Genomic DNA, 121,680 nt, shown 5'->3' with positions numbered 1-121,680 from the left:
AGGACAACCTGGACTGAGGTCTTGCTCATTGCTCCACCTATTTTGCCCTTCCATAATATTAAAATATTTAAGGACTAGCATATACATATAAATAAATAATATATATAATATAAAATATAAATAATATAAAAATGTAATATAGATAGGTAAGATAAAACATGTTTGCCTATTTCTCTTAGACAACTTCAGTATTTCTGAATCCATTAAGTGCACGTATGACCATGTATTAGAATTGACCACATGAGAATACCTCTGTGCCTCCCACAGTTTAAGCCTACTAGAAAATAGCTTTTTGAACATCATCTTAACTCAGGTTAAGCAGCAACAGCTTTTGTATTTGAATAGGAAACACATTAAGTGTCCATGGTCATTCAAAGCAAAGAAATCCTACTGAATGAATGTACAAAATCAGTTACCGAATTTGTTCAGTCAATGTAGAGCTGAACTAGAGCAATCCAACTTTTGGATGAAATTAAACAAGATGTTTTGCTGCCCCCGTGAGCATTTGTTGCACAGAACCAAAGTAGAAGTAGTTTTGATAAGGTATAATGTGAACATCCCATTTGTATCACCGACTGTTTTACTTTGGAAATCCTCTCCTGCTCCACCACCATACCAGCACCACTGATGTAGTCTCAGATGCTCACATAATTGCACTACAGTAATGTAACTTACATGAAGCTACAGTGGATGAGAGAGAAAGTTTCCCAACTCTAACCATCTTTGGTTATACTTTCTACAAGGGTGAAGTCAACAATTCATCATATCTTCTTTTTTCTTCTAGATCTAAACAGGGACATTAACATGGAAGCATTTTGCGCCCTCTGTAATTGTGTTTGTACTTTCGACATTTGTCCACTGACAACTGTATGGTTATAAACCACAAACACGGTGCACACAGTGTATAAAGCCTCAGTTCACTTTTCTTCAGTGCACTCAAAAATACAGAGAAAATGAATGTTACCAACTCCTAAAATCCATTACTCAGAAGAAGTTATAGGGGATGAGGAGGGAATCAGGAAAGCATGCCTGCTTCTTATGTCTGCTAGTTTTTGATTTGCTGTAAAAAGATAGTTTTGAATACAAATGAAGTCAAATGACAAAAATACACAATAAAGCATTTCAGAAAGTGGAGTAGTTATTGGGGGCGGGGGTTGTGCTTTTTTGTTTACCTTCACTGAGTAATCTAGCTGTGTCTTTATCCTGAAGTGAGACATCTTCATTTATTCGAAGAGGGCATCTAAAGCTAAGCATCTTCATCAAGTAACGAACTCCATCATTAAGACACTGAACGCAGTTACAAAATGAGGAAAAAAAACATTTAGGTAAATTCTAATTAACTTAATGATAGCCAGAAATATTTCCAGACATGAATTCCCCCAAACCTTATTTAAAATTAAAAAAATGTATTTTAAAAGAAAAAAAGAGTCACACTTTAAAACTGTATTTATGGACATTCACATACTTGTAGCACTTTATAAACTCTCCTTTACCTTTTTAAATATGGCAACGTTTTCTTGTAGCCATTCACTCCTTTCTTTTACTGTATGACAATACATGTAAAGCAGGGCTCCTCTTCTCCAGTAAAGACATTCTACCAGCTCTGTACCAAGGATGTTAATAGGCTGGAATAAAATCCAACAAACTGTGCTAAGCAAAAAGTAAACCATCTACACTACTCATACGCACACACACACAGTGCCATATTAAGCCTCCAGCCTTAGAGACTGTACTTAACAGCAGAGGTCACAAACACAGACCTCATACTTCAGATTTGTATTGCTAAAAAGCTTCTGTAATCATGAAATATTAGAAAAAATGAGTGTACAACATGTTCTTTGAAAAGTTATTTTGAGTTGTATTTAAATAGTAATCCCTAAGACATTATTTGTTTTCCAAATATCTTAAACTTTGTCCATTAAAAATGCAAATACTACTATCCTATCCTATTTTAGATTTTTGATTTTTAAATAATATTTAATTCTCTCACTGAGTAACACTAGTACTCACATCTTCATTTATGCTGCATTCTGTCACTAGATCTTCTGGTTCTGACAGAACACTGGTAAGTTCTTTAACTTTTTCCAAAGAAGTTTGCTCTGGAAAATCTTCATCCACAAGCTGGCTTTCCTCAAAATATGTAATGTCTAAAACAGCCTACGGAAACAAAAAGATATAAAATGCAATACTACTACCCGCAGACTAATCAGATGGTAGCGTGCAGTAACATATACGTTTGAGTTTATGAAGTATTACAATTCTATAGTAATTTCAGCACTTAATTTACAAAAGTAACAACCTCAAGGTATTGTAAGGGTGTTGATGGTGAACATAAACTCATAACCCTTTCTGTCTTCACAGTATCAGTACAATTACTATCAACTTTAACTTCTCTTCTACTCCAGACAAAAGCAGCCCTGTACTTGATAGATGTTCTGTAATTACCACAGGAGTAACAGAAATCCCTCTCTGTTACACCCTCTCTCATACACCAAACCTTCTCCTATACACAGCGGATGTATTTAAACGGAGCTCTGAATGCTTTGAAGGCGCTACCTGTGTATAAAGCTGCAAAAGCTTGGAAGGGTGTGTGTTCTCGCTCCCTTCACCACAGAGTGCCTCCAGTTTCTCCAGAGCAGCAGAGCCCTTTGCGAGGAAGGTACCTGAGGGAAGAACACAACGCCCCCTTAGCGCTGACAGCCACCCACCGACAGCCCTGCTTCCTCCTCTTTTCCATTATGTTTCACCCCCTTGGTAACAGCAGCAGAACAAAGCACCAAAACCGCCCCGCTGCCACAAGCCCCGACCGGACCGGACACCCTTGGTGCCCGTCTCCTCCTCAGGCACACCCCGGGGGCGAGCCCCCCTCACGGGGGACCACCAGGACGACCATCGCCACCATCCCGCCACCGCCTCGCTCCCTACCGCCGCCCCTCACCGTCGCCTCCCACTCCCCTCGGCGCCTCCAGACGCCGGCCCAGCGCCGCCAGGCGCCGCCGCAGCCCTGGCACCGGCCCCGTGCCCCCCACCCCCTCGGCCGCCATCATCCCCGCCGCCGCCATGCCCCCGGCCGTGCCCGCGCCCGGCACCACGTGACGCGCGGCGGCCATGTCGGGGCGGGGCGGCCCCGCTGCCGGCTCCGCAGGGGCGCGCGGCTTCTGCGCGTGCGCGCTAGCGGCGGGGCCGCTGCTTCCCGTCAGGGGACGGGAGCCGTTAGTGGCGGTTGTTGACGTTACGGTTGAGCATTTTTTTTTTTTTTTTTTTTTTTTTAAGGTTTCAGTTTGTCGTCCAACTTAACAGCAGCTCTCCTCCTGACCTCCGGAGATGGGCAGCTGTCGTGTTGTGAATCGCTGTCAACCGTCTGTTGCTTTTTATATTCAATAAACGCAGCAATGTTTGATCTCAGTACGTTGTTTCTCTAGCTCTTAACTGTTCCTCTTTCTGGAAAAACTAATGCATCAGCGCTCATGTGAGCACTGCGCTCATGCAGTGCTGGATTTTATTAGTTTAAACATTTTAAGAGTGACTGGAGACATTTTCCCCTTCTAGCTCGCAATCTCTTCCCAAGTTAGTTACTATGTTAGTGCTTATCTCCCACTGGGGTGCGCTAAAAAGCTGCCTGCAATTTACTGTGCTTGTGAACTCGTAGTGGAAACCTGCCTACATAGAGACACCAGTGGTTTTGCTGTTGCCTGTGCTATGTGCATTATGTAAGAGCTATCAAACAGATCAAATACAATGAAAAAGTAAAACCAAAAAGCCAAAAATACCTGCTTCCAGAAATGGTTTGATTTTTATTTATTTATTTATTTTATTTTTTAGGAGAAATCCTTTAATATTTTTTTGTGCATACTGTTATTTACTCCTGCATAGTCCACATCCAAGCACAATTTTTTCATCTAAAGAACCTTTTTAAAGAGCCTTAATAGTGAAAGTATTAAGGTAAATAATTGCATCATTCCTGAGAGTCAAGGAGATACTGCTTCATGTTTAAAATGAAATGCAATACTTGCCACGTTGACAGCTTGGGGACTGAAAAATAGCTGCATGTCATTAAGTTCCCTTCTGCTGCCCCAGATTCTCTGCTTCCGTGGTCCTGCCTTCAATTCTTTGTTTCAACATCCAGTTATGATTTATATTGCTTTCCTCGTGGCTTTCTTTACAACTTGGCAAGCGGGTGAGCTCTTAATAGTGGAGGAGATGTCAGGTAGTCTTTCAAGATGTGCGTCGTGGAGAAACAAACAAACAAACAAACCTGTAATGGTTGTGTGTTGACTCATTGGATGAAGGAAGTGGTATGGTTCTTCAGCCTGTGCTTGGGCACTGCTGCTTATTTTAACTGTATCTTGTTTTAGCTGTATCTGTTCTGAAAGAAAGCTAAATGTATATGCAGTGACTTCCGCCCAGAAACAGTTACACATTGTTTCTTTACTTTTGTGTCTGGTTTTGACCTTTCTCAGCAGTGGTTTAGCTGGAAGAGAGGTGTTTCTGTTAATACCAAGCTGGCAAAGTAGAAAGCTGCTAGAAATGAAGAGAAGAAAAAGAAGAAAAACAAACACTGGAGACACACACTTCTGAGGAAAAGAGTACCTCAAAGTTCTTTAGTGTTATCATCTATTTATTTTTCTCCCAACCTGGTTTTGCCATTGATGCAGTCTGTGAGTGGAAGCTATAATGTCTTTCAAGCATTTCGCTTGTTCTGTACCCTGTTGGGAAGAAGCTTATAAACACAGAGGGTGTCAAGAGTTCTGGGCAAACACCCGTGGAGCTGGGAAGAGAGGGCTGGGCTGAGCCTGGTTGGGATGTTGCTGCCGTGCTGCTATGGACAAGCTCAAACCTCTGCTTGGGCTCGGCCTTGCTCCTGGCCAGGGTGGCCTCTGAGCAGCTCCAGCATCCGTCTCTTCTCCAAGCTGCATTCCCTCTGGCACTAGACTCCTAAGATGTGTGTTGCAGCTTGTAGAGCTACTGTACTAATCTTCGCCACACACCCTGCAGAGCTCTTTGTTCATAAGACAGATAAAAGAATATGCCTGATTTTTTGAGAGAGCAATGATCTCAATATGCCTGATACTTTGTTTTTGCTTAGAACCTCCTGGGATAAAAGCCCTGACAAATGTTTGGAAGATAATGTCCTGGTTTTGGGTTTGCTACCTCTCCCTATTATTGTCAGGGCTGGGAAATCTTAAAATCTAATTTCTCCAAGCTTCCCACAAAGAAAGTTGCATCCTATATTTTTTGGAAAATTTTCCATGTTTAAGAAGAATGCTCTTCCAAGATGACTCTTAACATACTTTTTTTTTTGAAGCAAAAAACATTTTACTGTGTAGAGCTACTTTAAGGAATCGTTGCAGTATGGTAAAACAGTCTTAGTTAAAGATATTTATGTGGGGTTTGCAATAATTTGCTGCTTAGCATCTCCATTTTTAAAGCTGCTGTTACTACTAAGGGAGGACATGTGGTGTTGGCCATTTAAAAACAGTTTCTGCTCTTAAATTGATAGAAGCACAATAGGTAAATTGAGAAATATCACAGTGTGTGAACAGTTTAGGTTGACAGAAGCAGGAGACCTGTTACTATTTCATTCTTCAGAGCCAAGCAAATGGCATTGCCACAACTGTCCTGTCATTTGGGTTTTATATATAAATATGTGTGTGTGTGTGTGTGCAAGTACATATGCACAGTGTCAATGTACATGCATGAAACACATGTTTAAACATTGGTTTTGTGCAGTATCTGTAGAATTACGTAAGTAATAAATATAGCTATGATTTTTGTTTTGCAAATTTGTAGCTCCAAAATATACACTACCATCTGTTTAAATTCGGTATGTTGTATTATTATTATTATTAGCTACAGTAGAGTCTACAGCTGCTTTTCTTCCAAACCACATTCTTTTCAATCCTTCTGAGATTTGTGTGTAAATGTGCATGCTGTTAGAGAAACAGACTATCTGTAACCTAGTTACCAGTAAGGAATTATTTTTGTCCTGTAGTATTCCACCAGCACTCCTAACTATCATGATAAACATGGCTGGGAAACAGGGCTTGCCTGAAATCTCTGAATATGTGAAAATTTTGAACACATTAGAACAACTAATGTCTTGAATATACAAAATATACTTTGCTTTAGTGACCTTCTTATTTCTGGAGGTTAGGGAAACAATAGTTAGACACAAGTGCATTTTTCCTCTCTATGTTTAGTGTTACCCAAACTAGAATTTAAAGAGAGGAACTGGAATACCATAGAGGCAGGAAAATATTAGCTTTAATTAAAAATACAGACTTCTCTATGGAAAACAGCTTTGTGCAGCAATGAATGGTATATTTTTATCATTACCAGCAGTCTCAAGAACTTTGCAGTTTTGCAGACTGTGCAAATTTTCTCGAACTGTGGCACATAAGTGGGGTGATAAAGAAATCATGCTAATTCTTGGAGAAAATATCCTGAGAGGAACTTTTTGGATTAAGTGAACTGTATATTTTGATTATGTGGTGTTCTGATCTCTAGAAAGAACATTGGAAGAAAGAGGCTTTCCTTTCATTAAATTTGTTGCCTGACCTAAGGTTACTAAATCTGGTGATGAAGACAGCATTGGGTTACTTATGGTTTGCTTTGGTTATAAACTAACTCTTCATGTGAAGGAGAATAAAAATAAAAAATAATAAAAAATAATTTAAAAAAGTGTGAGGGAAAGAAAGCAATTTACAAAATTTAAAAATAATAATAATAAAAAAAAAGAAAAGATAAAGTTGCGCAGACTGGATTGAACCTGATCAAACAAGCTACCAGACACTACTCCTTATCCAGCAATTCCTAGCAGTTTTAAAGTCTGTGGTCAACATTTGTCTTTGAAATGAAGACTGAACACAACATGGATATTAATATAGATGTGCTTGGCTGATTTCAGTTTGCAGCAGCATGCTTCAAGTCCTGTAGAATCTGGAAAGGTTTATAATACAGTATTTGGTAAGTATCTTAGAATGACAGTAAATTACCATGACTTCAAGGATAAATCTATGCTTTTATTTTACCTGGTAAATTACTGAAGCTTGGTGTATATTTGTAAAATGTTAGGTAGGAATGGCAAATTTTCAAGAACAAGGAAATGAGAAGTGACTAACTTTTTTTTTTCTTTTTTCTTTTTTTTTTTTCCTTTTTTTTTTTTTTTTAAAGTATATATATATATATATATATTTAGGTTACAAACTTTACAACATACAAAAGCACAATAACCCAAATTAGGAACAAATACCATTTTACTTGTTGTCAGTGTAAATTCAGGATTTATGTGTGTGGTGGATATTAGATTGATTTATCTGTCTTATAAAGGGTGCTCTTCTAGTAAGTTGTGCTTCCAGTAACTAAGAGGCATTCTATAAAAAATAATCCAATGTACTTGCTCTTTCTACTAATTTGTATCAATGATATTTACTCACACTTATCTGCTATGGGGCTGAATAATACAAGTTTTCTCAAAATGTATTACTTGAGGTCAGTCTTGGTTTATTTATATGAGCATATTTGTAGCACATGAGTTTCATGACTTTGTTTGTCTAAAAATATCTATAAGAAAGCTTCTCAATATTGTAGTACTGCTTTTCAAATATCTTTCTGATTCACAAAGGGTGGTGTGTGCTTTTGCTCTGTTTTATAGAGTGACATTAGAAGTACCAGGGAAGGTGAGCAAAACTGGAATTTAATCAGAACAGTGCTAAAAGAGTGGAAAGGAGTTACCAAAAATTTCCTCCATACTTCTGTGGAATTAAACTCTATGAAAATGATTTCCAGAGTTCAAAGTCATAATGGATAATGTCATGTAATCGATTTAGGAACTATCAAATTAAGTCAGCCCTCTTAAAATGAGGCTATATATTCAGTCTGAAATACATTCAAGATAGAGCATTTGATATTCATATTGATGATGCCAAATGTGAAACTGGGCATAAGGGTGATCTGTAATGGAGTTGTACTTTGTTCAATGGATGTGAAATAATTAATTCCGGAGAGGCACGTGACTGCCAACTATTCATAGCCTCCGTAGGTGTGTCATATTTTTCTTGTCTAACCTTGCATGACTGTTCTTTGTTCTACCTGCTTCCAGTCTGTTCATATTTTGGGTGGTGCACTGACAAAACAAAAAACACCTGCTTTCATATGATGTGGTCACCTGCGTGTGGGACAACATGGTACCTGACCTGCATTTAAGTTTCAGTAGGCTCAGAAAATATAAGATGATCTAGCAGTCTGATTATTGGTTGTTAGGAAGTGGCACGTGCTGAACTTTGAAGTTGGAACTGCTCTCTGGAATGATCTCCCTGGAAAAGGAGAACATTAGAGCCTGACAAATAGGGATGGTTTCTTGCAGCTGAAGACAGAATTTAAGTAGCTTTTTAAACAGCTTTTCCATTATATGGTTAATGATCAAAGAGCTGTGTGTACTGTGGACAGCTTCATCATTCTGCCTGGCATATCTAATTTATGGGTTCCTGTAGGTGCCAGGCTAGGAGAATTTGCTTACAGTAAACTTCACCCCAGCCTCCAACTGTTACAGATTACTACATTTGTAGTTCAGGGTATTATTTCACAGTTGACCTTTAGCTAACATAGAATAAGGATATTTGGTTAAAAAAAAAAACAAAAAAAACTGTCCAGACTCATGTCCCTACTTGCATGTTCCCACCACTTCATTGTATTAATCTAAGAGTCACATAATGGTCTGGTGTGTGAGGTTGGCTTGCTTATCTGACTAAATGTTGCCTTTATTTATTTTTCCTACAGACTGAGTATCAAGCTTATCTGTGTGGCTGTAAGATGCATAACTGGCAATTCTGATGACTGTCCCCCAGACAGAGACTAACTTCCTTTTGAGAGTGTTATGTGAAACTTACCCTTGGAGAACCTAAGTCAGTCGTGTAGTAAAGTTTTGTTCCACTGTAAGAGGCTTTATACCGTTAATTCCTTTGGATCATAGCAAAATTAAATCTACTAACTGGGATTTTATATTAATCATTGTAGTGTTTAGTAATAAAGCTTTCCTGGTTATTTTGGGGCTGCTGGAGGGGGGGGAATTCTGAAATGGGGTGGAGAAGAAGAAACATGCACTTGATAAACTTTTAAACAAGGCAGAGGTGTCATGCCTTATTTCGGCAAGCATTTCTTTTGGAAGAGTGCTAGTTTAAACAGCTGCTCTGCTTTCTTGCTCCTTCTGTCCACTCTTTTTAGGCTGCCTTGTAGGTTGTGCTCATGCAGTAGTGCATGATGGACATGGCTGGGAAGCTCGCCTGTGTTCAAAGCCTCCCCCCCCATTTTCTGGGCTACACTGAGTGTTCACACACGCATGTGCTTGCTTTACCTGGAAGAGTGACTGCTGGTACAACCTCTTGGACCTATGATTAACCAAATGCCAAATCTTTCAAACCCATAAGAAAATAAATGCAAGCATACTGATTTTGAAGACCAGTTCTTGTCATAGGTAGCTCTTTCGTTATGGCACACAACTGTTGGAGTGGCAAGCCATGATAACAGTGATCAAGGTTTTATTCTGTGTGGTATATAGGAAATATAAGATTACTATCCCATCATAGGTTTTCTGATTCCTGTTGTGGATAGTTTTCAAGTTGAATGAAACTCTGGAAGTGCTTGCTTAAAGATTTTAACACTTTAAATACACTACAAACAAGAAGCACAACATTATTTATTGGATGAACAATTGAGAGTCAAGTGAATTATATATCCTAAAGGCCTGTTAATGTCTTATGGGAATCTGAGGCTCTTCTTGCCATTCCCATAGCAATAACTTTCAGTTCAGTATGCCCAGTTACCGTGGTTACTTAAAGACCTCTGTGTCAAGCTTGGTACAGATGTAGCACCTAATTGAAGCCTTATAGTTTTACATGAGGACAGCTGTTGTTGCTGGAGGAAGATAAACGTCAAACTGCTCACTCTGCCTGTCTGAGAGTTCAGCGGGATGCCACAGGGCGTCTCCACTGTCCTCAATCCACTTCAGGCTTTAAATAGGGATGTTGCATAGCACTGATGTCAGTCTCGAATGAAAAACTGTACAAACCCCCTACAGCAGAGCAGTGAAGTCTCTGTGAACTATTGCAGTATGGCTTCAGGCTGGCATCTGGAGAGAGAAAAAAAAAAAAGTCCGGACCTTTGAAAAGCTGTTTGGAGCTGGTCAAATTAAGAGCAAGAGGCCTGAGAGCTTCTCAACAAATATCTGTGTGCTTGCAAATGCAGGAAACTTACCTGCTGTTTAGGTTTAACAGGCATCTAGCTCCCTTTTTGTGTCTATTTGTGGGACTGTATCTAAAAACAGACTGTTATATTTTGCCAAAACCAGGGGAGAGCTGAAGGAAATCCCCAAATTTTATGACTAAACAATTCTAAAAGGCCTTTTAAAAAGTTGGATGAGTGAATAGTAAGGCTTATTTTTAAATCACCTGATAAAGAACTTATAATAATATTTTCAGATATTGCCATCTATCCCATGTGTAAGATTAGTTGCCTTCCTAGTTCTTCTGTTCATTTGATTGAGACTAAGAAATGAAATCTAACAAGAAATGACTGTCACATTTTCCTTTTGCATGTTCAGATCATGCTTCCCATGGAGAATATTGACCAAGCTATTGATGGACTGCTCCACTGTACAGGGAAGGTCTGCGCTGCAGAGAGTTGTTCTTCCAGCAGCTGAATTAGGCAAAGTAATGCAGATGAAAATATATTGGCACCTGGTTTTGTCAGATCATGCAGGGAGCTGGCTCCCTAGAGAGTGGATGATAAAATCATTATGTGGGCTTGGACTGTGTGTGTGGATTTGCATGCCAGACTCCTGTAGCCAAGAACTGGTGCTTGACACTTAAGCACCACACCCACGAAATGGATGGCAAAGTCCAAGTTTCACCTGTAACTCTGGTTTCCTCTTTGAAATTTGCAGTCTAGGCTTGTTGCTTTTCTCCATTTCCAGCTCCACTGGCTGTCCTGTAGTCTCATGGTGCAGGACTAGATGCACTGAGTTTCAAGGTGTGTGATTTGTTTACTGCATACCATGTTTGCAAATGTGGTTCTGTGTTAGAATCACAGAATGGTTTGGGTTGGAAGGGACCTTAAAGGCCATTCAGTTCCACCCCCCCGATATAGGAAGGGACACCTCCCATCAGATCAGGTTGCTCAAAGCCCCATCCAGCCTGGCCTTGAACACCTCCAGGGATGGGGCACCCACAGCTTCTCTGGGCAGCCTGTGCCAGTGCCTCACCACCCACATAGGAAAGAATTTCTTCCTTGTATTTGATCTAAATCTACCCTTTTTCTATTTAAAAACGTTCCCCCTTGTCCTATCACTGTATCCCCTGAGAAAGAGTCCCTTCCCCAGCTTTCCTGTAGGCCCCCTTTAAGTACTGGAAGGCAGCTGTAAGGTCTCCCCGGAGCCTTCTCTTCTCCAGGTTGAACAACCCTAGATTCCTTATCATGTTAACGTTTTATACTTCTTTCTATCATTTACGTATCAAATACAAGGAAACTATTTCATCAATAGTAGTTCAATAAAGTCTTCCTGGGCTCTGAGTTTTAAATGCGTACTGTTTGCTTACAAGGTTTGCTTGAGCATACCCCATGCAGCTTATTAATGTAACGTTGAGTTGCAGAATCTGGAAAAGCCTGTTACAGTAGTGCTAACAACATGTGCTGACACGCAGAGTGTCAGCTGCTCAGGATTCCTGTTTCCAATTTGTTTCTGTAGCCCCTTATGCTGTGTTTACCTTTAACCCTCAACAACAATAGGATTGGAGTGTAAAATAACCCCATTCTTTCTGCTTGGCCAAAGGGGAAAAAAAGGACTTTATTGTTCTGTTACACTCTTGCAGCAAAAAGCTTCTTCTCAAAAATGAAGAGTGAGCAATTAAAAATAGCATTTACTGAATAAGGATTTAAACCATCCTCCTTAAATATTGATAAACAAACATATGCCACTTCTGCAGAGGATGTCTGCCAATATCTGCTGAATTAACCTTTTGTGTTTTTTTTTTTCTCTTTCCTTCTGTAAAGGAATGATAAATCACTTATCGCCTTTCCTGAACTAGGAGACATACTGTCAGTCACTGTTGAAGGTTAATATGCTTAACTAATTAAGACAGTGTTGATAACAATTACTAAATATGCATTACTAAAACATGAATAGAAGTGCCAAGGATCATGTTGAGTAATAGACTTTTGTTGTTGTTGCTGTTGTTTCTTTGTTTGTTTTTAATAAAAATGATCCCAGTTTTAACTACTTATATCTTGTAAGTACTCCAGTGTTGAATGGAGGAGTAGCATTTCCAGTGATCAGAAGGATTGAAGTTCTTTATTTTTAAGACTATCATATTGCATTTGAATTTCCTTTTTGGTCTTAAGCTTTGGCCCCTCAAGAGAAAATGTTGGCAGAGTTAGTTGACAAAAGGATTCCTCAGCAGCTCCACAGGTTTTCCATCCACAGTCTTGGCACTGTGATTCTCTCACTTCCTTTAATTTCCATAACTCTTTAGAAGGTGGCTTTTTGTTTTCCAGTTGATTTTTGCCTTTGGTTTAATTTTATGCATGAACTTTCATTTGCTAACTCCCTACTAATTTTTATCATGTATAGTTTTCACTAAACCCTCAAGTGCCCATTTTACTTTGTAAAGAGTGTTGTTTTTTTCTTTCTTTGTAATTATTTCTTTTCATTTGAACCTTATTAATAAGTTGAATATTTAAGTTCACATTGCTTACTAGTGTAATTATTGGTCAGGCAGGTGGCAGCCCTTTTGTCTTCCTCTAGGTAAATACACTTCCTGTAAATGCTATGAGTGTATCCTAAAGTTTTGAATGGTTTTGCACAGGAGCTTGCAGTTATTTTCATGTTCTTAGATGAAATTTATTTATAATTATCCAATGCTATTATGTAATTCTCAAAAGGTGTCTTCTTTTTATTCTTCCTCTAATTGCTTTTCCCTGTGATATTCCCCTCTTGTAGGAAGATGGTGATGTTATAAAATTATCTTGTTGAAATTTTCTTTGACTTTCCATACGAAGGGATTTAGATTAATTTCACTATATCCAAAGATAAGTTTCTTGTGCTCTTGAATGATTAATGTAAAAAATACCCCAGTATTTCAAGTAAAAGTATTTAAACTCCAAACTCTTGTTTCAGAATTGGGAACTATTAATGCATTGGAGGTAAGTTCAGGTGTTCTATGTGTATTCTAGATGCTGCATAATTTAAAGAACATTCCTTTCTGCATGGTGCAGTGTGTGATTTTTTATGCATCAATAACTGTGGGGTTTTGTGAAATTTTAATGGATCTGAAAGAAAGTAATTTGCTAATTTTTAATTAGCTAAAATCTAGGTCAAGTACAAACATTACAGAACTTGTATAGAAGTTGCTCATTTCAGAGCTCTGGTTCTCCACCCTGTATAGATGGATGAAATATATAAAAAAAGTCTGCCTATTTGCTAACTTTGATAGCTTTTGCTGGAGTTGGGGAAATAAGTATTTCACTGTATTGTAGTGCTGACTTCATCTTAATATACTTGATAGTAGTATTACTAAGCTGGCTGTATGACGTTATACATGATGATTAACCTCCAAAATACATACCTACTGGCTTGTTTTTGGCACCAGGTGCTCAACACTCTCCCTCTACCCATTCATAAATGTAAAAGTGACAATAGTTTGACTTGCATGCTACCACTGGTACTTGGTTTACTTCATTGAACAAAATAAGATCAAACAAACTACAGTTATCTTTGATTATTTTGGAGACTTTGGCTATCTGGTTATAGTCCCTTGTGTGAAGAGCTCGAAATCATCTAAGAAATTAATACAAAGTAGATTACCTAACATCTTTTATAAACTACTCCAGAATAAATTATCTGCTCATTCAGCTATGTCTGGAACTTGCCAAAATAATATGCTTATGCTCAAAAATGTGCAGACCTTGCACAGTCTTTTTTGAATAAATTGTTTTTATAAAATCTATAGCACCTCATAAGTAAAAGTTATATCCTCCTAAATTCCTAGTTCATTAACTACTTTATATAGACAGGATTATCAGCTTGGCATAATAGATGTTCCAAGGAGGTATTATTACTCATGCACTTGTACCTACTGCATGCAGTTAGCCCCCTTTCTCCAACCTATTGGTAATATCCCCTTGGAATCTCCAATAGTCCAAAACCCACGTGAAACTAGCTGAGTATCTAACACCTTCTCAGAAGTGAACAGTTTGGCATGTTTGTAACTGCACATTGCTGGTTTAAAGGAAGATACTTACTGAACTGAAGAGAACAAACATTTAGATGAATAAGTTTTGCAATACTTAAAGGAAAAAAAAATCATGGAAGGAAAAATGACATTAAGTATTTACATGTCTATATGAAATTTACGTAGAACTGAGGTTCAGAAAAACAGTTCTGTAGAACTTGCCTGCAGATGTTTAGCCCTGAGAAAATACAGACCCAACTGTTCCTGCAAGTTCATCAAGCCCCTGTAAATGGCAGCTTTTGCCACCTAGAAGTGCCCCAGACCTAGCTGTCTAGCTGGATCCAGTGGCCTGGGAAGGGGGGAGGATGCTAGTGCCCTGGAGCCCAGCAGGGACATGACCTCCACCACACACTTCGCTGGTGTCTGCAGGGTTTGTGTTATGGGACCTGTCCCTACGGGTGTCCTTGAAAGCGTGTAGGGGGCACTTACACATCAGGGTGACACGGCTGTGCTCTGCTCGTGGGCGCCAGAGGCCCGTGTGTGCGAGGCTGGACCAGCACTCTGAGCCAGAAGAAATGGATGTGCAGGGAACAGCCCTCTTTAAAAACTTGCCTCCTTTGTGTTAAATTGCCCTGCCGCGCGTTTGCACAGCCATAGCTGAGGAGGACAAGGCTGGCAGCTGCGCTGAAAAGGAGAACAACGGCGGGGAGCGTGACCTCCCGTCATGTGCCGGGGGCATTTCTCCTCTCCTGCATCCCAGCCACTGCTGGCATTCCTCTGCCAATCTTTGTTCCACCGGGCATCGCCGGCGCACGGGCTGATCCCCGGGGGTATTTTTAGGAAGCGTCAGGCACGGTGGAGGCGTGCTTTGAATTCTCCCCCTCGCAGCACGGCGAGGTGCCAGCGCTGAGAGGTGCACGCCATGTGACGGCCGCGGCCGGCGCGCGTCTATTCCAGTCACATTTTCCACACAAACAGCATCCGACGGGGGACCGCGGGGGGCCCGGCCAACCTTCAGGAGCCCCGTTGGCAGCCCACGCCCCGCTCACACCGCCTTATCGCCGCGGGGCCGGACCCTTCCTTCCCCCTTCCCTCCGCCGCCGGGCCCCGCCTCGGGCGCGGCCACGTCAGTGGGCGTCGGGGCCGAGCCCCTCGCCCTCCCCCGGCACGCCTGAGCCCACGGCAGCGCCTCTCCCGGCCGGGCCTCGCTCAGCCGGCGCCGGACAGCAGCAGCAGCCGCCCCCTCCTCCTCCTCCTCATCTTCCTCCTCCTCTTCTTCTTCTTCTTCTTCCTCCTCCTCCTCCTCCTCCAGAAGATGGCGGCGCACAGACTCCTCCTGCCGCCGCTCGCCCGCCGCATCCTCCTGCCCGCCGCGCGGACACGGGGCGCCGCCGAGGTGAGGGGCGGGACGGCCTCTGTCTGTCCGTCCGTCTGTCCGTCCGTCCGTGTCATCCATCCATCCATACATCCATCCATCCGTCCATCCGTCCGCGCTGACCTTGGCGGAGACGGGGAGAGGGGATGCGGGGCTCGGCCCCGCAGCGCGGCTCAGCCCCTGCCCGCTCCCCTCTCTTCCCCCTCCCGCCCCCCCCTGCCCCCGGTATCCCCTTCTGATCCCCTTCTGGGTGTATTTTTGGGGGACACAGCGCCTCACCTGCTGCCTCCTGCCGCACGTGTCGGCTGCCCCGCGTGTCTCCGCGGGCAGGGGGGCCCGGCTGCTCCTGCCTTTGTTTTGTCGGGTTGTGGCTTGCCCCTTCTGCGAGGCGTCCTTCCCCTTGGCTGGCCGCTCGGGTGTCCTGGTTTGGGCTGGGGTAGCTGATTTTCGTCATAGCAGCGAGAAAATGTTGCCATGCTTTGGCTCTAGGGTAGGAATAAAGCCATAAAGCCACCGATGTGTTGGCTGTTGTGCAGTGCTCACACACAGCCCAGGGCATTACAGCCCCTCCTGCTGCCCCACGGGCGATGAGGGGCTGGGGGTGCACCAGGAGCTGGAGGGGACAGGGCCAGGACGGCTGGCCCTAGGCTGCCCAAAGGGATGTCCCACACCATGCGGTGCTGTGCTGAACGATAAAATGGGGCAGAATTGGCAGGGGTCTGCCATTGCTCAAGGACGGGTCGGGCAATTGCGCTGTGCATCGCTTGCTTTGTGTATTCTTTTTTTCCCCCCACTTTTTCTTCCCTGTTAATCTCCCTTTATCTCGGCCCACCACTTGCTGCCCGCCTTCCTGGTTGTGTGTCCCCCTGCCTGTCGGCAGGGGACAGCGGGTGGCCACCCTGTATCACCAAGCTGCCAGATCCACGGCCACCACCTGGGGTTTCAGCTTCGTGCCCTGGTGTGCAGGGACACACTTTGCAGTTCTGAAAATGTGTTTCTGAAGGAAATAGCCATGGGGCTACTGAGCATGGGGAAAAGGGTCTTATTTTCAACCAGTACGGTTCCCACTTAATAATGTTTTTCTGAGCCCCTCAAAGCAGAGGAGCATCGATGGCAGAGGAGCATTGGGAAGGAAAGAAACCTCCATTTAAAAAGGTTTTCTTAATACTCCGTGCAAACCCTTCTAGCCTTAGTTTTATAAAGGAGGCGGTTTGTGTAGTTTTGAAACTGAGCCAAAATTACTGCACTGGTTGTAACTGGATCTTAAGACAACTCTGCAGGGAAGAATACTGCCATTCTCTTTACGTTGTGCATACATTAGCTCGATTATTATTCATTTACCCATTCTTCTCCTCCTTTCCCAGTCTACAATTTCTACTTCCACATCAAATTAGAAGTGGAAACAACATCAGCTAGTATTTTGACCTCCACATATGCTCAATTTTTCAAGGCTGTGTAAGTACAGTGTAGTGGTTTACATGTCAGTTGCTGCTGGAGCACTGACAGTACTTCATTAGTATTAATCCATGATAATATTACTGTGAAATGCTTCAAGGGAAAAAAAAAAAGTTTTAGGATAGCTGTGATCTAAGAATACAGCAGAGGATTCATGGTGGTTACTGTTTAATGGGTTTGCGCTATCAAGTCTTGATTTTGGGGTGGAAGTCCTATTAATTTCCCTTTTGTCCTCCTATTTCATATGTTTGTGGCAGTCTCCCTGACTGAGGGTGGTTCTCCAACAATGCATGTAGTGCTAAGAATGCAGGAGGAAGCTGGGCATCCCTGCTTACTACATGGCCAGCACAGTGCTGTACTTCACATTGTTTCTTGGCCTCCACTCAGAGTTTGTGGTGATGTTGGCCCTCTGCGTCCGCGCCTACTGATTATCCTTGGTATCCAGATACTTTGGAGCTACAAGCAGTAATGTTGGGTTGGAGCAATCTACATGTTGCTCAAACTCATGTTGAGGAATTGCATTTTTGAGTCTGTTTACAGTAAGTCACGACTTCTCAACAGTTTAAGATGGAATTCAGAAACTGTAAATCTGTTTGAATATAGTCTAATGGATGCAGTTTATATTAGTCCTAAAGCCTTTATAACACGCATGAATGTAGCAAAACATGGGTGATATGATTTGGGGGATAGAGAGACAGCAGAGTCCTTGTTCTAGACAGCCTAACCCATATATATGTCCCCCTACCCTTCTATCCCTCTTTCCACAAATATGGAAGCTTAGTCTTTGTCTTAGCAGTGTCTTTTTTGTACATCTTCCCCTTTAGTTAGCCAGAGGAATGGTCGTTATTACAGAACTACCATATAATACATCGTATTCACTCACTTAACCTCTTTTAATGTTGTTCTAGATTTCTGGATGCTATTTTTCTACCAGCTCTCAACGCAACACCAAATTTTATACTGATCCTGTTGAAGCTGTAAAAGACATACCCAATGGGGCAACTATACTCGTTGGTGGTAAATATTTAAATTCTTTATGGATGAAAACTTGTATTCTATTAATGAGATAATTGTGGTTCTTTTAACGTTATCTAATTTGAGAATCCATATCTTTTGTATAGGTATTTTAAACACGTAATTTCCTACCTTACTAATCATGGGACAGACCTTATCAGTAAGCAAATCTTGGTTTCTTAGTTGAAGGAAATATCCTCAGGAAAAAATCATTAGTTTTTTTCCCCATTAATAAAGCGTTAGACCTTAATTGCGTCAATTTGAATGCAGAAAGTTAATTTGGTCTTTTGGATCATTACTTCAGATGGTGAAGAAAGGCATTTTAGCTTGATTATTTTTATGCATTCTGTGCTCTGTATTTGCCTTTTCGCTGGCTCTCTGTGACCTTGAACAAATCACCTGAGCTGTTTGACTGTTGGAAGTCAAAATAACTTACCTATTATTCAGTTATACTGAATGGTTATGTGTAATATTTCCAGAAGAGTCAAGAAATTGTATCATACTGGCTTTCAACACGACTTGAGCTCTTAAATATTCTAGATGTTTTTCACAGTTTCATGCTGTTTAACCTCCTGAAAGAAAAGGCAGTCTCTATTTAACGTACCATATCTGATTTTTAGTACTGAAGAAGAGTAGTGAATGTAATGTTGTAAAACATGGGAAACATCACTAGAGATCTGTAGTAAGGCAAAGAAATGATAATTCTTCCTATTTATCATTTTGCCTTACTACTGTCTATTTTTTTGTTGTTGTTTAGTAGGAACAAAAGAAAAGATGCAATGGTTGCAAGTAAAATGCTAGTAGTCATAGTATTAAGAGTAAGACTGGTGCTTCAAATGTGCTATACTTCATTTTAGGAGTATGAGGTTCTTGCACAATAGGCAGGGGTGTGAGGTGCTTCAGCCTGGGTGGAGATCTGGGTTACTGTGCTTCCAGTTACTGGTCTTACCCAGAAGTTTAAGATTTCCAGATTCTTATCACTGACTGCTGTATGGGAGAACTCTTTGCTCCTCTTGTTTGACAATGTTAACCATTCATTGTTACTGATGATTAGTTGCCTGGAAAAAAAAAAAAAAAGAGGAGTAATGTGTATAAGGGCACAGGGCATGGATAGGACGCACACCAGGATAGCCAAGGTCTTGGAGACCTTATCCAAAGGCCGTTTGCATATGAGCAGGTATCTGATATCTTCATTGCTTTAATATTGCTATATTGCTTTAATCCAAACTGGGAAGCATCCAGTGACTGGGAGATTACAGTACTAGGGCACACCACGCTTTCCAGAAGTATTGGTTTCTTTAGTCATCTAAAGTGCTCATTCTATTCAGGAAAGACTTAACTAACCAGTGCTTCTGATTAAACTGTTTTTCAAACACTTGTGACATATTGTGACATATTTCATTGGAACAGGCTGCCCAGGGAAGTGGTGGAGTCACCATCCCTGGAAGTCTTCAAAAGACGTTTAGATGTAGAGCTTAGGGATATGGTTTAGTGGAGGGCTGTTAGCGTTAGGTTGGAGGTTGGACTCGATGACCTTGAGGTCTCTTCCAACCTAGAAATTCTGTGATTCTGTGATTCTGTGATATTCAATTTTATTTCATTATACACAGGTTTTGGATTGTGTGGGATTCCTGAAAACCTCATTGGGGGTTTGCTGAAGACTGGAGTAAAGGGAATTACAGCTGTCAGTAACAATGCAGGGTAGGTATACGTGTATTTGTGGCTTAATTCTGTTCATGTGAGAAGGCTGGTATGTTTAAAAAAATACTACTTTTCATCATAAGGTGTCTGAAAATTAACATGAAAAAATAATATAAAAAAAAATGAAAAATCAGTATGAAAAATAGCTGTGTCAGTTTTATTTTTGGACTGAGTCCAGAGAGTACAGTCCTGTGTGTATATATACCCCGATTTGTCTGGGAGCAATTGTTGCTGTAGAACATAGCAATTATGTATATTTACATATGTTTAACCGGTTGATTGTAACTGAAAATATCAGTCATTTGTGTGTCTGTAAATTTCGAGATGGGAATTTTTAATTACATTTTGAGGCTTTCTGACAAAATTTTATTATAGCTCCGTTACTTTAAAAAAAAAAAGGGGGGGAGGGGAGGAAAATAACCCCACAACAATAGAGAATATTTATGATAAATCAATGGAGAGACTTTTTTTGTGAGTCTTGAAATTATCATTTTGTTAAATATTTGCCCATTAAGAAATTCATGTGAGATTGACAAAATAATTTTTACATGCAATTTCCCAGCTTCTCATTATGGTTATTTCTTTTTTTACACAAGCTGCTCATCTAGTACACCTAACAGTCTTCATGTAGAGAAATACAGCCACAAGTGCATTGATGGAATAGAAACAAAATTAAATAAAAATTCTGACATGCAGAATGTAGTGACGTGTATTTGAAATTTGCCAGGTCAATAAGATGGATGTTCTGCTCCTTGCAGCATGTTGGATGAGTAGCATATGCAGGTAGCCCTAAATTTGGTGCAGTAACTTATCATATTAAATATCACCCACAGCAACAAAATAATCTCAGTATAATTTGGTTCACTGTGGATTTAAAGAATATTGAAAACCATAAAAAATCCTCATTTACTATTTCCTGTCAAATGCAGCGTACAAAATTAAGTAGTTCACAAAAAAATGCACTAACCTGGGATTTTCTAATTGCTGAAATTACACATCATTACAGAAAAGAAAAGAAAAAAAGGGTAAGAATGCTCATGCACCATGCTCACACACCAGCTTGCTTACCACCTGGGGTGTATAATCCTATAACCCCAGTAGATCTAGCTGTGAAAACACTCTAGTTTCACAAGGCAGGAGTTTAGGATAAGCCCTCTTAAAAAAAAAAAAAAAAAAAGTTTGCTAAAGGTACATCGAGATACTTGCACCAGAATAAGGGAGAGATGGGTTTATGTGAAACAGAAAGGTTGTTTGGGTATGAAGAGCTTGGTTCCTAGTGTGGAATGAACGTAGATGTCAAACACTGCTTCCTCAATTCCTCCAGCCTTGCCAAAGAAGTGAATTAAGTTTGATTTATCCAGTAATGCTTTGTGCTCTTGTCATCTGTGTCATTACATCTCTCCTATGGTCTCCTACGTCTATGGTTTTGTATCCCAGTCTGTTTTAACTAGACTGAAATTAACATGATTTAAAAACAGAATATAATTTAAAAATACAGATAAAGTAGCATTTATAACAATTAATAATTAATAAAAAAAAATATGTTTTGCAAATCATTGTCTCTTCTCGCTTAAAATATTTCAGACATGGTTTCTTGGTCATAGAACAAGGAAACACCTGAAATCTCCATGTGGTCTTTTTCACTACCTTTTCAAACTCAGATTTAAACATTAACAAGAGAAAGTTCTTTCTTCTGTTATCTACTGTTATCAGCTTTGTTTCCTGGTTAATAAGATAATACCAACCTGTAGATTGAAATTAGCAGTGGTAACAGGGAAAAGTGTTTCAGAAAATGTTTTTTCTTTAAAAGTTTGATATCGTAAGAGAAAAAATGTGTTGAGCAAAATCAGGCAGTATTTTTTTTCTCAGATATATAATCTTACGAATTTTGGAATATTCTGTTGAGCAATCATTATGGCAATAGTGAAGTTTAGTTGGAGTTTTCACTTCCAACTAAATTGACAAAGTATGTGGCCCTCCTGCTGCATCACAAAACTTCCGACGTTTGATAGAAGGTCACATAGGTACTGATTGAGTTCTGCTAGATATAGCAGAGATATTTAGTTCTGCTAAGGTTCTCACTTCTGTTTTCTCGTTTGAGTTCTTTGGACCCCATAGAAATAAGCCACCAGTTTTATTTTTATGTTTACTTTAATTAAATACAGTTGTGGTTCTCTTTTTATTTATTTTTTATTGCTTTTAGAAGAAAATTTGTTCCTATATATGTAATCCAGGCAGCTGAAGTTCACAATATGTTAATCTTATTTTTTTCCAGTTCCTCGTGCTTGCCATTGTGCATGCATAGTAATGGATATAATTTGCATTAGCACATAGGGAGTCACACTCAAACCCTTCACTATGCTGTTGAAAACAATTTCTGTTGGATGCTAAAAAGGAGACAAAGAGATAGAATTTATGAAAAATCAATCATGTAGAAGAGATCAATCACTTTCCTTATACCCTTATTTCTGAATGACATGCATATGTGTCAACAGAGTAAGTGCATAGATGCTTCTAGCAAGTCAAGGTTTAAATGTGAAAAGAGAAGCATTGTGGAATGGAACTCAGAAGCAGACACTTTATATTGTATTTTATAATATAGAGTATTGTTGTGGTTTAACCCAGCCAGCAGCTAAACACCATGCAGCCGTTTGCTCACCCTCCCCCCTCCCTCTCTGGGATGGGGGAGAGAAACAGGAAAGTGAAGCCTGTGAGTTGAGATAAAGACAGTTTATTAAGACAGGAAAATAATAACAATAATAATGATGATAACTGTACTACTACTACTAATGTGTATGAAACAAGTGATGCACAGTGCAGTTGCTCACCACCTGCTGACTGATGCCCAACCTAACCTTCACCTAGCAGGTGAAAAATCTTTCACCAAGATTTTTGATGGTATTGTAGGCCAGGCTGGATGGGGCTTTGGGCAACCTGCTCTAGTGGAAGGTGTCCTTACCTTGGGCAGGGTTGGAACTGGGTATTCCTTAAGGTCCCTTCCAACTCAAACTGTTCAGTTCGCTAATTCTGTGTTAGGTTGGAATTAATTTTGCTTGAAAGAGTTGCACTGAAAATTCTTTGATCTTTGAAGCTGGAGAGATTAGTGTCAAACATTTTGTTTTCCATGAATGTTCGTGGAAGTCTGATAAGCACCTCACAGAAAAGTATGATGATCTGTGCTTCCTTTTAGGCATACTCAAAGTGTTGGTATTTGAATTTGTCTCCAGTGCAGGCTTCCACCTCTACAGATTTTAAAGGCACTTCAGACCTGCATCCTCATTTCTTGTTGTATACCTGCTAATGGCTGTTACCTTTGAGGGGCTGTTGGAGCAGCAATTGTGCTAAGGCTTTCCTTGTAGGTGGTATCAGATGACTTGAAAATGCCCAAGAACATCTGGGTTTTTCATGAAAGCTAACTTGTAAAAAGCCTGGTTTTAATCTCATATTAAACAGTATTGTCTATTTTGAAATTAATTTAAGAATATGGCCTCATCTTTTGTTTTTATTTCTTAACTATTATATGGAATTTAGCCTGCTATAATTTGATAGGGTTTGACATCTGAATCAAATCACAGATGTTGTCAATAATAAAGTCAAAATCCTCATCACAGTGAGTGAAACCATTTAAACATCTTAGAATACCATAGCAAAAAGCATAATGATACTACCAAGTATCACAATACTAACAAATAGATTTGAAAACTGAAATAGCAGAGCATTCATATGCCCTGCAGCACTAGTATTCAAAGGGTGAGTTGTTTTTTTAATCTTGGGATGTCAAGTACTTTGTGAAATGACTAACTTGCCACTTTCCAAGATGCCTCAGGATTCAGTATTTTGCTCTGGTGCTGAGTGTTGTGCTGTAGCTAATACCCTGCTGTGTTTCATCTTCCTGACTGCAACTGCTTTCTATTCTCCAGCTCTTCCAGCACACAAGAGGTAATTGGCTGTGGTTAGTGTTTTTTGTTTTTTTTTTTTCATCCGTCAGTGGGGTTAGAAGGCAACTTGTAATTGGAGCAGAGAAGGAGCCAAGTATGCAGACAGGCAGCCTCTTCTAGAGAACAGTGCAGCAACATGGATTAAGTCACATGTCTTTCAATATGTGTGAACCACAAAACGTTCTTACAGAGTGATCTGTTTGTGACTTAAAGAGCAGCAAGGGAGACAACGTTTCACTTGCATTTAGGAGAGAGCAAGAGGAAGTCCTGTCGCACTCTTACCAACTCCTTTTTTTGAACTGGAGAGGAGGTTCAGCCAAGTTTAGAAATGCTTGGCACTCTGGGGAAACAACTTCAGAGGAGTATGTGATCACAAATTCACACCTTATTGTGCTGTGCTACAGTGCAACAGGGAGGAGATTCCTCCTGCACGTCCTTCCTCGGTTCATATGGCTGCTAGCAGGTCAAGTCCTTGCTTTGAGCTGTGAAAGCCTTGCCAGGGAGGGGATGTACAGTCCTGTATGAGGTGCTCTTGGGCACCTGAGTTAGAAATATGATCCTGCTCAACACACGGCCTGTTGCTGTGCGTTTCTGTAGTGCGTAAGCTATGCACTAGCCAGTGAAATGGCATATTTAAGAGTAGTTACTCTTTTGCCAAGCCAAACAAAGCAAAGTGTTTGAAAGGGAAGCAATACAAATATTCCGTATCTCTGCTATTTACACAACGTGCTGCAGGTGAAACTGGGGCTTGTGAACCATGGGAGATACTGAAAGGTACTATGGTGGGCAGGTGTGCTTTTAAAATGCATACTCTCACACCTTCCCTTATAACTTGTTTTGCCTGTGTTATTCATATTTTAAGTATTTCCTTTACAATGTATGATTACATGCCCGTTAAATTTAGAAGATTCTATTTCAGTAACCTTCTAGAATCCATTTTATTTTGTCTTTGCTGCATTGTTTAAATTTGGTTAGCTACATATACATCAGTGCACCCTTATTTTAAACCTTGACTCAGTGAATTCCCAACATAGCTGTGATTGACAAACAGTACCTTCTTGCATGTGGCTGTTGTTATCTGCACTATGACTTCATAGTACCTGTTGCATACTGACCAGGTTATAGTAGACTTGGACATTTCAGGTCATCTTACACCAGAGCTTCCATTTTGCAGGTTTACAGGCCTATTGTTTCAGGATCTGTGTTGCAACAAAACTAATCTTGTCATTAACAGTTAACAAAGCCAAATATTTAAAATGAAAGTTTAAAGAATTGGCTCCAAATTGTTATTTTTCATTAATTATGCTTCGTGAAATGGTTAACTAATTTTGGGTATAATCACATTCTGAGATGAACACCTTTATTCTGTCTGTACTACCTCAATAGACTGACTTTGTGCTAGGTAAAAATGAAGTCTGTTAGTTACTTGTACTAGCTGCACATGTGGTCTGACTGTTGTTACAAATGGTCTGCTTCTCTCTGAGTTTTGTCTGCTTGTGGGATTTAAATATGCATTCTTTTTGAATGCAATAGTATTGAACAGTAGGGTTTCACTTACAGTAAAAATAGAAAAGTCACAGCTAATATATCTTAACTACTAATCACCTGGGTGACCATTTTAAAGGAGATTGACCGCATGCTGTCAGATTATCAGAAGTTCAAGCTATCTGCTAAGAAGGCATTAGCAGCTTTTTAAACCTTTAGTTTCTGTGCTCATTTAGGAGAAGTTATTTTTATGTTATGATATTATGCATTTCTAAGGAGAAGATAGCCTTGTGATAAATATTTGGTCAATGTGCCTGTGTGCACTAAGTTACTTATTGTATGACTGTGCACCCCATATTAATTCAAAAGTATGAAAGGTACTTTTCTAGTTTTAGCAATTAAATATTTTGTTTTTAAGGCAGGTTTAATAAACCTTAACATAGATAAAATTTATCTTGTTTGTCTGTAATTACTTTGAGCTAAGTGTGCCATCTTTGACATAGACTTCCTATTTGTTCTTGTGTATGTAATTCCTATGCCCTAATTCCTTCCTTGTATATTAATGTATATGTTTCTTTCCTTTTATGTTTTTTTTTTTTTTTTTAAAGTTTCCTGGTAGAAGTCGCATCCCAAATTCACAGAAAGTTGAGAAATTTTTCCATGTAAAATATCAATAAGGTGTTGAGTACTTCTAACGATCATAAAAGTGACAATCACTTGATTCAGAGTGAAAAATGTGACTGAAGAAGTTTATGGAAGAGTGTGAAGAAAGCTTGTATGTCACAAAGATACAATCAAAATAATGCTCAGAAGATCTTACATTGTGATGTAATTTCTGCGTACATAAGAAATTCTTTGAATATCTCAAACATTCTTTCACAAGTGAAACACAAGGTCACCAATGACTCTTATCTTTCTTGCATATGGGAGGTTGCCACAGTAATGGGGGAAAGGTCTGTAATTTATTTTTAGTGTTAAGATGAATATTTGGGGCAGTTTACTTCTTTTTTCCTCTAATCTTTTTTTTTTTTTTTTTTTAAAGAATCTATTTGGATGCTTTATTACAACTGTTAGATTGTTGACCCTCTTTGAACTGCAAATCACTCAAGATCTGACCAGGTCATCTTGCTAATTTTAGTGCGGAGGTTATTTAGGATTTTGGCAGGGCGAGTTGTACTAAACTTTGCACTACATAGAACTATTGAGAAATCAGCTCAGAGGATGACTTGCAGATTGTGATTACAAATGAAGAGGACCAAGTAGGTAAAGAATTCAGTGTGCTTGAAGAATTGTGTCAACTTCATTTTAGAAAAAGTGTCAATAGAAGTTAAACTTAGCTTTCAGCCAGGAGATTGGAAGTATGATGCATACACGATGAAATTCAAATATTTAATGGATTAAGTGTATACTATTTAACTTCACTGCAAAGGAAAAATAGGGCAAATTTTAAAAGCTCTGAATGGAATTTGCTTTATTTGTTGTATTAGAAACATGATATGCTACTTCATAGCAAAAAGAAAGATGGAGAGAGGAGTCCCTGCTGCTGACCTAAGTTTCCAATGTGCAGTACCTGTCTTTCTCAAAAATTGTCTGCTTTCACAGCATTTTGATGGACCTGGCAGATATACATATATATATGCACTAGTCATTCGTACAAGCAGTGGTGCATCTTTTTTTTATGGAAGGGAAGGATGGCAGAGGAACAATACTGTTATTTTGCTGTGAGGTTGAAGCTGAAATGGAGTTACTGGAGCAGAGAGGATGGAGTTTCCCTAAGAAGGCTTTACTAGTGGAGGGAGAAGAGTGCAGTGCAAGCAGTGTGTAGAGTGAGTGGAGGGAATTTAAAGCTCAGTCATGCTGATAGCTTGCCAGCAGGGCTTCATGATTTCAGCAACCATGGGCTCCTTTTGCTTTCATCTTTTTCCCCTCAGAGTGAAAGGGGCAGTGTCAGTCTGCTGAGCTGAGAGAGGTTCAGTGCATCATTTTTTTTTGTCCTTTGCCATGGGCTAAAAAAGGTGGTGAGACAGATGCTATGGGTTCTGGACCCTGTGATCTGCCCTGCTTTCTGTCCTGCCTCTTCCTTCTGACTGGGAGTGCTTGAGCATACTGAAGCTCCAATACTTCTCTCTTCCTCCTCTCTTCTCAGTTATCTTGCCTAAGATAGATTCTGCCTCTCTTTTCTGCCTTCCATTAACCAGTTCTTAGATGGAAAAATGTCCTAGGAGAAGGGAAATAAAAAAAAAAAAATTACAGTTTCCCTGTCTCTGCTAGTTGATTCCCACCCCTCATCTTCCTCTCATTCTCCATGTACTTTCTTGGTAGTGCAGGACAGAAAAGAAGCAAAACCAGCATATTGGTTTATCTGGCTCCTCACTAATCTTTTAACCTAATGTGTAAGGGATTACTGTGGGACATGCTCTTACAGCTAGATGACTGGACAATGCAAGACATCAAGTGCTGCTAGATGAGTGCCCACATTTATTTTATCCTTGATTGCGTGCACTTAGGTGTCTTCTGGCAAAGGCCATTCACTCGTTTTCTGCACAAAGGGTCATGTTCTGATGCTGGCAGGATTGCACTTTGATGACTTTTGTGGGGCTGTGAATGTGCATCACTAAGAACTTGGACGGTTTCTTCAGCCTTTTTTCATGTTGGTCAAGTTTCATGCTGTAGTTAGGGCAGTCCCTGAGCATGCAACTTTAAGGCTGTATTACTGACAAACAGACAGTGGTCAGTCCATAGCTCTCAGCTTGGGAGCCTACCTGGGCTTCCCCTGGAAGTGTGGACCTAGTGGGAGACATGATCTGTGTAACTTGGAGCAGATCCTTTTGAGGACTGTAAAGTTAAAGTTACAAAGTAAAAAGAGACTAGATGAATCCTCTTTTAAGTGGACAGAGATGGAAGAAATTATTTCTCTCTCCCACTTCTAGCCTCTTGCCAGGAAAATTTCTAGCTCTGGAACGGATCTGTACATTATCAGGTTTCATGCGTAGCTGTGCAACGCTGTGACCTGCCGAATGCCTAGAGAGAGACTGCTCATGTATCTCCAGAAGCTGACTAGTGTTTTCATATAAAGCACTCCTTAGAAAAATATCTCTGTCAGAAACCTTGGGACTACAGAAGGAATAACCAAAATAACAGGACGAAGAGAAGTATGCTTTTTTGCAGCAACAGCAAGTTTCAAGAAACTCTAGTTTCTGCTTGAGGACGGTCCTTGCCTGAGTATTTTTATTACATGGTTTTCTTTCTCAGTCTGTGTTCTCCAGGGATGATGTAGTTGCCTTCCTGTCCTTCCAATCTCCAGACTGTAGGAGGAGGAAGGTCAGGTATGTCATTATGTTAGCTCCTCTTTGGCCAGCATATTTTTATACTACAAAACCCAAATATACACGTTAACCTTTCATATCCAGTGACTTCTGGTCTTGGTGAGATCTTCAAGGAATATCCACCTCAGGTCCCGGAGAATTCTTGTGCAGCAAGAACAGAGAAAAACTTCTCTTTAAGAGACATAGAACAAAGCCATGGAGTTAACTGATGATGCTCACTAGCAGTTTCCAGTGTTCACAGAAAGAGCAGCCAGTCCTTTATATATATACTTGTGCTTTTCTTTGGTACATGTAAATGTCTCTACAAAGGCAGAGAGGAGAGTGTAATTAACACTGTTTACTCTAAAGGAATGAAAAGCCATCTCATGGCTTGCCAGAGCAGTGTGACATCCCAACTCTGCCTTTTTGTCTGAATAATAATGCAAATTTCTGTTACCTGCTTCATTGGGCTGTGTAGGGCTTGTTGGTGTGTGAAGCTTGGAAACTTCATGAACTCATCTTCCTTGTGATGCTGTAGAATGTATTTTATTTGAGACTCCAAGGAAATAAAGGTAGTTTGCAGTTCTCAGACCTTTATCTGGAGTGCAACATAGGCATGTTGTCAAGACTATTTGAAGTGTATTTGAGATTTGCTAGATCTACCTGGGAGTCTTCTTTGGCTAGTTTTCTATTACAAAAGCCTGACACTGGTTTTTGACAGGAAGATTTTGTAAGTCTGAGAGGGACAAAACAATAGAAAGGAATTCATTACTGAACAACAAGACCTGCTGAATTGTGATTATGTTTTCCGGTCAGCATTGGCAAAACAGAGACCGTGAATTTGGGTCACCTGTATTCTTGATCAGTGTCATGTTAGATCTCCTTTGCTGTATTAGTTTCATGTATTCTATAGATTCAGATTTCATCCTAATATAGAACAGGAAACTTAAAAGAAATCTTGATGGCTATGTGGGTAAAAGAAAGCATTCTCTGTCTCTGTACTTTCCTTCTTCTGACAGTATACGTAAAAGCTGTAACAACTTCCACCACGCCTCTTTCCTTCCTGCTCAGAGCAACACATTTTTATTACACTCACCTTTGTTTAAATTGTTAAGGGACTGAACCCAGTTTCGGGATGCATTCTTTCCATTCCCTCAGTGAAAGATTTTTCTTCTTATGGCTATTATCTGATAGCAAGGGCACTGCCTGCAGGAAAGATATTTAGGGATAACATTCTCAGTATAAACAAAGCTTAAAAATTCAAAGCAACTTTTGTGCCCAAAACAAAAAGACCAAGAAAGCAGTAGAACATGGAAAGGAAGAACAAGCAATTAACAATCGCCCTAAAACAATCAAAAAAGTTACACTTAATGAAATTTCCCTAAATCAGAAATTATTTTTTACTTTAATTCCAGAATAGAGATATTAAGTAAAGGGCAAAGCATGGGGAAAAGGGGAATGATAACAGCTTTTTGACAATTGTGTGGAAATTTGTTTTCTTAGGATATTCTAGTATAAGGAAAAAAACAAACACAGAAAACAAATTAGGATGAAGTGTTCCAAGTGAGATTTTGGAGGGAAATGGAAAACAATGTGCACGAAAGGTTGCTGATGTGCTTGAAAGGTTATACAATGTCCATGAAAGAGGGTTTTTCAGCTGGAAACCTGAATGCATGTTGCATATAATTGACATATGATATAAACATATAGGACGAGTAACAGCAATTGGATTTTGCTTCTCTGAAGATGAAATCCCTGGGAATGGAAGTAATTCTGTGTGGCAGGCAGGCAGAGCATGACTGTCTGAAGGCAGAATGCCTCTTCTCATTATGCTAGGAAAAAAAAGGCTGCATGGCCTGTGCGCTCTGTGACTGATTCTCACTGCAATTTTATTTTTGAATAAATTGACCTCCTTTGAGATATGGAGAAAGAGTGACTTAGAAATACCTTGGTTTGAATGTGACAGAATAACTTTTTGTTTAATTCTCACAGGGAGTTTTGTAACCACAGAGTTTTATTTGAGAGGTGGTACTTTCCTGCAGTACATGAGAGAAGCAAACATATCTGTAGGGGATCTTGCATGAAGATATTCAGAGTCCTGCTAAGGACCGGAGCGTAAGGACTATATGCTCCAGTAGCTGCTGCTTAGCCTGTGGAAGCAGAGAGTAGATGTCTTGGTGAAATGAAGCAGAAATATCTTCATAACCGTTACAAATTAGCTTTTGGCCTTCTGCTGCAATTCCTTTCCTATGTGCATGTGCAAGTTTGCTTGCATGCAGAAATCTGATGTCTGCCTCTTTCTGTCGGATAGCTTGAAATTTCTGAAACATTAAGTGCTGTGTTACCCTTGTGGATGATACACAGGAGTAGCAAACTCCAGTTTGTAGACAGTTAAATACACTACCCCCAGTAAAGCTCTGCAGACTGTTACTTAATGTACCTTCTTTCACTATGCAGTACTCTAGTTCTACAACCCCTTTAAACTGCTGTCAGATATTATCTGGTCTGTTATATTTGCTCATTATTATCTTTTATAATAATAAATCGGGGTTTGATGGTTTTCTTTTGAGAGGGATTTTCCTGCTTTGACTGACACAACAAAGCAAATTGTGGTGCTTGTATTTTTATTTATTTTTAATCCCTTTCTTTGCCTGCAAGATTTCTTGTTTTACTCTGTTCTCAGCTTTTTTAGTTCCAAGCCTCTGGAATCTTTTCCTGTGGGGAGTTAGAAATATAGGTTGTTTCCATGTGGCACAGATTTTATTCTCAAGGCTTTGGCATGCTGGAACACTTTTGACATTGTATGGTATTACATCAGAGCTGGATTTCTTTTATAGGTCAGAGTTAGAGAGTGGAGAAAGCTTTTTTTTTTTTTTTTTTTTTTTTAAAAGTCAAATTCTTCACATCTACAGAGCAAAAAGTAAGCTTGAAGAATCATGCAAGAGAATTTTGTTTTACTTCCTCATGCATCGTTTCCAAATTGCTTGTGTATGCATAGAAGCAGGCTGCCAAATCTTAAAATAGTTCTCATTATACATGCAACTGGGAAGTCTTTCTGACTGCACATCTTGCTCTCTGCAGCTGTTGCGAGCACTGTGATAGGGGGGGAATAGCTGGTCCTGGTACTGCTCTGCTCAGCCCCTTCTCACTTTGCATGCAACACTGCAACAAATGCTGCAGTGCTGGCAAGCAAGAGGGTAGTTGTGCTGTTGTACGGAGGGCAAGCTGGGCCTGGTACAGCCTGGAGAAGAGACAGCTTGGACTCTTGTGAATTTGGGTTAATCACTTAGGAGAAGAATTCAAAAGCATCCCCTAAGCCACCTCATTCTGCTTGAAACTTAGACTTTCAACGCCTCAGTGTGTGGAAAAAACAGCCACTGTGAGATAAGCTTATGCTCTGCATTGATCTGTGGAGCTGTCTGAACAGTAAATGCTGGGAAATACTATATATTATGTACCACAACAGGAATACTGCATTGGTCTAAGTTAATTAATCAGAATTAAATTTAAGAATAAAAATGTATAAGCATGTGGATTATGTTCACCATTACTGCTTTTCTGTTAGAAAATAAAGACTGATGTGCTAACTTTTTGAATCTGGCCTTTTGAAAGGATGCCAGGAGGTCACAACTGAGGTGTGTAAAATGGAATGTTAAGGGGTGGAGTATTAATATGAATTGAATGAGGTCCAGTGGGTTATTTCATTTGAACTATACTATTCATTGTGCAAAACAAATAACACTAGGCACACTCAGCATCAGTACTCTTTTTTTTTTTTTTTCCCTTTTTTTTTCCCCATTGCCATACCAGGGCTAGGGGATATACTTAATGATAATTTGGGTAATGTATAAAAGAAAGTGGTGTGATGCATTAATTTCTTCATGTGGTCATTAGTGGAAAGAGTTCATTTCTGACTATCTAGAGAAGGAAGAGTACTGTAGACATCATCATGTAAGAATGCTAAGAGTGTGAGATTAGTATTGGGAAGTGATATATTTCGTTAAAGCAATTAATGTAATTAGAAAATACAGACAAGCTTTTGGAATCTTTTTCAGGAGTGGTGTTTTCAGTAGGATGCCTATATTGTAAACACTTGCATGCTAAGTACAGTGTGCTGGGTACTGGCTTTGGTTTCTCGTAGAACACTCATTCAGTATTTCTTATGCTCCGCTGTGTGGATAATCTTGTTTTACTGAATTGAGACAGCTGTTAGCAAATACACCTCACTTTTGTGAGGTGCCTCTGGGTTGTGGCATCTTTCCCATGTTGTGTGTGGAGGGTCTGAGTTCTCCACTCATGTTACAGAGATCGGCACAGAGGTAGAGGAGCTTCACACACATGTACCAGTCTGCTGATATCCTGCATAATGTGGGAATGTGAAAGAAATGTTTATTTGTAATATGGTTTCTGTTTATTTCCATTTTTGTATTGTCACAAAAAACCTGAAGTATGTTGTTGTCCTACCAGTACACAATACATGTTGGCAAAAATCACAAAAGTGATAAAGACTAACAAAGACCATCTTTAGGACATTAGAATTTAGGAATATTTTGAAGCATTGGCACAGGAAAACATCTGTTATCTTTGGCATTCAGTTTAAGCTGGCATTGTGACAGACAAGAATATCTTGACTGCAATTTTAATGTCCAATGCAATGTTGCTGGAGTAGGTAATTTCTTAATAAGAAAGTGGAATACTTACTGTAGTAAGAAAATTTAAATATAAATATTCTCTTGCTTTGGGTATAATCCAGCACTATAAATGTGAATGCACCTTTCTCCTTGAGCTGCTAAACAATCACTTTAACTGGTCTTCTCCCTAGGGAGCAAGAGTTCAAACAAAAAAATAAGTCTCTGTTTACTAAAAGCCAGGTTGTGCCTTGTCTGAGTCTTTCTTAGTTAGCAAAGCTTTTTAAAGGTGCATGTATGTAGCATAACAGCACTTGTTAAGCCCATATTTGTAGCTGTGACATAGGAAATGTCATTAAAAATGAAGTTTTGGGTTTCTTCAGTGCTCTCGAAGAGAAGAGGTGTGAGCAATAGACTCCTACATTTCAGTTTTAGCTTTGATGCTTTTTTTCCCCATTAAAGCTGTAATTTATCATTATTTTTTTAATCTACAATTCCTTATGGCAGAAATGGAGGAAGATAACTTTGTCCTGTCTAGTTAAGTCATAAAATTTATCAGATACTTTGCATAAAACAAAACAGTTATAAATGCCCAGTATTGTCTTCTGTTTTTCTACACAGTGTTGACAATTTTGGACTTGGTCTTCTGCTTCAGACTAAGCAGATAAAGCGCATGGTATCATCGTACGTTGGAGAGAATGCTGAATTTGAACGCCAGTATTTATCTGGTGAGCTTGAGGTTGAGCTTACACCTCAGGTAAGAAGACTGGTGATTTATTTTCATCTAAAATACTGATTTGAATGTTCCTTAAGTGGTCTTTTAAATTAATTTGTATTCTTAATGTTTTTTCTCTGTGCAGATGTGCAGTAGAGAAAGATGGCAGTTGCCAAGTTAGGGTCATGAGCTGTAGACTGCAACTGCGCTGTTAAGATCTAACTGGTCATATTGTGTGAATTTGTGTTATGGCATGGTACATTGCATTCATTTCAAGTAAATATAAGTACACTCATACATATACACATATATGCATGTGTGTAAAACATATATAATATGTTTTACTGTACAATGTCTGTCCTTGGTAGTTCCTCCTGGGTGACAGAAAAACACATGAACTATGGCTGGCCCACTGCTGTGGCCCATATAAGGGGAAAAAAGTCAGAGAATCCCTGGATTGATGGTAGCTGTGGTGTGTTATTTGGGAAAGTTGTGTATGCAGTGTCTGCCATCTAGTGGGTAAGAAACAAAAGAGGAGACCATTTTTTTCTGAGATGATGTTTAGAATACATTGTCTTTGTTCTTGTTTGTTAAATCTCAGTGAGTTAGTCTACAGTGTTATGATCCAACATATACAACTTTTTAGCACTGGCAAGGTACCTCCATAGCTGGAATATAATGAGATCCTACTCCTATGAGCATTGGTGTTCGACTGGGAACTCGTTTTATAAAATAGGTACTATAACTTTAAAACCTACAGCATGTTATTGGGAGGCATTTCCAAAGGTGATGCAAAGCTTTTGGACTTGAAATAGCCATTAACTTAAGTCTCTAGGCAAAGCTACAGTATAAAGATTTTACAGAAAATAGTCCCTTGGGCTCAATCTCTTGGGATTGTGTCTAAGACTCCCAGGGATGAACAGGAAATATCCTTTTATACCCAGTCATGGAATGAATCTTCCTGGAAACGATGCTAAGGCACATGGAAAATAAGGAGGTGACTGGCGACAGCTTATGTGCCTGACAAATCCGGTGACCTTCTATTAAGGGGTAACGGCTTTGGTGGACAGGGAATGAGCAACTGACATCACCTACGTGGACTTGTGCAAAGCATTTGCACTGTCCCCCATGATATCCTTGTCTTTAAATTGGAAAGACAAGGATTGAACAGATGGACCACTCGGTGGGTAAGGAATTGGCTGGATGGTCACACTCTAAGAGTTGCAGTCAACAGCAAGTGGAGATCAGGGATGAGTGGTATTCCTCAGGGGCTGGTATTTGGGACCGGTGCTATTTAACATCTTTCTTGGTGATGTGGACAGTGGGTCAAGTGCACCCTCAGCAAGTTTGCCTATGACACCAAGCTGTGTGGTGTGGTCAACAAGCTGGAGAGAAGGGATGCGAGGACCTGGGCAGGCCTGAGAGGTGGGGCTGTGGGAACCTCATGAGGTTCAATAAGGCCAAGTGGAAGGTCCTGCACCTGGGCCAGGGCAATCCCAAGCACCAATATAGTATGGGTAGAGAATGGATTGAGGGCAGCCCCAAGGAGAAAGACCTGGAGGTGTTGGTTGAAGAAAAGCTCGACATGAGCTGGCAATGTGAGGTTGTAGCCCAGAAAGCCAACCTTATCCTGGGCTGCATCAAAAGCAGCATGAGGTGAGGCAGCTGATTGTCCCCCTCTACTGTTCTCTTGTGAGACCCCACCTGGAGTCCTGCATTCAGCTCTCAGGCCCCCAGCACAAGAAGGACTTCAACTTGTTAGCACAAGTCCAAAGGAAGGGCACAAAGGAAGGGGCTGGAGCACCTCTCCTGTGAAGACAGGCTGAGGGAGTTGGGGTTGTTCAGCCTGGAGAAGGTTCTGAGGAAACCTTACAGAAGCCTTCCAATACTTAAAGGGGGCCTACAGGAAATCTGGAGAGGGACTCTTTGTCAGGAGGTGGCTTTAAACTAAAAAAGGGTAGATTTAGATTAGATGTTAGGAAGAAATTCTTTCCTGTGAAGGAGTTGAGGCACAGGTTGCCCAGAAAAGTTGTGGATGCCCCAACCCTGGAGCTATTCAAGGCCAGGCTGGATGGGGCTTTGGGCAACCTGATCTCGTGGAAGGTGTTCCTGCTCATGGCCGAGGAATTGGAACGAGGTGATCTTTAAATTCTCCTTTAATCCAAACCATTCTGTGGTTCAGTCAGCTGACATGGAAATAGCCAGGCACTTGTCACTTCTCACATTTCAAAAGCCTCAAATCTCACCTCTCTATCACCTTGCAATTCATTTTTTCCACCTTCCTACTTCATGCTCAGTAGTTCCATCCAGAAGACCTTGAACTCCTTAGTCATGTGATTTGCTTTGTGGACTGCATAGACAAGCTGTGTAAATCTTCATGGCAACGGTAGGTCTACAGTCTATGTATGTACACTGGTGAACTATAAAGTGAATTAATAACATGCAAGGAAATACAGGGGTCTGAAATATTTATGTTAAGATAAATGTTATGTTTCTGTTTTGGAAAGTGCCATTTAAATTCAATATGACTTTAGACAAAATTACTAGCTCTTGAATGTGTTTTCCCACAGGGTACACTTGCTGAACGTATTAGAGCAGGAGGAGCAGGAATCCCAGCGTTTTACACCAGTACTGGCTACGGGACACTGGTGCAGGAAGGGGGCGCACCTATCAAATACAATACAGATGGCACCATTGCCATTGCCAGCCAGCCAAGAGAGGTAAGATCTGTAAATCTGTTTTCAGGATGCCTTCTGCTTTGAAAACTGAATTTCATACTATTTCATACTATTAATCCAACATACCAAGGTTAAACTTGGTATGTTGGATTAATAGTATGTCTATAGTACCAGGTAGAATAATTTTCCTCCCCCTGCTCATTCCTGCCCCCTGTAACTGATAAAAGCAAGATGGGGAAGAACAGGTTCTTGAGGAAGTCACACGTGGCTGTGGGATCTTGGATAGTTTCAGGCTCCTTGACAGAGAACATGGAGAGGGCAGAGACCTAGTCCAACTAACTTCTCTTTGGTGGATTTAATTGGATACATAAAAGCACAAAAATGTCCTCATGTTTCTTAAAATTTATCTAATAACATGAAGAGGAATTCCTTTTGTCTACTCCATTGCTGTCTGTTTTTTCTTCTTTTAAAGATCTAACAAAGTCCTGAACTTTTTACTTCATATCAGTAATCTGGTGGATACAAAAAAATATATCTTGAGTTTGTGCATATTGAATATTCCATTTGGGTTCAATTCTGCCTCTGCCTTATACAGTGGTTCAATAGTGAGCTTTACTTGTGACTGCAAAGAAAATGCAACCATGTATGAGAAAACCTAGTGATAAGTTTGCCAGAATACTTTTTTAGACTTAATTTTCTGCATGGAATGTAACTCACCTGCTTCCCAAGCCCAAGTGTGTTATGAGTGAGCTTGTCAGTGAATCAGAAGAATTTTTACATTGGTTAGAAGAAATTGTGAATTTATTCTTGAAAAATGCATTTCATTTTTACGCAGCTGTTAAAATAGTATCTGTATGTCAGTTAGTATTCAGGCTTCATGAACACTATCATTACAAATATTAATCATGAAGGGAGACAAAACAAAATTCAGCCTGTCAGATGATCTGAATTCAGTGCTTTGTATCAAATTGTCTTTATTTAAATTTGGATTTTCTGCTGATAAGCAGTCATTAGGAACCTTTTCAACAGTTCTGCTTTAGCAATTTGATTCTTAATTAGCTAGTAGATATACAACAAAAAGCATGTCCAATACCGGTAGATGGAGCAGCAGGAATATGTATCTTGTTCTGTTCTGTATATGCTTCACTAAACACACACTGGGATAAGCCTGGGATTTATTACAAGCTCTGTGGCTACACACACAAGCTACAGTTTTTCAGATAGAATTGTACATAGTGCAAAAAGACCAGATAAAACAGTCTGTAAAATTAACCTTGTAAAATGAAAATTACATAAGATGATTGTTTGAAGAAACCTATATCTCAATAGTGTACTTTACCTCTGTAGGTGCGAGAGTTTGATGGTCGTCACTTTATCCTCGAGAAGTCAATTACAGGAGACTTTGCCCTTGTGAAGGCATGGAAGGCTGATCGTGCAGGAAACATCATTTTCAGGTATGACTTGTTTATCAGTTGGAAAAGATTCTTTAATGATTTTGATAATGAAAGTGAAGGAGAATCCTGTCTCGTGTGTGATGACAAAATAAAGTTTTACTGATTTCATTTTAATTCATATTGCCTTTCCCTAATGTCAAATTACACTTATCACACTTATCAAAAATTAAAAACAAAGAAACAAAAAAAAACAACCCTTTTTTTTTCTAAGGACTTCTGAGAATTAAAATACAGCTGTTCAATAAAATATTGGTAGTTAAAAATAACGTATAGGAGAGTCATAGCCATAGTATCATCTGTGGAGAAAGGTAGTAACATTGTTCCTGTCAGTTTTTGTGTTAGTTTGGGTCCTTTTTCTTGTGTGACTGAAGGCTGACACAAGTATCATATATGCCAGAATAGAAGGGAGTTGAGTCAGTCTCCTGACCAGTCAATAATGGGAAAGCTTGATTTTGTCCCCAGAAAAGTGTGTTTAAAGTCTATTTGATCTCAGTGGTGTAGGGAGAGGCATCACATGACTTTAAACATCTTTTATAGTGAAAAACTTGGGCATTGCACTAGTGATAACATTTATTTCGGTAGTTACATCTGTCCTCTGGTTTGTCCTAAACTGAAGCAGAAGAGGTTTGCTTATGTTTAATGTCTGGTTTTTATTTGTTTGTTTTATGGCTATCAGATGAAAAGGTAAGCATTATAACAATCAGTTGCAGTTTATTATATGAAGGGTCTGAACAATGTAGTCTGACTGTATGTATTGAGAAGAACAATGTGTTGAAGAAGCAACTGAAAAATATGGGGATAAAAATGGGGAAAAAGTACAGTTGCTTTATAGGTGGCTCCATCAACAGGATAGAAAGGAAAATATATTTTTGGCATTGTGACACATTCTGGATTTGTAGTCACTGTCACTGTGACCCTTCCATACTTACTTCTATTATGCAAATTCTGTTTTTATTTTCCAATGTATGCCAAGATAGATGTAGACTCTTCATTTACTGGCATCTGCCACTGCTTTCACAACAGTGTGGCACTATTTATAGTTAATTTCCTATGACTCTGATACCTGCTGAGCCAATAGGAGTGGAATAACTGCCAAACTGTTAGTCACGCTCAAGCTAAGAGCTTCTTTTAAATATAAAGGATATACTTCAGGTAGACTTATTAGAATCCTGCAGGCCAGTGTGAATTTGTGGTCTGTTCTCCTGCATGAAGCTATACGGTTTTCTTGGGATCCTGAATGGCACTAGTTCCTTTAGGAAACAGCTTTTAAAACAGGGTTTTCTTCATGTGACTTCAGGTTCCCTAGTGCATTTGTTCCATACAATATGCTGTCATTACTTTTGTTCAGGCATCTTTACGGTGAGCAGACAGTTTTGCATCACAGCTCTTTCATTCTTCAATACGATACACCATTACCAAGACAAATAATCCAAAACTCCCTCAAACATAATGAAATAACTTCACCTTGTTCCTGTGCTAGCTGTAAGGGTGTATATCTGAGCATTTCACTGTGCTAGTCTGATGCAGGTACTGGTTTTGCTTAGCAGGGGCATGGATCTTAAAGCTTCCGTGGGGCTTTGTTAGCAACAGCAGGCAGCTTCACTGCTTCTGTGAATATTCCACCTGATTTGGCTGCACTTCCTTTTCATCTGGTTGTATTCAGTTTTGGAATTGTCTAGCCCAATATACTCTCACACAGTCTGAGGTGTGGTTTGGTGCCCATAAAAGTACACTCCTGACAAAAGAACAGGGCAGTGAAGAGGATGTCCTGTGTTAGGCCCCCTGCTGCCACAGCCAGCCACGTCAGGTCATCTCTTCACACATCAAGCGGTTCTGTAATACATAAATTCATCAAACAGCTAAAGTGTCACTTCAGCTTGGCAGCATTAGGTGGATGTACTTGGTTATTCTAGTTCTCTGTGAATTAGTTTGCTGTCTTTTGTCTGTGGGGGGAAAAGACATTGCCATGTGTTTGGATCAGTTTATGAATCTAATGCTGGAACAAAGGAATCCATACGCTTGCAGTGTCTAGATATCTAGAAATCTATTGTAAAATGAGAAGGTAGCCTTTGCTAGATAGTTTTTGTTTTTCAAATTCCAAAAACCAGAATGCTATTCTGTGTTGGAAAGTAAGATTAGTATTCCTGAATTTTCTTCTTCTGGATTGATGTACCCGTTAGAAAATACCTTTCATCTCGTAAACTACAACTACTACTGAAACATTTTATTAACCAAAAAGCACTTTCAGCTTTTGTAAATAGGGTCAGAATCAAGCCCATTAACTCTTCTTCATATGACACTGAAATGTTGCTTCTAGTACCTCCCCCCTCAAATGACAATAATTTTATATTGGTTTCTTTTACTGGCAGACTAACCAGTACAATCTTGAAAAGGTCTTCGGAAAAAAAAAAAAAAGTCACTTGGGATGAAATACTGAATTCTTTGTTTCCACATCTGCTTATCCCATCTGTATTCATTCTCCTGCTATTTTAATTATATTTTTCTTCTCATCTTATACTCTACCTAGTTTAAGGGTATATTTCTCTACATGACTTCTTCTAGTACTGCATTCAAACATTAAGAAAAGGATATAAACTCAAAGGCTTTTTTTTTTTTTTTTTTTTTTTTTTTTTTTTTTAATAGAATCATAGAATCATTTAGGTTGGAAAAGACTTCCAAAATCACGTTCAGCTGCTAACCTAGCACCGCCAAGTCTATCAATGAACTACAGCTCTAAGGACCATGTTTACATGACTGTAAATACGTCCAGAGATCAAGAGACTCAAGCCCTTCCCTGGGCAACCTGTTCCAATGCCTCACAACCCTTTCAGTGAAGACATTTTTCCTAATATACAAACTAAACCTATTCTTGCATTTGTGTTCATGCAGCCACAAATCATGCCTTCTGCAGCCTCTTGTTAAAGACTTCACAGCTGCCATGTATTGCCAATAAAACAGGATTGCTCAAGATACATGTTTTGGGGTATAGTTTGCATTCTGTAGGTGTTTGCATTAGGTCCTAAATGCATGGCAGATGAGGATTTACACGTTTCCATTTTCTTCCTTCCCCAAAGCCACGAGGTGGCAGCAGCATGCCAAAATTCATTAGGGTTGTAATGATAAGTATGGCCGTTAGACAAGAGGGTGCAAAAAAGAGGGCAAGACATTGGGAAACAAGGATAATCTGGAAAAAAATATTTGTGTGGAAACAGGAAAAAAGGTCTTGAATTATTTGGAACTCTATTTTCTTGTATTTTGAAGAAAAAAGAAAACAAAAACAAACAAAAAAACACAACAGAATTCTACCATTAAAATAAGTGGTACCCCACCAATATATGTTTTTTTGTTTGTTTGTTTGTTTTTCTTACATGTTATACCTTACAATTTTGTTTGTTTTCTGGAAAATACAGAAGCACTGCAATGGGTCACTTGTTTAAGCTTGTGTCCAGTATGATCCAGGTGCAGTTATACATACCATGTCTTACCTTACTTCCTAGAAGTTCTTTTTCCTTGTAACAGAAATATGGTGTGGGAATACTTAGGAAGAATGCCAGAGTCTTGAGTGAGTGCCAAAACTGGCACAGCTTTTTTAATCAAGAGAATTGGATTAAATTTACTACCATGCAAAGTGTTAGCCAAAGTCCATATAGCTGCCTAGTCTAAATTATGAAGGCATATGTGGGATCTGGGAGGTTGTTAGGCCCTGTGCTCACTCCCCCGTGGAGATGAAATTCATTCTTTGTGTGGTGAAGTAATGGGAATGTACCTTGTACACAGCTCAGCTTGCTGCTTCTCTTGAATCTGATAAATGAAGATATCAGTAGCATACCCAATTTCAATTAGACAAAGTGCTGATTAAAAGTCAAAAGAGCTGTAATAAATACTCTCCGATGTAGGAAAATATGATGTAATTTCATATGCATCTTATACAATTCCACAGTACTTTTTCTTCCTTCTTGTTTTTATTAGTCTTCTAGCTATTTGGCAGAAGGATTTGTGATGTTCATGTTACAGAGATACTTGATGTAACTTAGTTCTGAAATGTCTGTACTTCTACAACTTTTAGTATTTACTCATTTTCTGTTCTTTTGCAGGAAAACTGCAAGAAATTTCAACCAGCCAATGTGCAAAGCTGCCAAGACAACCGTGGTGGAGGTAGGTAGTTGAAATGTAGTAAGCTCTACACACCTGTAGACAGCAGACCCCTCTGTTTTGCATGCCATTCTGGGGACAGAGTTCCTTTTCTTGACTCACTTGGTGAATTTTCAATGAGGGATGGTGGTCTAATCTGTCTTCAGATTTTTCTGAATTCTGATTTTTTTTTTCTACACTGTGTTCAGTTGTAGTGATTAGTTTATCATCGTTCTTCAGTTTATCACTTTTCGTCTGATTATGACCAGGACTTCATTTTTTGTGATCAGCCTTTGAAAGGTTTTGCATTTGTTAAATAAGACAATATATGGATGAAAGAAGAAACAATAGGCTTAGGCTGCATGTGAGAAGATTCATGTAAGACCTTATGCAAAACTTCCTGATAATGAGGATAAATATGTAACAACATAGATTAAGCAGATCATGAATCTATCACAGTTGAGATCTCTAAAAATAAATTATATAATTAACATGCAGGAATTAGATATGAGCATTTGATTATGCCTTGAGAAAGAGGATGGGCTAGGTAATCTAGAAGCTTCTTCCAATCTTTTTGTCTTTTTGCCTTGTAGTCTGAAACCATAATGTTTGAAAACATGGAGGAGCCTGTACTGGAAATATATTGGTGACTGGAGAGTTGTTAGGGTATAGTAATATCTGAAAGATAGACTGTTGGCTTTTTCTCACTGCCTTTTTCTCAAATGACTGTTGTTTTTTTCTCACAACAACAGGTAGTTGTTGTTGTTGTTGTTGTTTTTTTTATATGCCTAAAAAAAAAGCTAAATATGATTTGAGTAAGATCAAAAGAAATTCTTCTAGACCATTTTCAGTAAATTCAAAACAGAAGAGCCTTGGTCTCTTCTGGGTTCATGTGCTTTTGTTTGTTTGTTTTTGTAAAAGCATATCTGGAAAATGTTATATAAGCATCTCTAGATAATGCATTTGGGAAGTTATTTCTTTCTGTTGTACAGAGCTATAACAAAATATACCATAGAATTTGTTAAATGACTTTTAGTGACAGTTCGGCAGTAGTACATGAATTTTCACAATTGGTTTTCAAGAAAGGCTTAAAATATTTTTCCATTTAAAAATGAAGTAAAGAATCCTTCATCATTCCCCTTCATTCTAGTCGCTCACCCTTCATACTTTGTTCACTGTCTGGTGCTTAGAGAATTTGAGTAGATCAAAGCCTTCCACCTACATTCCATCTCATTCTCTTTCTCTGCTCTTCTATCCACATTTGATAGGGTAGAATTTTCTTGTCAAGGAGCAACAATTATGTGACATCCTTCTTGCTATAATTCCACTTAATCTTTGGAATATCTGTCTTTAATTTTGTCCACCTTGAGTCTTGTTGCAATTTCTATACCATTTTAAAACTGCTTTTTGCAAGATAGCACATTAATGTTACTTTACAACTCTAGCTTTTTATCAATTAATTAATGGGTGAAAAGCAGAGATTTAGGACAAATAGATATTTCAAGCCAAATGCAATGCCTTGGGTTAACTTTTAAGTATTTCTTCCAAAGTAGAATTCAGGATGCTGTGTTAGGATTTAAGAGTTCAAACCCAGGGAACAGAAAAGACCTATCTCAGTATACCATCTAGTACATCTTTGGTACTGAAGATTGCCAGCCGTGCAGCTGCCTAGAGCTAATTGCTAAGTAACTGAGGCGACTGCAAAGAGTTTCATCAGGCTCCTTAGTTTTGTTGCTCAAAGCTGAAGGGTAAAATTCTCAATCCCACTTACAGTGAGAAAGAAAAAAAAAAGGGGGAAAAAAAAAAAGAAAAAGAAAAAAAAGGAGGTAGTCTAGTAATCTGGATACTTCCTTGGCAGCAGGGATTTCTGAGTTCTGGTATCTTTCCCTAAAGCTCTGTTCTTTTTTCACTCACAGACCATTTAACTTAATTTAAGCAGACAGTCTTACGAGTACAGATTTGAAGCCATCCCTGCTCCTTGCTGTCACCACTAGCTACAGGTCAGACTTGTCTTCAGAGTCATGCAGTGATTTGGGATTTGCAGGATTATAATTTCTGTTTGGCACTCGTATTCTGAGTTTGAATTTGTAGCCTTGTACTTGTTATGTAACCAGACTTCTGCTGGCAACATCTGCTTGTCTAGAAGTACCAAGCTGAGGCAGGTAACTAGCACACCCTCCACACACCCCTGCCCCATGTTTCTAGTTTTTAAGCTAGAAACTATTTTTTACGGCATTCATTAAAATTTGATGCTGTAAATACAGAGACAAAGGGATTTGCTATTTCTGGTAGATACTCTGGTGAGTTACTGTTTTTTTTTCTCTGCTTTCTTTTATACATCTAGCTTTACCCATTCCTTTAGAAGCAATCTTTTTTAGAAACAGAACTTAATTTGCTAAATCATTAGGTTACAAGCACAGATACTAGGCTATTGAATTCAGTTTGTAATAAGTTCAGTAAGTATGTTGAATCAGTGTAACTTGAATTTTGGAAGGTAGGTTTCATCAGAAAATTTATCCTGCCTTGTTTTGAATAAAGCAAGAAGTAGAAAACCCATCCTTGTTTTTGTGCCTGTTCCTGTGGCAAATCACCCTCACCGGTATAAATATGTCTTCGTACTGTAATTAGTCTGGCTTTAGGTTCTTTCCAATGCTTTTGCTCTCTTTTGCTAGATTAGAAACCTTTCTGTAGCTGACATTTCCTTCCCACGGAGTGACTTCTCAGTGCTGCTGATATGATAAGCAGATTGAGGTCTTAATGATTCTAACAGTAAAACATTTTCAGCTCTCCTATACATTTTATCTCCATCTCCTTCTGCCTCTGTTGTTTTTCTGAAAATTTACAGATGTTACCAACACGAGTGTCTTCGCATTATAATACTGATACCACTACTGTCACCTGCAAAAGTAGAGTTACCCTTCTGTCCAGTTCTGCTGCAGTCATTTTTTGCACACCCATATTTCTTGATGATCAGGGGTTTCCTTTAGACCCCTTACAGAGGTTTCTTTTAGAGTTAGTTGTGTACACCTTGTCAATCCTTTTCTGGCATACTTCAGGAAAGGTGTAATCAATGATTTCCAGCATGCATTCTGGAAGTATGGTAGCTATTCCTTGTCCTTAGTTGTCTAACTTTGTGTTAGAAATATGTTAAGTTTGAAAACACTCATTTTACCTGGTCTGGTAAAATTTTTAAATTTTACCACTCATTTTGTAAAAAACACTCGTTTTACTCAGTCTGTTACTGCTGCTTCATTCATATGATTTCTTACTGCACTAGTCTTTCCGCAGATTTATTTTAGTTTCTGTTCATTGATAAAAATATGGAATGAAACTGGATCCAGTGAGATCCATACCAAGGGAAATAAAAAATACTGGAAATTCAATTTCAAGGTATCTGTGAACTTGGTGAAACTAGGAAGTACACTGGGAATTGGTTGGATCGGTTATTTACCCTGTCATAAGATATGCTGTGGAGCTGTGAATCCCCACATGCATGCCTGACATGCATATACAGTTCAAAACACATTTTTCTTTAATGTATTAAATGTTAATACATTAACATTTAATATATACTCTGTTTTGAGTCAGTTTGGCATTTTACACTGTCTTTGTTAAAGTATGGAGAGACTTAATTTTTGTAGGAGTTCATAGGTGAGAAAACTTGGCAGCATTTGTGGATAAGAAGAGTAGGAGCAGAGCCACACACATGCAAAAACCAACACTCACAAATCCACAAACTGATAGCTATTGCTTGCTTAAAATTTGTTTGCTTAAAAAAGGCATAGAGTATCTGTGCATAGAGTGGCTTGTGAAGGAGGAGGAAAAAGTAGTAGCCTTTCTGGGATTGGAAATATATTGGTTGTAAACTTCTAATGAAATGCAAGAGGTGTTTACTGAACCACACAAGTATTTTGAACTGTTACATATATTTCTTTGTCTTTCGAAGTGAGAGGAAGTAGAACCTGATAAGATGCTTGATAGCAAGGATGATTGGTGAAGCATAGATAACTATCTGGACAGATCCAACTGTGCTGGCTAGTGGATTTTCTACTTTCAGTTACAGATGACCAATACTAAGGGTCAAAAAGAAGTTTTAACTGAATTGTGTAATTTCTGTTTTTTTGATATGTAATTGTTACAGAGAAAAATGTTAAATAATCCAGTAGCAGAAACTTTAGTTAGTTTGTCCTTGTCTGTACATGAAAACAAAGATGACACAGGAGTTTGTTTTTTATTTCTTCTACAGTGCTGAGTTCCAGAATGGTTCTTTATTTGTTACATCTATTTGTCACTTCATCCTGCAAAACTCACAGAAATCCATCATGCAGTTAGAGCTGTAGCTTTGTTTGGACCTGAGTCCTCCAGTGCCCTTCAGTTGTTTTTTGGATCTATGAACACTTTCTTGCTCCTATGAGGAAGGCATTCCTACAACAAGGGTAGGACAGTTGGGGAATCAACCAGTCTAAAAGGATTTTACTGGCTGTAAAGGAGTCACAATTTACAGACCAGTCATGGAGTCTTGTAAAGGTGCAGAGGAAGGGCTTGTCACCTGGAGAAACATGAGGGCTTGTGTGGTCTTACATCTGCAGTAACCTTTTCCAGATATTCTCTGTTACATGAGGAACTTGTCTGCTGAGTTCATCATCTGGCACTGCTGTCAGGCTTCCCAAGAGATTAATTGAAATGTGTGATAGTAAATGGAACATGTAGCATCTTGAAGTTACAGTGTTACCACCTGCATGTGTGGCCCGTACTGCTAGGGCAAGGGCTGTGGTGTTAGGCTGCCCTCTAAGATGTGCATCTTCCTGCAGAAGCTCTTGAGAGCAGAGCCCCACCAGGAGGGACAGCTCTGGTGATGATTTTGCCAGGGTCAGGCATCATGACAGTACTGAGAGGTGAAGGGTGATTTAGGCAGAAGCTAAATTGTCTGTGCCCTGCACAAGTGTGTGGACATCTATAACAGCCTCAACACCACTAAGCTGCTGTCTGTTCGCTGCCACTGTTATTCTCTGCTGTAAGACCTCCTGAATGGTTGTCCCTGGCAAAGTGGTTTTAGATCTCAGCCACTGCCACAATATAAGTGTTTGAGAATGGTAATAGTCAATGTGTTCAGAAATATTTATTGACTGGCTGTTTGAATATCGAGTTTGAATAATTTTCTTGTTCAGACTGCAAGAGGATGGCTAAATATATCTCCCTGTGTAAACAGCATTTCCACCTCAAATAATATCATAGGAGGAAAAAAGAGAGTGTACTTTCTCATAAAAATACATTAAATAAAAATCATTAAACCCTGCATTTTATCTCTGGTTGCCTGGTAACAGCACAGCCACGTCAGTGAGCGTCATTATCTCAGGTACAATGAACTGTGCTACACTGAGGGACAGAAGCAGACTGAAATAAGCCATTTGTACCCTGTTATCTGTGCTAAATCATGGCATTGTGTTTTATTGAGGAAACTGAAAAAATAACTTTTTTTTTTTTTTTAATGTCTACTCTACCAAATGTTTTAACACTAGCAAAACTTTCCTCAGATGCATAGCTCCATTCTGAGGAATTCTTCAGGGTTTTTACACAGTGACAGTTTGTTGCAAAATACCTACAAGTGTTGTTTAAGGGGGAAAAATAATCTTTTTTTTTTTTTTTTTTAAAAAAAAGTTTTTATTTGCCTGGATGCCACAGCCATGGAACTCAAAACCAAACCTTGGTACAGGAAGCAATTCTCAGTTTGGGATGGGCACTGCCTATGCATTAAGATGTCTTTCTGGAAGACTTTAGTTTAGGGTTTGAGGTCCAGTTTAGGGTTTGAGGTCCAGGAAGACACAGAACCAAGGTGTACCCCCTCCTTCTGAGCAAGTGCTGCAACACCAATTCGCACTTGATAGCCATTTTTGATAGCATTATCTAGGTACTCAGGGATGATCGTGTATGTGCTCAGTGGACAACTGCAGAACGCATTGGAGGCGACTGCAGGATAGGAACATTTCATTTGGCACAGGGTGGGTACTGAACTGCTTAGTCCTATGATATCAGCAGCTTTTGGCACAAATTACAGTAGAATGTTAGTTTCCATAATATATACACTTATGTATGGAAGTCTTTGTATCTAAAGCATCTAAGTGTTAGTCAGCGACTTTGACTGCATGACTGGATTTATGTCCCTAGGTTTGGGTTAAATCCCATATCAGGGATATTTCTAGATCTGGATTTAGATAAATATGAACCCAGGTATAGACTACAGACATTGCAGTATCCTTTCTCAAAGGTAACTGAGATGAAAAATTTGAGTGAATAAAAAAAGATTTGAGTGGGATAGTAACTATGAAATGCAGGCTCGAGATCCTTAGAAATCACAGAATGGAAAATGGCAAAATATCAGGAATGGCTTTTAGGAAGACAGACTTTGTGAGCTCATAGATTTGGTAAGTGAAAGCTTCTGAGACATCTATTTAAAAAGAAATGAAATTAAAGAAGGACAGTTAAGGGCTTGAAAAGAAACTTTTCTAGGATGGAGAAAGCTTTGGGAGAGCAGTAGAGTATCACCTTGATCACAATCATCACTATCTCAAATGCAGAAAAGAAAAATGACAGAAAGTGAAAACAAGGTCAGATAACTGAGGCTGAGCATTGCAAGAATACAACCAAGCAAAAAGGATTTTGCGTGTAGAAGCAAACTCAGAAAGCTCCGGTCCAGTACAAAATAAAGAAGACTTTGAAATGCCAAGAAATCTTTAGGAGTACATACATAGTGGGCTAGAAGACTAGGGATGTTTGTATTTCACTTTCTGATGAAGACAGTAAAATTCTCAATGCAAAGTATTGGACTGGGTTTATTTGGCAAGGATTTGATAGACCCCAGCAGTGGACTGCTGGGGTGGCCTCTGTGAGCCAGCAGCTGCCCCATGTTCGATCAGAGTCAGCTCCAAAAGGGACCTGCTGCTGCCCAGAGCTGAGCTGATGAGTGACACTGGTTGGGCCTCTGAGAGACTGGACTGAAGAAAGGGGAAAAAAACAAAAACAAAAACAAACTGCTGCACAGCAGCAGCTGGGAGAGAGGAGTGAGAACCAGCCCTGCAGAGACCAGGGCCAGTGCAGCAGGAGGTGCTCCAGGCACGCAGCAGGGATCCCCTGCGACCTGTGGGGAGGCCCCTGGTGGAGCAGGCTGTCCCCCTGCAGCCCATGGGTCCCACATGGAGCAGATCTCCACGCTGCAGCCTGTGGAGGAGCCCTGGTGGAGCAGGTGGATGTGGCCTGGAGGAGGCTGCGGCCCATGGAGAGTCCCCGCAGGAGCAGGCCCCGGGCCGGAGCTGCAGCCCGTGGAGAGGAGCCCACGCAGGAGCAGGGGGTCTGGGGGGAGCTGCCACCCACCCTTGGGGCCCCGTGCTGGAGCAGTTTGCTCCTGGGGGATGGACCCCGTGGTATGGAGCCTTGTGGGAGCAGATCTCGAAGAGCTGCTGCCTGTGGGCAGCCCCCACAGGCTCAGTTCAGGAAGGACGGCATCCCGTGGGAGGGACCCCGCATGGAGCAGGGGCAGAGAGGGACCTGAAGGAGCGACAGAGACAAAGCGTCAGGGACTGACCACAGCCCCTGTTCCCCTGTGCCACTCAGTGGGATGGGGTGGAAAAGGGTGGATGGGAGGGAAAGTGATTTTAGTTTGCTTTTAGTTCTTACTGCTCTAGCTTGTTAGTAATAGGCAATAAACTATACTAATCTTCCTATGCTGTGTTTGTTCTGCCTGTGACAGTAATTGGTGAGTTTTCTACCTGTCCTTATCTCAACCCTTGAGCCATTTTCCATTATTTTCTCTTCCTTCTACACTTGAGGAAGGGGAATGAGACAACCATGTGGTGTTGGAGTTTAGTTGGCCATCAATGGGAAACCACCACAAGTACCATGAAAGCTGAAGGGCTTAAAGTTTTTTCTGCCTTGTCCTTCAGTAATGTTAAAAAGCAGTTTCACTGTTGTGGTGCCATATACAGAAAGTTGAAGAACAAGTTTGAGAAGGACTGGAAACTACTTTTTTTGAAAAGTAACTCACAGAAGCTGTTGCACACCATTTACTTCCACAGTAATTTTAGTTTGCCAAAAGGAAGGCCACTGCCAGATTTTGATGTTCTTTTGTTGTTTTTATTGATTTGATTCTTTGATTATTTCATTTTGTCTGTACATGCATTAATTGAGAGAGAGCAGGACAGCAAAACATTTTTACAGCTGTTGGGCAGACCATATTGAAATGTTCTGAGAAGCATTAGAATAGACTGGGCTAGAAGAGATTTCAAGATGTAGTTCTTTTTGTGTGCTTCTGATTTTCAGGGAAGGAAACTTCTTTAAGAGTTAATTTAGCTGTGGGGTTTTTGTACTGGTGATTTTATTTATTTTTTTTAATCTATAACTTTAAATTATTTGGGTTCAGATCTGACACTTTATTGCTGGAGTAGTAAATGCTAAGTTGTTGAAATTCATAGCAGATCAAAGTGTTCAGACTTTTGTTCAGTCACTTTTACCTACATGTAATATGGTGCTGAAAGAGTTGAATTTGTTATTCTTTTATCTGTCTCTCTATCTTTTTTTTTTTTTTTTTTCTTTTAAAATTGATACTTTCTGGAATGAATATCATGAGCATTCTCCACATTCAGTTTCAGAAGTTCAATGTAGATGTGTTGAATTTAATATTTAATGAAAAAATCCTTTTATCCTTGTCATATATGTTAAGAACAAATATGACATTCAAAAAGAACAGTCTAATGCAAGTCTGTGGTTGATCAGTAGATGCTGCAGATTGCCAGGAAGTTATTGTGCTGTGAAAAGCTCCGTTGACTCCTAAAGCAAAGTTCAAGGTGGTTTGTTTGGTTGGTTTTCTTGTCACAATTTTTAGAAAATCCACTATGCTGTGCCTTAAAACTGTGCATTTTGAAGTACATGTACATTTATTTTACCATACTCATGTTCTGTTAAGAGAACCTGAATAGGATTTTAAAATATTATAGACTAAACTTTTCATTGTATGTATTAATATATGCAATCAGTTAATGGTAGTTCTTATGCTCTGCTTTGTGCTTAAGATACATTAATCAATGAATGATTTCTGTATTTACATTTTAAATCACTTTTTACATAATTGTATCACTGAAAAGATGCTGTGGAGAGAGTCTTAGGGATGATTCAAAGACTATATGTGCATGCATATTTCTATTTAAGTCTTAAAGTTAAAATTTGTTTCCTATGCTATTAATAACTTTTTGTCATTTCTGATGGAGATTCCTAGTATACAAAGTAATGAAGATTTGAAGTTCAAACTAATAATACAAAAACTTAGTTCACAGTGTGAGTAATACCTACTGGCATGAAACAGCATTTCATTAGGTGGCCAAAATATTGAGATTAGAAAAGCTGCATCCTTGTAACTCATACTGGGATGAGAATTTTGGAGTCATCACTTGAATCTGTAGCTCAGATTTTATCTTCTCTTGCAGCATCCTTCCCTGAAAATGCTTTAAAATAGTATTATTAAGTGAATATGAAAATGATGATTTAAAGAGAAGTAAAGGATTGAGATACCAAGACTGTCTTGACTTCATAGCATACCGATTTTTCTTTTCAGGTGTGAGTATTTATTGCTGTTCCAGCAAGCTGTAAAAGATAGTAAAGTAATGAATGCAGGCCGTGAAGTAGTTCTTAATTACCATTTCACAAACAGGCTAAATTTCTTGGTGTTCATTTGAAAGTAGACTACTCTTGCATTTTTTCCCAAACTATGTTAAATTGCTGTATAAAAAACTTGCACTCATGAAGTCCACTGTGTGGAAATTCAGTCCTTTGAATTAGATGTTCTTTGCCACTTGTGATTAAGCCAGAGAAAGTGACAGATAAACTATTTCTAAGTCATGTTTGGTATTTCTTTTTTTTTTTTTTTAAATAACTGAAAAAAAATAGGGACATTTGACCTTCCCCCTTATGTGATACGTAGCAAATGGGTTGTGTAAGCCAGTATGCTAAGGACCACTACTGCCCTCCTGGTTCTGATGATAAAGTTGTAGGTGCTGCCTCTGACTTAATTATGCATAGATATATATGAGTATATACATATATATTCTGAATTTTGAAAGCAGTATTACTTTAACATAGATTCTAATTGGCAACTTCAAATTTGGAGTTCCACATTTAAGATTCAAAGTGCTGAACTTCACTAAGCATCAAGAGCTGCAACTGAATGGACAAGCACATCTAATAGTTTTTAAGTAAACAACTTTTTAATAAAAAAATATTTTCAGATACTAATTTTGTTCCCACAAATAAAATTTAGACATTCAAATTAGACCTTCAAATTAGACATTTGCATTTTTATGCAAATATTTTTTGGCTATTTGAAGTCCAGGCTGATGGAAAGTATACTGATACCTCACAGTTCACCTTAATTTTCCTAAGTGGATTAGAAAAGTTTTAGTCACCTTTTTCTAGTTGCTTTGCTTTGCTCTGAAGGTTTGCTGTTATTTGCTATTTATTTATTTATTTATTTCATGTTTGTGTTTTCCAAAGAGTCTCATAGCTTTTGTAGAATCTTGAGATGAGGCCAGCTGAGAAACATGCTTTCTAGCTTGGACAGTTGCAATGTTTGGTCACCTCCTGTAAAGCATGTAGGGTGGGTTATGTGCTTTGTATTTGTCTTTGCCACCAGCAACTAGAAGACTATCCCTGCCCTGAAGTGGGCCATCTCTTGATTTCCCTGAGCTGGCTATGCAGGCATTCAGTTTCTCCTGTCATTCATACAATGAGTAAAGCAGTTTTTACATGTGTTTGTCTCTACAGGAATTACATTTTACAGAAAAGTGATGGTAGATGCAAGGTGCTTCATTCATTCAAAATTAGATGGGATTTAAAGAAACTCCAGATTTAAGGAAGTAAATTGAGCCATGATAAAAGTAGAAATGATCTGCTGTTTGTGATGAATGACATCAGATTCCATCAGGGTTGAATATGTGCTAACCAAATGTTAGAGTTAGACATCTGCCAGGAAGTTTACAGGAAACGGAAGAACCAGATGAATTATATGAAGTTAGCCACTCAACCACCCCTTCAAGGCAATATTTAGACTTTCCATCACAAGAACAAAAATGGCTAAATGAATGCATAGTTTTCTGAGAGTCCTACATTTTTATTTGAATAAATAGTTTTAATTAGAGACAGCAAAGATATCTATGATGAATGTATTTCTACTCTGAGTTCGCTCGGGAGAGGAGGGTTACAAAAGCAAAAGGTAAACCAGTTTGCAAGAGTTGTATAGGAGTTCTACTAGGAATTTTATGGCAATCAGTATTGCCTTGATCTGCTTCGCTGGTTATTCTCCCTGATCAATAAATACAGAGACAGAATGGAAACCCTGCTGAGATCAGGAGATCAGAGGTACTACTTCTTATAAGTTACAATATCAGACGTGCTAAAGGCAATTCTGTACACATGTTAGAGGGAAGGAAATCAGAATCAGAATTTTCTCATTAGAGTAAGATAAAACAAAACTACATGTATTTATTACTTCTGAAGTGAAAGATTGATTTAATATGTCTATGTCAGTTTCGGCCTCAAATAATATTTTTTGATTCTGTGAAGCACTTATTCCTGTTCATTATTCATATACATGTTTAGTGTTCTCCTTCCCAGGCAGCATTCAGGAAGGGTAGTAATTAAGTGTAAGAGAAGTTTTATTTTTCTTAAGAGTTATAACTTAAAATCACTTGATACTCAAATTCCTGTGGTTTCTGATGAATCTGTGGAAACTGTCTAAACCTCATCACATACTACCTTCAGTTGTTTTTTTTCTTTCAGTATTTTCCTTGAAAAACACTCTGGCTACTTTCTTCCTTAAAACTGCAGAAGAGTTGGTCTTTAATATTTTGGATTGGTTTTCTTTTTTTTGGATCTCTGCTATGGTCTTGGAGGTCAAATGTATCACACTGATCCCTCATTGAGGAGGAAAAAAGCAGTGGTAGTATGTATTTTTCAAAAATCTTTCTGAACTACCACTGTCTATAATGAACGTCTGAAATAAGGATAAGTAATAAATACGTGTACGTAAAGTGGCATTTCAGGATGATGTGTTTTTTTGTCTTTTGTATTGAAATAGCTCAAGGTTTCTTTTTCTTATCAGAGAGAACCACCAAAACAATCTGTTATAAAATAGCTGCTACTGCATTGTTTCACCCTGATTACCATCTTGTATGTATATATCATGCTTAGCATGCTCTGGGCTGATTCTTATTTAGATGTATTCGAGCTTCAAAGGTATTTAGAGAGACATGCATAAGCTGGGAATTATAAAGAATTCCTTCCTGGATGCTGCAAATAAATTTGTTTTGTGTTTGGTTGTGTTTTTTTTTTGTTTGTTTTTTTTTTTTTTTTTTTAAGTTTTCCTCCTCTTCCTTCAGTACTTAAATTCCTCTTCATTCATTTTTGACAGTAAAGCCTAAATTTGTCTCCTGACCTTTAAGTTAAATTTTCTTTGAATGCGTGGGAGATAAGATCTCTTTCAGTCTCTTTTCATTTGTCATTTCTCTGATATGAATAAGAAAATATAATCTTTTGTTGAGATTAAAGATAACTTCTTTAGGTTTCAATTCTTCTTGATAATGTATGAACAATTTTAATAATAATAATAAAAAAGCCTGTTACTTATTTTTACCTTCTTATCAGTCCAATAGTTCTGAATCTATGAAAATAAGCAGTGAAATACAGGAATAATGTATTTAAAGCAAAGTAAATTTCATTTTAAAAAATGTTAAATGATATAATTCCAGTAGAGTTATTACGTTAGCAGCTACACTGTTCAGGAATGGAAAGGTTTGGGATGTGGTCAGTAACCTTATTCCAGCAGATGTACCTGGTACAAGCTAAACAGGTTCTTTTGCCATTAAAAAGCCCTTAACAAGTGAATAATTTGTTCAATGTCTGCTGGATTTAAAAATAAATAAATAAAATTACCCCCCCCAAGCTCTTCTCCCATTATTTTAATTGTTTGAAAACTATGTAATGTAATCTAAAAATTTATTTTCCAAAATTAACTTTTCCCGAGCTGAGAAAGCAATTTTATATCAATTCAATGGGAATGGTTATGTTCCATTTATTGTCAAGAACTTAGATACTGAATACAAATTGGGTGCTTTATAATTAAAAGGTGAAAATATAATTAAGTTCCAGTTTCTGTTGTCACTACTGTTATTCAGTTCAGTGTGATATAATTAAGTATTGAGAACTATGAAATCACTCGCTTCATCAAGAAAGCACAAATTGCAAAATCCAATCACTATTAGTGTGAGTTTATTGATGACTTCAAACTATCAAAATATGTTTATATCAAAACAAACAGATTTTAAGGTTTTAGGAAGCCTGCTGAGGTGTGCTTACTGCAGGAAGGTGGGACTTCTGGCTTGGTGTTAAAGCAATCCCTCATACTTTTATTTCAGGTAATGAATTTTACAGTTGAAAAATAAGGCCAAAATTCAAATGAATGAATTTAAGATGGCAAGAAAATTGCTGTCATTTATCACTTTTTCTTGTTGATGCATACAGAATTATATAGACAAACTTGTGCAAATAATCATAGAATCACAGAACAGTTTGGGTTGGAAGGGACCTTAAAGACTGTCCGGTTCCAACCCCCTGCCATGGTCAGGGACACCTCCCACCAGACCAGGTTGCCTAAAGCCCCATCCAATCTGGCCCTGAGCATTTCCAGGAATGGGACATCAACAGTTTCTCTGGGCAACCTGTGTCAGTGCATCATCTCTCTCATAGTAAACTATTTCTTCCTAATACCTGATCTAAACCTGTTCTTTTTCAGTTTAAAGCCATTCCCCTATCACAGTCCTATCGCTATACTCCCTAACAAAGAGTCCCTCCCCAGCTTTCCTGTAGGCCTCCTTTAGGTACCGGGGCAAACAACCAATCAAACAAGTATTTCCATCAATTTAAGGGAGTATTTCAGTAACCAGTAATATCTGGCAGACGCTGTTTTTTTTTCTTTGTTACCTACTTTGCAAACATCATGAGGAAAAAAACCTGCAAGTTTTAGTCCGTACGTACAGAGTCATTTTTACAGTACTTATTTACAGGCAGTATTGATTACAGGCATCTATTGCTGAAGTTGCTACTCTTTTATAAAAGCACTTCTAGAGCATTTTAGTGAGTATGCCTAAAGTGATTATTTTGGATAAAACTGCCCAGTTATATATGTATGAAAAAAAAAAATAAAGGCAAAGTGCATTGTTTAAGAATGTTATGGTCTTACTACTTTTCCTTTGAGAAATTTCAGTATCTTCTCTCTCCTTAAAACTTAAGAATATTGTGTTCCTGGTAGTGCTAAAAGTTGAACAATTTCTAAATTTCTGAAGTATAATTCTATGTGTGCGATAGAGCTTTTTTGGAGGCCAGCAGCTAATTTATTCATTTTTTTTTTCATTCATACATACAAGCACACAACTTTACAGATAGACAGTTTTTGTAAATAATCAAGTATGCTTCCTCTTTTCTTTCAAGGTGTTATGCCAGAACAGCTATGCATGAGTACCAAGAGCAGGTAATTTAATGCAGCCTATATACTTCTTTGCTGTCACTAGTACAGCGTGGAGGAAGAGGTTAAGTACATGGAATGGAAAGTGGCTGTTGCAGGGAATGGAGGCAGCAGATACAGAGAAATGTGAGAAAAGAGATTAAGCCATAGGCAACTAAAAGTGAAGGTAATTGAAGAGATACAGAACAGAGAAAACAAAGGTGAAAGGAGTATAATCTAGCAGGGGCTCCTAAATTATAAGAATCTATAGCCGCATGATGGAAAATGTAAAAGATTCATGTCAGTTTTGCTTCCATAATGTTCAGATATAAAATACTGGCAACGTCTCTCACTGTTTTTCTTCTGTGCTCACAGAGGACAAGTCTGCTAGAAACCAGAAAATACTTCAGATACATAGAATATTCATTGGCACAGAATAGACGAATCAAAACCAACTGCCTCCTATTCCTGTATTGCAAGAAAAGGAATTACCCGGTGAAATCACAAGAATATTATCACAAATATTTTTCATGCTATTTAAATCTGAGAAATGCAATGATATGATATCATTTGGGTGTTGAGGAAACTATTAGACGAGTTTGTGGTCCATCAGAAGCTATGAAGCAAGGTGGTCTATGTGCAGCCTCTGACTGAAGAGGTTCCTAAACTGTAGGTGCTAGAAACTGGCAGGAGATAGCCAGGAATATCATGCTGTCTTTTAAGCTTCTGTTGTTTGCCAAGATGGAGGCTTACTGGACTAACTGGACCTTCAGTGTGACGCAGATCAGCCTCATTAGCCTAAAGGTTCTCTAATAAATCTGCACTTTACAGATTTTTACTGTTCCCGTGTCTTGATACGCTTATGAAGAAATTTATTCCAAGTCTGACATGAACACAACCTGGCTGGTTATGACCAAGACATGCCTTTATCAGACTACTGAGTAGTTGTTCACTTTTAAAGTTGTTGTAAAAGTCTCTTCTTCAGGATGGAAATAGACTGATGGTTATTTCATTACAATGGAAACTTAACAGGAATTGAAATTTCATGGTGTGGCTGATCTCAAAACCAGAAAAGGACAGAACAGAATTCAGAACATCTATTTCATCTCCCTGCATTCAGGCAGAACTGAGTAAATAATAACCTACTTTGCTCTTCCCTCTAGCCCAGTAAGTCTGAATAGTTTGTTCTTAATTTCCAATGACAATTTTCAGAGTATATATTCCATCGTTTTACAATATCAAAGGTTTTTGTTATACTCAGTCTAAATAATTAAAATCAATTAAGACTGACTTTTTTCTTGTTTGTATTAGCTATGGGGAATGGTTTATCACAGTTCCTGACTACCTTCAGTCTTCTCTGGAGTAGACAAACAGACACATCTTTTTCTTATAGCTCTTTCTTTAAACTTTGTATGAGTTTATAAGTGTTACAATGAATTTTGGAACTACATCCTGACTCTTCCAGCAGTGCACTGAAGAAGCATTCTAATAAGCTTGTCTCTAGCATCTAAGGGGTAAATTTGTTTTATTTCTTCTGTTTGTTGTCATGTTTTTGCTAGTTATGTTCTGCTGGGTGTTTTTATTATTTTAGTTTGATGAACTGAAAGGTACTGGGATAATGAAGACAGTGTTAGAGGAATTTAATAAAGCCATTTTAAAAATAAGTGCATAGATTTTGTTAATCACCTGCCCCCAGCCATCCACATTGTCTCCCCCTATCTTGTTGTTGATCATAATAAGGTTTTTGGTCATAATAAGGAATTATGTTTACATGTGAGGCTGTGAGGCTTAGTGTTATTAAAACTGAGTTTTAAAACAGATGTAGCTAAGAACATTTCACATATCATAAAATACCTAATTAGACAACACGAACAGGTTAAAAAGTGAGTTCTCAAAGTAACCATTTTTTAAGTTTCAAGTTGTTTTGACATGAAAAAATGTGTCATTATAACTTCCTTTCCAATTTTTGTTCTAGAACTGGTGTTTGTTATCTTACTGGTAGTTCATAACCTTGAAGGTTCCCTTTCTCTCTCTAGAAGCCTTTAGAAATTCTGAGTTAAAAGTTCAGAATATTAGCTGAATTTCCATAAGCAAAATTAAAACTTCTTTAAAAGAGAAAGTGGATGAAAATTGCAGAAGGAAGTGATATTTTGAAACAAGTGACCATTGATTCTATGAGTGCAGATACCAAAAAGAATGGCAGAAGGCTCTTGTGAATCATAGCAGAGAACAGCTTTTGTGTTCTGCTTGTACTTGCAGATAAACCAGTATTCAGAAATGTTTGAAATTATTCATTCTGCTCCCATTGTCAGCAATCAGCAAGATTTGCAAGGATATTTACACCAAGGAAGGAAACTGATATTGTGAAACTCTTGAACCAATGAAAGGATGTTTGAGTCATGAATCAGAACCTTCCCAGAAGAGAGAACTCAGCCCATATGGTCACTCTTCAGCTTCACCTGTAAAAGATGTGTGAGCAAAGATGTGTGAACTTACTATCACTTTGAGGTTAAAATTGAAAATGAACATGTGATCAAGACAATATCAACAGTACCAAAGTGTCTGATTTACTAATTCAAAAAAGTACAAAAGGTGGTCTGCCCTGATTAGTTCCCTATTTAGGCTTTGTCAGACTTTTTTTGTGTGTCTCTTGGGCAGGATGTCATATGTGGATTTCAGATGTTTACACGGGTTCTTCTCTGTGACAAAATAAAGCCTGAGGCAAATAGAGGAAAGACAGAGCAGAAAGACAAATAAAATTGAGAGTAAAACAGGGAAAAAAGATATGTCTTATACAATTCATACACATCCTTTTAATTTTTAATATAAGTTTTCTCCTAGGTGTCTGCTGGTGGTTGAGAATTAGACTATGGATGTGTTACAGGAAAGACTTACAAAATAATATGCTGTATGAGAGGGAACTGAATATGCCCAGCTGTAGAGATGTTTATTTTTTGATTATCATTCTTATCTAGAAAGATGCTTATTAGGTTATGTCTTGCATTGGTCACAGTAGTGCTTAGTAGAAAGTTATGTTGCTGTTTCCCATAGCCATCAGACTTCCAGTTTCAGTTTTGTTGGCCTGTCTTCATCTGTGGTAGCAGCGCTGGCAACACTGATAGAGGTGGGCTGCCAGCAACCTCCAGTATTTCAGCTGGAGCATCATCTAGTTTCTCTGTGAGCACAGTTGGGAAGGAGAGTTGGAGTAATCAGATCACATTTGTACTTTCTCAATGAGAGTTCTTACTTTTCCAAAGAAATGTGCTGATTAATTTTACTTGCAGAAGTGGATGATTTGTATTCTTGCAAATTTGTGTTCTTGTATTACAGGCAAAATTACAATCCCTTTTCAAAATTCCATTTTATTGTTATATGCATATTTCAAACATACTTAATTTTAATTATACTCGACGCTCATTTGACATAATGGTAGTACATGGAAATTACAGGACACCAGTAAGAATGGTAGAGGGCTGTCTGTGATCACAAAGGTGTTCCAGTCTGCAGGGATCCTTAGGCTCATTTAAAATCCTTTGGGCAAAATACATTTTGTCAGTGTTACACTCATTTAGGATAATGTACTGAGAAAATAAATAATTATGTTGATGGTTCTTGTGAGGAAAGGCTATCTTGCTGATGGCTGTTTCCAAAGAGATAAAATGCTAACCAATTAAGGGAATGGGGTGACTAATAACAAAATCTGGTATTGTTGGATAAATTATTTATTCTGTGTATTCTACAGGGGGAGGGATGCAGTGTGTCAAGTTTTCTGACAGCATAGTTCTGTTGAATTTGGTTGAACTGTGCTAGCAAAGATTTTGATTTTATAACCTCAGCTACTGAAGCAAATAAAAGTAGTTCTTTTTATGATGAAGTTCAAATCAGTAGCAATTAGTATTCCCCAGACCTAATTTTCAACCTGATAAATGAAGACAAACATAATTAGGCAAGGTGAATTTGGGAGTTCTGCTGATAGCAGATCATCTGCTTATATATAGCTTCATTTCAAAGTCAGTCTCCTGATTTTCCTCCCTTTGAGCATGTTATGGTAGTAGTCCCAGCTCTTAGAGAACATCTTCAGCTGTAGGATTTTTCATCTTGCCCTGTGTTTGACTTGGTGTCCTTATTAACTTTAAAATAAATGTATAAAGTAATAACCTTCAAGTTAGTGAGACAATTTAGAGAGGACATGGATGCAATTGCACCATTTTTTTTCCTGAATACAGTGGACTGAGTTTTTAAAATACTGATTTCATCATCTCTCCTCCTTTTGTAAAAATTCAGGTAGCCTTGCACTTTCTGGATGTGTGATTCTGATATCTGTGAGCCCTGTGTTTTGTGTCACTGGCTGTTAAAACCTCCTCCTTGCAACCTTTGCCTTACAGCATTCACATCATTCACAGCTTGTCTCCTCCTGCTTTTTTACCCCACCCATGGCTTTTTTTTTTTTTTTTTTTAGGGATCATCTTTTTCAGATCCTGTGATCTTCAGTCTGTTAATATTTCTTCTCCCTCTGCTGCTTTTATGGTGGATTTGTTTTTGTTTGTTTATAGCCACACTGCTTGGCACAGCGGGGAGGTAGTTGTCTATCAGATGCGCTATAGATTTTATTATTGATCACATTGTGCAGTAACAGTAGGATGTTAAATTGAATTTAAGTTCTTTAATGTTGCTTCTCTGGTGATGGCTGCCAAAAGATGTAACCCTACTGATATGTCACACCCGGGGTCTTGTTTTGGAATTCTTAGACTTCTTTCAGATATTCCTGAAAGCTTAATTAGCTTCTGATGGCAACAGAAGACAGTTTGGAAGCTATTTAATTTCCTTTCAAGTAGATTATTTCAGATGCTATCTTAGATCTGTTGCTTCAACATCATAAATTTTCTCTGTGGTTTGATGAAGGTAGAGTCCCATCGCAGTGTTTGTCTTTTGAGCTTTGTGACAGAATGAGATGTACTTTATGCACCTGAGATTTTCCAAGAAAAGCACCAGGAATGGCTCAGGCTGTGTGCTGCAGGTGTGAGGCTGTATCAGGGTCTCCAGTTAGAGCACCCTGAACTCGGACAAAGCTGGGAGGAAAACCCCAGTCTGTGGTTCTCCACTTAGGTCGCATTTTAAATGTACCATGTGTGCATTGATATCATTTCATGCTGAATCTCTGTTTCACAAATTGTAGAAACTTATAGTTCTTTAAATCTTTATTGCAATTAATTATTATAGTTCAAATGTTTCTAATTTTATTTTTGGGTACACTGCAGAGAAACCTCAAGTCAGCTCCTGTGTTTGTATCCTTTAAATCTAGGCTTCTTCTTGGTATTCTGACTTATTTGTTTCCTTCTGTTTGGATGTAAACTAGATGTAGATATAGACAATTCTGATGTATCTTGAAATGGTATAATTCTGTATGATGGTTGTACAACTAGGGTGGTTAAAAAATCAACTACTTCAAATATGTATATAGAAATATCCTTTGAAGGAAGTGTGCTTTTTGCTGCATATAAAAGGAAAGATAAGCAGTAAAAATAGCCTATTTTAAATGGAATATCTGTTTTGTCCCATTTCTTGGTTTTCTTCAGTGATTTGATCTGCTGTATATTTAACGGTAATTTAACAGCTAATGAACTCTCTCATTTGATATTGTTTGTAAATATTTTCTTTTTCTCTTTGTAGGTAGAAGAAATTGTTGATATAGGAGCATTTGCCCCAGAAGACATTCATGTTCCCAAAATCTATGTTGATCGCCTGATACAAGGAGAGAAGTTTGAGAAGAGAATTGAAGTAAGTAGCTCAGCTTCTTGGCCATGATATGTCTTATCTTGGGTTGCATTTTAGAATTTACAGCACTCTTACTGTAGCCACTAAGTGGTAGCAGTGAAAACCTGTCAAACCTATGTACTGGAGCTTAGGTAGGTGCTTAGTAGGTAGATGAGAGTCTGAGAATTGATTTTTTTGTCTCATGCATCAGCCTCTTAGGTTCAATCCCTAAATAAGCTAGAACAAGTGCCTGTGGTACTTGATGACTTTATTGCAGTTGAAAAATCATTGATAGAAAATCTTTCTTCATTCTCCTTCTTTTCGCCATTTCTCCGTCTGTAGACAAAAGGGGAACACCAGGACTTGACGATAAGGTGCTTTTTTTTTTTTTTTTTTTTTTTTTTTTTCCCTATTGGGAAGCTTTTGATATGGTAGGGCCATTCTCAGCCCCTTCCATGCCTCACAGTGAATTACATTACATTGCAGAGGTCACAGAACTTTCCTTTTCACTAAATGGGAACTTTTCTAGGCATTGGCATTTCTGAATAAAATATATCAATAGTTATTACAAATTGCAGGAATATTATTCAAACACTGAAAACTTCCAAGAAAATGACCATTATGTAATTGTTCTTTGGGCTTTGCCTCACTCAGGCTATGTCTCTCCATTCATCTTGGTGATGTGACAATGCTCTTAAAGTCCAATTAAAAATTATGTGTTTCTCCAGTGTATCCATAGCCTGGAGATGGGAATGATTCAAAATCTTATTAGAAGAGCTGGTGGAGGGTGAACTACATGACACAACAACAACAAAGAAACATTTGACCAAAAAAAAAAAAAAAGTGCAAAAAGGAATTGTAATAACTAAACTTTTACTATTAAACTGAAGTCAAAAAGTCCTATGAAGTCATAAAAGGCCTTTTCTCTAAGTAAGCTTATTTAGGTTAACATTAAAACATGCTCTTGGTTGTTGTTGCATCTGCTCATTCTGCAAAAACATTTTCCCTGTTGTTGAGTATTTGACTGGAAAGAGAAGTATCAAACCTCTCATATTTTTCCTCAGGTGTGTTGTGTTAGACTGCTCTATTTCATCCTTTTGAATTGACACCCTATTGTAGAGTTTAAAAGCTTTAAACTTGCAGGGGAGAAACCAATTTTGTATTTAATAAACTTCTGTTCTGATTACAGTTTGGCATTGGATAAAGTGGTGATTCTCTTCCAAGGAGAGACTTTTAAACAAAGTACATAAGCTACTTGATTTTCTTTGACTTGTCTGTGTAAGGGAGGGTGGACACCTAGTCAACTGCCCCCTTTCCTATATGCTTAAGAAAAAAAAAGAAAACAAGAGAAAGAAAAATGCTACTGTAAACTATGCAACAAAGTTGTAACAGAGATTAATTTTATTTGTGCTTTTTTTGTGCTTCTATGTAACTCTAGCAGTGCTCTTTAATACGTAGGGGAAGAAAATGGCAGATTCATGTACTCATCCATAAGAGATTATCCATAGAAGATTAGGGATGAGAGATTAGGAAGTGTTTGTCCATATGAAAACATTGAGTATAAGTGCTAAGAGGGAAGAAAAGGAATAAAAAGAGCAGCAAGCCTATCGTAATTCTTACTGGTAGTGGTTCCTGCCTAACTGAGCTCAGGCTTGTTCCCTCTGTTAGGGACAGTGTTTGTGTCATACTTTCTACCCGACTTTCTGTTTGGTGGAGGAAAATCCTTGGTGATTGATCCTAATTTTTCCATAACATATAAGGGAAGTGATCCTAGGAAAAATAGCCGAAGCATAAAATAAAGTCATCAGGAACTTCAAGAGGACTAATACTGTTCCTGACTGCCGAAGAGGAGACTGACCTCCAATACAGAGGAAAAAAAAATGATGCAAAAATTATCTTGTGGTGATGAAAAGGAACAGATGATAGTTTTGCCAGATTTGTCAATTATGTCCTAGTGAGGAGTGAATGTGAGGACACAGTGGGTGCAGGATGTGATTTTGTCCAGATCAGCCTTATACCCATGGGGGACATGCATGAAGAACAGAATTTCTGTAAAGAAATACCTACAGAAAGGATCATACAAAAATCTTGAATGCTGGGCATTTTTCACATATACGTGATTTTGGAAGCATCAATTTAAGGCCAGGAAACTTCAGGAAAAAGACTTCAGACACATTTTATGCAAGATTGTATTGACTTATTTCTGAAAACGTACTTGCCTAACTCCCATTATCTTTACATGACTGGCAATTGCCTGTTTCATGCATGTAAATCCAGAATAGCACCACTGAATTAAATGAATGCAGAAAGAGAGCAGTATGTGAATTTTAGGCTGACATTAAAAAAAAAAAAAAAATCGATTTAGGTATCTCTGGGGCAATGAATGTCAAATTTGCTAGTAGCTGCACTAATACTTGGTGCCTTCTTTCACTCTTATTCTTCTTAACTAGTTGCATCTATGTATCACATATGTTGACAATAAGAACAAGGTACTTGGCAATGTAGACAAAGAAATAACATTATGCTCTAAAGATATCATTGGGGCTGTCTGATGACTCTATTGGCTTGGGTAAGATTGAATAGATAGACAAAACATCTTTCTTGTAAGAGATAAATAACATTATTCTTAGATGAAGTATCTCAATGCAATCACAGATCAGGCTTCTGTGTTTTGAGAAGCAAGAATCTGGATGTTAATTTTTGCTTATGGTTATTTTTTGTTTGTTTTGCAGCGCTTATCAATCCGAAAACCTGAAGACTCAAAAGCCAAACAAAAACAAGGAGACAATGTGAGGGAGAGGATCATCAGACGGGCTGCTTTAGAGTTTGAGGATGGCATGTATGGTATCCTCCACCTGTGCTATAGGTTAAAATGATGACTTGATAGACTAGTAGCTGCAGCTGTTTTTGTTTCATGAAAGTTAATTAACATGCTCTTTATTTGTCTTTCCAAGAGTCTGGAATTCTTGCATTTTAATAACACTGTTGAAATAGGTGGGATGTTAAAGCATAGGATACCTGGAGTATTTATTCAGGCATATCTGCAGAGCTTGTTGGCAGTTGAAAGTTTCGTAAGAATTTCTTTTAAAATTTACCTGCATTATCAATGGAGCTTCGTTGGACTGCTTTTTTGTTTGTTTTTATTTAGTATGTTGACTCAATGCAATTAGTCCAAATGATAAAATAATTCAGCACAAATGTGAGGCATCCTGCTAAAAATTGAAATGTTTATGAAAACAACAGTTCTAATGGTAGTCCAATAATAACTTTGTTTAATTTACTAGTTTACAGTAAATATATTCCTTTTTGCACCTTGACCGATTTTTTGTCAGCTAATCTGGGTATTGGAATCCCACTGTTGGCCAGTAACTTCATCAGTCCAGACATAACCGTTCACTTACAGAGTGAAAACGGAGTCCTGGGTTTGGTAAGGATGTATCATAGTCTTATCTGCAATACTTACTTTGCTGTGCTGCTAGGTTTTATTCCCTGCTGCTGTCCCCATCCTGATTACAGTTTTACTAGAAATCATATTCAAGCAATATTGCATGGTGATAAAACTTAAAAGGGAATACTATTTTTGCTGTGGTAAAGCTTTACCATATTACACTTGAATACCTCTTTCTGAAAAATGTCTGTCAGTTTGGTTAGGAAAAAAAAAACGCACAACAGCAAAAAAAAAAAAAACCAGTCTGGTTATTTAATGATTCTAACAGCCTCTAAACAGTATATCCATCACTCTTGATACATTAGTTGATGTAAATTTTGTCTTGTATCATCATTGATAGTGTTTTGCTGAAGAAGAAAAAATTGGATGTTTGTGATGATCTGTTTTCTGCAATAAGCATTAGAAATAGTAAAGCAGTCATGAATTGTATCTCAAAGATATTGTAATATAAAGCTGACATATGTCTGTGTTATTGTCAGGGTCCTTATCCACTTGAAAGTGAAGTAGATCCAGATCTGATTAATGCAGGTAAAATCTTTTAAGTCAATTTAATATATCGAAAATGATTCTTCATTGTTAATTTAGAATTTTTCTTTTGATTTGGCATTTGAACAGACTCCTGGTTTATTTACTTATAAATATTAACATATTTGGCTTGGTTTAGTCTTTGAAATAAAGGTTGGCTTTGATCAATAGAGATATTTAATATTCTAGTTAGAGAGCTTATGCTTTTGTTCATTTTAGTAGCTGCTGAAGGGAGCTCTTTTCCAGGCCAGTCAGTAAAGAGTACAATTTTCCTTTTCAGAAGTGAGGTTGTTCAGTGGAGCTTTTACATGAATATGGATATTTTTTTCCCTGTTCCTTTTCATGTTCTTCTAGAAAATGTTTTTCAATGATTTATGGGTGGGACATGTTTTTAAAGATTCTGTAAGTAGTGCCCTGGCTTCTTTCTGTACAGTGAATTGTGTACATGATGCCTGATTGTATGTTTGGGGAGGGAGCTGTAGCCAGGGCTGGGGGAAGGAGCTTGCTGAGGGATCAAGAATGCTGGAAGGCTGCTTTCCGTTCGCTGGGGGTGGAGTGTAGGTCTCAGGTTATGAAGTGAAAGCAGGGATGGGGAGGCACACAAAGGAGCAGCAGGTCTGGGACTGCTCTGTCTGGAGGAAAGTTCCTTTTCCACATGTATCACCTGCTATGGCTCCCCTGTGTTTCTCCATCTGAGCTTCATATTGCTTCCTGCTCTTTTGGGGCATTTCACCTCAGAAGCAGCCACAAAATGCAAAAATACAAACTTGTTATGGTTTACTGCCTGTGATCTGATTTCTGTTGTCTTAATAGGAAGTTGTACTCACATCCCTTCTCTCTTTCTATATAAGACTAAACCTATATATTACATTCTGACAGACTGAAGTAGGCCTTATATATTCTTATATGACACCTTATGAATTCTCATTCATTCTAATGATACAGAATGTAGACCCATAGCTGACAAGCTTAGACTTATTTTGTTAAGTCTCTCTATCTTTCTGTACGCATGTATATAAGTGTGTAAATATATATATATATATATGTAGAAAGCACCTTTCTCTGTGTCCATTAGCTAGTCCAATTAAATTCTGAATAGCCAAAGGAAATAAAGCACTGACATCAAATGGGCTTTTAATTTAATATCATGGTGCAGTCCAGCAATTGTTCACTGACTTGAAACATTTGCTACCTGGCTTAACTAATTGATACTGTTATGTTATGCTATGTTATTTCTCTGTTGCTGAATTATGTTTTAAATAAGGAGCTATTTAAAGCCATCTTCTGATTAGAAATTAGAAATTATTAAGGAATTGAGTCCAGTGTTTCAACTGTTGAGATACATTTTATGAAGAAAAATATCAGGGGTACATGGAAGCTGAGTTAATGATTGAAGTTATTTTCAGGATTTAAATAAATACTGAAGGTGTCATTGTAAGGAAAAAAATATTTAGATAAAAATACTTATCATAAAAGGTAAAACAATATAGACCCTTGTTAGAACTTAATGGTAATTTCTAATACAAGTGCATTAGAAATGAACACAGTAACAGAGTAATAATGGAAAAAAAAGCCAAGAACTTGATAAAAACTGAAAAAAATGTTCTGCTTTTATAAGGACATCAAGATGATCTTGTTTATGACAAATATTTTTGAAGACAGAATCTTGCAGGTAGCATAAAACGTTAGAATGCAACATGGAAATCAGATTGTTCTGGTATTGGTAATCTAAAGTTAAGCTCCTTAACATCTTTCTCTGAAGTTGCAATAGACAAAACACAAGATTAGGTGAATCTCTGTTCAGTCACCAAAACTATTATTGGTATCACTGCTGAAACACGCAGAACTGCTAAACCCCACTGATACTTACTTGGATTAAGACCACTCTAGGTGCTTTTCAGCCAAATTTATAAAAACATTTAGAAGAATAGATCCTAAATTACAAAGAATAGAAAGAAGAATAGATCCTAAATTACAAGGGAGTAAAATTTAATTCTGTTCTTGCTCATAGCCTGAAAAGTAGCGGTATCAGCCCCAAATTCCATGTTTTCAAAACAAACTCAAGGCTGGGCTCTTGCCATTTTTTTTATCAAATGTAATTGCATTTTTCTGAAATAAGTTTTGTTGTCTGTTCCATTTTCTGAATGTCTCAGTTAGAGTCAGGTTATCTTGACAGTAATTTCAAGGTAGATTCTGTCCGCCTTTCAGCAGATGTGTTTACAAGCACTGACTTCTTGAAAGCATTTTCCAGAACTGGGTAATATGGTGTTCTTGTTACATTGTTCGTTGGCCCTCAGCCTTTTTTTTCTCAGCACTGTCTTAGCTCGTCTCTTTTTCCTGAGGTTCTCACTCCATGCATCTTCTGCATCATCTCTCCCATTCCTTGATTGCCTGGTAGGGAAGGACATTTCAGGCAGTCTCAGAGCTGCTCTGGGTGTTTGCATGATGAATTCTTGTGATCTGACTGCAAGACTGCTTGTATAACCTTAACTCTATTTTTTTTTCTATTAAGATTTTATTTCCTCACAGTATCTTGGTGTATGTAATACACCAGTTGAACTCAATTAATTATAACAGGTAACTTAGGTCTCGGCTTCAACTTGCCTGAAGTGTTTCCTTCCCCTTTCCCATCCTTTTTGTTTCCTTTTTGTCTTCTTTTTCCCAGTTTTCTGGAAACTGTTTAATGATGTCTCTTCCCTGCTGTTGTTGTCTAACTTTATCTTCTCAGTGTCGTCCGGTGCTAAAGTCTGTTTTTTTCTCTAAAGTATCTCATGTTTGGTGGATAATTTTATCCACAGTTGTGTTTCTTTTGACTTTCTATGGGCACCCTAAATACATGGTTGATCCTCAGACTGTTTCAAAGTACTGGCAGGAGAGGAGAGAGACGGCTCTGGACAGAGTCAAAAAAACAACAACAACAACAACAACAACAACAACAACAAAAAAACATTTCCAAGTATGCTCCATTGTTTAACCCAAGAACAGTGAAACACACAGAAGCCCTTTTTCTTTTGCACTTAAGGCAAGGTTAGACTAGATCATTTGTTTTTGTGTGTTCTACATCATTATCAGTGTAGACTGTGTTGTGCCTGGTCTGCTCATTCTTCTTTGCAACCTGCCTATCTCCTGAAGATGCTCTTTTTCAGTTTTGGTAGTGCAGAAAACTGAAGTCCACAGAAATTTCTTAACCTCTTGTCTCAGTGCTGCCTTGCTTGAGACTGCTGGTGGTCAAACAGTGGCCAACCCTATTATTAAAAACTGTCACAAACTGCTTCCTTGTCCATTATGATTGATTAGGTTTACATTCTTAATTGTAATCGGGTCCATAGTTGTACAGAATCCAACTCGGTGTTCTTGGTTAATAGCTGTAGCTTCTTTTGTCAAAGAAACAAAATATGTACAGACAATATCTTATTTCTTTTACAGGTAAGGAGACAGTCACTGTTCTTCCTGGTTCTTCTTATTTCTCTAGCGATGAATCATTTGCAATGATAAGAGGGTATGTAACAACACAAACCCTGATCTTTTGAAACATTAAAAGAATAAACTTAGTCAGTGGCTGAACTCATTAGTAATTCTTTGAAATGTGGTTAACATTTAACAGCCTGCAAAATGATCATGGACTTAATCAGTGATGGTTTATAGAGTATTAGGTCTAGCTATTGGAAATTGAAAAACACTAACTAACAGATACCATAGTGATGTTTGTGTCTACCACCACCTGGACATATATAAACACATTTATAACTAGGTTCTAACAACTACTTTTTGGTCATTTCCAAGTATCTAATCTGTGCTTGCACATTGTGTATTCTCTTTGTTCAGCTTGCAACTATGATCCTCATTCCTCCTCCCTAATGGAAATTCACCATCTGCACCTGTTTTTTGTTTGTTTTTCGGGAAGGAGGCTGGATGCAAACAAACACTAAATCCTAATGGCTCTGAAAAGATAATGAGTGCATGTAAATATGTGAAGGAGTGTACTTAAAAGTATGAGTTCAGAGCTGATTGTCTGTGCATGCAATTAACCAAAACCAGACAGAAACAATAACATTTCTGAGGCTCAGTAGGCAGGCAGGAAAATTTGCAGCAGTGATGTATCTAGAAGAAAACAAAAACCTATGAGTGACAAAATGGTTGCTAAGTCTGTGGTATACCATTTTAAAGGTGATGCAATGAGACTCTGGGAAAAAAATGTAAAGTGTTGTGGGCTGTTACTTGAACATGATATGCTAATTACACACTTTGCTTCTCTTGCCAGAGGCCATGTTGATTTGACGATGCTTGGAGCTATGCAGGTGTCTAAGTACGGTGACCTGGCCAACTGGATGATTCCTGTAAGTAGACGTTTGTATAACTGACAGTGCACCATATTGAGGATAATATAAACATATTTGTAACTGAGAGTCAGGGAAAGGAGAAAAGGCTTGAAGCAAAAGCAGCATTGAGAAGATGGGTCAGGGCAGACCCAAGTACAAATACAGACTGGGAGAAGAACTCATTGAACTCTGAGGAGAAGGACTTGGGAGTATTGGTTGATGAGAGGCTCAGCGTGAACTGTACCTGCAGCCCAGAAAGCCAACTGTATCCTGGCCTGCATCAAAAAAAAATCATGGTCAGCAGGTCAAGGGAGGTGATTCTCCCCATCTACTCTGCTCTTGCGAGACCCCAGCTGGAATCCTGCATTGAGCTCTGGGGTATCCAGTATAAGAAGAAAATGGACCTATTAGAGTGAATCCAGAGGAAGGCATGTTAGTGGAGGGCTGGAGCACCTCTTCTTTAACTCTCAGCCTCTCTTTATAGTTGTTCTGTCTGGGGAAGAGGAGGCTCCAGGGAGGCCTTACAGTGGTCTTTTGGTACCAAAAAGGGCCTACAAGAAAGCTGGGGAGGGATTTTTTGCAAGGATATGTAGTGATAGGACAAAGGATAATGGTTTTAAGCCAAAAGAGGGTAGATTTAGATTGGACATAAGGAAGAAATTCTTCACTCAGAGGGTGGTGAGACACTGGAACAGTCAGCCCAGAGAAGCTGTGGATGCCCCATCCCTGAAAGTGTTCAAGGCCAGGCTGGATGGGGCTTTGGGCAACCTGGTCTCGTGGGAGGTGTCCCTGCCCATGGCAGGTGGTTTGGAACTAGATGATCTTAAACAGCCCTTCCAACCCAAGACGTTCTGTGGTTCTAAAAAAAAATAATAATAGAGGACATGCAACCTTGAGGTTAACAGTTTTCCTTGGATACTGCTGTCACCAAGCAATAAAATACAAGAAGTCAGCCCTCTAAAGTTATGTTGGTGTGAAGTAATGTGAAAAACTAAACTTGATTTATGTAAGCTGGGTTTTATTCCTTTTGGGTCTATGCCTTTAAAATGTCAAGTTTTCAGCTGAGGCATGATGCTTTTTCTTCAGTGAGCAACAACTCTTGTATAGTTGTAACTGAAGAAAAACCTTTAAGGAAGGTGTGAAATACTGTGGAGCTCATCGTATAATGATAGAAAATAGCCTGCATTATTTTTCTCAGTATTTCTGTCAGTCTCAGCATTACCATTTTGAATACACCTAGAAGGAAGAACTCATATTTGTGCAGATAGTTCTGCAGGTTTGAATCATAAAAATATAAGCCAGTCTCGTTATTATTTAAGCAACTGATAACATTAATCCATTATTTGAACACACTTTAGATTTTAACATCAGATAACATATGTATTTTTCATATCACTTACAAGTTGGATATTTTCAATGGCTTTCAATACGGTACTATTTTTATCAGAATTACCTACGGAAACAAAAACAAAACAAAACAAACAAAAAAGCATTTTTAGCCTGGTTTATGGTATTTAGAGGTACTCTCATAGGCATAGTTTAATATATATTTTTTTTAATCTCTCCATATTTTTATTTCAATTGTCAGATAATTATTTGTTCTGTTCTGCTTGGTTGCCTTAGACAGACATTCTCTTTATGCTTTTGCATAAAAAAAAAAATCACTATATTTACATGTCCCTATACTTGTATATTCAAGATTACTTAAGTCTTGAGATTTTCTTCTTTCCCAGTCCTTTGGTTTTACAAAAGCTCTGTTAAATGTTCCTGCACCTGGTAAAGCCTTTTTTCTCAAGTTATTTCTGAAAGGCCCATTAGAAAGCAGAAGGGGGTGGGCTAAATTTTAGGTAGGAAGGATTGCTTTTTTGTGCTTTTTTGTGCTTTTTCATTGCTTTTGTAAATTGAAGAGTCTAGAGAAGCATTCTTCAAAATATCCAAGTGAAAAAATATTAAATGATCCCTACTCTATAATATTCCTAGGAAATAAGCAAAATGCATGTGATAGCCAATAAGTTGAAATGGTCAGGGGGGAAAAAAAATCTTACTGATTCATCAGTAGATAGTTTTTTTTTTTCATTCCCCCTCCCCCCAAAAAAAACAACCAACCAACCAAACAAAAAACTTTAATTTCAACTGACCAAATTGATATCTCAGGATATTAAATTTCACACAATTGCATCTATGCTGAATCTAAAAGCTATTAACTAGAATCTTTATTCTTGAAAAGAGTTATCATGACCAGGAGCAATTCACCACTTGCTTTGTTGATTTCTTTCATTTTACTTGTTTTGTTTATGTTCCCTCCCCCTACTCCCCCCCTCCAAAAAAAAAAAAAAAAAAAAAAGCCTATTATGCTACATTCCCATACATTCCCAGCTTTATTTTTATTTTAACCTCATCTCCCATTGGCTTTTGGTAGGCTTTTCCTGGTATATTCTAAAAGTGCTTTTTAAGCAGTATTCTGGGTTGATAAATCACATGTATTTATAGTTTATACAACAAAATATGCTTTGACATTGCTTAAATATTAAATCAAAAATATTTTTTGCACAGGGCAAAAAATCTCTTCAAAATAAAGCTGTTAATTTTTTTTCCAGAAATATTTTACCACAATATTTAGTTTATTGTCCAGAGCTTCTTTGATTCCTGTCAGCATCAGTTTCCAAAGATAAGTCATGATTGGAGCCTATCAGAATTGTTTCTGGGCATCAATAGAAAAGCGTTTTGCATTAGCAGAAGAGATGCATTCACAAACATGTTTCCTGAAACGTTGGAACATTAAGTTGTATTCTAAGTTTTTCTAAGGACCCTGTAGACGTGTGTATTCTTTCTTTCATTGCTTTGTTCTCCAGATGATTCTGACTTTAGATTTTGTATCCCTTATGAGGGTATTATTGGGCATTATTTTTCATATCTGGCATTGCTTTTGAAGATGTGTCTCCATTCTGTTCAGGTTTAGGCTTCTCTCAGATTCGTGAAAAAAACATGCTTTCAAAATTGGAAAGCAATAAAACTTTGGGTAGCTTTTTTTTTTTTTTTTTTTTTTTGTTACCTTTGACGTGTACCTTTTTGCCATCATACACCATGTAGACCACTGTGACATTTTTGCTGTCCTCATTTGGCAGTCATATTTAACTTGGACTGTCTGCAAAGTGAATTTGTATTTCCTTGCGAGTAAATACATTTGACGCTTCTTATATATCCAATCAGAAGCCTTTCCAGTCAGCAAACATTTTTCCTTTGGTTACTTTATTTTGAGATCCATTGGTAAGGTGATTCTTAATATGCTTTTCTGTGCTATTACTATCCTACAGTACGCGTTTTTAAATTTTACATTTTTAAATATTGTACATCTTGAGACAGATGGAAATACTTTAATCTCTCATATTACTCATCATGATGACCAAATTACACTAGCAGCTGTTGGGAGAGAAGGTGTTAACTGAATGGGATTAATCAATGTAGGCATTCGGGTCTCTCTACTTCTCCTGTAAATACGATGATAAGTTACACTCAATTGATTAGAGTGAGATGAATCTATTTTTAACCAGAAGATTTGTGTGGGGTGATACAAAGATCAAAGATGGACTTTGCTAATAGCATAAGACTTCTTTAAGCTTTACTTCATTGTATCATTTTTCATTCAGCTTTTCATTTAGGCTTAGTTTGTGTGATTTTTTTTTAGTGTCTTTTTTTTTTTTTTTAACATGCTGTAGCTTTTGAGTTCTTGGATTGATGGTATTTGCTATAATTTTAAAGGCAAGTAATAACTCTAAATTTCATGTTTTGAATAAGTACTATCATGAAACTATCCTTTCTGTCCCATACTCGAGCTCTAGTAGATGCATATTACGTATTTACTTGCACTTGTTAATAGGAACTGAACTAGGAAGGCTCATTGAAATAATTACAGCCCTTTCATATCTGCCAGTTTCTAATGATGAGGAAAGCCCTGTGACTGAAGGAAAAAAGACAGAATATTTTGAGCATGTGCAATAAACAGTGCTGTTCGCTTGGTTACTTACTGAAGAAGTTACTTCCTACACTGGCATTTATAAAGAGATTTGTTGCATTAAACAAGACTTATGGTTTTTTCTCTTCCTCCTTCTGGTATTTCTCAGACTAATCTCCCAAGGGGGAATGGGCTAAAGTTGTGCCAGGGGAGGTTTAGGTTGGATATTAGGAATAACTTCTTTACTGAAATAGTTTTTAGGCATTGGAATGGGCTGCCTGGGGAAGTGGTTGAGTCACCACCCCTGGAGGTCTTTAAAAGATGTTTAGATGTAGAGCTTAGTGTAGAGTTTACTGGAGGACTTGTTAGTGTTAGGTCAGAAGTTGGACCAGGTTATCTTGGAGGTCTCTTCCAACTTAGGTGGTTCTGTGATTCTGTAATGAGAGGGTTTCTGGGGAGGGAAGGAGAAGGTGTCAAATTTCTGAGGAGCCCCTGGGAACAAAGTGCGGCTGGAAGAGGGTGTCCAAGATAGGTGGAAGGGGAATGCTGAGGAGAAAGCTGTGGAGCAGAGCAGACACACCAGAGCAGATGGGAGCCATGGCTGCTGCAAGCTACTGGTTGGAGCTGTGCTTCACGTCATGGATTAGGACACAATATCTGGCCTTTGCGTTTCACTCAAGCTATTGCCAGAAATTGCTGTAGCAGAAATTACTGCATCTTTGCAGAGTAGTAGCATAGGCTGTTGTGTTCCAGACTTCCATGCCAGCATCTTAAAAGTTGTGGTATTCTCCTTGTCCATATTTGCTTTACCTGTAGTTCCTTTCTACCTGTGACTTTATGGGAACCTCCTAACAGAAGGATTTTATGGGAATTTCTGTCACCTCTCCAGTGGCTACAGCTTGCTAAGCAATACAGCTTTTTTTTCCACAGCCTTCTTGATGGAAGGTGTATAACACTAATTGCCTCTTTGACATGTACTAGAGGCTAGGCATAGGTTACCAGAAGTTCTGAAATGTTGCCCTGTGATACCAGAAGTTCTGTTTTATCACTAATAATTATTAATTATGAGTATTAGTGCGCATGTCAGTAGATCTCCTAACCATTACACACCATTAGTAAAATAACTACTTGTATTGCTGACATGGTTTTCCAGCAGAAAACTGTTGTACTAAAACTGGAGAAGCCCTGCAGCTAGTTCGAATATGAAAGTAAAATGAATGAAATTTCTGTGACATCATGTTTCCTGAGGCAGAAATTTACTACAGATGAAAGGGAGGAGTATCATTATAAAGCTCATCATTCATGAGAGGGTAACATACTCTTGGCTGAAGGACACAGAAAAGGCTGAGGTACTCAGCATCTTTGCCTTGGGTTTTAGTGGCACGGTCTCTATGGTTGGTGGAAGAATTTGGGGGAAGGTGAGTAATACTCATCGTAGAAGATAACTGGTCAAATACACATATTCCAGTCCGTGGGGCTGGACAGGATACATTGGATGGTGCCAAGGAAACAGGCAGTTCCTCAACCGTCAGGCTCAAAGGGCAATAATCAGCTGTTCAGTTAAAAAACCAGCAGCCTTAGGGACAATGCTGGGACTGATACTATTTTACATCACTACTCCTTACAAACAATAAAGCCAAATAAAATTTTAAGCAAGAAAATTAACTCTAGCTTTGTATATTACTCTGCTGGAGCATAAAATTCATATTTGGATAGCTAAGGTAATGCAGTTAAGGGACTGAGCAAGAGGGCAATGTAAGTTGTTCCGGGTAGCTCAGTTTGGTTACATAAACACGGTTCATTCTTGGAAAAAATGAATAAATCATCCTAAAATTTAGAAACAGGAGCCTTAATTTTAATGCTCAGATTTGGAGTATCCAAACTTAAAGGATTAAGGAGTTGATAATTAAATAAATCAAATCAAAAGAAAAAGTATGCAAAAATTGTAAACTTTATCAAAGAAGACTTTCTGAAAAGAAGAGATGAGGAAACCCAATTCAAATTTAGTAATAAATCATTTAATTTGATAGCTGTAGAGGTCAGTATATCCTAAGACACTAGGAATGTAATTTCGTATGTTGTTGGTATGTAGGCTTGTTTGTTTTTACAGGGCTTCAGAGTACATCTTTTGCAAAGTTTTATACTATGTAGGATGGGAGAACTGCATGTTCACTTATGTACTACACAGTATAAGGGGAACTGCGTGTTTGTTGGTAAAAACTTTCATTTTCAAATGAAGGTATACTGTGGCAGAGGGTAGCTGAGTATGTGATTGCAGGAGTGAAAGTTTTTTTGTCGTCGTTTTTAAGTTACTATTTGTACCATCTAATCTAAAAGCAGAAGGCTCCACAACAAGAGCTTTTCTGACTTGAAATGTTCACTGTTAATGGTGGGAGAAAAAAAAACAAGTATCCTTGGAAGCCTAAGAGCAATGTAGGTTCTTCTCTAAGGAGCCCTATTGCAGCCTGTCTGCCTCTTTCTTTAAATAGAAGAGTTGTTGAACAAACTTTGTCTTCATTTTGAATCCAAAGACACTGTCTGGTAACTGTTGCACAGAGTGCAATCAAACTGTCTGTTCTGTTCTAAGTTGTACAACATGTTGTTGTAAGAAAATTTATGAGAATTTTTTTTTTTTACAATTATTGTTTATAAAATGAATAAAGCACTACAAATTAGATAAATTCTGTATAAATAGAAAATATGCAGGTTAATTAGGCTTAGTGACTGTGGCTGTGTCTGAGTACTGATCTGACTTCAGTGTGTAGGACACGACTGAGTAGAGCATATGCAATAGCAATTTAACACAGAGGAAAGACAGGACCTGCAGTTACCTAGATTTTCCCTTCAAATCTAAGTTTCAGCAGGATATCGTTTTAATATGAAGTTAGTTTTAGATACTAGTTTTTCATGGACACCTGTCTTAGAATCAAGACTACGGTAGAATACCAGTTCACTGTTTCTCTCCCATAAGCATAGGAAGCCCTGGAGAGCCCTTCAGAATGTGGCATGAAATTACTGCCATTGGAAGAGTCCTGGAGCCTCAAAGTAGAAAGCGTGTGTTAGCTCTACTTCTCCCTCCACCTTTCTGAGGGCATTTTCTGTCCAATTTGTTTGTGTTTATTCCTCTTCTGCAGACAGCATAATGGAGGGAATATAGGAGCTCACTGTTGGTATTTTATCCATATTCTCTACATTTTCAATGTGGGAAGTGTCAGCTATGTGTTAGGCATCTGTATAATGAGAGCAGCTGAAGAAATTCTGCTTGTCTCAAAAATATGAGCATATGTCAAAAGGCTTTTGGTCTGTGGGTTAGTAGTAGCAATTGTGACTGCTGTGTGGAACCATGACTTTCAGGTGAGACTAGTATTATGTTGACAGTGATATTTAATTATTGCACAGTATGCTGCGTGCTTGGGGAATGGAATGCAAACGTAAATGGAAGGTTTAACTGCCCCATTACACTGAAATAACATTAATCATTATAAAGCCAATCCATTTCAATGAAGCATGTCACAGACTGTTTTGAGGTGCTCTTGAGATGCAATTCATTTGAATTTCTCTCAATCATTTGAAACTGTTGCCAACAGTTATTTCATGTTAGTTTTACAGGAAAATAAATGAGCAAAATTTGACTAACTTTCTTTGCATATATCCCTTGCTATCTTAATTTTCTGCTCATGGAAAGTAAAATACAAATATAGTTACTGCACTTGTGTATGCTACATTTTAGTGAAAATTTATTAATAAATTTTGCCAAGTATTATAAGTCACTCGAGTCCGTATTTCATCCTTTCAGAACTTCTACTTTAAAATTTTGCTGTTCATTGCATATGTTAGGATATATCTAGCCAGCATTCATGAAAATCAGGTCATTTTCAGCATGGGTAAGCCCTAGAATTAAAATATTATTTTGGACACTCTTAAAATATAAATATGTATATGATCTTCAACCTGCTGTGCATTTGGGCTGGGCTCCATTTATTGCATTCAGCCAGTATTAACTCTGCACTGTTATTCCATTGCCCACACCAATCAAATCCCATTAATGATTTCCTGGATTTTCTTGGTAATGTTTATTCAGTCATACTCAGTAAAATCTAATCTAGCTGTCATAGTTGGCATTCAGAATATTTCATGTTCAGCTTTCTCTGTCTCTCTTGAAAGTCTTCATCTAGTCTTTTTTGCTGAAGAAATTAAAAATGAAATACAGGATGAGTTGTGGCTATCATTTTATAATCAACTATAAGCCTACCTTTCCTTTAAACACAGAACAAGGCCATTAGCAACGGGCAAAGGATTGTGATCTACATTCTGTTTACTTAGAATAGATTTGTGCATATGTATTTTTGTTACCTTCTGATTGACATATTTTTATTTATTTTTTTTGGTGCAAATCTAAGGTCTCTGCTAGTATGCAAAAAAAAAAAAAAAAAAAAATCTACACCCACAGCAGCTGTTGAGATACTTTTAAAATATTGCATGTGGCTCTGATGACCTGTGCATGTCACTTGAAGCCACCACATCTGTGAAGACAGACAGTAGCTGCAAGGAGAGGAAGACCTGTGCAACTAACGTGTGTTAGGAGTCCAGAAGTACTACTGAGGAGAAGGGCAGAGCAGAAGGGGTTTATCCTTTGACTGCAGTACTAGCACCACTGGCGGTGGTGATGGAGTAATTCTGTATCCACTGCATTACCTTCATTTCCTCTTTTCTTTGTGGAGTTCACACTGTTCCGGTTGCTCTGAATTTTAGTAGCTTTCCCTGGCAAGACATGATTATTTCTTTCATAATGAAGCCAACATTAACATGGGTTCTGTACTTGCCACCTAGTCCATGTCTGTATTGTCTGTATCTGTCAGAGATGTTACGGGCACTCCCTGTAAACACTGTTGTGAGGTGTGGAGCATCTGAATAGCTTTGCTTATAGATGTGTTTAAGGTCTGTAGGTTTGTTTTTTTTTTGTTCTGCTTGTAGTCACTCCAGGAAGGTGAAGAAGGCACCCGTAAACTTTCTTTCCACCTTTAAAATCAACGCAAATTTTAAATATTGAAAGCTTAATTCTCTCATCTTAGGTAATTTGTTCAAGATCTTTCCAGGGACATGCTTCAAAATTCAGATTGAATGGGAAGCCTGCTTGAGGAATATAGTTTAAACTGGAAGCATTCGTAATCTCATTTAAGCTTTTTACAACAGATATTTTACTAATTTTGAGCAATGTGTGAGGTACATGTATTCTTACTTAATGGATAGAAAGAAAAACTTCTCACTAAATCCTGCTTGTTTAATACATTATTAGGTCAGCTGGTAACATGGACAGGGAGATGGCTCAGTTCCTTTTCAAAGTGGTATACATTTTCACCTTACCTCTCCTTTGATATTAAATTTTAAATGGAATTATTTGAGCTTTTATTTCCATCTGTTTCCTCATCTTTAAAACTCTGCATTTAGCACTGGTAAGTTTTTATGTTTCTTGAACACATCATTAACATCTGTTTTGCTGCACTGCTGATGGGATATCTGTTTGTCTCAAAAGATAATTTTCTTTTAACTTAACCATGCCACTTCAGATGCCTTTTATCCTATGATGTTGGGAGTAGCTATAGAATTCAACTATGGAAAAATAGTTCTTGCTGCCAGGAATGCAGAGGTAAAATGCAGGACAACAGGATGGGTTCAAGACTTTAATAGTGTTTGAAAGGCTCCTGAAACATTTTATTTTCTTTCAGTCACCTTGCTTTAGTCTGTTTAGATTTTCCATATAAATGCTGCTTCCTTTCCATATAAATGCTGTTACCTGCTTCCTCTAGTATCTTTCTTGCAGCATCATTGTAGAAAAACTTCATTCTCTTGAAAAAATTCTTGACTGTCTCACCTGCTTTGGAGTACTCACAAGTTTCTGTTGGAATCCTATGGATTGCCTCCGTCTGATCAACCAATGCTTAGGAATTACTATTAAGCTGAATGACTTTCTCAGGCTCTTTAACATCATATTTTGACCACCCAAATGTTGTTCAGATATGAAGACATCAAATGAGAAAATATGTAGCCTTCTATAATGTTTTCTTTAAAATGCCCCATCACTATAGTAATCAAATAAATTCCCCCTTCCATTTTTTTTTAAATGTCTGTCACAAAGCAAAATTGCTGAATATCATTGAAATAAACAAATAAAAATCCATCAGGTGCATGACTGTCCTCCTTTTGCACCTGAAGATTACTTGGTCTGAGATGTAGCAAGAACTGCTAAGAAGGAGCATGACGCAAAAGGCAGAATTCCTCCTTGCAAACTGGACCTTTTACCTAATGGCTTGAACAATATAGCTGCAAGGGAACTGTCAGCTTGTTTCTGCCTTCTGTGTTACCCTATTTATAAGTATTCCCAATGCTGGGCCTTTCAGGAAGCACATGGCAAATTCAAAACACATTTTCTGCTCACTTCAAGCTCTTGCTGGTGAAGTAGTCGTCTTTTTTTTTTTTTTTTTTTTTTAATAGGGCACTGATAGTTTGAAACACGGCCAATAAACTAAGTCTTTCCTTCTGGTTTCTTAAGTGAGCAGCACTACTGTGTTTGGGAACTTAAAAAGCTCACCTTTTGGAAAAACAAACATGCAAAGGCTGGGCCTTAGCATGCTTAGAAGGTGCAGGAAACTTGCAAATGCACTTCAGTCATTCCTTATTTGAAATATTCTTTTTAATGAGTTACCTAAAACAAGTGAGCACTATGTAGGTTATTAACATTGTGATTAAATACCTTACCAAGTTGACAAGAGCAAAAAAAATAATTACCATCTGTAATTTGGCTTGTTCAATCAAAAATAAATAAAAATGATCTCTACTTTTTTAAAGTGAAATGTATAGCTCTCAACCCAGTTAGTGTTCAGCATTGTCAAGCCAACCTAGCTGTTATCAGAGATTTTACATCCGTGTTGGTGGTTGCAGGCAGTCTCCAGGAAGTGAATATGTTTTTCTATGGCAGACTGCCTTTATACATGTAAAGAATTGAAATAAAAGCCATACTTTTGACAGAGGCAATTAAATATGCTATTAAAATTCAAAAGAAACAAATTGCTTATTGCTTGGAAATGTGCAGTGTTTATAAATATCAAAACTGTTTTGGTCTGCATGTTTCTCTTAAGCAAAAAGAAACAAGATGTCTTTTGGGAATCACATCTTTGACTGGAGTGTTTTAATTCAAATTTAGAATGCAGCTGGCCCTGTCCTAATATGGTGTGCAGGACAGGGCACTTAATGGGAGTTTGGTAGCTGCAGTGAGAATAATGTAAGGCTCTTCTCCCTTGAATATTCCTCAAAATAAAAGCATGCTCGGCTATTTGGAGATAATGCTTAAGTAATTTACTTTACCTACCAGTCACCCTGCAGTGATGAGAATGTTTGCCTGAACAACAACAGATACAGTGATTTAAAGGCCCTCAAGTCCTTCTTTTCAACTCTACTTGGTTTTTCCTATTCCCATGTACATGAAGGAATGAAATCTCTTGTCAGAGTCCTCTATGACAGCTTCTTCAGCAGTACATTTGTCATTGCCCTTTATCTGCAGCTATTTCTTCAGATGTTTCCTAATTGCTGTAGCTCTTTACTGGGTAGTAGAACTCAGAGTCCTGAAAAGTGAACTAATGGTGTTGCCAGGGTAGGAGTGTTGATAGCATAGTTCTTGATGCAAACTTATTTTGAGTTACTGGGGAGATAATATGTTGTCTTCAGCTACTCTGCATTATCTTGTCACTGACCCTCTGGCAAGCTGATGAGAAGTCACTGCGGTCTCTGTAAGAGCTTTGTATTTCAAGGTGGGTTTGAGAATGATCAGAGCTGTGCCAGGAAGCCAAATTCAGAGATAAATCCTGTCATCTCTTTTAGGCTCGTGTTTGCAAAAAAATATTTAATAGGAGTGTTAATGTAATTAATATTACTCTGATATAAGAAAATCAAAGGGGCTTGTTTATAGATAAAGGAAGATATGCTTTATTCTTCACTGTACAAAACTGTTTTTTTTATGTGTATTGCCTTCATTATGATGAAGAGGTTTTCAATAAATTGCTGTCCTGACAGCTTAATGAGGCAAGTTTCTTCCATGTGTTCTGTGTCATGGGCCATAGCTGCTGATGGTACCGAACTACATAGCTAATAAACAAAAGGATAAGAGAAAAGCTTTATGCTAGGAAGTTTCCAAGTTGTTTAACCATATCATTTTAGGCCTAAAATAAAACAGAATGCAATATATTTCTGTACTTCATTGACTTTAATGACAGATAACAAGCAGCTGAAACAGAATGAATACAAAATATTTGAGACAAAATAGTTGATTTTAATCTCCAAAATTCCTTGCCTCGTGTTTCCTGCTAACTTTACCTATCATGCAGGTCCCCTCCCCAGCAGCTCAGGAGTGACACATGAAGTTGTTACTTTGTGGTTTTGCGGTGGGACTCTGGTGCTTGTTGTTCAAAAATGACTCCTCATACTAGTAGAAGATTGTACTCAAGGTCATTACCCATCAAAAGTTTGTTGAGCTTGGCAAGCCAAGCAAGCCTTGCTGCTTACCTTCCAAGATCAGATGCCTTCAGTTTAAGATGTTGGAAGCAGTCAGGGGTTGAATGCCACAGCATTATGAAAACCAGAACACCAAGCCATAATACAGCTCTTGTGATGACAGGTGCAATTGTGACACTCTTTAAAAAAAGCGCGAGTCACAAAGGCAGAAGGCATTTCTTGGCTTGAAGGACAAACAGAAGTGAGTACTAGTTAAAACTTATTTATTGCCCCTGTTCTGAAATGACATCCAAATACACCTGGAATGGAATAAAAAGAATGGTTTGTGCTTATCTAGTGATACAAGCAATGTCTGAACTGGCAGGTGGAGACTGCTCTGATGTTCTTGTTGTTAAATTTAAAATCAGTTATTTACTTTTGAGACAATGAGATTTCAAACATTGTGAGAATGAGCACTTTGTTTTTACAGTATTAGAACCATTGCAACTGGCTTAATTGCTCATCAGCATCAGGGCTCCCACAGTCACTGTTCAGGTGTAAGTTACACCCAGGATGCCTCACAGGGCAGTGGGTCCTTGGCAGTGGGTCCATGGCAGTGGAAACTCATTGTTCTCCTCCTATTTGCATCACGTAGACCCTAAGATGACACAACTGTTTCCTCTTCGGGGAAGCTCTGGTAGTGTTTGAGTACAGTGGTCATGAATAATGTGGGTTTTCTACACAGGAAAAAGATAAATACCTTATTCTGTTGTTGCAGCCAATATGTTATTTCTGTGTTTGTTTGTTTGTTTGTTTTTCATTTTAGTAGAAATGTTACATTTCTATTTAAAATCTCGTTTTAGGGTAAAATGGTGAAAGGAATGGGGGGTGCCATGGACCTGGTATCCAGTGCCCAGACCAAAGTTGTTGTCACCATGGAGCACTCAGCCAAGGTAAGGTGCCACTTATTTCTACATAAGTCTTGTGCTGTAGCTAGAAAGGAATAATAATAATAAAGATGACTTCTTACATTCATACTTCTGTCACTTTGTGAGGATTTGACAGTTTTGCTGTCAAATGCTGCTGAGGGGGATACAACAGGAGGATAGGTTGTTAGTATGGTTCCTTGCCTCTTGTAAGTGAATCATTCACCATGGAAAAAATGAAATATTAATTTGATATTTAAAAGCTGCACACATTTTTTAGTTGCTTCATGCATATTTAATGAGAGTGGTAATTGCCAGAGCTACAGTAGATGCTACCCTAGAGATTTTACTCTTTACCTCAGAATAATTTGAGAAATGAGGTTCCCCATGGCTAAATATTTGTTATGATGGATAGATATTTACCTTTAAAGCTGTCAGTCATATTGGTACTGACAGTTGATAAAACAGATCTTTTTGGCATGATACAATGCAAGCTGCCTTTCATATTATACCATTACGTGCTAGAGGTTAATCTAGAGATGACTTTATGGAGGGAGACTTATAGAAATAAGCAGTCTCCCACAGAAGGTCATAGGAAACTTGTCAATTGAAACTTCTAGAGTGGGACTGTCCAAACAGAGAAAAATGAGCCAAAGGACAAAATCCTCTATTCTTGGAGAACTAAAACAAATGTTTAAAAATTAACTTCCTGTTTTATTTCTGTGCTTGTTATTCCTGTTTTGTCATGTGTCTGCCATAAAAATTAGCTGTGTGTATTTAAGATCCATATTCCTGCCAGAATTCATAAGGGATTTGCATGATAAGCTAAATATATTAATGATTGTGGGGTTGTGTGTGTGGTGGTTTTTTTTGTTGTTTGTTTGTTGATTGTTTTTTGTTTTGTTTTGTTGTTTGTTTTTTTTTAATGTGATTTAGGGAATGAATCTTCATTTTCCATGTTTTTTCAACTTTTTTTTTTTTTTTTTTGGAAATTGGACTATTTATACTAAGTTGTGTCCTCAAGTAGCACATTCTAAGCAGCAGGACTGGGTTTGACCCAATAGTTATTGTGTGCACATGTGTAAATAAATAAAAGTGCAAAGCATCCTGACTGCATCCCTATCACAGTCTCTCCTCCCCCACCAAATTGGATGTGTAATTATCCATTTGCGCAGACACATACTTCAGGTATTAATGTCATTTGAATGAATATTTATGCTAGACTTCAAGTTACTGTAGAATTCAGTTAAGGGTCAGAGTCCACACGCTGTAATTATTTATAACAATTTATCTCTTAATAGCACTATTACCAAACTCTTTTGTCAGTACAATGTTTGGAAGTTGTTTAATTGTTGTTTTTAGTCAATAGGAACACTGAAACTTAAAAAGATAGGAACACAGGTTCACTCTTACATGTATAAACAATTCAGGCATAGACTTATTTATTTTGGTATACATATACATAAGACAGGCCTTTATATTCATGGGGTGCCTGGTGTGTGCTTCTAGAAAGCCTATTCACAGAATCACAGAATTTCTAGGTTGGAAGAGACCTCAAGATCATCGAGTCCAACCTCTGACCTAACGCTAGCAGTCCCCACTAAACCATATCCCTAAGCTCTACATCTAAACGTCTTTTAAAGACTACCAGGGGTGGTGACTCCACCACTTCCCTGGGCAGCCTGTTCCAATGCCTCACAACCCTTTCAGTGAAGAAGTTCTTCCTAACATCTAACCTAAAACTCCCCTGGCTCAACTTAAGCCCATTCCCCCTCGTCCTGTCACCAGGCACGTGGGAGAACAGACCAACCCCCACCTCGCTACAGCCTCCCTTGAGGTACCTATAGAGAGCGATAAGGTCGCCCCTGAGCCTCCTCTTCTCCAGGCTGAACAAGCCCAGCTCCCTCAGCCGCTCCTCGTAGGACTTGTTCTCCAGGCCCCTCACCAGCTTCGTCGCCCTTCTCTGCACCCGCTCAAGCACCTCCATGTCCTTCTTGTAGCGAGGGGCCCAACACTGAACACAGTACTCGAGGTGCGGCCTCACCAGAGCTGAGTACAGGGGGACGATCACCTCCCTAGCCCTGCTGGCCACACCGTTTCTGATACAAGCCAGGATGCCGTTGGCCTTCTTGGCCACCTGAGCACACTGCTGGCTCATATTCAGCTGACTATCCACCATCACTCCCAGGTCCTTCTCTGCCTGGCAGCTCTCCAACCATTCCTCTCCCAGTCTGTAGCTCTGCTTGGGGTTATTGCACCCCAGGTGCAGGACCCAGCACTTGGCCTTGTTGAACTTCATGCAGTTGACCTCAGCCCATCGGTGCAGCCTATCTAGATCCTCCTGCAGAGCTTTCCTACCCTCAAGCAGATCGACACACGCACCTAACTTGGTGCCATGTGCAAACTTACTGAGGGTGCACTCGATGCCCATTACTCGATGCCCGTCCATTACAGACTTTCATAAATTATTTCTTCTGCTTTTGTAAGAATGCACTGCAAAACTAATCTACATAGGTGATTTTTCAATTTTATCCTTATTTTAATGGAGGGCTCCCAGTATTCTTAGTGCTCTTTCTTCTTACCTGTCCTCTTTTGGGGCTGCTTCTTGTTGGTCCAAAAATGGACAAGAGGTGAAGTATAGAAACCTAGCATTCAAAAATCACAATCTGCTTTTACAGCTTTTAATATGCTCCTTGGAAAGGCAGGGAGGTAATGAACAAGCAAATATAGCACCTGTGACACCAGTTCTGAAAGTCAGAAGCCTTCTGTTGAGGTGACTGCTTCTTACAGAGCTGATCTTATATTTACACCTTTTTATTTCTTTACCACAAAGGGTTTCTCAAACTGTTATTTCTTCCATATGTAAGCATCAGAGGAACCCTCTTTCCTCTTCCTCAGAGCCCATTGTTCTACAAAGTGAAAAAAAAATGTGTGCGTGTACTGTCAGAATCTGTTATGTCTGCTGGCTTTTTAGATTAGATTTAGACATTTTTGTCATTTTATTTTCCAAGTAAATAGTAAGAAATCTATCATTAGACACCAAAGCCTTCTGTAAATCAACAGGAGTCAAGACTCGATGGATTGAAATACAGTGGAAGGCTACGGGATATATGCAGTACCTTCAATGAACACATTCAAGAATTGCAGCAATAGGTAGATCTTGCAGTTAGTTTTGTATGATCTGTCATGTTGTAAAGGATCTTTTAATCCCCTTCAGGTGTTCTTATAATAGTGACAGCTTCTTAAACACTAAAATACATTTTTCTAAGAGTGTACTCCTTTGAGTATACATTTTGCAGTTTTCAAGGACAGCAATAGGCTGAGTCCTTGCAATGCATGCAAAATACAATTTACACTTACTTATGGGGGTGAAACTATTATCTGTCTTCACATTCAAAACAGTACTCAATTTTCCTTTATTTAAAAATAAAACTAATCACCCTTTACCCTAAAGTGTTTAAATTTTTAATTACTAAATGTTTATATTAAATTAAAACTGAAAAATATGGAAGAAAAATTACTTAAATTACTTTTGTGGAATAATTCATTTTAAGAAACGTCATTAAGGCAGGGTAGCATAGAACTGTATAAAACAATAAAGACAGGGATGCAGGATGGCTAGTCACTGCCTTACAAAAGAAATAAGGGTAGCCAACTGAAAAGAGCAGTAAGCACGTCTCAAACAGCAAGAAGTATTTTTCATAGCCAACTAATGAAGTTGTGGATCTTTGGCAGGATATTATAGGAGTTCAACATATGGAATATATATGAAAGGTATTAAACCGTTTTAAGAATTCAAGTTCATCAGTGACAATTAAATAGCATTGACCAGAAGCAGTCTCTAGCTCAAGAAATCTATATGTCACAGCATCTCAGGAACCAGAAGGGCATAGCTATTGAGGGGTGGCTCTATTTTTGTTCTATGCGCTTAGGCCACTGTGAGCCACTTGGCAAATGGTCTTGAGTCTAATTTGTTATGAAAGTTCTTAATGTATTTTTTGGTAAATTGCTTTTTTTGTTTGTAACTGTGAAGAACAGTAATAGAATGTTGAGCTGTTATTTAATCTCTGAACAGTCACTGCACACCTGTGCCCATTCGGCTATACTCTGCCTAAGAGAAATAAAAGTCCTTCACCCCCCATTGTTGACATGTTTTGCAAAACATAATAAAATAATGGCTGGTGATTGTTTCGTGCTTTGAAATGAGTTGTCTACACCATTCAAAAAATAGAATGGAAACTAGTTTTAAACACGTGGCTTGGATGTGGCTGAAACATAAGAGCACTGAATTGAAAACTTTTCTGTCATTGTGAATAGTTTTGATTTTTGATGTGTTTGGAAAATTATGGGCATTTTTGGTTCTTCATTAACAGAATTTAGAGAAAGCAGACTGAAACACCTTAAGACTTTGGATATCTACATGACAGTCTTTTCTTTCTTTATCTGAGCAAATCCTGTATAAATTCAGACAGGAAAAAAAAAAAAAATGCAATTCTATTTGGATTCCCATTCTGATAGTGTCCTGATGGATGAGTTCCAAAAGTCACCTTTCATGGTAACTGGTAATACAGTAATGTTCAGCTCTTCTGTTAAAAAGCTGGAACATATCAGTTCCTAGGGTCACAGGAGCCATTCAGGCTGTCAGCTCTTCAAATTCATTTTATTTCAGTCTCAACTAGACACCAAGAAGAGATACTGCAATTCCTTAGAATTACACCTGATATGTTACTGAGGATACTACAGATAGTGCAGGTTAACCTTGGGTCTTGAGAAAAATGTGCAGGAAGGTCCTTAAGATAGACAAGATAAAAGTTGATCAATTGAAAGTAACATACTATCACAAGTCGTCATTTTTGTAAAGAGTGATCAAGTTTCATCAAAGTAGTTGCCTTGATACCAGATGTGGATCTTGCCAGTAAAATTATAATTATAATGAAAAAATAGTTATTCACTGAAAAAGATAAATTGAAAAGCACATAGACTGCTCCTTTTGTTATCACTTGGGAATCAAACTGGCTGAGATATGGTTTCCCAATTTATATTAAGCCTTAAGGAAAATTGATGATTGTAAATTTTAAAAGTATGGCATTCAGATAGTTAAATGCAGTACTCCAAGAGTTTTGAAATGCACAATTGAAAATTGATAATTAGAGGAAGAACTCATATAATAATGGGGAAAATGTGCACTTAATGCTACCTGTGTATAATGCTCACAAAATCCTGACTAAAAACATAGTAATCTATCTTTATTGTATCCATTTGGAGCTATTGCAGATTTAGAAAGATCTAAAGCCATTTGTGAACTATTAAAAAAAAAAAAAAAAAAAAGAGGGAAAAGAAAACCCTGCCATCCAAACCTTACACAGCCAACTTTGTGACAGAAGCTATGTTTTTTCATTAGGTAATATTTTTCCCAATATTTAGAGTAGCTGCTGTTTGATGCCCTAAAAAAGGAAATGCTGTAGAGTAAATCCTGTTTTCTTTACATACATTCTTTTCTACCATACATGCAGGCTAATCTGTTCTGTCTAAAATAAATAAAATGTAACTTTTCTGTAGTACTTGAAGATCACAGAATTTGTAGGTTGGAAGAGACCTCAAGATCATCGAGTCCAACCTCTGACCTAACACTAACAAGTCCTCCACTAAACCATATCACTAAGCTCTACATCTAAACGTCTTTTAAATACCTCCAGGGATGGTGACTCCACCACTTCCCTGTGCAGCCTGTTCCAATGTCTAACAACCCTTTCAGTAAAGAAGTTCTTCCTAACATCCAACCTAAAACTCCCCTGGTGCAACTTTAGCCCGTTCCCCCTCATCCTGTCACCAGGCACGTGGGAGAACAGACCAACCCCCACCTCGCTACAGCCTCCTTTGAGGTACCTGTAGAGAGATGAGTATATCTCACTCACCTCTTAGTGTGCTTCTGTGCTTTCCTGGAGAGATGGAGGAAATGGGAATTGAATGTGGGAAAAGAAACTCCATTTACTAGTTTCAAAGAATGACTGGGCACTTGAGCCCTAGGGATTTGAAATGCCTGTGTGTATGTCTGATCCTGCACATACTGTTCATAATAAAGTATAAGACAGAACTGTCATGCCCACAATGTCATTTTTTGTCTAATATTTGTCCTTTATATGTCATCAGTGAGGTCCCATGTGTATCTTATTCTCACATTGCAAATCATTAAGCAGAAGTATCCAGAAGTTCTAAACACCACCCACTCAGTGATGCAGTAAGACTCCTATTCGTCATCTTCCCATATCTAGGGTTTTAGTTACAACTGTCTCAAATTGCCAGAGGTATAATCTGCCTAAGAAATGAATTCAGAGAGTATTCTGAATACAGTGAATGTGTCAGTAACACTCAATGCCTACAGCTGTGATTTTCAAGTACATATTTGCATTCTGAGTTAGTTGCATTGTTTTTTAAAATTAACATTTGTCTGTATATTGTTTAACACAGGGCAATGTCCATAAAATCTTGGAAAAATGCAATTTACCACTTACTGGGAAGCAATGTGTAAACCGCATCATTACAGAGAAGGTAAAGTACTTTTCTTGTCAATACTTTGCTCCTCTATTGTGAAGAAACGCAACTCAGTAAAAGCAGTAAAGCTTAGTAAAAGTGAATAATATGTTCAGTAGCTGTGACCAGTGAAGGCTAAAAATTCCCTTGGAGTTCAATTTCAGAGACCTGGTGGCTCATTTTTTGTTTTAAATGTCTCACCACTGACATCAAGCATACCAGATGATGTTCTTAGACACCTTCAGAAGAGAAATGCCATCCATGAGAAGTATGCAAATTATATATCTGCTTATTTTTCCCAAAGAATACTTGAAAATTTGCCTCATGAGGTGCAAATCCTGAAATACACATTTTCCTCAAATATACATGCAGGGCAATGGTTCTATAGCACATACATGTCAGACAATTAGTATCTTCCTTGGTGTATACTACAGACTTTGAGAGAAATATGACCTGTAGCTGAAGCAGGGCTTTAATTCTTTTGTCCTTACTTGATTCCACTTTTGAAGCAATTTACTGTCCAAGTCCTGGTGAGCATCTGATATTACTGATGCTCAAAGTACATTAGTGGATCTTTTCAGCAGAGGATAAGTGACTTGGGATTCTTGCTGTAATCATACTCCTTCTATTATCAATGTTTACATTTTTAAAGGCTTAGAGTAGTCCCTCTGTGAGCCATCTGTCATGCTAAGTAGAATACTTCAAAGGTGTGGATATAGAATTTATTTTTACCCAGTGGTATATTGCTACTGTCACTTAAAGTTTTCCTCCACTAAAGAAGGGAAACTAAGTGAAAATGGACAAGTTATGATGCAGTTTTCTACTAACTGGCCACATACAAATGTAAGGTACAAAAAAATGAACTGAATAAAGGCTGACAGAAAATAAACAACATGCAGAAATTTTCTGAGTCACCACTCATCAAATCTGTCTGTTTTATTAAAAGATGACACAAATGTACAACAGTACTTAGATTGTATTCTAAACTGTTTCTGCTCTAACTTCCTAGTATGGATGTTCCTTACACCCAGCCTCTCTTTTAAAACTCAGAAGAGCTATTTCAGTCCCAGAGAATGGTTTGGGTTGGAAAGGACCTTAAATATCACCTAGTTCTAACTCCCACCATGGGCAGGGACACCTTCCACCAGACCAGGTTGTCCAGAGCCCCATCCAGCCTGGCCTTGAGCACTGCCAGGGATGGGATATCCACTGCCTCTCTGGGAAGCCAGTGCCAGTGCTTCACCAACCTCACAGTAAAGCACTTCTTCCTCATGAATAGTCTAAATATATCCTCTTTTAGTTTAGAGACATTGCTCCTTGTCTTATTGCTACACGCCTTTGTAGAAAGTTCCTCTCCAGATTTCCTGCAGGCCCCTTTTGTGTACTTAAAAAACTGGTATAAGGTCTTCCCAGAGCCTTCCCAGCTGCTCTTCATAGGATAGATGCTCCAGCCCTCTGGTCATCCTCATGGCCCTCCTTTTGATTCAATCCAACAATTGCACATGTTTCTTGTGCTGGGGGCCCCAGAGCTAAGTGCAGGACTCCAGGTGAGGCCTTGTGAGGGAAGAGCAGAGGGGGTGAATCACCTCCCTCACCCTGCTGGCCACGATGCTTTTGATGCAGCCCAGAATACAGTTGGCCTTCTGGGCTGCAGGTGCATGCTGCTGGCTCATGTTAAGTTGAGCTTTTCATCCACCAGAACCCCCAAGTCCTTTTCCACAGGGCGACTCTCAGAGGGTGCTCCCAGCCTGTCTTTGTGCTTGGGTTTGCCCTGGCCCAGGTGCAGGACCTTGTCCTTTGTCTTGTTGAACTTTGTGAGGTTCTCATGGGCCCACCTCTGAAGCTTATCAGTGTTCCTCAGGGTGGCATCCATCATCAACCACACCACACAACTTGGTGTCATTGGCAAACTGGCTAAGGGTGCACTCAATCCCACCCTTTATGTCACCACCAACGATAAAGTAGTGCTGGTCCCAATACTGACTCCTCAGTGACATTGCTCATCACTGGTCTCCACCTGGATATTGAGCATTTACTGTAACTCAATGAACGTGATCATCAGGCCAGTCCTTTATCCACTGAGATGTCCATCTTTCAAATCAATGTCTCTCCAGTTTAGAGACAGGAATATCATACAGGGCAGTGTCAAATGCTTTGCTCAAGTCCATGTAGGTGACATTAGTTGATTTTCCCTTATCCACCAATGCTGTAACCCTGTTTTAGAGGGCCACCAAATTTGTCAGATGTGATTTACACTTAGTGAAGCCATAAATCAATCCCATATGCCCAGAGGCCTATTGAGTTTCAGCACACTTCTGTGGGTTCATAAGACTTCATTTTCACTCCCAGTTCAATCATCACTGGACTTTTTCTACTGATTGCATTTTAGAAAAATTAATATAGACCTTATAGTTTCCCTGGCAACTAAAGTGCAACCTATATACTTACCTCTGGCAGGCACCATTACAGTGCATGCTGTTTTACAGGTGTTCTTATTTGATGTGTTTGTGAGCCTTGGAAGTGTAAAGCATGTCTTGTGAAGACGTCAGAAAGAATAGCCTTTGCTCCTTCAGCCACTTCTTCCCAGGCTTGCTATTGAAAATAAAAAAAAGAAACCTTCTTGTTCATTGCTAGCTTCTGAAAATACTAAAATTAGAACTGAGTGTTTAATAGCTATTGGAGAAGCTCATCCAATAAGGTGATCAGCCACCCTGTACCTCTCTGCTGGCCTAAAAACAAAACAGAAGGGCAAGGGAGACAATGGCTTTCCCTATTTTCTTTTATGATCTCTTGGTAGACATTGTGTTGCAGCAGAGAATATCTCAGCCCTTTCCTTTGTGCCAGATTGGAGCAGGAGGTGCAGTCTTTATTTCATACAGCAAAGAACAGTTGCACATTTTTCCACAAAATCAACATATCTTATACTTTAGATTCTTTTAGGTACAGATAAATGCTGCAGAAATCATTATTGTTCATAAAAACCAGTTAAAAACCAGTTTTTAACAGCATAATTTGTTACTGAAGTAACTCTTTTCAGAACATTAATTTGTACGGTATCACTACTCACTTCCTCCTTCTTTTATATACATTAAAAAATTTAATTGTGTGCTATTTGAACCTGACAGGCTGTGTTTGATGTGGACAAAAAGAAGGGGCTCACCCTTGTGGAAATCTGGGAAGGACTGTCAGTGGATGACATCAAGAAAAGCACTGGCTGTGACTTTGCAGTAAGTCATTTCACAAACAAATATATACAAGTATATTCCCAAACAAATATACTCTGGTGTCTGAATGAGTATTCACAAATAATCTTCCCATGAAGACTTGTAGGTACAGTAAGTTTCTTCCTTAAAGGTGAGGCATGGGTAGATTTACCCAGGAAGAGAGTTTACAGGATATCGGGATATTTTAAGGCTAACCTAATATGATTATATTAGGTATAATGGTGTTAGAATCCAGGTCGAAAAAAAACAAAAAAAAAGGGAAAAAAAAAAAAAAGATGCAGGAATAGCTAGGAGTAAAAAGGGCAATGTAGAAAGGGAAGTTCAGTTCCCTGAATACTTTGAAGAGGGAGTCTGAATGGTGGTTGAATATTTGTACTTCCACTGTCAAAGTTTACTAATTCTCTAATTTTAAGTTTTCATGTTATATTTGGGTGGGGCTGTGAGTCTTCTCATCAGGGATCACTACATACATGCATCCACCCTAGTTACTACTGCCAATCAATTAAATCATAGAATCATAGAATCATAGAATCACAGAATGGTTTGGGTTGGAAGGGACCTTAAAGATAACTAGTTCCAACCAACTGCCACAGACAGGGACACCTCAAAGCTCATGTTTTAGTGGGATGCCGAACTGTTTCTTTTGCTGAACATCCTTTCTTTTCCAGTGCCTCGTTCTTAATCCATAAACCCACTGCAATTTTACTTTCACTTTCTGTTTTAAGTCACATTTAATGCTAACACAAAACTGGCTTGTTAATGGAAAAAACGTAGTGTACTGGAGTGTAACTGATTCTGTAGGTATAGCCAATAACAAATACAGTTTTGTCATGGCCTTCTCCTACATGGATATCACAAAGCTTTTTCTTCTGCATTGTAAAGTTGGGGCAGGTCATCCAGACCTCTTTTGGTGAGGACATCGAGTCTGACAGTATACCTTGTGTGCTGTAAAAATGGTTTAGAAATATTTGGTATGAAGAGTAGAATCCTTTTTGGTAGTGAAGTGTAGTACTCTTCACAGAGTTAAGAGAGGCAGGGCTAGGGCACATAATTGCAAGATAAAAGAACAGTTGTTATGTGAGAGTTTGTTATTAAGGCTTTGAACATACAATTGGCAATAATTAAAATATTCAGAGTAATGAACACGTGGAATTTAATTCATTCCATGTCCTTTAGAGAACATTTTTGACAACCAAATGTAATGGCGTATGCTTTCCTTGTGGAGTTTTAAATATTTTAAATAAAAAGCTGTTCACTTGTAAGAAAATATTCATTTATCTGGAAATAAGAAATGTTCTGTTAAACATGAGTGACCTGCAACTGCAGAGTGCAGGAAATTGCTACAAAATCACTTTGCTCTATTATTCATTTTCTATGTAACATTTTGTGGAAGTCATTTTTATTTTTTTACTTTACAGTAGTAGCAAGCTTCTATATTTAGCACTTCTGTGTGCAAAAGAAATTATTCATTCAGCTCCTGTCTATGATTTTGGAAAAAAAAATGATACATTTTTTAAAATGTCAGTATCAGGGCTTCTTTTTCTTCAGCTGATCAACCTCTCAAACAGCTAGCACCCAATACCAAAGCATAAAAATGACCTTGTAGATTTGTGTCTGTGGCAATCTATTATATAAAATTATATATTTAATTTGAGGATTAATTTGGGGCTGGATTTGAAAAGTGTCGTGTTTAGTAACCATTTAAATAGACTGAAACTACAGGAAAGTACTTTTCTATCAGAAGACACCATCCCTTACATGTTCCAAACCTGTTTGTTTGGAAAGAGTTGGTTTCTTTTTGGTTCAGTTGGCCTAAATATACAGTTACATATGTATATGTTTAATTGAGTATGTATTACCTGCTGTAAACTCCAGAAGCCTATGTTGAAGGCAATGGAAGAAATGGGGACCAATGAGTTCAAATAAATTTTTGTTAGGACTATTAGCGGACCAAAGACTGCTAAGACTATTAGGACCAAAGAGATTAACGCCACCCACTATCCCATTAGTACTTTCCTGTAAATGTTACAAAAGAGCGGTATAAATTTTGGATCTTTGGGTTAGCACTTGATGAGAGGTATAGTGCTGTCTGTGTCTCTGGGATCTGTCAGACCAGGATCTGGAAGGGATTCTTCAGTGCCACCCCATTTCCTGGTTCATGAAGACAAACTCTAGTGCAGTCTGCTTTGTACAGCTGCCTTGGTCATGCATGAAATCATGAGCTGTACTAAAGGATCTGTGGGCATGAAAAATGTAGATGCTGCTTGGTTTATGCACTTTAATATATTTATCTTGAAAGCATGCAGCTTCCATAAACTCTTGCAAACCATGTACTGTGCTGACCTCTGCCTGGGTATGTGCATAGGTTGACTTTGCATTCTGGTTGGTAGCTCCTTAAAAACTCCTTTAATCTCCACAGCTCTGCAAATGGAAGGAGTGAACTAACATGACTTGTTTATTAAAGTCATGGCATGGAAGAACAGTAGCTCTTCCTTTCTCCTATTTTCTTTCTTTCTGCTTTTCCTCTTTTCCTTTCATCTTTCTTTGTTTCCACTGAGCATGTTTCCAGGTTACGGTGACCCAGTCCTCCTCGTCTGATTGAAATCCTCAGCAAAACTGATATTGGCATAAGTGACAGTAAGACTGGGTCACTGTTGCATGATGTTCGACCCTTGAGGGCCTGATTCTCATACACAGTGAACATCTATAGCTCCCTCACTTAATTTTGAAGTTGGGAAAATAAAGAGATTTGAGCACTGTGGTAGCCAGTTGTTTAGAAAGTAGTATCCTTGGTCTGTTTTTCCAAATTTCAAGACTCTGCCTAAGGCTTCTTTGCAAGAATAACAGTTGTGCTTGCGATTATGTCCACTGAATGATGTATCTTGTCTATATTGATGACAAGAAACTTCAGTGATACTGTAAAGCTATAGTAAAAGCTTGGGGGGAGGGGGGAAAGTGGGATTTTCTCATATGTTTTAGTAGTTTGGAACAGGACTAATAGGTGGAAAAAGAGGAGCTAAGCCTTTTCTTGCAGCTTTTCAGTGAATGCATAAAACAATGTGAACTAAATTTAGCATATCTCTATGTTTGTTACTAGTGAGAATTTCAGGAATGACTCCGCCTTCATATATAACTATCTCTCCCTGTGCAAGCTACTTCTCTTTGGGAGAGGAGAGCTTTATAGTCTTTGTGGCTTTTGAGACACATTTGGCTATACATTCCCATTTTCACAGCCTGCTTATTTGGGAAAACATCACCTAAAGGACATTTGCAACATGAAAATGACAAAGAAAAAAGGATTTAGAATCAACAATCTTGATTTTAGACTGGCATCATATCCAAAATAAATGATTCAACCTCAATTTTACTGCACTGTGAAGACAAAGTGTTGGCTTATCTCATGCGCTTAAATCATATTTGTTGCTGCCTAGCATATAGGTTACTTTGGCAGGTAATCTGTTTTGGCTTGTACTGGTTTATAGCTTTGATGAGACCATGTAAGAACAGACAGAAACCATACTTTTGCAGACGTAAAAATCATTGTAAAGATCATCAGGGTAAGTCTGCTTGACCTGAAATAAAATAGAGATAAAAAAATCTTTTTTAAAATATAATCTGAGAGCTCAGTTTTACAAAGAAAAGATTCTTAAAAGATAATGGAGGGTTTAGGAAAAGCATCTGCTAGGACAAAGGAAAAATTAGGTAGTTGAGCAGTATTTGACTAGTGTATGTTTAAAAATAATTGACTGTCTAAGCTCAAGCCAGTGAGTGCAAAATACCAGAGGACATGGCTTTAGTTTCTGGAAATATATTTTACTTTGAGGAAATGGGCAGGATTGAATCCATTTTTAAATGGATGTTGTGTTTTTTCCTTAATCAGTCATCCCCACTACAGAACTCACAGTAGGAACAGATTTTCCTACAAAAGCAGATGTTAGAAATATGGTTTGCATTTATCTGCAATTTCAAATAATTAAGAGTTAATAATGGATAAGCTACTTTTATTATTTTAACAGTTATGCTAACACTGCTTCTCTTCTCTGCTCTGCACAATAACTTGCTTTCATACTCCTGATGAGATCATTAGAAGTAGCTGGGACTTAGCATCATTCAGAATCAGCCCTTGAAAGAGCTGCTTGCTGTAAATAAACATAATGAAATCAGCATAGAGATGTCAGTGTAGCTGAAAAGTGTTGTTTGGGGCTGGAAATCAGGAAGTCAGCAAGCTTGAATTCTAGGGAGTCCCTGAGGCAATGTGTCCTCAGCTAGGGTCTTCCTCTTAGCAGATCTGGGGCTGCATACCAGACTGCAAAGGCAAGCAGCTCCCAGTACTGCCTGTTCAACATTAGCAAAGCCTGTTGGAGCTTCCAAGATCAGCTGTTCTTCCTGTAAGTGAAATAACATTGAAAATGTATTGCTTAGGATGTACTGCAGGAAAGTAGCAACTATGCATCTGTGTACTGTGAAATAGTCTTTGTCAAGTGCATTCAGCTCTTATCAAATGCTGTGCTGCTAGCAGAGTGATACCGAATTGACTGGGTCTGCTGGGATTTAAAGTAGCAGATTCAGGAGGCTTTCTGCATTTCAGACTTGATTATTTATTGTTTTTCAAGCCCATAACATCCCTTTCTTTATGTTAGCATTTTTCTGCTCATTTAATCACATTTATTTAGAGCAAACATTTCTAATTGCATCCAGTTCTTAGTGGTGCTGGGCTCTTGCCACCTCTGTTCAGCAGGCACAATGGTACTTCTGCACTCCTGGGGATCAGACCCTTTCAGACAGGAGTAGTGGTACACAAAAATGACAGCTGCTTACATCAAAAGTGCAGACATTACTTTTAATGTAATATACTCATTGAATTGTAAAACATTTGAAGCTTTGATGGTACCAAAATCTAGCAGAAAAACAGCAATCTCCTCCATTAACTGCCTTTTGTCTTTATTTGTAGGGTACAGATTTTAATGGCGCTGTCTTCATCCTCCAGTTTTTTTCTTTATCTCAGTAGCACCATCCCTAGGTGAGGCAGAAACTGGCCCAGATAAAGTGAGGTGCATACCCACTTTGAGTTGGAAATGTTGAAGTATGTCTGGAACTAGCTCAGGAATGTTTATTTTTTCTAGCTCCTTTGCACCTATAGCTGTTAAATCTTTTTATTATCCTTGTTCACACAGAACTTTCAAAATCAATGAACAGTTTACATCTACTGAAAACATGTCATTAACGTTTGATATATTAAACACATTCTTCACAAATTAAGCATTTCTCTGTCACTGTTCTCATAAAATTATAGGCAGTGACATTTTGTGGCTGGAGGAAGGATAACTTAGAAATCAAACTGGTATAGGAAATACAATCCTATATGTTTGGAAATACAGCCTTCCCTGTGCTTGGAAAAGGCCCATATATATCGCTCTTCTGTAAGTTGGCTTGTTCAGTACTATTAAGTGAAAAAGGTGGGATAAGGAGGCAGAAGGAGTGCAGTATGTGATGTTTCAGTGGGACATGCTAACCAACAAGGAGCCACATATCTGTGGTACTGTCTTTCCTCCAGAAAGAGTAAGATCACACAAATAGTTTTTGATCTTCATCCTAGGGCATTTAAATAAGGCTGGGAACAGGATATATTTAATGAGTCTTGGAGCTTCTGCGGAGAGGTTTTCCTCAGGGTGTTACGTAGATCTGCAGTTGTGGTTCAGACGGTTGTTAACCAATGCTTCTCTTTGCTCTGAACTCTTCTCTGCATTACTCCCATTTATACCTTCTGTCTTCACCCACTTCCCTATTTAGGCTTAGTATGTTTTATTTTTGGTCTACTGGATATCTTATAATACAACTAATGGATTTTATGACTGTATAGAATTAAAACAATAGAATATATGAGTGTCCTGACATGAAAATTAATGTGAATGGAAGAAGGTGACTTTAAAATTTAATAACAGTTAAAATTAGAAGTATTGAATTATACGTACACTACACATATATTATAATGTAGGTATATAGCATATTTATACATTTGATTGTACACTGCCTGCTAATATGCATGTTCGACAACTTTGGTTGACTACTGCTGTGCAGACCTACCATTGACACACAGCATCCCATCTCCAGGTGTGTTGGGAAGAAAAAACAGGATGAACTTTGCAGCTGAGCAAAGAAAGGAAAATACTAGTTTAGGATTCCTTGGCATGCTTGTTTTAATAGTGATGTGGTGGTTCAGGCAGGTATTAAATATCATTTGTGCTGTTGCCTGTGCATCATTCAGTGTATTGGTGAGTGAATGCAAGCGGACAAGGTGAAGGCTGAAGCACCAGCCCATCTCCAGCTACTTCTGTTATTGCTGTTCATGGCAAGCACTGCCCCACTCTGCACAAACTATGACCTTTTATGGTCCAGTATATTAACAAAGCCATGGCCTGTTCTTGAGATGTTCACATGCCACGTGTTGTATAATTGAGTTGCTGCTTCACCTGAGCTCAGCTATCCATTCTGCTGGCACTGGAAGCCCTCCACAAAGACCACACAGTTAGCAGGGGCAAGTACAGGTTCAGCTCTCCAGGATTAATCTGCTTGCATTCTTAAATCAATAATCCAACTCCAAGTAAATGAAATTTAGAGGCTGGGTAGTAGCACTACATGCATCTTGTACTTCTGCATCAGAAATTTAGTGGTGGCAGTGTTTCTCTGAAATGCAGCAAATATATGGGTTTAAATAAATACAGTGTCTCTATTCTTCAGTGGCACATTGTTAATAAAGGTGGAAGGGAACTGTGGGTTGTACTGCTATATCTGTATGTTAACTATTCTGTTTTTTCCCTCCTTCTTGATAGGTTTCGCCAAAACTGATACCTATGAGGCAGATTTAAACCTGCAGCACAGTCTGGGCTTCAATTGCCAGAAGGCTTGTTTCCAAATGGGAGCTCAGTGAAGAAAAATCGATGACTGTTTTGCAATTTTCCTTTTTTTTTTTTTTTTTTTTTTTTTTAAGGGCTTTGTAAGTAGTTTCCAGATAGTTAAACTCAGGCTGTGACTATCAGCCTAAACAGAATTTTACTTTCATAGCATTACCAATTTTAATAGAAGGGTGAATTTATTCCCTAAATTTCAAATAATGTTATACTAAAATGTTAGTGAACATTGTCCAAAAAATGCCTTTTAGTCTCTCTGCCAAATAATAGTTTTTTTTACACAGATTCAGGAAATGACCATGCAAACTTACAATTGCCTCTGCTTTTGCTGATGTTGCTCAAGTTACAAATCACTCTGTTGCTCTTTAACTACAGCATTTACTATTATGTTTCTTTTCCTTTAATGTGTATTTCTTCTGGAGTGGTGTATAGGAAATGCATGCATCTTTAGAGAGCCATCATGAATATGGACTTCCCTTTTCCTGAACCTTTTAATGAGTCTGTGACAAAACTGTTTGTATCAGTTGGGCCCTTATCCCTGAATGTGTCTGCTGCTTCAACAGTGTCTGTTGGCGTTAAGATGCCATGCACCACCCACAGTCCAACTCTCACCCCTTCTATTTAAATTGTACAAGCCAGAATGGGGCTAGTTTGCAGGAGGAAGATAAAAAGATGTTTCCATTCCCCTGCAAACAACTGATAGCTTTACAGTTGTCCCACATGAACTGCTCTTACTCTTCAGATCTAATCCTTCTCCTCCCTACCTCCATTCAAAGGCAAATGAAGGCTGTTTCTGGAGTGAGGTCTGCCCTTCCAGTGTTATGTATGGGAGGAGAATGCTGTGGGCATTTGGAAGATTGCTTCTGAAGGGAATACAAAGCAGTAAGTTTGCACCATTTCAGAATCAAGGCATCAGCAAAAGTTAGAGAGTTTGGAACCCAAACTCATGATAACTAGAATGCACACTGTGAGACAATCAATATGAAAAGCCATTCTCTCATACTGGTTCTGCTATTTGGTAAAGATCTTACTTTCCCTGTTCTAACTACAAACCAATGGTTTTTGCAAGCAAGCAACACAGTTATGACAGCATCGGATCTCACATCCCAGATTAGCACAACGGATCTTCATTATACAGAGCATTAATTGATTAGAAATACTGGAAGTCTGCATCTGTTAAAATACAGTGTTCTTTTACAGTGTTCTTTCCAGGTGTGATAGTTTCCATCATTCATCTAAACAGGAATGCTTAAAACACTTCAGTGAAAATAATTCCTGACATATATTTGATGTTTGATGTTTGATAGAAGGAAATTAAGTGACTGAAAAATATGTAAAATGTATATGCACAAAGAATTATATAGATATGCCTATCATAAATGTGATAAGCAGTGTTGGGATATGGTGTAGAAGGGAATTTTGATATTAGATGGATGAGGTATTCAGTGTGTGTTTGGAAGGAATGTAACACATTTCTAGGGAACCAGATATGAAACTCCTGCAATTTTAGCTCCAGTACTAGCCTTTGTACTGTACTAGTAACCTTGTATAAGAAATACTAATTTTTCATGGGGCAGTTATAAAATTCGTCTTATCCCACACACGGGTTTTACAGCAGTAAAACTGCTGATTAGAGAAATTATTTTTATTGAGTTATAATTACTCTAAGCAGTTCCTTGATAGTCTCTTGTCAATACCAGAATATGTTGTTGTTCTCACAAAGGAATAAACAAAATACTTTTGTAAGCACCTTTACATTAGTACAAAAGTACTCCTGTAATAACTAAGCTGTATGACTTGAGCTAATAGGTGCTAATGGCTGTTGTATAGCCTAAATGTGTAGGCAAGACCTTAATGCCAAGCACATGAGAAAGAAATGTCTTATATGAGAAATGTTAATTTCATTACTGAACATATACAAATGATTTGATTGTTAATTTGTATGCAAGACCTGAAACTGCATTGATCAAAGTGCTCCAGAATATCCAGGATTAGCAGCATTTTAACCTAGCTTTATTTTTCATATTTTCTCTATTAATACCCCTGTACATATACCCTCATTCCAAACAAGTTATTTTCTCTATGTTTGGCCATTTCTACTGCTGTGGAATGATCTAAGTGATTCTACTCAGAGAGGTTTTGCAGATTAAAAGTCTCTATATTAAAAAGGTGACTTTCAGATCTGTGAAACAATTTTGGTTTCAGACAGAGCAGCCAAGAGATCTCTGCCATGCTCCACAACAACACTTCAGTGACAGTTCTGACCCTTGCAATGCAGCACACAGCAAAATGTGCCTAGCTTTGCCTTCAGGGTCAAGGGTGGGTGAAGAGCTACTTTAAGGGGATGGATCTGGTCCCTGAAAGTTTCTTGTCCATCGTCACTTAAAGCTCTCATAGAGATCAACCAGAATGGATGATGTTTTTAGAGGGGAATATAAAAAATATTGTACAGGGGAGGAGATTTAATAACTTATCCAGAAATAAAATTATTTAAATAGCCGGGGAAGTCGTAAAGAAATCTAGAAATGAAGCATTGATCTATTGCAATTACCTGTGTTATATTAGTCATAGTACTGATTAGTTAATTACAGCATACTTTATTGGCATATATAGGGCATGGGAGAAGTGTCTGAGGGCAGCATCAAGCATGTGCTGCTTCTTCCATTGAACTATGCTTTGCTGGCATACGCACAGAAGCCATAATTATCCTTAATATATGGCTTATAAAAAGACTGGTGACCTGATAATGTCTGGGAGTTCAGGACCTTGATTTCTGACACAAAGAATTAGGAGCCATGAACTCCCACATTTTAGCTTTTCCAATTCTCTAAGTATTGCCTTGAATATTGTCATCTGTGCTCTCTGTCTTGTTTCCTAGAAAAGGGGATGTTTTTCTTCCTACCTCACAGGGGTGTTGTGGGGAATAACCAGCTATGATCTGTGCAACAGGTTATGCTTTCTCTTCAGCTTGCATCAAGAGCATGGAAGAGTGCTTTGAAGAATGCCATACATGCTAGATATTTGAATTTTGTGTCTACTCTTATTTGCACCAGTGTAATGCAAGAGGGCAAAAGTCAATATGGTGCTGAAGACCAAGGAAGTGACGAAAACAGGCACTCTAAGTGTATTCCAGTGGTGCAAGTATCTGTATGTCACACTTACATTTTTTATCTTGAAGACATTATGTTGTGGTAGAATACTGGTATTATGAAAATGTCATGTGTCTGCAGAAGCTAATTACAACAAGCTCTGATTCTGCTGTTTAAATTGAGATTTGTAAAGTAGGATTAGAAATTAAAACACTCCAAAGTATTGCCTTCTCTGTGGACACAAGTCAGGTTTGTAGGTAAGGTATACTCTGAGCAGTAGTTGTGATGATGGGTATTATGGGGATGAGAGATTCTCATCCCTCTTTCTCTTCCATGGCTGTAAGAAAGCTGGTATGCGTGAAGGTTTATGGTTTATTGGGACATCACTGATATTATGCCTGCTTCACAGCACTTCACAAGACAAGGACAGCTGATGCTCTTTGTCCTGAAGATGATGATGATTCTACTGTTATCATGTTGGACTTAATTCATTTTGTATTTTATTGACTTTTGTCCCTGAAACAGCGAAGAATGAATGATGATATAAAACGTAGTTGTACTGTAAGCTCTGCAAACTATACATCAAAGTCCCACTATGTATTTGCAAAACAATCAATAAAGAAAAGATTAAAAATCTCAGGTTGCGTCTATTGTTACTGTTTTCCATGGTGTTTTGTTCTGCCATTAGGAGCATTAAAGGATTAACTTCTATTCACACCAGCATGTCATACCTCAGCACACATAAAATCCTCAAGGTCTTGGCTGAGGGCAGAGGGATTTGATGAACAGAAATAACAAAAAGCTCAAAACTCAGCCAACAGCCACATTCTCCATGTTCACTCTTCTTACTATTTTCCATGTCGGGTCAATCTCAAACGTAATTATCACATTCATTTTTGTAATGACTTGTTTTTCAATCAAGTCAAATAATGGACTACATAGATTGTCCTTAGAGAAGTGTTTTCCACCTTTTGATTAAAACTGCTGTAGAAGTGATGGCATTTGAGATGTTTATTATTGATGTTAGCATGTGGCTACACTCCGAAAATAGCACTGGGTGACAAATGAAGACAAATTCCATTAACCACGTAGTGAATGATAAATTGGATGGTTGCGAAGTGATGAAAATGCTTGTCTGTGGATAGTGAGGTCATCTTTTCAAACAGAAGTCATGCTCTTTTTGAAATATGAGTAGATATGTCATAGTATCGTTTTATCTCCTGCATCATAGGAAAGCAGGTTGATGAATGTGAGTAAAAATGTTTAATAATAAAAAATATAAACAAATAATTAAATAAATAAATAAAGCAAAAAAACAAACAAAAAAACATGATTCACTCAGAAATTGGATTCTTCAGTAATTTACGCGTCTGGTCAAAATCCAGCATTTTCTCATCCCTGTGAATAGGGTCCAAGGTAAGTGCCAGCACCACCAAGAGAGTACTTGAGGCTCTGAAATCCTGTTGTACAAATGCAGAACGTGAAGTTCTCCTGCCATTCAATGTGGTTCTGACAAGAGGAGAAAGAAACCACTTAATTACTGGAATGTCTGAGTAGCTTTGTGGCAGCTTACCTATCTTCTGTTGTTGCCTGCTTTACTGTATCCCATTGTCTCTGATGCACTGCAGTCTTCTGCCCTTGTTTGTTTGCTGCTGTAGACCGGGGGGCTTAGCTCAAGATAGCTGCACGGCTGCTGCCCGCACAATAGCATGTGTGGTGGTTTTTAACAGAACAACCTTGGGACAGCTTGGGGAGAAAGAAGTTCCTTTCCTGAATGTACATAACATCAGGCTTTGAGGCTCCAGCATCAATAAATGGTAGCTATTTTGTTTGTATTCCATAAACTTGCTATGTCTGGTTCACATATTTAGGTATGTGTTGAGAAGTGAGGGCAGGGGAGAAGTCCTTGCCTTCAAACCCAAAGGCTTCTGTCTATGCCTCCCATGGTAATTACATTTTATTTTTATTTTTGGTTTTGCTTGTTTATTTATTTATTTATTTATTTATTTATTTATTTTCATAATGTCTGGCAGAAACAAGTAGACAATTACTCACATGTGAGAGCAGTAGAAATCTAGGACTAGACTTTCCATTTCCATGCTCTTAATGCCGTCCCCTGGGCATGCAATCCACAGAAGAAGCGTTAAATTTCTGTAAACCTGTGATAGGTGCTTAGACTGCAGATGCTACAATGCAAAGCATCATGTTTGTCCCAGGCTTATGGCTATATGAGATTCACGAGCTGAATGTTCATCAGCCTGACTGATGAAGGGTCTCACTCAGCTGGTAGGTAGGCTTGTGTGGTTTTCAACATAACAAGTGTCACAGCCACAATCTCTTTAAAAAATGGTGATGGTGCTTCTTTCTCCACGTGAACCCAGTGAGGAGACTGTCAAGGTTTGGTTCCTAACTCTGCACAGGATGGTTCAAAATGCATCAGGTTTGTCCAATATCAATTATTCTTTTTCCCATTCTTTTTGTCTTTCTTGCTTTCTTCCTTTCTTGCTTTCTTGCTTTATATATATATATATATATATATATATATATATATATATATATATATATATATATATATGTATATATATATGTATATGCAGGTATTTAAGTTCCTAAATATTCCCTTTGGATCTCTCTCAGCTGGAAAGTACGTAGTATGTGGGCTGAAAGTGGAAGTGAAAACTTATAAATGCAGGAAAATACATTACAAGAAGCAGTGCAAAAACTGCAGCCAGGAGGAGAATTAAAGTATTTGCATAAACAGCAAAAGCGATATGAGAAGCAGACTTAAATGTTACCCCCAAAAAAATAAAGGCAAGCCACAGAAGGAGCATGCTGGTACCACCTACAGAAAGTATACATTAATTCTAGGACAAATTCTGCATCGTCTGTTTAGGTGGTGAGTGAATGAAGGCTAGAAACTGCATCTGATGAAATCCTGCAAAACCGTCCTTCCTCCACCCCTGTGGGTAATGGTGAAATCTGCACAAACAATTAGCACTTTCTCATGTCTGCCTGTGAATAAAGCAAGCTGTGCAAGGCTGGGGCAGGCGAAGTCCCGCTCAATAAGTATCCCGAGAAATACCAAATTTAAAAGCCATAATCAGAAGTTCTAGATTGCCAGTCAGTTCTGTCTACTTTCTTCTTACATTTGCTTGAACAAAGCCCATCAAGTGTGCTCTGCCCCATCCCGCTTTCAGCTCTCGTGGCACCCTCGTAAGCAGCAGCTCCCTGTGCCCGCGGTGCTGATGGGGCTGTCGCATGCCTGCGGGACACCTGCTGGCCTGTCTGCTTCCTGTGTTGGAGGCAGAAAGGCAGAAATGTGTGTCTGTGTGTCCGTGTGCTGAGCTGTGCCACAAGCAGAAGAGCAGAGCTGGTCTGTGAGCCTCTGTCAGAATCACAGCACCACACCAAGGCTGGAAGGTGCCTCTGGAGGCCACCTGGTCTGAACCCTGCCCAGGCAGGGACACTGACAGCAGGGTGCCCAGGTCCACGTCCAGGTGAATTTTTCAGATCTCCAAGGAAGATCTCCACAACCTCTCTGGGCAGCCTGTGCCCAGGCTCCATCACCCACACCTGTAGCAGTTTCTAACATCACACAGGACAGGGCTGTGCTGCATCTGCCTGCCTTGTCTGTCAATAGCCCAGGACTCTTCAGAGTAGAAGGCAGGGCTGAGGTCTGGGGCTGAAATGGCACAAAAACACTTCTCTGCCTGCTTTTGCTTCCACGAGAAGATGCTCCTCACAGTACCACTGCTATGTCCTTGTTCTTTCATCTCACAAGCTGCTGTTTGCTGATGCTTTGCTGCTGTATTGATTCATATGGACATTTTCAGTTCTCTTCCTCAGGCAAATGACAGCCTGGAAAAGAAAAAAAAAATACCAACTGCATAAATCTGCTAGCTGTAAAACTGAAAGATGGTGAAATTAGTCTGCAACAGCATATCCATGTTCTCATTAAGAGCAATCCAGCATTTTTAGGACATGTTGATTGCCACGGCGAGGAAAGGAGGCTGCAGATCAATAGGAAATAAACCACTGCCTTGCAGAGCCCCATTTGTAATTTGCAAAGAAAACGGCACAGACCAATTTGCATATGGAGTGCAAAACTGTTGCAACCTGAAAAAAAAACAACTCTATATGTTAAAGAAGGCAAAAATCTTTGCTGTGGTGCCTGTGGGAAGGGGAGACCAGGCTGGTCCCAGGGCCGTGAGAGGACAGTGAGCTTTGGGCCTGAGCTGCTGCTACTGAACAGGGTGAACACAGCACCAGGCTGCACCTTTTTGTTGCTGATAATGTCACAGAAATATTTTAAACCAAGAAGTTGTTTCCTGGGTGAATTAGTTATTTCCCCCCCGCCCCCCTCCCCTTCATCCCTCCTCTCCCTCTTTCACTCCCCCTGCTCTGAACTTGTGGCACAGCTATTTTTTTTCACAGGCTTGCATGATTATGTGCCCACAGCCAGAGGTCAGAGACCCAGTTCTTCACCAAGCTATTGCCACTGGAGGTCAGGTTTTGTGCCCATGCAGGCAGCACATAACTTGTTGGAAGGGCTGGTGTGGATGTGCTTGGAGCTGTCTGCTCTCTCATAGGCTTGCTTTGGTGGTGAGGGCTGTGCCAGAGCTGGCTTTTGTCTCCCATTATCTGTCCCTCTGATGCTGCTTCCCAGAACGCAGCAATGAGGTTGAGGACCACATGCTGCCGCTGCTCTTGGCTGTGGGTTTAGTTGGGATCCTCTTCTGGGTGAGCTTTACAATGGCATGTTTAATTCAAGCGTATCTTCAAAACTAATCAGGTTTGAGTGTGTGCTTGGGGACATCCTGGAGCACAGGCTTGCCAGCCAAAGCTGGAGCAAGGCAGGTGATGGCCATCCAAAGCTGAAGGGCTCTTTGGCTGCAGCAGCGTGGGCTCTCAGAGGCCAGGTGGGACCTGCCAGCAGCCTGGGCACAGGGCACTTTTTTGCAGCCAGTGCAGGACAATGTCCCCAGGGCACAGCAGGTTTCTGTGGGGTGGGAGAGGTGGGAAGCAATGGGCAGTGCTGCTGCCCCCGTTGCCCCATGTCATTAATATGCAAAGCAAAACCTGTTTGATGCTGTGCAGAGCTCACCAAAGTGGGGAGGCACTTCAGCCTGCAGCATGGAGATTTTGCCTCTCTGCATGGGAGGCTGAGCACTGAGCCCAGCTCTGGATGGGACACAGCTGAAGGCTTTTGTGTACAGAACATTTCTTAGATTTTGGAGCTAGTTGATAGTTTTACCCAAAATGGAGACAAATTTTCAAGTGCAAGACACTTAGGCATAGCAAGATGTTTCAACTGGGGCAGATCTGCAGGGAGGTGGAGGTTGCCCAGCACAGTTTGAGCTAGTTAAGCATTAACTACTAAACACATAGCAATGAAGTGAGATTGTGGCCTGAAGATCCCAGGCATTCTGCTCCTGGGTGAGGGCTCTCACCACTGGGTCACAGTAAACGTTTTTGGCCCATGGCTTTCAAGTATTGAGGCAGATTATGCTGAAGCCTAGAAATTATCTGAGAATAATAAAATAAAATAAAATAAAATAAAATAAAATAAAATAAAATAAAATAAAATAAAATAAAATAAAATAAAATAAAATAAAATAAAATAAAATAAAATACTAACCACCAAATTTAATTTGAGACATGCTGTAAAAAGCTAGTAAGGGGCAGGAGGGGGAGCTCCTTGTTGAGGTCCATGCCACCATGTGCCAGCACCCATAGGAGGCATGGGTGACAGCATGGAAGTACAGTGCCCGAACAGGCTGGAAACAACAGAAGGAAAGGTAAATTCTTGGCTGGTTCCTGCCACGAAGACCCAGGTCTTTGTGATAAGGAAAGCTGCTGTGTCCTCTTGGGTGAATTAAATTGTTTTCTAACACAGGCATGAGTTCCTCTACAAAGTGCAGTTCTCCATTGTGGCATGACTCAAATTAAGATTTAAGGGCTATTTGCTAATCCCTATAAACAGACAAACAAAAAAATCCCTGCAGCTGAGAACCATCTCCAGAAAGCTCAGGCAGAGCTGGCTCCCCCACACCTTGTCCCATGGCTTCCCCTCCCTACTGGCCATGTGCAGACACACCGTGTCCTTCTTCCATACTCCCCTGCATGCAAAAAAATAATATTGATTTCAAATTCTCTCTTGGAACAAGATGGAGAGTTTATTTTTGTACATCTTATTCCACAGATGCTACCAGCACAGTCTCAAGATCCTCAGCATACGCAAGATAATGGGGGACAAGGCGGCAATCAGGCACATCACAGTCAGGCTAAGTGGCATGAGGCTAGAAGTGCTGCAGTACAAGTAAAAATGAAAATCTCTTTGGCCAGGTCACTCTCATGTTACTGGCACTGAAAAAGGGACCCTGCATCATATTACAAGCCACAGTGCCTGACAATCCCATGATTTGGTGTTGAAGCCACTCTAACACCTTGAGTACAGTGTTCAGTTTTGGGCCCCTCGCTACAAGAAGGACATCGAGGTACTTGAGCGAGACCAGAGAAGGGCGACGAAGCTGGTGAGGGGCCTGGAGAACAAGTCCCACGAGGAGCGGCTGAGGGAGCTGGGCTTGTTCAGCCTGGAGAAAAGGAGGCTCAGGGGTGACCTTACCGCTCTCTACAGGTACCTCAAGGGAGGCTGTAGTGAGGTGGGGGTTGGCCTGTTCTCCCACGTGCCTGGTGACAGGACAAGGGGGAATGGGCTTAAGTTGAGCCAGGGGAGTTTTAGGTTGGATGTTAGGAAGAGCTTCTTTACTGAAAGGGTTGTTAGACATTGGAACGGGCTGCCCAGGGAAGTGGTGGAGTCACCATCCCTGGAAGTCTTTAAAAGACATTTAGATGTAGAGCTTAGGGATATGGTTTAGTGGGACTGTTAGTGTTAGGTCAGAGGTTGGACTCGATGATCTTGAGGTCTCTTCCAACCTAGAAATTCTGTGATTCTGTGATTCTGTGAAACTGAAGTGATGGTGAGGGCACAGGGCGTGGCGGTGAGGATGCTCAGCCTGAACTTGGTCAGGGCTTAATCAGGCTTGGGAATAGTCCCCAGGGGTCCTGGTATGTAATAAAAATAAATAAATAAACAAACAAACAAACAAACAAACAAACAAACAAAGTTATTTTTCCACCTCATATCTGACAGGATGGTTAAAAGTTCATCCTCTCACTTTACCTTTGCTCCAGCTCCTAATGAGTGTAAAGCAGGTTTGGTCATCTGTATATTCCCCTGTTAAATATCCTTTTCATAATAAATTCAACAGTAAGTCTGCCAGGGGTGGCAAGTTGGGTGCGGTAACAGTTTATTCCAATGCACCTCTTCTTTTGGTGAGAAAAAACCTGCTCCAGGAGAGTTGCAACAAGGGGCAGGGCAGAAGGCTTGTTTCTCTGATGTTAACATATTTGTTCTCTATTTATATCAAAGCTCAAGATCATTTCCCAGGCTGTGCCTGACGGAAGACCTCAAGTAACTGAGGAAAAAGATGGGAATATTGCATGACTGTTCCTTGGAGTATCTCATGCTGGACCACTAGGTTGGAAGGGATTTCAGGCCTGTGGTTCCCTTTCAGGCAGCGTCACTGGAGAGGTCAATCATCCTCCCATCTGCTCTTAGAGCAGTTGGGGCAGGACCTTCTCCAGAGCACTCCCCAGGGTTCACTTCTGCTGTCATCTGCAAAGGGGCCACACTCAATTTTCATCAGTGTTTCATGAAATAGTATTATTTATAGGCCTGTGTCCATTCACATCATCTTTACTCCCTGACAATAAACTTAACAATGCCTTTGCAAGCCTTTGTTATTTGCTGAGTGCTGTGGGGTGCTGTGTTTCTGAGCTAACAAGCTTTTTAAAGAGGCTATGATTTGTCTCCTGGGTACGTTATCTTGCTATTAGCTGTAAATAGGGATGTAGATAATGCTTTACGTCTGTACCATTAAGAAACAACAAATTAGACTCTTCCCCAGGCTCTTCCCCTTGCTCACAAATCTTTGTTAATTCCAGGAAAAAATTGAATGAAAAATCACAGTTTGTAGATACAGACAAAACTATGCAATTCATATGCTTGTGAATACAACAGTTGAGATTTTTTAACAAGATCTGCTTGAAATACAATACTCCTTTTCCTGGGAAAGCCCCAAAATGTTGTTGTTTGTTTTCATAACAAAGTGAAAAGAAAGCCCAAAGCATCCAGGTTTCCTTTACAAAATTAGATAAAAAGCAATTAATTTCAAATCGATCATTTAGAACATTTTTGTTTCGATGAAATAGATTTTCTATTTTTAATAAAGTGCAATGCAAAATAAAGAAGAAGCTGAAAGCCACTTGAGAATAGGAAATATCAAGATGCTCCTCCTCAATGAGGCCAAAGCATTTGTTTTCAGAGTGTTTGCAAAGTAAGACAAGCAGCTTCCAGATATGCTCCGCGATGTCCTGCTTCCAGAAGTATGTGAGCTCTTCTCTCCTCAGCCAACCCCCTGGGACACTCGTGGGCTTCCTCCAAAAAAGAAAGTGCAGGAATTGTTCCTGGCTGTGCCAATGAGCTGCTTGTTCTCCTCGAGGACCCTCAGGGAGATTTTGGCCATCTCCTTGCTGCCTGCCCCAGCACACCGATGAGTTGCTTTTACCCTGTGCTGATCAATGCACAGCCTGCTCAGTGAATCACTGTCAGAACCACTGTGTGGAGGGGCTAGGGCCCAGCTCAGCACTCCAGAATCAGTTTTAAACATCATACATAGTTTTTGGAGACACAAAGGGGTTGACACTGTATCATTGCCTGAACTCCATCTTCTTCCAGAGCTTCTGCACCAAACCAGCAACATCTCTTGCATAATTTGGTTAGATGCCCATGGATCAATCCAGATGAGTTTGCTGTCAAAGCCCCCCTGCTGGTGTTTTGCACTAAATCACGTCGCTTTTTGAAGCTGATTTTGTTAAAGCAGCACAACTTCTCACACACTATGTTCCCACAGCCATAACCAGGTGGCAGCCTGCCCGTAGACTGCCTCATCCCTGCTCAGCTCCTGCCTTGTACCATACCCCAAAGCAGCACGGCTTATATACAAACTTCATTTAAAGAGATTTCTTCTTGCACACGCAGCAGAGCTTCTCACAGTAGTGCAGGACATCTTTCTCCATCAGGGCCGCAGCAAGCACAGGTTCTGGTGGTGCTCAGAGGTTCCCAGACCAGCAGAGCTTGGCCATCCCTAATGATCTTGGCCCTAGGGGCTCCCCATTGTGCTTGCTGAGGACATAATCACCACACCATTAGTATTTGGGGAGTTCTCTTGACAAGACAAAACATCAGTTCTCTACATAAACCACTTATGCAGGTGGGACTGGCCACCAGGGTGGCATGTGTCCGAGCATACATCAACACTATGAACACCTCCTTCATGGATGGGCTTGTTGTGAGGGCAGAGAAAAGGGGAGCTAGCATGGGCACACCTGAAATGTGGGGCTACGGCAAGCCCCCGTGCAGCTTTTATGCCTTATTTCATTCAACCTGCTCTGCTGTTAGGCACTTTGAGGGACTTGGCAATTTCTTTCTGGTCTCCTACCACAACAGCCAGGTGCTTGTCCCCTTCCCCAAATGCTGGTGGCCATGGCAGAACGGACAAGGCTGATCCAGGCTCCACAGTGATGGGGAGGGAGCTTCAGGATTTAGGAGTCTGCCAAATTTATTAAGTGCCTGGTGGCCAGGCTTCCTGTGTGGAGGTAGAAGGGGTCCAGCAGAGCTCATCAACACCTGGTGGTTGTAGGGACTGTCCTGCCGTGAAGTCCACCGTGGGCATAGTGCAGAAATTGCAATCTGAACTAATAGGTCCTGATGAGGAGTGATATGGTATCCGCTGTACCGATGACTGATGGAAGCAAATTAAATTTCCATGTAATATTCATAGCTTTTTTAATTGCTGCCTTCCTACCCCGAGGTGATTCACCTATCCTCCTCCAACTTCCCACCCGCTGATATACAGGGCTAATTTTCTTGTATTGGTTTCACTTCCTTCCAGTTTTCTCTGCTGAAATTCACCTGTTTGTTCCACTGCCTCCACGAGGGCTTGTCTGCATTTTGTGAGGGATATCTATTTAATTGAGTAAAATTTTTTAAAGATGTGGGCCTGAATAATTAGCAGATGCTGGTTGTTAGATTTCAAGGTGCATTTTTGGTTTACCCCAAAGCTGGTGGGATTGGCAATTTCCATGAAATTTCCATGGCACAATAATCCAAATATAGCTATCTTATGAGAAAACAAGAAATGCCAGGGGGAAGCAGCATGACAACATTTTTTGTCCACAGTTAATAAGACGTGCTGAAGTTGTGGCTGGCTGGTTGTTTTTGCTGTCATTTATTATTACTATTATTATTACATTTTTATTTTATTTTATTTTTGAAGATTGTGTCAAGAATCTTCCTAGAAACCACACGTTTGTAAAGGAAATTCACAACAGGCTTTGTGGAACATTAATCTCCTCTGGCTGGCACTACTGTTGTCACAGTGTGATGAGAAAGAAGTGGTGTGATGAAAAAGAATGAAAAACTCAGTGAAACTCCATTGTAAGTGGTAGTTTAAGACAAATATCTTATTGGCTAGGCTAAAAACATGAATGAAACAATAGTGAACGCACAGAAGAGTTTTAAAACAGAAAAGGTGTTTTTACTGAATGTTATTTCAGATTAAAAATTATGCACACTTTTAATAGGGCTTTTTATGCTCACTTTTAATAGGATTTGTTCAGTTCTTGATTTTATGCAACCAACCAAAGTACACACATTTTCATTTTAATAGTCTGAGCAGGCAAAGGGGTGCCTGTGAGGAGGCTGCAGGGGGGGAGCAGGAGAGCACCCGAACTGGAAACACGATGCAACCAGAGCAGAGATACCTGCAGCAACACCACAATTATGGAAACGCCACCAGAGGTGGAGCACAGGGCTCCCAGGGGCCACGAGCATGCTCCCAGGGGCACCAGGAGCTGGGCAATAATCCTGCCCCACAGGTTCAGCCTCTGGTTCAACCTCACTTGGTGCTGCTCCTCACTAAGCAGAGGGCCCTCATGGTTGCTCCTCAGGAAGTTTCCCTTTTCTTACTCCAGCTGTGCACAGTGCAATTAAGAACAAGAACAGGTGATACAGCTTCAGCCCCTCATCTTTAAATCCTGTTCCTGCCTTTCTCTACTGGGATAATTGGCGATTCCTGGTGTTTGGGTTTTGACTCAAAAAAACCCTGAGAGCTCCTAATCAGAAGTGGAAAGAAATCAGGGGAACTCAATCAGGGGAAGGAAGCCCAGCCTGTGGTATAACATATATGTATGCAGTAAGAAAAAAAATCCAATTTTCTTCACAGAGCTATCTTGTCCATAAGCTGAGTTACTGCACTCTGTGTGAACATCATGGCGCTGAGCTTGCAAAAGCATGGAAACTGAAATATATATGTTTTTTGATCCTGGGGGAGCTCAAACAAAACTCTGGATGTCAGCCCGTAATTGGTGTGTGTTAGAGCAGGAGACACCGGGCAGATACACCTGTTTGTTTGGTTTTGTTTTTAATGAGTACAGATAGGCTTCGTCAAAGGGTGCTGCTGAGCATCTCAGGGAAGTAGGAGTCAGGACAGGTGCATGAGTAACTCCAGGTTCATGCACCGCCTTATCCAAATCTGAAGGCAAAGGCATGACTCCTTTTGCATCTCTCTCTCTCTCTCTCTCTCTCTCTTTTTTTTTTTCTTGTTTTCTTCTTCTCCTGTAAAAATATTAAATGAAAAGATCCCTTAAAACAAATAATCAAACAAACAAAAACCAGCAGTTTGAATTCTGTGACTCAGGACTTTCTCCTGTATGTTCACCCTGATATTTGTGTAGAGATGATCACAGGTGAGCACCAGGCATTTGGAGAGGGTTATTAAGTGGGTCAAATGAGCAACAACGGGAATTGTGAGCAGTCTGGGGTATGGCCAGCTGTGTTAAGTTGTGCACAGATGGTGGCAATGTTGCTGGGTGGTGTAGCTGTTGCCTGAGTCTCCTTGTAGGCTAATTCACTGAGTGATGCAGCGGTCAGTCTCTGGGAAGGGTGAATCTAAGCAAAAGACAAGATGCTGTGTGGGTGTACTGGGTCTGGCTGGAATGTTAACTTTCCCGGCAGCAGCCCATACAGTGCCGTACTCTGTACTTGTAGCTGGAACAGCAGTGTTATCACACCAGTGTTGTGTCTACTGCTGAGCAGCAGTGGCACAGCATTGGGCCTTTCTCTAACCCTTCTAGGGGGTGGGCAAAAAGTGAGGAGAGAAACATCACTAGGGCAGCTGACCTAAACCAATCAAAGGGATATTCCATACCATGTGGTGTCACACTCAGCAATAAAAGGTGGAAACAGGAAGAAGAGGGGAGGGGTGGGCTCTCGTTGGGAAAATGTCGGTCCTCCTCTTGAACACCGGCTGCGTGTGTTGAGGCCTTGCTTCAAGGATGTGGTCAATCATCGCTCATTTGTGGGAAGCAGAGAGTAATTTCTTTCCTCTGCACTTCCATATAGCCTTCATTTATTTTGTTTGTTTGTTCTCCTCCCTTCTTTTTATTTTTCCTTTTCCCCTTCCTTTTCCCCTTTCCCTTTTTATTTCCCCTTAGTTAAATTGTTTAGTTCATGGTAGTCTTTATTTAATTATTATTATTATTTCCCTTTAATTAAATTATCCTTATCTCAACCCGTGAGTTGTTCTTTGCTTTACTTCTCCCCCTCCTCATCTAAAGGAGGGGGAGTGAGAGAGCGGTTGTGGGGTTTAGCTGCCCAGCACGGTAAAACCACCACAGTGGGTGCAAGGTGTTGCCTGATGTCAAAAAACTTTTGTGTAGGATCTCAGTGGGTCACACCAGTCATCATGCCTCATACATCAGGTTGCAGTCTCTCTCCTTGGAAGGCCCATAGCCTGACTGATCTCAGACCAGAGCAACGCGCTCTGGACCTGACCTGTTTGAGCAAGGGTTTGGACTAGATGAGCTCGAGGGGCGCCTTCCAGCCTGAATTGCTCCATGATATTATAGATGATGATATTTTAAGAGCTCTGGTGTTCTGTGCATTTCTTAGGCTCCCTCATGTTGTCTTTGTGTGAAAATTTACAGATTGGTCCCTCTTTCCCACTGGTGAAGGGCTGCGGCGGGCTTCCAGCCAGCCACAGCTGTGAGGGCAGCACTTCTCCCTCGTCATGGGTGCTGAGGTCACCAAAAGCCTTTGAACTCCAGAACTTGAGCAGCAAATTCTGAAAACTGAGGAAAAAAATCAAAAATGAGACAAAATGGAAATAACGTTTTTTGTTGTTGTTGTTGTTGTTGTTGTTGTTGTTTTTTTGTTTTGTTTTGTTTTTTGTTTTTTTTTTTAAATCCTTTGCTCTCTCCTGCATCCTGCATGCTGGTCCTTTATTAAAGGCTTTTCTCTCTCTTTAGTGGCTCGTTTCCCCAAACTCCCCAGACTCCTGAGTGATTAGTGACCATATAGCCAAACTGTGGCTCTTCCTTATCTTGGATGAGATGTGGTCAGCCTGACAAACCTATTTTGATTTGATCAGATGGGATGGGGCTGCCAGCATATATTCAGGTTATTGAAAGAGGGCAAGACTGGAGCTGTGTTCCTGCTTCCTTTTCTGTCTGTGTTTGTGTATGTTTATTTGCACACACACTATGCTGAAGGTATTTAATCTTTTTTTTTCTTTTCTTTTCTTCTTTTTTTTTCTCTTTTCTGCCTGAACTCACAGACATGTTTACATGCAGGCACTGCAGGAGGGTGCTTGCTGCAGCCTCTGCAGAGACTATGGAAAGGGTAGAAAAGACTTGTCTTTTGGAGCACTAATAGTTGCAAAAAACAGACTCTTCTATCTAAAGGTTTATTTGATTTAAAAAAATATATATCTTAAGGAAATAAATGCATTAAAGACTAAATTGATGACAGTAAGGAAGATTGACCTCTAGTCCTTTGCAGGAAAGGAATTTAACTGTTTGGCTCTGTCTTGCTTTAACATTTCTGTTAAATTACCTACTTTAAAAGTAAATGCATTAAATTGCAGTTTTCCCATGGTGTGGGGCACTGCTAGAAAAGTGTTTTGCTAAAGGAATGGAATTCATGTGTAATAAAAAAGAGAAAGTTTGACCAATTTGTTCAATAATCTGTTTCAACACATCTAAATTACAGTGTTTTCCAAGTCCAGTCAGTCATTTCTTAAAAGAAAACTATTGGCTGATGTTTTTAATCATCCATTTATTGCCTAAATTGTCTGCTCCTGAAAACTAGAATGGCAATATCCTCCAAAATATTTGGAGGCACTGTACTCTGGGTTGCTCCTGTGGTGTCAGGTACCCGTGGTCCCACTGGGTACAGCACACACACTGATGAAACCAGAGCCTGTATTAAAAACCCCAAAATGCAAAGTATCATTCAATGCCAGCAGTAAAAAAGTGAAGCAAAAGGAAGAAAAGAGTTGCTGCTGCCTGTTAGAAAACAATTTTAGTTCTTCATTTTAGTTCATCATTCATCTGTGATTTGCATTTTTAATGTATTATCTCTGCTGTGTGTAGTGCTAGAGAATTCTAAAAATGGCCGTGAAATTGGAGTAGGATTTGAATGGTGCAAAAAGGCTGATTATTATCTGAAGTTATATTATCTTCACAGTGACGTTCTATGTCCATGTTGCATCCTGCCACTAATTATTGTTTGTGTCCTCAGTATGTCTTGGAGCCCAAACCTCCATCATGTGAAAGACTTTGGTAAAAGGAATCTCATCAGTGGAGTCAGAATTAATTCAATGAGGAAGACTGTGATGGTTTTACTCAGCTGGGCAGTTGAGCTCCACCACAACTGCTCTCTCAGTCCTTCTCCTTGAAGGGAAGGGGGGAGAAAATATGATAGGAAGAGCTCAAGGCTTCAGATAAGGATAGGGAGATCACTCAACAGTTATTGTCATGGGCAAAACAGGCTCAGCATAGGGAGGCTAATATAATTTATTGCCTATTACTAACAAGCTAGCACAGTAAGAACTAAAAGCAAAGCAAAACCACCTTCCCCTCATCCATCCTCTTCTACCTCCTCCCTGCAAGCAGAGCAGGAAAGGGGGGCTGTGGTCAGTCCCTGACGCTTCATCTCCGCTGCTCCTTCATGGTCACCCTCTGCACCTGCTCCACGTGGTGTCCCTCACCCAGCAGCTCTTCAAGACCTGCTCCCACATGGGTCCATACCATGGGGTCCATCCATCCCCCAGGAGCAAACTGCTCCAGCACAGGTCCCCCGCGGGTGGGTGGCAGCTCCCCCCAGACCCCCTGCTCCTGCATGGGCTCCTCTCCACGGGCTGCAGCTCTGGCCCAGGGCCTGCTCCTGCGCGGGCTCTCCATGGGCCGCAGCCTCCTCCAGGCCACATCCACCTGCTCCACCGGGGGCTCCTCCACCCATGGGGGGCTGCAGCGTGAAGATCTGCTCCATGTGGGACCCATGGGCTGCAGGGGACAGCCTGCTCCACCAGGGGCCTCTCCACAGGCCACAGGGGAATTGCTGCTGTGTGCCTGGAGCACCTCCTGCTGCACTGACCTTGGGGGCTGCAGGGCTGGTTCTCACCACTCTCTCACAGCCGCTGTTGCACAGTAGTGTTTTTTTTTTTTTTTTTTTTTTTTTTCACTTTTCTTAAATCTGCTCTCACAGAGGTTCAAACAACATCACTTAACTGGCTTTGCTCTGGCCAGCAGTGGGTCCCTTTGGAGCCATCTGGAGCTGGCACTTATCGAACATGGGGCAGCTGCTGGGCTCTCCTGACAGGGGCCACTCCTGCTGCCCCCTGCTACCCAAACCATGTAAACCCAGTACAGGCACTTCAGGGACATACCCCACAGCACAAAAGGCAAAATCCCAGTCCTGGTATTCCATCCTGAGAAGCTCCAGCACTGGAGCTCAGGGAAGGGTCTGATCCTTCCTGCCTCTTCAGAGACCTGCTTTGTGCAGGCAGTTTCTTCTCCAGGCAGCAACCCCAGGACCCTGGCAAGCCCCAAGGGCAGAGCCTACCCTCCTTCCAGCACCTGTGGTCTGACCCTGCCCTGTGCATGGTGGCTTGGGCAGCATGCTGCAAGCAAGCCACCTCCACTCATCTGCACAGCACCTTTCAGCCATATGGTGACATTTGCATCTCCATCCATCATTTGGTGTAATGAAAATGTAAGCATTTGTTTTGCTGCAACACTTGTCTTCCATGAATGTCTTGACATTTATGTACCACCAAGAGACATTATCTTATGTCAGGATTTTATCCTCGTGGCATTATCTACCCTAATTAATCCTGTCCCTACCTGCTTCAGCCATGTACCAAAGTAGCAATGAGCTTGTTTTAATTTCTGAGTCTTTGAGGCTGTAACAAAGGAGGCTGTTGGTGCCTGCATTTCTGCAGCCTGCCTCAAGCGCTACTCAACACTGTGCAGTAATGATCTTCATTGCGTTTTCAGAGCAAAGATCAAGCTTAAATCAGCCTGAATAAAGGGAAAAGCACCTGCCATGCAAACGAGTGTATGTGACTAACCCTGTGTTCCCGGTGGCTTTCTGGACCAGGCACCTTACCAGGGTGCAGCTGCACCTTTTCTCCCAGCCCTGCTCCAGGCTTGTGCTGTGCTCTCCCCATAGCAAGTATGCAGGCTAAGCCCAGGAAGTGGCACGGATGTGGAGGGGACTGGTCCGTCTTCCCAGCAGCACTGTAAACAAGAACAGGAGGAGAAAGTCACTCTGAAAAATATTCTCTGATTTATCATTAAGCATCTCCCTTTCTCTGTGAAGAGAGGCTGAGCCAAGCAGCAGCCCCCAGATTGTCGTCTCCAACCTGTGAGCTGCAGCAAGTGCAGAAATAGCCAGGTTCCCTCTCCAGCCTCATTGTTCCCAGGTCAAGTATTTGTGCTTTGGGAGGTGCTAGGAAGTAGTGTCTTGTCTCTGCTGGTGTTGTGGATTGACTGTGCTAAGCTTTGTCTTCCAAATGTGGAAACATTAGGCTGTGCTGTGTAACATCTGCAATATACAGCAACTTCCACTCACAAAAACGGTGCTGGTGGTGAGGTTTTCCCCCCTCTCTCTCTGTTGTTTTGTTTGTTTGTTTGTTTTTTGTTGTTGTTGTTTTGTTTGTTTTGTTTTGTTTTTCCCCTTTATACAAATTAACCACTAGCCCAGCTCACCATGCCCTGCTCTACCTAATGCTTAGTGCTCAGATTGAGGGTTTTCTACCCTTGTTATTTTGATGCAAGAGCTGCCCAAATATGACTCCATTCACATTTGCTAATCTCGCTGTGCTAGGCCCAAAGTCATGTTCATATAGAAGAAACACATGTTCCACGAAACACTACTTTTTCATTTACCTCTCTGCCTTCACATCCTGTGGCAAGGGATTTCTGCAACCTGCCCATATCTGAAGAGCAGTGTAAACTCAATCCACACATGGGATGTTCCTTCACAAGTCAGGCTCATGTTGTCTGCCCCCAGCTGCTGGTCTTCTGGTGGTTGTGGGAGTCCCATGAGGATGACCAAGGGAAGAGCTTCCTTTTATTTCTGGAGTGCACAGTGTGGCTTCTGGTTACCCTGTGATGCTACCCATGCTTAAAAATATAATAATGAAAAATAATAACACTTACATAGGAAGTAAAGGAAGGGGAGGGTGAGTTTTATGTAAATTCACTCAGTCCTTGCTGCTGACTGGAATAGCTAGGGCAGTTGGAGTGGATTAGCCTTGTAATTTAGTGACTTGACCTTGTTCTAGTGTTAAATATCTGTACAGCTACAGTCATTTCCTACAGCTTTTACAAGTTTTAGTAGACTACAAGGCCAGAGCATCTTTCTTCCTCTGTGCAAGTAGAACCATTTTCCTCTAGCATTAATGGTGCCAT

At 39.2% G+C, this 121,680-nt stretch overlaps 1 protein-coding gene across 1 annotated transcript; it reads left to right on the top strand.

Annotated features, from left to right (window-relative positions):
* Positions 1-15,199: 15,199 nt before the first annotated feature.
* On the top strand, positions 15,200-104,406 carry OXCT1 (3-oxoacid CoA-transferase 1). Its single transcript, XM_084305483.1, has 17 exons — positions 15,200-15,618; positions 17,961-18,069; positions 19,677-19,767; positions 33,745-33,880; positions 36,409-36,558; positions 37,864-37,970; positions 42,065-42,129; positions 62,315-62,418; positions 65,127-65,238; positions 65,727-65,821; positions 66,322-66,370; positions 69,794-69,866; positions 70,629-70,704; positions 83,986-84,075; positions 90,517-90,597; positions 93,705-93,806; positions 100,634-104,406. Exons 1-17 carry the CDS (start codon positions 15,538-15,540, stop codon positions 100,667-100,669), a joined length of 1,557 nt encoding a protein of 518 aa, XP_084161609.1. The 5' UTR covers positions 15,200-15,537; the 3' UTR covers positions 100,670-104,406.
* The last annotated feature ends 17,274 nt before the right edge of the window (positions 104,407-121,680 follow it).

The sequence above is a fragment of the Netta rufina genome, assembly GCF_964035555.1.
Source record: "Netta rufina genome assembly, chromosome: Z".
NCBI classification, from domain to species: Eukaryota; Metazoa; Chordata; class Aves; order Anseriformes; family Anatidae; genus Netta; species Netta rufina.
Note: the sequence above shows the minus strand (reverse complement) of the source record. Positions and strands in the feature narration are given on the sequence as shown.

Bases quoted from the DNA above. Each gene is read 5' to 3' on its own strand.
- OXCT1 (XM_084305483.1), top strand. From the start codon at position 15,538: ATGGCGGCGCACAGACTCCTCCTGCCGCCGCTCGCCCGCCGCATCCTC. The intron at 37,971-42,064 runs GTATGACTTGTT...GTTCTTTTGCAG, and splicing joins GCAGGAAACATCATTTTCAG to GAAAACTGCAAGAAATTTCA. The intron at 84,076-90,516 runs GTAAGGTGCCAC...TGTTTAACACAG, and splicing joins CCATGGAGCACTCAGCCAAG to GGCAATGTCCATAAAATCTT.